Below are 101,194 nucleotides of genomic sequence, written 5' to 3' on the forward strand. Positions count from 1 at the left end.
CTCTCTCTCTCTCTCTCTCTCTCTCTCTCTCTCTCTCTCTCTCTCTCTCTCTCTCTCTCTCTCTCTCTCTCTCTCTCTCTCTCTCTCTCTCTCTCAATTTTCAATTTTCAATTTCAATAACCTTTATTGGCATGACTGTAGATTAAAAATATTGCCAAAGACATTAAAAATTTACAAATAAAGTACAATAATAAAAGTAAGTCAGAAAACTATAAAAAAAAAAGATTAAATATATGATATATAATACAAAATACACCAATCTACAATACAATACACCAATATATAATATAGAAAAAAAAATGAGTAAAGAAAAATGTAGGTTGTGAGTTACAAGGACTGTAAATATAGACAGGTGTGTCAGGTGTTGTGATGGTTGTCCCTCAGGCTGTGGCATAACCTGACATATTTTGCTGCTGCTAAGCTGCTGACTCTGTTCTCTCCAAGGATGTGTTGCATTTTAGTTTGATCAGGCAGAGAATCAAAGTCAGTGACTTTATGTTTTATTTTTGAGAGGAAGTCGGCTCTGATGTGTTCATACTTGCTGCAGTGCAACAGGAAGTGTGTCTCTGTCTCCACTTGTCTGTGTGGACAGAGCTCACACAACCTGTCCTCTCTGGGCAGCCAGGTCTGCCTGTGTCTGCCCGTCTCTATGGCCAAGCTGTGGTCACTGAGTCTGTACATGGTCAAAGTCTTCCTCAGTTTCTCATCAGTCACAGTGCTCAGATATTCTGCCACAGTGTACTGTCTGTTTAGAGCCAAATAACACTGAAGTTTGCTTTGCATTTTTGTGGTCGATGTCCAATAGTTAATGTAATGTTCTTTTTGTTTCTCTATAATTTGGTGGGTCCAGATTGTGTGAGGGCTGTCCTGAGGTCTTGTGCTGTTAGAGGAGCTGAGCCTCAGGACCAGCTGGCTGAGGGGGCTCTTCTCCATGTTCTCCTCTTGGCATTGCAGAGCTTTGTAGTGGTAGGAGTTGGGGTCACTTGTTTTAAGGTGTTTATAAAATTTGATGGCTCTTTTTTGAATTCTAATTAAAAGGGGGAATTGGCCTAGCTCAGCTCGGCACCCGTTGTTGGGGGTGTTCCTGTGCACTCTGAGGATGCTCTTGCAAATCTCTGTATGCAGGATTTCGATGGGGTGTTTGTCCCATTTTTCAAAATCTTGATTTGCAAGAGGACCCCACACCTCACTACCATACAGAATAATTGGTTCAATTATAGATTTGAATATTTTGAGCCAGATTCTAATGGGTATATTAATGTTTGAAGATTTCTTTATAGCATAGAAAGCCCTTCTTCCCTTCTCTCTGAGATCATCAACAGCCAGGTTAAAGTTTCCCGTGGATGTGATGTGTAGTCCTAAGTATGTGTAGTCGTGTGTGTGCTCCACCTCATGAGAGCCCAGGAAAAACCTGGTTTGGTCTCCCTGACCCCTGGGTCGTTTCTGGAATATCATAATTTTGGTTTTGTCCAGATTAACTGTCAGAGCCCAGGTCTGACAGAAGGTTTGCAGGTGATCCAGTTGCTGTTGTAGTGCTTCATTTGATGGAGCCAGCAATATGAGATCATCTGCAAAAAGTAGGCATTTAACCTGTGTGTCAGACAGAGTGAGACCAGGGATGTCAGATAGTTCTAGTGATTTGGCCAATTCATCGATATAAATGTTGAAGAGGGTGGGGCTGAGACTGCAGCCCTGTTTTACTCCTCTACTCTGGGGGAAGAAATCTGTTTCCATGTTGTCAATTTTAACAGCACATTTCATATGACTGTACATGGTTTTGATGATGTCATAGACCTTCCCCCCTACACCCTTCTCAATTAATTTTAAGAACAGTCCATCATGCCAAATTGAGTCGAATGCTTTTTTGAAGTCCACAAAACAAGAGAAGATTTTCCTCTTGTTTTGGTGGACGTCTTTATTAATGAGGGTGTGAAGGGTGTAGATATGGTCTGTTGTTCTATGTTTGTTTCTCTCTCTCTCTCTCTCTCTCTCTCTCTCTCTCTCTCTCTCTCTGTGTGTGTGTCAGAGAGCGAGAGAGTTACTGTGTCACTTCCAGATAAAAAATCCAGTTTCCACACAGGGGTCATCACTTTCTCATAAATGTCTAAACAACTGTTTGCCTTACTGACCCCTCAGTCCTCTTAGCAGGGCCTAAAGGACTGGCCATGTGTTTGCGCTTGTCAATCCTCTTTGGTGTTACATTTGAGATATTAAGTACAAATAACAAGACAAGGCACACAAACACCCTTAGAAAATAGAAAGGGACACTTAACACAATAAAAAAATAACAAGTCAAAATGGGGTTAAAAGAAAGAATGTGTGATATAACAATGATCCATCCATCCATGCATTATCTGTAACCACTTATCCTGTTCAGGGTTGCAGGGGGCTGGAGCCTATCCCAGCTGACATTGGCAAGAGGCAGGATACACTCTAGATAGGTTGTCAGACTATCACAGGGCTGACACATAGAGACAGAAAACCATTCACACTCACATTCACACCTGCAGTCAATTTAAAGTCACCAATTAACCTGCATGTCTTTGGACTGTGGGAGGAAGCTGGAGACCCGGGGAAAAAAAACATGTTGTCACAGAGAGCATGGAAACTCCACACAGAAGGCATAACACTCAGACAAGTGACCATCTTGTGATGGGATCACACCAGCATCGATACAGTGATCTGCAATTTAAAATGTATGTCGGCCAGAGGCGTAAAGTGGAGGGCACCGATGGACCCGTACCTGCACCCTACCCTCCTACCTCCCCTTGCTCAGACAACACCCATCTTTGACTTTGGCCTTTATTGTGATCTCAACTGGATCTTTGATTTACCCTACATCAGCTGGCACCAAGGAAAAAAGCACTGCTGTGCATGGGCTATCTTCAGTTTTTTAAAACCATTTTCACAGCCTTGCTGTAATAAATCCTTTTTTAACATTGCACAGAAGAAAAAGTACAGGTGTAAAGAGTGACTGATATACTCCATCTATCCATCCATTTTCATCCACTTATCCAGGGCCAGGTCATGAAGGCAGCAGGCCAAGCAAAGCACCCCAGACGTCCCTCTCCCCAGCAACGCTTTCCAGCTCCTCCTGGGGGACCCCAGGGCGTTCCCAGGCCAGATGAGATATGTAATCCCTCCAGCGTGTTCTGGGTCTGCCCCAGATGCCCGATCAGATCCTGATCACATGTCCGAACCACCTCAACTGATCCCTTTCGATACAAAGGAGCAGCGGCTCTACTCCGAGCTCCCTCTGGATGTCCGAGCTCCTCACCCTATCTCTAAGGCTGAGCCCAGCCACTCCACAGAGGAAACTCATTTCGGCCACTCGTATCTGCAACCTCATTCTTTCAGTCACTACCCAGAGTTCATGACCATAGGTGAGGGTTGGGATGTAGATGGACCAGTTAATCGAAAGCTTCGCCTTCTGGCTCAGCTCCCTCTTCACCACGACGGACCAGCAGCACCTGCATCACTGCATCACTGCAGAAGCCGATTAAGTTTATTTGATGGTTTAAGAAAAATTAGTGTCAGCTCATGAACAACTCATAAAAATAAGACGCAGTGTGCTCAGCTCATGGTTAGACCTTGAAGACTGGGTGCTCCAATTTAGCATTTTAATATTGTATTGTAAAATCTGTCATAAGCTCTGTATGAGAGGTTCATATTGATCTCTGAGTGAGGCACAGGACTGACAATCAGCTACCAGAACTGCCTGTTTGAAGCAAATGTTTATTGAGTCATTCTGGCCCACAGTGACACTATGTTGCATGGATAAACATTCAGTGTAGAAAACTGTAATTGAGTCTGTTTATTTGCTTGTTTCATTCAGTGCTTAAAACTGAATAAAACATGCTCTGTACTCTAAACCGATGGCAATGCACCTGGAGCATTTGAAGACATGAATTATGTATAAGAGTTATTAATATCAAAGTGCAAAAATCCAAGATAATATGAAGTATTAATAGTCATTCATGTGCATGAATAACTTTTAAAATGTACCCCTGATGAGAGAGCATTTATGCACAGAGGATTTTGGATGTGGAGCTTTTATCCAGCAGCTTTGTGGCTAAACATTTTATATCTTGAACAGCAGCTGCACAGTTTTGTCTCCATTTTGTTGCTGGTTTAAGTTGGAAACAGGCCTATTTAACTACAGCATTAGTGCACTGAGTAATAAGGAAGTTGGACAGATATCTAATGTACTTCATACTGCTGAGTGCTGGCCCGATTCAAGCACTGATTTCATAGTTGCAAATAATAATGGTAGAAATCCAAACTTAAACCGGAGGCCAGCACACCACATTTCAGGCAATCTGTTCATATGGTTTGTGAGATATCCCGCTGACAGGCAAACAAACAAACTACCGGGGGCACAAGAACAGCTTTCTTGGCAGAAGTAATATCAAGAATAATGAGTAAAGCCTGGCTATCAGTGCAGTGGAAACTAGGCTATGGAGAATGTCTCCTCCCTGTGAGCCAATAACAGCGTCAGCTAACAGAGCGGTTATTTTCCCTGGAGCGGTAGGAGCTGAGCTGTGGAAGAGAACACGAGACACACATTCACTGTAATAATCATCAACTCTGCTTGGTTATTAATATCATCTGCACGTTTATTCATATTCATCTGTCAGAAAACACACACATACACACACACACAGCCTCAGAAATCAGTATATCAGTCGTCCAGGCATCCATCCAGTCAGTCAGTCAGTGGTATATTGGCAACGTTGTTCAGAGGCACTGAGAGTGTGCTGAGTACAGGAGTATATACTGTCCTGCAGGGGGCGCTGCTAAGAGCCCCCTGACAGGAAATGGAGGTGAGTGGTCCTGAATTCTGTCAGTGTACAAAACTGACTCAGTCTGTAGACCAGGATATATGGGCTTTTCATGTGACACAAGCATAACCTATTCTATACGTTGTAATTACGTAACATAAATCAGTACAGTGGCGGTGGACAGGCATATTTAGCATATGCAGGAAAAACAGACAATTTTTCAGGAACAGTGCAACATTTTGGGAAATGACACTATTCTCTTTGTGGGCGAGGGTTAGATGAAGAGATTGATACCACTCTCATGTCTGTGTGGTGTGCTCAGTATGGATCTGGAGCCAGGAGGTGATTAGCTTAGCTTAGCATAAAGCAAGGGGAAACAGCTAGCCTGACTGTGTAAAAAAAATAAATAAATAAATAAAAAAACATATGTTGTCTGTGATGAAACCAGTTCTTAAATCAATTCACTTAACTGGGTATTACAAAGGCTTTAGGCTGTATCCCACAACCTTCATTTCGTCAGCAATTTTGGATTCTTTTCTCAGAACTTTAAGGACCTATGACGTCTATGATAGCACAATACTTGAGCACGAGGAGGTAGTGGTGGTATTTTCTTGACCTTAGAAGCAAATATGCATGACCAACTCAACGTATACTTACTCAGCTCTTCAAGAAGATTTAGGCTGAAAGATTATCACAGCTATCCCCGGGTCAAGAATGAACCTTTACGGTCAAATATTTGTGGAGAGTTACTGTGGGGAAACTGGCGACTTTCAAGGAGAGGTCAGAGGAGAAGTTGCACAAAAGTGCTGGCTGGACAGACAAAGAGTTACATGTCTACAAACAGCTACACTACATAACTTCTCCTAAAACCATAAAGACCATGATTGAGACCAAAAAAAAACAGATGCATGTTAATTAATGAGCTTTAGAGGTGTTGGTTGGCAGATTTTTGAGTTTTGGACAGAGCTAGGCTGGCTGTTTTCCCTGTTTCTAGTCTTTATGCTAAGCTAAGCTAAGCTAATCACCCCCTGCTTTAGCTCCACACTTAAACAACTCACGGGCATGAAAGTGGCATCAGTCCTTATCAATCTCAGACTCATGGTCAGAAAGTTAAAGAGATGTACTACCCAAACTTTGAAACTGTGCCTTTAACAGAAGCTACTTTGCAAATCCTGCTACAAAACCAATGACGTATGTGAAAGACCTTCTCAATCATCCAGGTTGTACTATGTCCCTGGACATGAGTTTGACTGAAGACATTTCACTGTTTATCCAAAGAGCTTCTTTAGTTCTTATTGTTGTGGGAACCTGATTGTAAGCAAGGACTCTTACATGCCCTTATTTTAACAGTGGATGGTCCCACGCTACTGGAAATACCTCGTACCTACAACGGTTGGACTTGAGAAGCATTTCAGATAAACAGAAAAGTCATGACCCAACAATCTGGATTCAGCTTTCTCCAGACAACTGATTTAAACACTTTCTATTGACTATTTGTCACTGTAATTTCACATACCATTTGTCTTTGATGCAAAGTTTGTGCTGAACCCAAATTTTGTAGACCTTAAAATTGTAAAATTTGGCTCATTGTAATCATTTAACAACAAGCCAAAGTCCATCATCTCTTTGTTGTGTCAAAATCAAACCAGCAGTGTCTAATGTTACTACATCTTTTTGATGAAATCATTTGTGCCAAAGCAATTTTCACAGGTTATAGTCACAGTGTTGCCCATCTGCCCTGGTCTGTCAGTCCAACAGTTCAACACATGGATAAACACACAGAATTACAGATATGATACACATCCATAACAGCCTCAACTTCTCACCTTGTAAACATTAGGATACAAATTATTCAGAGGCAAATAATGACAATGGTAGCAAAGTCTTTACTTAAACTAAACAACATATACTTTCCTTTATGTGTCTTTTGCAAAATCATTAATCCTTCCAATGCCCTTTTGTAGATTCAGCACAGCGTTTCCAATCAACCGAACCTCAGAAAAAAAACATTCTTGAACAGCATCCTGTCTTTCATATTTTCTCTCACTAATTAGAAACATTTCAACAGTTATTAAGTATGACTTTACTCATGCACAAAATAAACCAGATACAATTTATACGGTGCAATATGTAACACTTCTCTGTCATTTACAATGAAGCACTGATGTTCAACTGAAGTCATGGTGCTGAAACACATCAGCAGTCAGGTAACAGCATTGGTTAATAACAGTGAAACCAATAATTCTCAGTATATTATTACAGTCACAGAACAAAAGAAACAGTACCCCGGGTATTTGAGCATGTTACCAGACCATACGACAACGCAACAGTCTTGATGCATGAATGCAATCGTATCAATTTCAGTGAACACAGAGCAAATAAAAGTGCCGATTGCCAACATATTAAACCTGTTAACAGTTAATGGCCGTATGTAGATGCCTTTATTTACCACAGTGTTTTTCGATTGGATTTTTTGGTGGTTGGCTTAAAACATTTGTGCAACCAGTGAAGATCCTTAAATGCAGAATAGTGTTTAGCTGCAACTATATCCATCCAAAAATAGTCCCGTTTAAAAGGAAAAGTTTACCGGTGGTTTGGCATGTTTCAGCCCATTAACTACAAATGGTGTTTACTATGTTATTTTAGGCAATTTTATTTCTTTTCAATTAAGGCCTCCTGCTCTCAAGATGTTCTTGAATCAAGTGGAAATACCATTAGATTGACGCTTTTTGAGTCTCTTTGAAACGCCTTCAAATGAACAAAGAGGCTTTGGGTGAAATGTTAACTATGAGAAACACTTGTCAATTTATATATGTTGATGGCCTCCTTCAGTGTCTGACTCATAAACCGGAGGGCCAGTGATCTTTAATGTGTTTTTTATGTCTTTTGTGTTTTCCACCAATCTACAATTGTTGCTGTGATAGCTGTAATATCGTCACAACAAAGCAGAAGAAAATGCCTTATAGTTTAGACCAGTGGTTTCCAACTTGGGGTCCCAAGATAAGTGTGAGGGGTCACAAGATGATTTAAGTGAGAGTATAGTCTCTGCCACACAAAATCATGTTTGTCTGTTTTTTTTACAACTTTTCACGAAGTTGTTTTTTATTCGGAAATACTGGACACTGTCACCTTGAGCTTTAGACACAAGGCTGAACTGTACCTGTTATACCTGTTACCTCTGTCCCAAGCGCAGAAACATACTGTTGGGCCCTTGCTGACCCTTCAGCTGCTACCCTCTGTACAGTAAATTGTGTATATATCCTGTCGCCTCCAAGTTCCATCTAACACAGTGCAACCAGCAACCTATATGTAGAAACTTCAAAATTCACCCAGACACTGATATGCTGGAATGATACCACCTGACGAATGCCCTGGTTTTCAAGTGTGCAGTTGAATGCCACATAACCTCAACATGGTCAGGGCAGGGCCAGGAACCTTAGCTTCATGTCATACCTCTCTCCTTCCTCTTGTTTCCTGTCTGCTTTTTCAATATGGACTTTCCAATAAAACAGAAAAATGCCAACATAAAAAATGGTTAAAAGAAAAAAAAAGGTTTTCAATATCTCAGCGAGGTTATTTGATTAAACAGAATTTTTTGTAGGAATATGCAACAAGTCTGAAAAGGTCTTAAAGCTTGGCTTTGACACGTGATTCCTCTACAAGACAGGAGAGGACAACATCAGCTAACAATGCAAAACTTTGTTCAATTAACATAGTTTGGCATGGAATAAACCTGGGACTTCTGGGGCCTCTGGGGCTTTTGGGCCCCATCTTGTTTAAAGTAGTGTTGTCAAAAATATAGTTTTATTGATACATATCAAGTATAAAGAGCTTCAGTGCAGAATTGATGCACCTGTGCCTGCTGCACTTTCTCGCTCTCTCTCATTGTTAACCTTTCAACCTTTCTGCTGTTGTCTGTTCCTAACTACAGAAAGAAAAGTCACCTTTGTCATGGCATACTCTCGTTATATCTATCTAGCACTGGATAGTATCACCATCTAGTATCGAAAATAGTATTGAATATTTTTGACCAGTAAACATTCATCTTTGGTTGCTCACACTGAGGCCGTAACCTGTGATGGGGTCTCAAGTGGATATTTTAAGGGGTTCCGAGCCAAAAAGTTCAGGAACCATTGGTTCATTGAATCCAAATACATGACTGAACATAAACAAAAAAGGTTTCCAGGCTATTGTTTCGTCTTAAGGGCTCTTTAGGTGATGCCTGTTAGCAGCCTGCCATACGATCTCCTCATTTCCTCTATTCTTTTGCAGTTCATTATTTCATGTATTTGCTGAAGGTGTTCAGTCGCTGCTTTGGAGTGTGAGCCTGTCAACATAATAAAAGGTTATGGAACCCATTGTTTCTTGTAAGACAAAGAGTGTTATTTCTAGGAAGAGGAGGAGGAGTGCTATTAACAGACTGCAGTTCAGTCTAATGCGAAGAACTCCTAGCTGTGTCTCACCCACTGCTTTGGTTACAGCTCTGCTTTCATCAGCTCATCATTGTTCCTTTTTTATTACACCATACAGCACAGTGGGCTAACAAAACAGCGGTGCCTGTATTTTCTCTGTTTTTGTTTGTCTCTGGCTCTCTGGCTGTGCCTCTCTCGCATGTTTAAATCCCTACACACCACAGTGCATTGTCCTCAAAGTGCTTTTCTCCTGAGTGTGATCAGGTGTGTGTGATTGTGCTCGAGAGACGAATAGAGGATGTGAGCAGCTGCCTCTCCCCACAGCTAACGAAACCAGGGTCTTGCTTTTATTTCACTTTATAACAACTTGGATTACATGACCAGATCAGGCTTTTGACTGACTGAATCATGTGGTGTGTGTATGTGTGTGTGTGTGTGTGTGTGTGTGTGTGTGTGTGCATTTAAGTTAGAAAAGCAAATTTAAAGTGAAACAGGAAGGTTTGTCTTCTTTTTTAAACTACAGATCTACTCTATTTGTGTATACTGTGTAGGTGAAACATGTTGAGATCTGAAAATCTAGATGAAGAATTCTTTTAACTTCCACATAAAATGATTATGAAGCATAAATAAAATCTGTTTTTCTATTTAAAGGATCAAAGAATCGTCAATCTGTAAATAACATTTCAAAAGACAAGAGCTGTTTGTATCAAACAATAAAAATGTAGCATTTTAGATCCTGTCATTGTCATCTCTGAAAGAGATGGAGATAGCCAATCTTAAAGGCACAGTGCACTTTCAGTTGTTTAAAGGATGACTGTCTTACTCCAAATGTCTTAGTGGCTGCACTGTGTTCAGCTCAGCACCACCGAACTGGAACAGATAATCAAATAAACAGAAGCAGAAAATCTAATTTGACTCCGATTACATAACTGATCTTTTCAGGATGGGCTTAACACTGCAAAACAGCTGGACTGAAGTCATAGGAAATAAAAAACAAAACAACATAAAACAAAAACAATCTGTTTACAAATCCAGGGAAAATCCATGTCACTCCTCTGCAGCTGCTTCACACTGCAGTAAAACCTGGTTATGTCCCCTCTGGGAATCAAGATTGACTGGGAGAATTAAATGATATGTCTTACAACCAGAAACATCCATGAGCAGTGCACACGTTCAGCAGCAATTTGCAATCTAATTAGAGGTGTGGAGTTAAATGCTTTCGGCTGCAAACATCGAGTTTCCAATGTCGTCCGTTCCCCCCCCCACCCCCCCCCCCCCCGGTCACAATGATGAGACTAGCAGTTTTTAACGAGACGGATGGTACCAGAGTTACTCTACCAATGAACAAGAGCATCAAACAAAGTGGTACAGAAGGGTCTACAGTAAAATCCACCCACAAACATACAGAGCTGATGGACAGACATTCAGTCAGTGCACACTTTGTACAAGATTCCTGATAATTATTAAATAGATTATGAGTATTTACAAGATACGCTAGGCTAACATTAACCAAAGAATCAATAGTATTTTTGTATATCATCCTATATTTACATCTATAACCTCATTTGAGAATATGTACATAATATTTATGTGGATTTATCACAAGAAGAGAGACACAGAATATAGAAAAACCCAATCAATACTGTAGATTGGTTTCCACTATACGTCAAAATGGCTAGCCAAAGTTTACTCTTTAGCCTAATTCTCACTAAAGGCACAAACAAGGCTAGCCGGGGTGTAGCCTTCAGCCTGATACACACCAAAGGACCGCTATGCTAAGAGGTCAGCTAAGGCTAACAGAGTCATCTAACACCACCACCTCTACCAGATGTTTGTTGTGCTTTGTCGTTTTAAATTAGCAAATAGTGCTTTGGATGTTTTTTTCTAAAGATGTTGAATTTGTAGCGCAGTGGTCACTAAGCAGCCCTGAAGTCCCTGCGGTAGGGCCTGTAGAAAAATACCTGTGGGGCTGATTCACACGCAGGAATTGAATCAAGTCTCAAACTTTGTCCTCGGTGATGATTGTGTTCCCAAGGATGAGACGTGTTCTGACCTCAGGTGTTTCCCTCTATACTTCCTTTTACTCTCACAATCACTTTCTCTCTATTTTCAACATTTTGCATTCTCTCTTAATGCTTGAGCCAGAGAAATAAAATGAGTCATTCTATTTCTATGGCTTGAACTCTCTAGATGTCCTCGTCTTTCCTAAGTGTGCTTCCTCTCCTGTTATTTTTGCACTCCGTGCACCATTAGTTCTCTCTCTCTAGTTCTCCCCCCGTAGCCTGCACAAGCTCAAGATTTGCTTGCAATTCATTTGCATTCACCTGGATCCTGAGTCAGAGCACAACCTACTCAAAACCTCAGAGGAAGGCTGACCAGAGACAGTATAACAAAAGGTGATGGGTTAAAAACATGATCTGTGCCAGTTTCTTAAAAAAGAGACGTTTTGACTTCCCCATCAAAAATCCACCCTTTCCAGAAACTCCTGTTCTCTGGGCACATGTTCCAGCCTGCTGTAAAATACAGACTAAATTTCAAGAGTAAAACCCAGATCAAATAAATCCATCAAATCCAGTTATAACTTCATATGGTAGAACATTATGTCAAATACGAGGATTTAAGTATTTAAGTGTATATCAAATGAATTGCAACAAGATCTTGAGGCCATTTGGGCTAATCCCTTCACTAAATATGCCCTTCAAACACAGGGTAGTATTTGCTTTCCTGCACTTTGGATTTGTACTGTCTCTCCACCTATTCTGTCCCACTCTAATCTCGGTCTACCCCCCCTCTCCCCGCTTGTGTCTCTTAGCTGTAGCCGAGGTTCTCCATCTCGTGGCGGTATCTTAACTCTGACACTTTTGCTTTGTGCTGCTTGCTTTCAAGATGCTGCCTGAAGTCCGTCTCCTGCTCGGCTCCGCAGTTGCACATGGAGCAGTAGAACTGTCCGCTGGGAGTCACACACATGGCCAAGTCCCTGGGGATGCGCTGCCTCGGTCTAGGGTTGTAGTACGGCCCTAAAGGGAGAAGAGAGAAGAGACAACAGACAGGAGAGAAGTAAATTGTAGCTAAACATTAAATGGCTGATTCTTAACAGATTTGTCATCATGACAGCTGGAAGATTAATCAGAGGAGGACTAATGGTATTATTTTACCATGAGTTATTAGTTATTGTAATGGTACGCCAAAATTTAGCGAATAAAATGTCAGAAAATTGTGAAAATGTACAACATTCTCAGAATCCAAGGTCTTAAAATTGCTTGTTTTGTCCAGGCGTCCCAAACCCGAATATATTCAAATGTTGGTTCTCAGTCCAGACTATAAAAAATCTGTTGCATGCCTTGCTAGGAAATTTGGAACAGGTATTCGTGGTGCCAGAGGATGAAGAGGCCTACAAATGGCGATCCCCTGACTTTTCCTCTAGTACCGCCATGAGTTTCACATTTGTGGTTTTGAGTGAAATGTCTTGGCATATATCGAATGAACTAACATCAAATTTGGTAAGGACATTCGTGCATTCGTGAATTGTAGTAACTCTGGTGTTCCCTTAACATTTCCTCTGGTGCCACCATCAGATCAAAATTTTAACATTTAGTAGTAACAGTCATCTATGATCAATTATCTGCAAAACTAATGACATTCCCTTCAGCCACACAGTGTCATTGTGAACATGCTAATGTTAGCATTTAGCTTAAAACACTGCCATGCCTAAGTACAGCCGTTAGCATGGCTGTAGATTTACAGAGCGCTGTCTTACACCCAGCGTAAAGCGGCACCCAGTGGAGCGCAAACTTTGATTGCTAGTTTCAGACTGACTCAGGCCATTTAGCGCCCACACTGTGTAACCAGCAAATGTACTTGCACCAATTTGTTTGCCAATAGGTCTTAAATTGAGATGTGGTCAGGTCCATTGTTGATGGTTTGCTATTTTTAGGTAGCAGGAAGTGAGTGCATTTTTGGGTGCATTATTCAGAAAGTAAGACCACGCCTACATTGGCTGATTCACAACCATTTTTATACAGTCTATGTTCACAACATGCATACAATCTCCTTGTTACACACACAGGGACGCGTAGATGGGTTACAGGTGGGTGAAGTAATACATCATTAAAAAAACAAATATGGCTGACATTATCTAAAATATCAACATAGCAGAGATCACAGTAGAGCTACAGAGCCACTGTCCGATTACATGAGTAGCAGCGTAAATTCATTGGTTATTTCAGAAGCTAAAAGTTTAGTTCTGTTTCCTCCATCAAGTTTACAACTACAGTTTCATGTTACACCAAAAACACACCTATGATTAATGAAGGGGCTAACTAACACCCCTTTGCCCCATACTCTTTATGTTGCACTCAGATTATGCACCATTTAACTAGCAAATGTGGCTGGACACACCCTATATGCACTTGCAGCATGCACTTTAGACCATGTGCTATAGATCTTTTAAATAGCGACCAAAGTCTTTTTGCTTGATAAATGACTTACACAGCTGATTACTAAAATTGATTCATTCACCACTCATCTTAGCACAAATTAGATGTTTTCCACGTCAAATTTTAGGCTGGGGACACACCCAAAGCTAGTCCAGCATCACACACTTACATTGGTATATCACTGATGTGTGTGATAAAGATACACAAGTCATCTGGGATTACAACTAGGTGGATCATTGGAAAGCGTATTGCTTGTGTGTGTGCGTGCGTGCGTGTGTGTGTGTGTGTGTGTGTGTGTGGGTTACACAGTAGAAAAATGAGAAGGAGATTCGAGAGAGAGATACAAAGACAGCGAGAAGGCAACCGCAGGAGAGAGTGCAGCTATTTTGGGATTTGTCCATCAAGAAAACTGATTAAATCAGCAGAACATTGTGGTGTGTGTGTGTGTGTGTGTGTGTGTGTGTGTGTGTGTGAAAAAGAGAGTGGATGAGAGAGAGAGTGAGAGAGGAAGTGAATTGGCTCTACTTTATGATTTATCCTGAATTATCTTGATCCGAGGTCTTACTGTTTTTGTCTGTGGAAAGACAGAGACATAGCGGCAAGAAGGAGATGGTTGTTTGACGTCAGCAGAAAGTCTGACGTTATCTACTCTGTATCTGTTTTCACACACACACAAAGGTCGAAAGCAGACACTCACACTAACACACAGGCAACATGGTAAAGTTAAAACTAGCTTTCAGCCAAAAACGATGTCGGCTAACCCTGTGTTAAATAAAAAACTGGTAAAATGTGCACAGCCATGTTACTCTCATAGTGCAGCTTCATGTCAGCTTTTCCAAAACACCCAAGGAGGTTAAGTGGGTGCTCCAATAAGTCTATAAAATAAAATTAAATAACAAACACTGGGTGAAATAGTCTACTTTTTACAACAGTATTTCTTAGATTTATCTGCACGGTGTCAACTGCTGCTACAGCCAAGAAATGCTGCCTTAAAAGGCTGTTAGTAAAGAAAAATGTAACATCTGGTGTAGGCCACTGAAAGACACCAGTTAGGTGTCAGATAAAAAGCTGACTTTTTCATGATACACACAAAAAAGTCTGTTTTCAATTCAGAGTTTCCATATGGGGCAGCCTTAGGAATAGCATGTTTAGTATTTTCTAGTGTTCATCATATCTTTTTAACCAGCTGCAGCAGTTTACTTCACTGACGTATTCTGACATCAGTAGATCTGGAATTTTTCTCTCCCCCAGGGGATCCACTACAGCTCAGTGAGCTATTGGAGCTCATGGCGGCATTATGTGCAGCAAAGCTGACTTTCCAGCATACAGTACAGTATATACATTGTATGTATACGCTATGTGTGTAGAGGTCATTCTGGATTATAGCACATTAAAATAAATTGAGCAGCCACGGGCCGTATAGCTGTGCAGTTGCTCACTGTGCAGCACAGTTTTAGCATGGAGTGTTGGATGCCAGTGCAAAGGGATTACTAAGAGCTAAATTTTCTTTGAACCCAAAATAATCCAAATACAAAAGAAATAACCAGGACAAAGGAACAGTTGACTGCTGATTGTTTCTTTTACATAGCTTTTTGTATATGGTCAGATGTAATATTTTCTGTGGTTATGATCTCTTAATGGGGCAACATCAGCTGCTAACAGTAGCTCGTTAGTGTAGCTGACATGGGATTGTTCATTGTTTCACCAATAAACCACAAAAATAGCCACTGTTGGGTTTGTGTGTTGTACTGTTTAACAGTTTAACATTAACAGTTCAAAATATGAGTTTGCATCTAGGTCTATGTCAGTGAGTGTCTCTGTTTTTAAAGGTGTAATTTATTTATTTTTTAATATTTTACCTGGCATGGAAGCAGGTAGCTGTGGGCTGCGGCGGTTTTTCACCAGTCTGTACTCGCTGCCATCTTTCCTGTTTCTTCTTGGGGCTGCCTCGCTGCTGCCTTCCCTGAAACAGGCAGAGCCAGAGTCACAGTCACTTCAGTTGTATCCAAAAGATGAGTAAGCCACATCATCTGGCTATGTGTTTCCACACTTTCAGCTTGGCTCGTTCCATAATCAACAAAGCCAAAACCAGCTATTTTTCTCAACTTTGTATTTGGGAGAAAGTCAGACTAGACAGTTATATCTTCAGTTATATCTGTATATCTTCTCAGGTCATTCAGATTAACATAAATGAGGCATACAACAAAATGTGACTTCAAATTCATATTGGTTTGGAGCCCTTAAATCAGTTGTGGCTCTCAGAAGATTTGAAAGATAAATGCTAGGCCAATATAAAGCTAAATAAGGATGAGACCTCTTACCTTGCAAGAAAAAATTCTTTACTTAAACCTACATGTTATTGGAGTTCTGTTGGGCCTCAGCGAGCCGTAGTTTCTTGGCATGGTTCTTGCCCTGGTAGTGGGCCTGTGCCACTGCCAGTGAACTGAAGGAGGCGTCACACAGCTTACAATAGTCATTCTCTGTGGCCAAGATGACCCGGGTCGCCCCCTTATACTGCCCCTGCAGACACAGGACAAAGCAGTACAGTATATGTGGTGAGAGGAGTTAGGGAGTAAACACTGAGAAAGACAATACATTTTTAGATCTAGTTGGAGGAAGAGAAGAATTTTCAACAGAAAATATACACCAATGCAAGGAATTAAATCATTACAGAGAGCTTAGGTCCAAAATAGTCATATTGTTAGTTTGACATTTTTAAAAAATGAAAACAACAGACACTTTCAGGTTATGTTGCCCATTATATTTACACGTTTAAGGCTTAATACAGTCATGTGCAAAAAGGACAGTTACAGGTACAAAATTTCCTGAGATCTAAATTGTAAAGTAGTGTGCTGGCAGATTTGTAATTTGTTCATGTGTTTAGCTGACGTTTTTATCAAAAGTGAACAGTCAGTACGTTTACATGCACAGTTTAATTCCACTTTTAATCGGAATGAAAGGCCATTCCGATTAAAAGTGGTCATGTAAACGGTCATTCCGATTGAAAATTAAATCCGATTAAAGGGGGTGGTTTATTCCGTTTGTCATTCCGAATGAAAGAATTCTGTGTGCATGTATACACTCATTCCTCTTTAAATTCATTCCGGTCTTTCTGCGCATGCTCGTTTCCTTGCCCTTCTGGCGCGATGACGTATATAGCGCGCATAGCAACGGGCTGCATAGCAACAGGCTGAGATAGAGCAGTCGGACTTGTTGCACTCACCGGTTTCCATTCGCCACAGCACGGTCTTCTACCTCCCTTCTTCGACCTTCTACCTCCCTTCTCCTCCTCAACAGACGAAGCATTAGCAGAACAAGGTTGTTGTCGTACTGCTGCTTCAAGAATATAAGCAAAACAAGCCCGAAAAAGGCACTAAGAACGGCGTCGTCAAGCATCTTGTTATCCGGAGCGAGGACTATACAGTGTTTTCTTCTGGTAAACGTAAACACGTAACATCCGCCCCGCCCCCTATCCAATCAGAAACCTTCCCTGCCCCAAACCTTGCGCAGACCTGAATACAGGCGATTGAACTGATCTCCCATGTAAACCCTCATTCGAATGAATGAATGAATGAATATTTCCCATGTAAACTACCTGGAAAAACTTTAATTCCGAACGATTTCATTCAGATTTATTTCATTCCGAATGAGAAGCCATCATGTAACCGTAGCCAATGATGACAGCAAAACAATCACTGCGTAGCCAGACCTATCTCCAAAGCGATGTGTCAGGGCTAGAGAAAGGTCTGGAATCACCGCTTATCTAATCGCTCTGGCTTGTTTGGGTTTCTTCAAATCAGTCACAGTCTTCTTGGGTGGTGCTAAGCCTGAATGCAGTGACAGTGATCTTGCAAAATAGTGTCGGAGGTGAACTTGTTTTGGTGAAACATTTGCACGTGGGGAGGCGAGCCCAGTCATTAAAATGTCAGTGCAAAAGAAACCACCACAAAACATTAACAGTCATATGTCATGTGATTCAACTTTTAGTGATAAGAAAAACAGACATAATTTGATAATTGGTGCCCTAGAGGTGAAGCATGACTGTACTTAATCTCTGGAGGAGCTCACTAAACCCGTTAAAACCCCAGACAATTTGCTGGCTATACACGGCTCTAGCAGAACATTACTACAATGATATCACATGTGGATGAATCTGTATATTCTCAAAGATAATGTCCCTGGCACATGCTGCTGCCAGAGTTACAAGGCGTGGCAAATAAACTCCAACTAGCCATGTCAGAAAATGGATCACCATCAGGCATGAGAGTCTCGGGCATGTGGAGTGTGGGCTTTTCCGAGGTGTGTTGTTTTACTCACTGCAGGTCTTTACAACAATTCACCAAAACAACAATGCAGGCATGCCTTGTTGCACAATCCAAATCTTTACCAAAACATGCCATTTTCAGTGTGTAAGTTGCTAACTCAGAGGTTAGCGAAGAAGATTTGGAAATGGTAACATGCAAATAGCAGAAGGAAGGGAGAATGATAGCCGAAATCAGCCACCAAATGACAGGCTTATAGCTACAGTCTCAGTCCACTACGTCTGAGTCAGACTAATGTTTCAATGACATGGTATAACCTCAAACCATCAATAACTGATTTTCTTGGCCATCTCGGGACAGCAGAAACAAGTATCGACATTGACATGACATGACATGATCTTCAAGTTGATATGGTGACCTTGTTAGCAAACAGCTGTTAATCTTCACATTTAGCAGTTACAGAACAACATTATCATTCATTTGGAGTTGTGTTTCTGGTTGCCTTGTAAATTTAGGTCCAATCTTAATTGTCCTTTTAGCTCTGATTTTGGTCTGCACCAACTCCTGAGGGAAATATTTGCTAGCTGCTAAATGTTTCAATGTGTTCACCAGCTAGTCTCTAACTTGTTTGCTTGCTGTTTGATGCCTGTTACAGCTGAAAACGACACTACGAGAGTAGTAAGAGTGAAACAAAACAGTAAAGTGGTGGGCCAGAAGGCTAAATATTGAGCTGAAACTCACCATAAAGCTCTGTAAAGCTGAGGGGAGCTGCTGATTCAGATGATAATTCTCAGTAGATACATCACAACGTAGGATCCGGGTCACATCATTAAATTGTTTTCACATTGTCACTTGATACATAGCCTTGTTTAACTCTGAGACGATGTAGCATTACAATAAAATGTATTATGTATAATAATCTAATTGCAGCAGAATGTGTAGAGACAGTAAATTGTTCAGTGGTGATAAGATGATGAGTTTCCGCTGTTCAAATAAAACAGAATGACTGTGCAGCTCCTTACCGCCTCCTCACAGGGAAACTACCTCTATCAGCAGACTGGCCACTTCAGCAGCAGTCCACCCACATTCTCGACTAAAACTGTAGCATTTAGGTAGGCTGGTGCTGAGTTTGGATCTGACCTGCCTGCCTGCGTCACTGTCGTTTGATCCTGAGCTGAGGGATGTCTGGCCAGCTGCCTCGAGGACTTCTGGGATTCTGATGGCTGGAGGCTGTTGACTGCCAGCGTAGAAATTTCTTAACTTTTTACTGTGGTTCTTCCCCTAAACAGACAGATAAAGAGATATGTATTTATTTATTTATCTTAATATTTAACATGTTTCTTACATGTGGATTTCAACTGACCTGGTAGTGAGCTTGTGCCTGCTGAGCAGAGTTGAGGGTAACGTTGCAGAGTTTACAGTACAGTGGTTTACACAGTTCCCCCAACCCCAGAGAGTCTTCCTGCTCCTCCATCCCCAGCAGAGAGCCCTCATCCTGGGGCTGCTCGCTTGCTGGGGCAGCCTGACCCGGCAGAGGACCAGGGATGAGGCAGGACATCGGGGCTGGAATTAGAGCTGGTCCTGGGGGTCTTGGGGGGAGGTGTGAAGGGTCTGGGCCTGGAGCAGGAGGGGAGGACATGGGGCTGGGAGGGAGGGGGAATCGGCCGGCTCCGGGCGCGACTACAGGTGGGGGCACCAGTGCTTGGGCAGGGTTCAGAGGTGGAGGCCCCAACGGTTGTATGAGGTCCATGGCTGGAGGCACTATAGCTTGTGTGTGATCAACAGGTGGGGGCCCCAAGGTGTGTGCCATTGGTGGAGGCCCTAGTGGCTGAGCTGGGGCCATTGGAGGGGGGCCTAAGCTGTGTGGTGGGGTAATGGGTGGGTGTCTTAACGTGTGAGTAGCAGTCATGGGAGGGGGGCCTAGAGTCTGGGTGGGAGCCATAGTTGGGGGTCCCATTGCCTGAGCAGGGGCAAGTGGTGGTGGACCGAGAGGCTGCGTAGGCGCCATTGGCGGAGGTCCCAGCTGGTGCAGAGAGTCCATGTGGTGGAAAGGCTGCTGGGGATGGCTGAAGAGACTCAGGGGAGGTTTCAACATGGTCTCCGGGCCTGTGAACAGAGGCAGATGCCTTTCTTTTAGACGGGGGCAGAGATTGAAATCAAAGACATTTCCTGCAAGGAAATTCAGTACCCTTGATGTGGGAAAAAGTGTTGTATGGGCATTAGTACTACTATATTCAAGGAAACCAGAAAGCATTCAGAATGTTCATGCAATGATAGAACATATTAAGAAGTTTTTAGCCACGTGGGCTGGTTGGTCCACCACTTCAATCCAAAATAGCTCAACAGCTATTGGATTGATTGTCATGAGATTTGGTATTTATGGTCCACACAGGATGGATCGTAATGACGTATCTAGCACCAGCAGAATGACAATATTTTCACTTATCCAGGAAAATATCTCAAACAATTACTGGATGATCTCACGCCATCATCACGTCAATTTTTCATTTTGTCTGATACCACAGTTTGTGAACAAATCCCTGCAAAAAAACGATGGGATTCCCATCAGCCTTGCCTGTAGTTTGTGTTAAGCTCTAAGTATCATATCAGTTCACAGTCTTATTACTCTGCATCTAAATCTGGCTCTGAATCAAAATATATACAAGCCCTGACAGTCCATGATAGTAATTGGGATCATCCAAATTTGTTATGTACCAAATTTGGTAAAAATGGGATAAAGTTTACAGGATGAGCAATGAATAATGATGCAATCAAATTTAATCTGTTGAGGTAGACATGGGTGGGATCTCTTCTGGCAGGTTTATCTTAAAACAAGGAATCCAGAATTTTGAGTCAATGCCACACAGTTCAGACATTATATGCAAAGAATCTGCTTTCTAAATGGCACCAGACACTGGGCCCATATTGCTTATATGTACACCAAATTCCACTCAAATCTATAAATGTATTTTAAGAAATCTCATTGGCTAACAGACTGAAGCAGACTGGCTCAGGAGGCAGAGCAGGATATCCACTAATCAGACGATTGGGGATTCAATCTCTCGCACCTCTGGTCCACATGTCAAAGTATCCTCGGGCAAGAATACTGAACCCCAATTGCTGTATCTGTGCATGTGAATGTCTAAACTGAGTAGCAGATAGCAAGCACCTGTCATGTGAATATGTGTGTGTGAACTGGTAGATAAACATGTAATTTGCAGTAGATTAGAGTGCTGATGATGCTTCAGATACTGACTTATGTGGATACTGTCTACTGACAGATCATCAAATGGACATTGAGGAGGGACTTGGTGAAAATCAACTGAGTGATGTACAGTGACACTAAGAGAAGAAGCATTTTTTCCTCGAAGCCCTGAGGCAGGAGGGATGTAAAGAGATGGGCAAATGGAAACACATTCTCGGACAGAGGAGCTTCACACTCCAGTGGGCATGAGAAAGATTAGGCTGAGCCTGCAGCGCCTGCAGTCATGCATACGGGACGTTACATACACATGCATGTGCATACACACAAACAGTGACAGTGACAATAAAAACTCCTCAAGCTTCTTTGATCCGAAGAGATCACAGCCTCAAGTGTGACTGCTTGAATAGACTGATGTAGTGTGTGTGTGTGTGTGTGTGTGTGTGTGTGTGTGTGTGTGTATGTATGCATGCATGGTAGACCTGGACATGTATGTATAAGAAAAAAGAAGAAAGAGCATTATATTAGAGAAGGCAGTGTGCTGATTTCTCTGTGTGATCGTTTGTGCCGCTCTAATGCTCCATTCTGTGTGTGTGTGTGTGTGTGTGTGTGTGTGTGTGTGTGTGTTTGTTTATAACAGCATATATTGTCAGGTCAGTAATAGGCCAACAGCTGTCTCAAAACTCCCCATGCTGGAAGCTTTTATCTGGAATCCACTTGGACGCCCAATGGCAATGATTCATGGACCCAAAATAACATCCCGAGGTGTTTGTGTTTCCGACTGCTGCTCGCTGTCAGTCTGTCTGTCCAGTCTGTCGGGCCACCTGTCTGTCACCTGGCCTGGCTGACCTCAGGAGAAAGGTATGCTAGACAAGGCCCCTGACCTTACAGTCCTGTCAACTGCAAGATGAGACTGTGGGAGAGTCAGCAGGGCTGGAGGGGTTGCCAATATGCAGCAGTTTTGTGTAAATAAATATCAGTTTCACTATGTATTGGCATTGCTAGTGCTGTTTAGACATATCCTGCTAAAAAGAGCTTGTATATTTGCTGTTTTTAGGAGCTCCTTCTTAGGAGATATTCTCTGGCAGGGAACAGCAATAGTGATTTATTGGCAATAAACATTAGAAGAAGCTGGTCTGAACTGGCCATTGTGAGTGGACAGTTAAAAGAAAGCAGCTCTAACAGGACCTCAAGCTTCATAAGCAAAAAATCTAAAGAGAAGTCACAGACACACTTAAAGTCATTTGCAGAAATATCCTAGCAAGGAAAGCTTTTGTACTGAAGATGAAGGCAAAACAGGGAAAACATGGTTTTAAATGAAGATATTGTACCCATTCAAAGGTTAAACATGGCCTAAGAGGTAGTACAATACAGCATGTTTTGAGTTTGTGCCTTAAATATTCATATAAATTCATATCATATTTTTCATTCAGACACCTCCTCAATGCTCAATGGTCACTATAAACGTCACCAGTCAAGTTCTACATACAGCACATCATCAACCTAATCAGCAGCAGCCTCATGAGAACTCTTCAACCCCGATTGAGACAGCCTGCACAGCAGTCCGGAAACCTCACCGCAGCCACAATTATAAGCACAAAGGGCGACTGGTCCTTTTTGCTTGATATCATCCATTAGGTAGTTCAGAGTACATATTGTTTCACCACAAAATAGATGACTAGCTACGTGCACATTTATTGTATATCTGTTACAATATGATGTAAGCTTGAAGACATCACTGTGAACTATTTCTCCAACACTGCCTTCCCACCACCGAGTGTTTTCTCTTTCCTAACCTCTTCCTCAACTCGTGGTGATGCTGTCAAATTACTGTGCATCACGACTTAATGTAGCCTTTACTGTGGCTGAAAACAGGGCTGATACCTCTCCATAGGTTTGATGTGAGCTAGATGGGCCAAGGTCAGTTTTGTCCTCCTCCTCCTGAGAGACCCAGATCCAAGCCCATAAAGTGCAATCTACAGAGCTGCAGCACATACAACGTGCATGTTCACAGCAGTGGGCCTTGCTGCAAAGTCAAAAACATATTTGTTGTTTTGCATTTGTGTTTTTGGAGAGGAATCAACTTTGCAAGTCAAAGTCGGGCTTATGTAATGTCGCCCTGAAGCAGAAGGCAGTTGATCAAGAGGTTGACAACACGGTAATGTTCATCAGAGATGTTGTTCTCCACGTCTCACAAGAATCAGCCAGAGTTGGGAAAAAAATCTCAGAAGTTATTCATTAGTTCATCACTCTGTCTGATAATATCATGTCCTCCACCGAGAATCTCTAAATAGGCCAAGTCTTCATTTTCTCTAGAGTTTCTCTTGCCGTACTGTCTTGTGTCACATCAATTATGGAGCAATGAGAAGCACATGCCTCCTGCACTTATTCCGTCTGCTTCAATGGGCACAGGACGACCGCAGAAAACAGCAAAAACCACATATGTCTTACTGTACTTAGCAATTTACTTACTGTAACATTCCAGTAACACATAAACTTTTATATTTCTGCAACACTAAAGATTTCAATGTCGTTCATGATGATTATTAACATAAAGTGAGCGTATACTTATTTAAAGACTGTGAGCACCAGTCACCTTGCCTATGCATTAGGCTGCTATTGCTGTATTGATTAGCAATTATCAATTTCTCCTTATAGAAAACAAATAGCACTAAACATCTAGCTTCATCAGAAATACAGACAAAAGCCAGTCACTACTTCCCAAAGTCTAACATTGCTTATTTTGGCTGGCAAGACAAAACAGAGAAAGACAAGCAAATGCTCAGTTTTGTTCTTTTAATCTAGTAAATCTTTGTTATCTTCACGTCTATGATGACATAAATGACTGATGGTTCACAAAAATTATCAAAAACATCCTCTTTAATGAGATACTCATTTCAGCACTGTATACATTTGACACCCAGTTAATTACAATAACTTCCACTGACTTCAGTCTAAGACTTCATGCAGTCTGTGCAATAAAAATGAACATTACCAGGTGGATTGAACCCTCTCATCCTGTAAATTTGAATCATCCATGCAGCAACATGAGCATGATACATGATGGCCTCAAGCTCCTTAAAAACCAACAGTATCGCCTGCCTGTGCAGGTGCAATGAAAAAACACTTACTGTGTAATTGCCACATGTTACCATCATCTGTGTAGATCAAGCAATGCAGCGAAGGGAGCAGCAACGTTCCCTTGTTCTGACAGCCACTTGATTAACTGCCATACACCAGGGATGAAAGTGAACATTGCATTGAGGCTGCACACTGTTTCAAATTACAGCCAGCAGACATCAGCACAAAACCTGAAGTCTCCCTGGAGCTCTCCTACAGCAGGTTACAAGAGACCATTAGAGTATCTCGACAACCTCAGATTTTGCATCGCAGCATCCATGCTTTATAAACTGAACAGAATGATAGCTGGTGCACCCCTCTATATGACATTATGGTGATGACAGCAGCACCAAGGCAACCGGTTTCAACATCCACCTTCCCCATCTGCAAATGTCTCTGGTTGGATTTTCTCCATCCCTGCACATTAGCGCATAAGCCCGCTGACAGTCAGAGGGGAGATCCTGTATGGCAAGCCTCTCCTTACCTGGCAATCGGGCAAGATAATGGTTGCTGTCACCGTAGCTGACAGGCGGCGAGGTGTAATTTCTGCAGTAATCCGCACTCTGGTAGTACGCTGCATCCCCGTTCTTCAGCTGCAGCGCCATCATCGCAGTCACATCCCTTTGCCAACTTATCCTCTCCTAAACACCGGGCAGCCAGGCAGGATGACAGTCCCTACCACACGCTCAGACACTGGGGCTTTCACCGGAGGGGGGATTCAAAGATGAGAGCGGAATACAGAAAGCGACGGTTTACATTAATCCACAACAATAAACCACATTACGTTTTTCTTTTGACGTTACACACTAAAAAAGATGTCCTGGACGTGAAATTAGATTTTTAAAGACATAAACCCTACCGAGGATCCTCCAGCGTCCCCCTCCCTCTTGGTTCAGTCCATTTCCGATGCCACCGCTGCTGATTTGCATGGTTGGCAATCATGACACATTGTATAAATATGTTACACCTCTGTGGTGCACTCTAATCACCCATGGGTGGCTATTTATGAGTCCCATACCTGTAGGGAAAACAGTTGAGATGGTGCTGTAATGAAAATTATGTTACTATATGGGCAAATGAAATAAAATAGTCAGTGTTCAAAAAGAAATTTAACTGTGGAAACATGATAAAGTATTAAATTAGTTACAAATACTGCATTCTTTTTTATTATAATATTGTTATTATTCTTATTATGGTTGTTAGTTGTACTGAAGTATTTCATATATTACACTATCTATACCATATTCCTTATGTTATAATATTGCTATTACTGCTCCACATTAAAAAGCTAGTCAGTGGGCTTTGAGTTTTTTTTTATTATTATTATTATTATTATTGTTATTATTATTATACTGTGTGCATTTTATATTTCCCCATATATGATATATATCACTGTTATTTATTTCCATATATTTTATTTTTTATCATTTATGTCTCAAAGTGGCTGAACTACCTCAATTAAGGTTGCAGAGTTTAAATGTAATTTCTGATTTATTTATTTCATTTAAATTGTTACATATCTATTTCCCTACCTCTTTAGCCTTTCTTTGTGCTGCTGTGAAGTGTGAGTTTCCCTTGGGATCAATAATGTCTTATCTTATCTTCTCATCCTGTCAAATTATGGGGTGCTCTGCAAAAACAAGTGGGTGTCACGCCCACAAACACTGGGACACTGTTGTATCTTATCTGTGGGCTTTGATGGTTTCGTTTGACCCCGTGATAACATTTAAATTTAAAAAGAATATGGTTTTGTGGTTTTATGCATAATTGAGGAGACATGTTTACCACTAACACATCACAGAGGCAAATCACACCCAGTTTCACTTTGTGTATGTGTGTGTTTGTGTGTGAGAGGAAGGGAGGAGGGCCTCGGGCAGACAGCGTGGCTGCAGTGCCGCAGCAAGACAACTCGTCCAGTCGACCAGCAGTTCAGCTGCTCATAACATCCTCAGCCTGAGCCCCTCTGACTGGACATTTTGGGACATATTTTCTGTAACTGAACGCCTCACAATCCACATCACGAGAGGATTTATTTTCGGTGTGGAGTAACGGCTGTTGTCTCGGAAAGGTGGCACAGAAGCTGACAGACGGTAGATAACAGCCTGCTTGTTTGCCCGGCGCCGGGAGCCACCAACCCGGGCCGTTTGGGACTGGTGGGGTTGGCTAGCTAGAGGGCTAGCATTAGCTGGGGAGAGCCTCTCACACCAGCATCCGTAAGCACTTCGCTGCGTTGACGCCAACACATCAGGGTGAGCTATCATGCTAAATTAGTTATTTTTTTTTATACCTTTTAATAGACAAATTGGTTGAATTTAATGTTGAGAATGTATTTACCAAAATGGGCTCAGCGTTAGCCGCTAGCTAAAACAACGGAGCTAGCTAGCTATTCCCAAACTCGTCTACAGGCATTAGTCGACAGAGATATATATGGTAAGACAAGGCCGACGTGGTTAGAGAGGATGTTCCTAAATTATATTTGATTGTTATACAGAAAAAAACGTTATCACTATATCTGGAGCTCACAGTGCTGTGCAGCTGCCAACTCTGAGCTGTCATTCCCAAACAACCTATGTTAGCTAACCTGCTGCTAGCCCGTGTGAGTCTGCTGTTAGATGCACAGCTTGTGTGATGTTGTTTGTGTTCATGTCTTCTCCTCCCAACACATATTTTTGTGACAGCATGAAGATGGATTGAAACATGAAGGGTGGAACTGTCCCATCATCCAAATAGGAGGGCGTCTCTCTTAGGTAACGTTATGCTTCACAAATTCCTTTCTCCTGTTGACAGTCCTGCAAAGACATTTTACATCTGATGTTGTCTCCTATCTTGTTACTGACTGTCATGATTGCAAAGCTAATTTAATAGACAAAGTGAAATTGAAAAAAAAAACGATCATGGTTTCACAAGTGTTGTCTTGAAACCACATTATTGGGTAACGCGATGCAATTCTGTTAACCACAAATGTATTATGTGTGGCACAGACTGAGCATAATGATCTTGTCGACCTGCCACTGCTAGCTACAGTATGTGCCACTGCAACTAGTTTTGCAGTTGTGTTTCAGTATTCAAAGCAAGCTTGTGTGTAGGCCAGTGTTTCCCCATTCCCCACATCCTGTGTTGTGAGGAAGCTTCCTCTTTTGTCCTAAAGTGCTTAGCTGCATCCTGATCAGGGTCACAGATCGCAGAGCTGCTCAATGGGTGGTTTGTTTTAACTCAGGGTTTTCCGTTTTGGCTTGTTTTTGTACATATTCAATGCTACCGTATTTTGCAAATTAAGTTTGCTGTTTTCCTTTTTCATTCACTATCAGTGTCATGCATTTGTATCTCAACTGCATCTCTTAACTTTAACTGGGCAGAAAATCAGTTGGAGGATTAACGGCAGAATTCAAATTTTATTTTTCTCTCTGTTGTTCTTTGTACATCAAGCAGCCATCCACCCATATGCAAAACAACAGAGTTGTCATTCCTGTATGTCAACCTTAAGACGGTCGTTATAGCTGTGTCAATTTCATCTATGCTTTTAGCGTGTTTCCGTGGCTCTGGCACAGGAAGGTGATCTTAATGAACAAAGCTCTGATTGGCTTGGTTGCTCATCCCACCAGGGCAACAGCTGTCAGTGAGTACAACACCAGATGTATTTGAATTACTGGAAAAATGTGAGACTGGGTGGTGATTCAGAGGCCAAAGTTCATTCAAAGCCAGCAAGGAGACTTACCAGCATGCCATAGATATGCCCTGTGGTGTCCTCCCAGTTACAAACCCCCAAAACATTTCCAGAATCTGGTGCATGAGGGCATTTTGCCAGGTGCCTTTACCATTGCATCCAAACTGGGACTGAGCTGCAATGTTGTTGGGTGCCTGCACTCCTGGTAGATGGCACAGGGAGATATGAAAGTAATATTGGTACTGTGAAATGAGACAAGATATCACAAGGAATTCTGATTATTAAATCGGCAGATCAGATAAGTGCTGTTCTGAGGCGATAGAATGACCTTCCATTATTTGAGTCTAGCTGTGGGAAATGAACAGTGAAAGCTTGGTTCCTATGTCCTTATGCTGTTTGCTCATGATTTTTTTTCTCACAGAAAGTATAGTTGAAAAGATTAGATAACATATTGTTTGAACACACCAATAGTTCTTTGATCTTTTCATGAAAGTGTTGCAGTTGTGTAGTTAAATCAGTAATGGGTTCTTTAAAGACTTCACTATGTTATCTTCAGTACAGTTTGCTTATGTGCTGCTCTACATAAGAGAAGTCCTCATTCTCATAATGTTGTAATACAGACCTGGTCAAAGTGAGGAAACTCAGAGAACATACATGCCAATACAGTGCCGTTTTGAGGGTGTATGTTTTGTCTCAAAGTTTTTGTTGTACTTAAGATGTAAAGCTAATGTAGTCTAGACAGCTAATATTGTCCTGACAGAACAGCAACCACAATTACAAGAACTATGCTAATTTAGGAGAGCAAGAAAAACAAAACACTAATGTAATAGATAAAAGATGGATATTTTCTGGATAAATTACAATAATAATAACTCTTGGTTTTCTTCTCATCCTGAAGCATTTCTGAGAGTTGTTTATGGCCACAAGTTGGCAGAAGGTTATATTAAGGCATGTTGTAATTTTCGAAGAGCCCACACAACCACATACTTTCCCATCACTGTGTCACAATCTGTTGCAGTTGAGTCACTGTGTTGTTTTTGTGTTTGTGAGTGTTGGACATGAGCAGTCTGTCTAAAATACTCTTGTCAATGGAGTCCCACAAGACCCTGCTATTTCCCAGTACTCCAGCACAGAAAATCGAATGAGCAAATGTTGACTGGTAGATATACAGCTACAGCTAGTAAGCACTTATCTTGGCTAATTGTTTTTGAAAAAGTATCTTCACATATTAAATTAATGTATCCTCGATGATCTCTGGAGGTTTGGGACAAAAGCCGGCATTAAGGACAGATACAGTAATTTACTCTGTTAATTACTGATGTCAGAATAAATATAGTAGATAATGTCAAACCACCATGGCTTTGGACCAGCCAGCGTCCTATGAGAAGCTGCTGCTTTTGATGTATGTGATGACATGGGGAGGCAACTGTTCATTCAAAACAACAATGGCAGCTCCTTAAAAGGGGTGCATAGATGCTGCAATAGCATCAGTTATATCAGAGCTGGAGAGTATTTCTTCATTTAAAGAAGAGCAAGGAACAGCATTGAAGGTTTTTGTCTATGAAAAAGATGTTGTACTTCCCCCAGCTGACTTCGGCAGGAGTTTGATTTACCAACTGGCTCCGCTTGATGTGACTAGTTGAAGTTAGCTCATGATAGATGATGATAGACAAATCATCCAATCGCCTGCCAAGTATGTTTTGAAAGTGCCTGCCCCTTTCCAAACTGTTTCCAATAATGGCTTATCAGTTGGTTCTGTGTTAAAAACTATCTGGGTCATTTAGGTCATTAATATTTATCGCAATTATTAATTGATTTTAGGGACAAAATATTCTTATTGCACTTTCACATTTAAATGGACAGAGCACTGCATCCACTCCATTGTTGTGTTAATTCCTGCTAATGTAGACCTACAAATCTTTGCACCAAAATAAGACCAGTCCTTATTCACAATGCACCTCCTGGAAACAAAATAAGATTGTACCAAAACCTTCTACCAAAATTAAATCAACAGAGCACTGCTTTCACATTCATGTTGTGCTACATTCCAATATGGAATGTGATTGCTGTGGTTATTCCAGTCTGTCTTTGAGAGCTAAATGGATAAGCATCCAATGTTATGTTTATAATGTGTATATATACGTATGTATATATATATATATATATATATATATATATATATATATATATATATATATATATACAGTACAGGCCAAAAGTTTGGACACACCTTCTCATTCAATGCGTTTTCTTTATTTTCATGACTATTTACATTGTAGATTCTCACTGAAGGCATCAAAACTATGAATGAACACATGTGGATTTATGTACTTAACAAAAAAAGGTGAAATAACTGAAAACATGTTTTATATTCTAGTTTCTTCAAAATAGCCACCCTTTGCTCTGATTACTGCTTTGCACACTCTTGGCATTCTCTCGATGAGCTTCAAGAGGTAGTCACCTGAAATGGTTTTCCAACAGTCTTGAAGGAGTTCCCAGAGGTGTTTAGCACTTGTTGGCCCCTTTGCCTTCACTCTGCGGTCCAGCTCACCCCAAACCATCTCGATTGGGTTCAGGTCCGGTGACTGTGGAGGCCAGGTCATCTGCCGCAGCACTCCATCACTCTCCTTCTTGGTCAAATAGCCCTTACACAGCCTGGAGGTGTGTTTGGGGTCATTGTCCTGTTGAAAAATAAATGATCGTCCAACTAAACGCAAACCGGATGGGATGGCATGTCGCTGCAGGATGCTGTGGTAGCCATGCTGGTTCAGTGTGCCTTCAATTTTGAATAAATCCCCAACAGTGTCACCAGCAAAACACCCCCACACCATCACACCTCCTCCTCCATGCTTCACAGTGGGAACCAGGCATGTGGAATCCATCCGTTCACCTTTTCTGCGTCTCACAAAGACACGGCGGTTGGAACCAAAGATCTCAAATTTGGACTCATCAGACCAAAGCACAGATTTCCACTGGTCTAATGTCCATTCCTTGTGTTTCTTGGCCCAAACAAATCTCTTCTGCTTGTTGCCTCTCCTTAGCAGTGGTTTCCTAGCAGCTATTTGACCATGAAGGCCTGATTGGCGCAGTCTCCTCTTAACAGTTGTTCTAGAGATGGGTCTGCTGCTAGAACTCTGTGTGGCATTCATCTGGTCTCTGATCTGAGCTGCTGTTATCTTGCCATTTCTGAGGCTGGTGACTCGGATGAACTTATCCTCAGAAGCAGAGGTGACTCTTGGTCTTCCTTTCCTGGGTCGGTCCTCATGTGTGCCAGTTTCGTTGTAGCGCTTGATGGTTTTTGCGACTCCACTTGGGGACACATTTAAAGTTTTTGCAATTTTCCGGACTGACTGACCTACATTTCTTAAAGTAATGATGGCCACTCGTTTTTCTTTAGTTAGCTGATTGGTTCTTGCCATAATATGGATTTTAACAGTTGTCCAATAGGGCTGTCGGCTGTGTATTAACCTGACTTCTGCACAACACAACTGATGGTCCCAACCCCATTGATAAAGCAAGAAATTCCACTAATTAACCCTGATAAGGCACACCTGTGAAGTGGAAACCATTTCAGGTGACTACCTCTTGAAGCTCATGGAGAGAATGCCAAGAGTGTGCAAAGCAGTAATCAGAGCAAAGGGTGGCTATTTTGAAGAAACTAGAATATAAAACATGTTTTCAGTTATTTCACCTTTTTTTGTTAAGTACATAACTCCACATGTGTTCATTCATAGTTTTGATGCCTTCAGTGAGAATCTACAATGTTAATAGTCATGAAAATAAAGAAAACACATTGAATGAGAAGGTGTGGCCAAACTTTTGGCCTGTACTGTATATATATATATATATATATATATATATATATATATATATATGCATGTAAGGACAGGGATTCAGTTATGTCATGTTAGTAACATTATTTATCTTGGCCTTCATGCATTCATTAGACTGCAGATTGTGGTGTGTTTTTTAGGTGGTTTAACAAGTTAGTTTGCAGTGCAGACACAAGTCTCATGCACTTGTTGCATGTGATTTGTTCTTCCCTAAATCCACAATACTTCAAACAACAGATGAGGATGGTTGATAAATGGATCGTTTTTCGTTTAGCCTGTCTGCTGTCGTACCGATAATTTAACTTTTTCACAAGCTGCTGCAGTACGGAGCATGCGTAGCGGAATGACGGATCTTCAAACGTGGAGGGTGGCTGTTAGTTTAGGAGGCGCTTGATTTAATGTGCAGCAGAGTTTTATATGATCTGAGAACACATTTTGAATATTGATATCATAGTCAATCATGTTAATTTATTGTAGGAAGCCAAAATCCTGACCTTGATTAATATTCAATTAATTGTGGGCCACTAATGTGCAAGAAACCGACACTATGTTCTAGGTTGATCTGAATACATCTGAATGGGTCAAAGTCTACTAAAAGACCTGACGTTCCTTTGCCGATAAGCCAGATGGAATTCTTTTTGGATTGCTGAGGTAAACTCAGAGATGATGAGTGATTTAGTCAAGGCCTCTTTACTCTGATCGACTAGGGTTGAATTCTGGTCTAACTGGCTTTGGTGTGAAAAGATGATTTCACACCCCTGTGATAACTAGAGGACTAAAATTTCATTTCTAATTTCAACACTGATTCTGGGTGCTACAACTCAATCATTTGTGAAAGTGGCAAAAGAGTTATATAGCATTTTTAATGCACAGATGTAAGAGGGTAGACTGGGAAGGCTTGTGATGAAGGTCTTTTGCTGGATTTGATCTTACTGTTGGTGACCTGGCTGAATGTCCAAAAAGGCAGTGACTTCTTTTGTCTTTGCTTTTAGTGTCAAGTGTTGAGCCAAGTACTGTTCAGTGAAAGAACCCATCAGAGTCTGAGTGAAGAAAATTTTTCAGATTGGACTGGATCTCAGCAGAAAGATGAGCAGGGTCTCTTTCAGGATTGTGCCACGATGGTGATGATGGGTTATCATTAGCAAAGAATATTTCAGACTGAAGGTTGACTTGCTGATAAATCGACTAGAGATTTTACAAGATGACACCTGCAGTATGGGAGAATATAGGAGCAGTAGACTTGAGGCAGTTGACTGAAGTTGAAGCAATACAGCTTGACCCTGTCCTGTTACTGAGTACGTAGTGACATGTTTGATTGTTGGAACAGGCATGATTTTAGGATGAGGGAAAATTTATTTTCTTTCAAGACACAATTAGGAAGCTATTTGTACTGACCTTTTATCAGTTAATTGTACAGTGCGATATGAGTGGTAAGATAAACCAATTGCTTTCATGCTTTGAAAAGTGCCTTTTACTGTAGATGCTTCACATGTCTTATACTTAAAGGACAAGTAGAGATGTCTTCCAGCTTAGTCTTTACTTTTGCATGGACACGCATGTGTGCATTTTCAGGACATGCCTTATGGGTGTATGTGATAACCCACTCAGCCTGAATCTAAGTAATATTTCTGATGATATATCAGTAAAATCTATTCACCAAAAAACAAATATCTGGACTGTAAGTGCAGCCTGTTGGTAAGATATACTTGAGTGACATAAAGCACTAAGCTATGCCCATTTCACACATGCCATGGATCCTCCGCAGTCAGTCACTGTACTTGTTTTAGTCCCGCTTCTGTGTGCTTGACTGAACATGTTTGTTCTTTTTGACTCAGTGAGCACAGCTGAGCCTCAGCCACAGTGAGTAGGCATGACTGCAGATTTACTGAGCAATACTGGCGACTCTCCTCAGCAGCAATTAGCTCATTTTGAGCCAGACATCACCAGATCTGTTTTTTTAATTAAGTTGCCATATGTAGAAAACAGTTGTTAAATCAGCAAATTGTAGTTGCATTTGGTCACTGAATTAATATTTTTGTTTGACTGAGTTTTTAAAATCACAAGGCATATTAACAGCTGCTCAGTTGGCAACAGTAAGGTGGTTTCATTTGCATCATTGGTCAACCCAGTTACACAAACAACATTTTTACATATTGTCTGAACAGATGCAAGAAGTAAACTGTATTTAATAAACAAACTACACCTTGTTTTTTTACATCAAGTTTCACCACTGGGGGCTTGAATTGAATGGGGCATTCAGCCTGTTGCTTTACACTATGAGGGTCAGAACTTGCTTGAAAGTGTTGTTATCTTTCAGGTTTTGCTCACAGCTTAACTGTGTGACTGAGCTGGGAGACATAGAGGAAGATGCCTCCCAGGCCGTCCTCAGGGGAGCTATGGGGCATCCACTTGATGCCTCCCAGGTATGCACACTGGATTCTATTATGGATATAGGTGCATTTTCTTTTATTGTGAACCCAGGCACTGACAATTATTACTCTAAAAGCTCCAAAATTTACATGTCTATGTAGTTATCATATTATTTTGTATATATATTTTTCACTGAATGTTAAGAAATTCTTACTATGCCAAACAGGCATAGCAAGTGAAAAATAAATAATTGATGTAGTCATCTGCATATACTGATGCTGAGTGTGTCTGCAGGATCCTGGTGGACTGCCTGCTGCCCAATGGGATGATTCTTACCCTGGAGTGTCTCCGTGAGGCCACGCTCATCACCATCAAACATGAGCTGTTCAAAGAGGCCAGGAAATATCCCCTCCATCACCTCCTACAGGAAGAGACGTCCTATATCTTCGTCAGTGTTACACAGGTAAGAACTCTCGATCTGAAGGTGAATATTTGTTGGGCATAGGTGTCCATCTAAATGAGTAAGCATAATAGAAATCCATTGTTGAAAGTTTGATGGAACAACCCCAGACTGCTGTTCATTAAAGGAGAACTGTAGTTTCTCTGGAGATTGCACAGGTGTTCGTAGAAACACTCCACCTTTTTGTGAATGGAAGGCTCATGGAAATAAGTGGTTCACATCTTGCTTGCCTCTCTGCAAAACATCTTACCTTTAGAGAATGCTTCTCTGTACTTAAAAACAAACCATTGAACTTTTCAAAAACATCCGTTCTACATCTGGAGGAAGGCCGCCAGCTCTTACAAAAATTCACAATCGCTTTTCATTAAAAAAAGAAAGTGGAAATGTTTGAATACAGCCACTGTTTTTTTCCTGCCCGCAGGAAGCAGAGCGGGAAGAGTTCTATGATGAGACCCGAAGGCTGTGTGATCTCCGACTCTTCCAGCCCTTCCTCAAGGTCATCGAACCAGTTGGCAACAGGGAGGAAAAGATCCTCAACAGAGAGATTGGTGAGAATTTTTTCTCTTCTGATAGCACCAGTTGTGTTGTAGCTGTAGTTACTTTTGTTTTTTATTTCTTTTGTTAGTCAAATAACAGTGAATTAAGATATATTGAAGAAAAAATGGTGATAGCTGCACTGGGTGAAGACACTAAGTATAGGTAACTGAAAAAACCAGGTGCTCTTCAAGGATAGGGCAAATGGTCACAAAAGAATAGAAAGAAATGTCCTTGCTCACTCCATGGTGAGTGCTGGCAGTCTAAAAAGGCACTCAAGGTACTGTTAAAAATCATTTATTCACACATGGATAGACCAACACGTTTTGACTGTTTTTTTTACTATTATGAATTAAAATATAATTTGGAACATGACTAAATGATTGGGAAAGGGAAATTGCGCAAAAAAAAATCAGTAACTTTCTAGCTGTTTAGCTGATGTACTTAAATAAAACACTATTTTAACATTTCTCTAAACAGACCGATCTAGCCAGAACTGCCTCTAGACTGAAAAAACACTGACTCTTTTTATTCTGCCAGGTTTTGCCATTGGTATGCCTGTGTGTGAATTTGACCTTGTGAAGGACCCAGAGGTTCAGGACTTCAGGAGAAACATCCTGAATGTTTGTAAAGACTCTGTGGAGCTGAGAGATGCCAACGGGCCCCACAGTAGAGCACTGTATGTTTACCCACCCAATGTGGAATCCACACAGGAACTTCCAAAACACATCTATAACAAACTGGACAAAGGTAGGCAACAGCTTTGGTGGTTTTCTTTTTTCAGAGCACAGTCTAACTAGTTTCATAGGAAATGAGGAAAGGATAAAAATAAGAAACAGAAAATTATTGTAATTATTTTTTGAAATAATGACACAAAAATAAATCACTTGGAGACAACAGGGGGACAACAGGGACCAAGAGGCGAGCATTTTAAGGTCCTATCAATGCTTGATTGCTACTAGCCAGCCTTAACAATGGAAAGGAACAACAGTAATGAGCAGGGTATTCAATGAATTGATTGAGGTGCTACTACTGTGAGGCTTGATACAATACCCTCAGACCTCAGAATAATTAAAGGTGGATAGTTATTGTTTCTGGGTTGCTGCTTGAGTAAAATTTGATTTATTGATTTTTTTTCTCAGCTTGTTTTTTTTTCTGTCTCTTTTTGTAGGTCAAATTATTGTTGTGATTTGGGTGATTGTTTCTCCAAACAACGACAAACAAAAGTACACATTGAAGATCAACCACGACTGTGTGCCTGAACAGGTGAGATGAATATATACTAAAATAAAAAAAAGACAACAAATCAATTATGAGCCAGCTTAATTTATAAATTCATCATAGGGAAATTGAAGGGTTTCACTCTCAGCCAGTAATACTCAGTATACGGTCCACGGGCCCTCAGTCGATAGGGTGCTGGGTGGCCTGCCGACCATTTCTAATGCACAATGAAAGTAAAGTGACTGAAACTGGGAATTCTTTTGTTCTTTACTCCGAATGTAAATAAGTCGCCATTGTGCACACAAAACAGTATCAGGAGAGGATCACCCAGACTCCCTGACAAACATCCAGGCTAAATCCCGAATGTCCACAAATCCTAGAAATGTCCCTTCATACACCTGACCTGAGACTGGCCCCTGGCCCTCTGTCATTTTGCAAAAGTGGCCCCTGGGCATCGCAAGTTGAGTATCTCAGCTCTAGGCCTTACCAAAGTCTAATGTAGGCTGTCTGTGTGTATCTTTTTCTAAAGGTGATTGCTGAGGCCATTCGTAAGAAGACACGCAGCATGCTGTTGTCCCCAGAGCAGCTAAAGATGTGTGTTCAGGAATATCAGGGTAAATACATCCTCAAAGTTTGTGGCTGTGATGAGTACCTGCTGGAAAAGTACCCCATCAGCCAATATAAGGTGAGAGACATATGGGCAGAAATCTATAAAAAACAACAACAACAAAACTTTAAAGGGTTAGTGCACCCAAAAATGATAATTCAGCTGTTATCTACTCACCCTCATGCTGAGGAAGGCTCTGGTGAAGTTTTAGAGTCCTCACATCCCTTGCGGAGATCGGCGGGGGGAGCGGCTATCACACCTAATGGCTGACGGCACCCCAGACTAACGTCCAAGAACACAAAATTGAAACCACAAAGTATCTCCAACATGCTCATCCGTAGTGATCCAAGTGTCCTGAAGCCCCGACATAAAAAGTTGTTTTGAAAAACGTCGTTTGAACTCTGTTTTTAGCCTCACTGTAGCCTGTAGCTCTGACTGCTTCTCACGTGCGCGTGCTTGCGCGAGACCAGCGAAAGCATGAGCTTTGCTTACCCGTGTTTACATCACGTGACACGTGCACCGCATGGAGAGACAACAGTAACCACAGTAGCTAAAAGATAATTTGCACTACGGTCTTTTAGCAAAGGACAGCCCAACATGTCTGAAGACTTTGAAAATGAGGAGGAACAGCATTTCTTTGTTGAGCCGTATTTATTTGAGCCCGAGTATACGGACGCGGAACTCAGGCTACTGGACGAGGCAGCAGCTGCAGCTCATGAGCCTAACCCTCAGCCAGCCGCAGAATACCGGAGTCGAGCACTGGAAACCTGGTGGTGTAGTTGTTTCAAATGCAAAGCAATGCCAACGGATGAGGAAAGTCTTTGCTGCTCAGACTGGGAATTGGCGATGCCTGCACTTGAGAATCTGGACATCAGTACTGACGAGAGTGCTGCTCTTCAGAAACCATGCATCACCGATCACCCTGAGCATGCACACGTGAGCGCGGAGCACAGAGAAGCATTCAGAGCTACAGGCTACAGTGAGGCTAAAAACAAATGACGAGTTCAAATGACGGTTTTCAAAACAACTTTTTATGTCGGGGCTTCAGGACACTTGGATCACTACAGATGAGCATGTTGGAGATAATTTGTGGTTTCAATTTTGTGTTCTTGGACATTAGTCTGGGGCACCGTCTGCCATTAGGTGTGCTAGCCACTCCCCCCGCCGATCTCCGCAAGGGATGTGAGGACTCTAAAACTTCACCAGGGCCTCCGTTGGCATATGGGTGAGTAGATAATGGCTGAATTTTCATTTTTGGGTGCACTATCCCTTTAAACTTGCAGGATTTAGAGCTTAAATGACAAGTGTCAACATTGCTAGTTTACATGAATGAAGAGTTGAAAAGTTAATTGGCTAAAATGGCTAAAAATTAGCAGGCATAGTTGGGGGTAGTCTGCACAGAAACCCAACATACTATGTTGTAAGAAGGATGAAGCTGATCCAGAACTTTTTGATAATCCCTATCAAGATATAGCCTAAGCCTGATGCATTTCAGATCATATATTTATTGTATTTATTTGGGACAGCATTGCTCTTCATTAAAACACTGGAATCAATTCCCCGTGCACAGTGATGTGAGCCCACGCTCACAGTCCATGTGAGCCAGATCAAAGTAGAAGATGCACCAAGTGTCACTGTTTCCTCTACAGTCACACTGCAGCTGCTGGAAAATGACCAATTGCGATCACTGGTTACACTTATGCACGCTGTAACTCTAGCAGCTCTGTGTACTTTTGTTCTAACCATCCTCCTCTGCGTCATTCCCTCCCTCTGTGTTTCTCCCTCTAGTATATCCGTAGTTGCATCATGCTGGGCAGGATGCCTAACCTGATGCTAATGGCCAAGGACAGCCTATACACTCAGTTGCCTACAGATAACTTTGTCATGCCATCGTACTCTCGACGCATCTCCACGGCAACATCCTATATGAATGGTGAGGCAGCTGCCAAGTCGCTGTGGACCATCAACGGAACGCTGCGAATCCGGATCCTATGTGCCACCTATGTTAACGTCAATATACGGGACATAGACAAGGTGGGGTGCTCAGTGCTTACAGGAATATAACCATGTCTGTGTTGATCAGTCAAATTTAACATGCTATGCTCTATTCTTACATGGATGTTAAGAGAAGACTAGAATTTGCCAAAGTGAGAGGAATCATTTTTTGTAATAAAATTGTTGTGAACCGTATTTATTGTATTTTTTCAGATTATTGAAGATGTTTTTGAGGAATATTAGTTGTTATTTCAGTTGTGCAAAGTTTCCCATCTCTAGCTCCCTCACTTCCTGTGGAAACAAACAAGTCATTGTCCAGGTCTCATGTGAACAGACCTTTAACCAGGGAAAGCAGTTCTGGTCGTTTATGTTAGCATGCTGTCATGAATCATTTGTGTAAATGTAATGTCCTCACAAAACTGCCAGACTCCATGCCACTTAAGTATAAAGATCATTTAACATGACAGCTGTTACATTGTATTAATGGTGTTCTTGTGAGATAAGTTGTCCAGCAGGAAAATGTTAAAGGGAAGTTATATCACATCTTATACTGTTTTTTCTTGTTGCGTTTTGCTTCTCTTGTTTATTTATAGATATATGTGAGGACAGGTATTTACCATGGAGGTGAACAGATGTGTGACAATGTCAACACTCAGAGAGTACCCTGCTCTAACCCCAGGTAATTGTCCACCCTTTATTACAATACCTTTTTTTCTCACTACAGCGGTCCTTCAATGCATGATCTTTTCATTACAGCAATAAATTATTTAGTGAAAAGCTTTTACAAAGTGTTTTAACAATGTGAGACAGTAATTATACCGTAAAAATTAAAACCAGAAAAATGACATTAAATACAATGTGATAAATTAAATTATGGTAATGGAAATAACTACTACTTTAATTCACTTTCTCTTGATTTTGGTGAAATAGTGCTTTAGACTGTTTACGCTGCTAATTTACTTTAAGTAGACTAAGGCAGGAGGGTAACATTAACAGTTTAGTGCTGGCTAGTAACACTAAACTGCTGTATTACATTACTGTTAAACCCAAGTCTGGTCCACTCTTTTACCTCTGGAGAGGTAAAAGAACCTGCTGAAGGTATAGGTTTAACTCAGCCCTGTGTAATAGCAGTGTAAGGTGTCTGAGCGTTCCGTTTTCTATCATTGAAAGCACTTAATTGCACCTCAGAGACCTAAGTGGTGCAGCTTTTTTTGGGTCCTCCTCTTGGTGGTGGTTGTAGGCAATGGCAATTTTATTTATGTGGCACATTTCATCACACATAAACTCAAAGTGCTTTACACGGAAAGACAACATACGGAAGAAAATACAAGAGTGTGCGTCATTAACGTAATAATACAGAGAGCACAAAAACATCAAAAACAATCAAATAGAAACCCCTAGCTACCCAAAAAACATATAGGTGTGATCACATGAGCACACGCGCACGCACACACACTCACTCATTCACTCACACACACACACACACACACACACACACACACACAAACACTATAAACCTGATATAAGAATAAGAAAGGTTTAACTTTGCTTTTAAATGTGGACACAGTCTTGCTGGACCTCAAGTCAGCAGGCAGCTTGTTCCCAATAGCAGGACCACAGTACAGTAGGGCACCCTCAGGAACTGGATCCAGTTCTGGGTACAGCTAGAAGACCTTTGTCTGATGACCTCAGAGGCCTGATCAGGTTATAGACCTGCATTTGAGATTGTCTCTGGTTGTGTTGGTTGGCCCCAGTCTCATAAATTATCTCTGTGTCGCTTTCATTCTTTATCTACAGGTGGAATGAGTGGCTCACGTATGATATGTACATCCCAGACATACCCCGTGCTGCCAGACTCTGCCTGTCCATCTGCTCTGTCAAGGGCAGGAAGGGAGCCAAGGAGGTAGGATAGAAAGCAGTGAATGAAATGACTCCACAGTGCAACTTCAGTAGACAGGAAGTGGACGTGCAAAAATTAGGAAGTGTCTTACTAAGCCATTCAACCAGGCCCCCAGGAAACAGCTCAGCCTTGCTTCTAATTGTTCCCAGCGTCCACTCACAGTTTTGCAGCGAAAAAATCCCATGCTGCCCTAAAAGCATTTTCTCCATAGACCGCCATTGTGAAAGACACGTCTGTAAAACTGTTGACACCTCGAACTGCAAACACGGTCAATTATGAGTCTATCTACTATGAAATTTTGATTAATGGAGGTTGTTTATTTGTAAAACTTCCCTCAAGCTGAGAAAAGTGATTCAAAAGTGTGTGTTGTTATCATAATGTAAAGCCAATACTGTGCATATTTAGTGGGCTGCTACTGCGAAAATAAAACCAGAACCTAGAAACTTTTTTTTTTGGTTGTTTTTTTTTTTTTTTAAGATATTTTTATGGGCATTTTTGCCTTTAATTGATAGGATAGTGAAGTGTGAAAGGGGGAGAGAGAGAGAGGGAGAGACATGCAGCAAAGGGCCACAGGCTGGAGTCGAACCCGGGCCGCTGCGGCAACAGCCTTGTACATGGGGGGCCTGCTCTACCACTAAGCCACCGATGCCCCTGAACCTAGAAACTTTTTTGGCATATGCACCTGGCAAGCATTTCCATGGGACTGAATAGATGCCATCCTGGCACCCACTATCTAGGTATTATTATAGATCTATGCATTCAACCCATCTAGTTATGAATAACTATGGAACAGTGAAATAGTTTTATTGAGGGGAAAATGCAACAGTACAACAGCTGAATTAAAATACTTATTTGTGAAAAGTGAAAATTTTGTAATTTAAAAACCTGATCATACAAATACCAATAGCAGTGTATGCTACATTACAGATAGACAGGCTGTGTGGCAGATATTACAGCCTACAGATAGCAGCGAGCAGATGACCTCCACGTGTCTAAATCTTTAACACTGGCGTGCTAAGTCATCCAAGAGGACCTTACATGCCTCTTGTGTGTATGTTTGTCTGTGTGAGTAGCATGTGATAGTATTGGCATAGGAACCTACACCCTAATCTATGTGTCAGTCTGCCTGAGCATAGAGTGAATGGGAGCTGTGGTATCGTCTTTGGTTCTGTTTAATTACTAATCAGCCAAGAGCTCTGTGGTGGTAGAAAACATCGACAGAGACACAATCAAGCTGAAGGGACTTTTCCATTCGAGTTAGAATATGCTTCGCTTGAGCAAGCCAAATTGATGGCATGAGTAAAATGGGCTAATTGTTCTCTCGCAAACTTGTATCAAAGTATTTGAACTAAAGACGTTGACAACAAAAAAACTGAATACTGAATATAAAAAAGAAAATGCAATATTAGGACTGAGAAGTTCGCAGAACAATATATTGTATTAACTGAGGAAGGATTATGATTTTTTTCATTTATGTAGCTTAATATTAACATATTCTGGAGACTTACATCAGATTTACAATAAAAAGTGACATTTTACTCTAGTGTTTAGAAACCATGTGGTCCAAAGCTGCTTGGAGTGCATCTGTGTTTTTATGCGTCGGCTCTGATACTTGTAACACTCACCCACACTGATTGATTTTTTTGCCATCTCTCTCTGGTGGAAAAGCTGGAGGAAAGAGAAGTGTGTGTGTGTGTGTGTGTGTGTGTGTGTGTGTGTGTGCTTTTGTGCATGCGTGCACAAGTGTATCAATGAATGCTAGACATAGATATTGTAACAGACACCTGGGGTGAGCTGTATTCCGTGCTGCGCCTGGCTAGGCTGAGGTCAGGTTAGCGGATGCTCTTTCAAGCCCCACCTGAATGAAAGATAAACACTTCTCTACAGCAGCCTTTTGTTCCAGCACTTACTATAAATAGGTGCGTTTTGACTGGCTGTCTGCATGTAACTCTGTCTGCCTCTCCATGCAGCCCTTTGTCACCTGGTTCCATTGCTGCCCCTTAGTGAAGACTCACACTGAAGATCAAGATGTTATCTTAAACATTCCCTCTGTTTGTGTGAAGGCTTACATGGTAGCTTTGGTAAAAGGAGTACTGTAGTTTGAAGGTTGTCTGATAACCTTTATACCTAAAGGTGACTCGGTGGTACATGTTGTCAGGAGCTTATGATTTCACTGTCCCTTGCACCATGATCAGTTATCTCATAATCAAGCACTAGACAGTCCAATTCAGAGTTTAACTAAACTTTCTGCCTGTAGAGCAAATAACAGGTGGCCACATTTACTGGCTTACCAACTTCATCTTTCAAGATGAATAAGTGTAGGCATCACATTCTAGCTATTACTGTTACTGAGCTGCTTCAAAAACCTGTTTTTAAAACCAATCCAAAACCAACATATTGAAGGCAACACATCTCCTCCATCTGTCCTACTGAAAATAAAACTTCAACTATGGAAGTCCATTAATTCATAGGGAAAGACATGGAATGAGTTTGGCTGGACTCAGTAGAAGGCCCTTCTGCTCATCGTATGACATATATATATAGACATGACCTCAATCATTTTGTTGACCTTGATTTGCCGGTTTTGGTTACATTTGTGTTTGTTTACATCAGAATGTCACCAACATTTTAGCCAAACATGATGCCAAAATAAACATTATCCATTATAAAACTAGGCTGCGGCAGTTTTCACTTTTTTTTCTCTCCACCCCTCTCTACTTGTACAAGTCCTAAGAAAAATAAAACAACACTTCAAAGACGACACAACATAGCTTACCAGTGGCCTGTAGCTGCACTTCTGTAGTGGAAGAGGAACAGTCCTGATAGTCATCAGCTGGCCAGCCCCAGGCAATGGGCAAACAGTCCATTGTTTGTAGTTTTGCCCTCCAACACTTTTGTCCTCCGTAAAATTTACCAGCAAACCGCCTGACTCTGATGCCGTCTCTCCCCATGTGCTGACTCTCGGAGGTGTATTAGGTCTTTAACAGAGTAATTTTGAGCTATGCCAATAAAGGCACCATAATTTAATATATGCGTATTGCATATATTAACAAATAGTAATTACTTCATAAAAAAAAAATATGTTTGATATTTTTTTATATTCTAGTTCCAAAGTCTGAATATTTTTAAGAATTAAACGTTAATTGCTCTTAAAAAAGGCTATACTTGCATTGTTATGATATTATATTACTATTATATCAGTGGCATAAAATGGTCTTGAACTGACAATATATCATTCATCACAATTAATTCTGGGACATATATCGTCCAACAAAACTAGCTACTGTGACAGGCCTACTGAGCAGGCTAAAAACTGAGCTATATGTGTTAACTTGTGGATATGTATTGTGTGTGCCTTCACTACATTTTTGTTTTTAATTATATCCAGTGACTATTGTGTGAGTGTATCATGATGTATTTGATACAGACCTTTTTCTGAGTCAGTGCTTTTAATGTGTTTTTAGCATAAGGAAACCGTAATGAGATTATTTACTTCCACACTGAATATGTTGGTGTTAAAAGCCTCTTTGAATCAGAATTATTCACCATCTGTGTTTGCATCTGTTTCTTCGCATAAGCTTCTCACATGAAGCTGACATTTGCAATCAGTGGCTCTCCCTCTCACTTTCTTTACTTCTATCTCTCCCTTTAGGAGCACTGTCCACTGGCGTGGGGTAATATCAACTTGTTTGACTATACTCACACTCTGGTGGCCAACAAGATGGCTCTGAACCTCTGGCCTGTCCCTCATGGCCTTGAAGACCTCCTCAACCCCATAGGAGTCACTGGATCCAACCCTAATAAGGTATTTGAATTCAGCATCTTACCTTCCTAAGTAAAAAAAGTACCATTTTTTACATGTTCATTTGGGGACTGTGCCAGAAACGCAGCATAACAAAGTGACAGATTTACATATTTCATTGAGTGTTTGGCTGTATTGTGAGAAACTGTGATTTACACATTGTAATATTATTTTAATCTCTGTTGTCCAGGAAACCCCATGTCTGGAGCTGGAGTTTGACCACTTCAGTAGTTCAGTCAAATACCCAGAAATGAATGCAGTCGAGGATCATGCAAACTGGACCATCTCAAGGGAACTGGGCTTTAACTACAACCTCTCTGGACAGGTAATAATCTGCTCATCAGCCACCAAATAGTGGGCTGCAAAGGTGCAAAAACACAGCGGGTTGTTTAATGTTTTATAACACAAACACATGTAAATGAATGTCCTTTAAGCTCATCTCAGAGATCTCTGGGGAGCAAGCAGGTGTGAGGGGTATGTGCACTTTTGGAAAAACACTATTATACAGGTGACAGGCACGACTGTGAAGTAATGAAGAAGATATTAGCCCGATAATGAAGTCTAATGAACTCTTCATGTGGCTCAGTGGCGCCATTGTAAGCTATTGTGATCAGTTATTCATGATGGTGTTGGTGATGCCGTGTTATCAGATTTCTAAATGATATGTGGCATCAGAACCATGACTCACTTGTGGCTGGAGTTACTCTGCCATGTGAGAGGATGTGAATGGTGTGAGACGATGTGTTAAGTTATCCATGAGGTGTTTGTCAAAGGTGAGGGGGGTGCCTAACTCAATACATGGTGTGATGATGATATCATCCTACTTGAGTCTGACCAGGAAGCTGATGTTTTCTCAAGCACAAACAATATTTCATGTAGCATCCCATGTATACATTCAGAAATCTGACCTGGTTTTGTGAAGGAGAATGATTGGGATGATTGAACTTTTATACAGATTTTGTGCTCTTGGCAAAGTGATGGCCTAAAGAAAGAAGCTCCAGTTCAGGATTTGAGGGTATTATCAGGGTTTTTAACAGACTGAGCCTTAAGCTGAATGTTCAAGGCATCATGCTGCATCGTGCTCCCATTGCGCTCTGTCTCCGTCACAGTTTCATTGACTACTGTAAACGTTTCAGAAGTGAAGTATCTTTTATTCTGCAGCCACATTTATAGCATCTTAGCATGTTTTGCTGAGATTTCTCATGTTTTACAAGCATAAAATACACATTTGCAGCTCATTTAGATGTAGAAATGGATTATTTTAGGCTGTATTGGATACGTGAACCTTTTGTTCTCCTACACCTTCTCTGTCATCACTCATTTAAAATGTCAATATAGCTGATCTCACAGTACAGCTCGTCATTAACTGGAATTTTTGTTTATCTTGTCTGGTGATGTTGTAATTGTAAAATAATGATTTTACCTGCAGCTCAGCAGCTTGATAATGACTGTTTGTCATAATCGTATTTATGGGCCATAATCAAATTTGTACTAGTTTCATTGACTGGCAGCAGAAACAGAAACATTTTGCTTTCTCCTTTCATTCTATCAGTATCTTAGCCTGGTTCCAGACCATAGACCCCGCCCACTCAACTGAGTAGGCTTGCATCTCTGGTCTGGCATACTTCAATGAATTTGCGATTTATCTCGTCCAAACGCTGGACGGACCAATGAACGCCGGGGGTCTAGCGATTAGCCAATCAGCGCCACGCTGATGTCAAGCTGTACGCTGGTGGGTAACTGGTAAGGATAGCAACAATGGCGACCGCTACAGATCCTACAGACCACATTAACGATGCTATCGAGGTATTTCGCCACTACTCGCGTTAATGGAGGACCAAATTAAGGAAGCTGCTAAACTGGATTTAACGGCAATGCAGCTGGGCATGCACGACGACGGAGACATTTTAAACGGGCAATGCTCGCTTGTTTTCGGCACCCCCGAGGCATGGATACTAATGACGTCAGATTCTGGGAGAGTCGTTGATCTCTGCTGATTGGTTAGGGAAAAAATCAAATTCCCTCCCCCTTGTAAATCGCCTTTAATGGAAGCCATGTCAGACTGAAGGTTCTGGGAGCTTCAGTCTGACACTCAGGCTATCAGTATCTACAAGCACAAACAATTAGTTTTGTTGTGTAGTGTATTGTTCCAAACACTATACAGACTCTTTTTGAAAGTAGAGATAGACACTATGAGCTCAGAGGAACTGAGATGTTTAGAAAACCAATAGTCAGAACAAACACTAAAATAAACTGTATTTCCGTTAAAGGAGTACATCTGTGGAATAGTTCCACTGATGAATTAAAACTTAGCACTTCTTTATTACAGTTAAAGACATTATATAAAAAGTCAGCAATTCAAAGATACATGACAGAGATCTGATTTGGCTTCATTTTTTTGTTTTGTGGTTTTAAATTGTTCTTATTTCTCAGTTATCAGCCTTTTTGTTGGCTGCATTGTGAGCCGTTTTTTTTTTTTTTGTTTTTTTTTTGTTTTTTGAGTATGTGTGCGTGTGTGTAAAGAGGGTGGGCTAAATAATCTTCAGCTTCAGCCTACACCTTTTCGGTCAATATGTTCATATTAGTTTGAACGAATTATGTATATTTTGAGATGTAAGACCGAAATAAATTCATTCATTCATTATATGGAAAGATAAAGTCACAGACAAAAGATGCATTATTAAAATTAATTGATTTCAAGTCAATTGGCAGAAAAATACAGCCATATAAATACATTCACATATAAATTTCACGTATCCGAGATGTGAGCTGCTCCGGCAAAAACAGACCTTATGATAATTTGAACACAGCTTCTCAGTTTGCCAATTACTAATGTGACTCCAGGGTTTGCCAATATAGACAACACTGGTTATCTCAGGTCAGTTTACCTTTTTCAGTGATTTGAACTATGGTTAAACATTTAAACTTGTGGTGGACGCGTTTGAATAATTTAAATTATAGTACAACAGTGGGAATCTTGTAAATGACTACAGCCAGTAGACATAGTTCTAAGGTGGCCTGTTGTTACAGGTGCATCAGATACTGTGTGATGCAAGAGAGCTGGACTGTTCAGTGTTGATTTATTTATGATGATAGTGTAATGTGGTGTATTAAATAATTTCTTTATCTGTGCCTTGAGTTGTTTGAGAAGCTTCCCTAACAGTAATGGGTCTTAATGGATAACGGTTGTTAATGTTCCAGGCTATATTTGTCTCTCGTAATGGCTGCTTGTCACAATGTCCAGAAAGGAAAATATAAAGATCCTGTGGTGCAAGACAAAAAAAGCTCTGACAATTAGTGACATAATAACGCTGCTGGTTAATGTACTTAGTTACGATAAAAAAAGGGTAATAATAAAATACTGTGTTTTACTGCGTTTCTCTGTTTTATTACAGCGTAAATATGGGGAGGGATCAGGGGTTTGCAAGACATGATGGCCAACAGGCTGTTAATGGAAGTGTTAATAATGTTATAAGGCGAGTATTTTCTTTCTGTTGTGTTTCAGAGCAACCGGTCGGCCAGAGATCACGCCCTGACAGAGAGCGACACTGAGCAGATAAGACAGCTGAGTAACAGAGACCCTCTTTCAGAAATCACTGAGCAGGAGAAAGACTTCCTCTGGAGACACAGGTAACTTTCCCACCAGGAAATATATATTACTTTGCCATAAAGCACCACTTTATGAAAAGTCACAGATTTCTTGTATGCAGCTGTATGTAAAACCAGATCCAATACAAGCGTATCCCTTTAGGTTAATGGCTAGAACATTTTTTGTTTTTTGTTACTCTTAAACATTTTGTTTAAAAAAAAAAACTAAACAAAATACATTTCTGGGATTAACTGTAACCACGTATGTCGTGCTGGATAATCTACATGTGAAAGAAATGTGGTAATACAGTTGTTTTTTTAATCTTGTGTAGGATATAGATATTTAAAAACGACTGATAAAGACGTGAACTGTGCAACAATAAGAAGTAATCCTGTTTTTCTTTCTCTACCAGGCACTACTGCATGAATATCCCTGAGATCCTTCCTAAGATCCTTCTCGCTGTCAAATGGAACTCCAGAGATGAAGTAGCACAGGTAATGCTGTGCCATTTCATACCTGCATGTTACGTACATACTTGATCTGTCTGATTTTGGTTTTCTGCTTTGTAAGTAACAAAAAAAAGCTGGGAACTGACTGCTTTTTTTGTTTTTAAATTTGAATATATACTTCTCTAAAAATACTAACACTAATGCAGATACACTGTGTTTTGAAGTAATTTTGGCAACTTAGCTGTTTCTTGCAAGATCACTGACTTTAAAAAAGATGAACGGAATATAATTAAGTTTATTTAGTTTAAGTATTTATTCATATTTCTTGGTTTGTTTGTTTCCCAGATGTACTGTCTGTTAAAGGAATGGCCATCTATCCGTCCTGAGCAGGCCATGGAGCTGCTGGACTGTAACTATCCCGACCCCATGGTCAGGCAATTTGCTGTGCGCTGTCTTGAAAAATACCTGACTGATGACAAACTGTCTCAGTACCTCATCCAGCTTGTACAGGTAGGCCTAATTGAGATTTGGTGCTAGTGAAATCAAGGAACTGATTCATGAAATAATGGAGTAAAAAGGAAGACATTGAAGAACTACGAGTACTATGACTCAGGTGGACTATGAAGTACCTTTCTCCTGAGTGTCTTTGGCAGCCAGCGTTATATCAGTTGGAAAGCAGCTGTTCTTTTGTGTTGAAGATTTTCTGCTCTGCCTTAGGTTGTATTTGGTGCGTGGTTTAAAGAGACTTCATGTTGAGAGACATTATTGAGTTAGAAATGACTAATCTGAACCTCCTCTCTGCATCTCCTCTGGCTCTTTCCCTCTGATCCCTCTCTCTCTCTCCCCCCTGTTCTAGGTATTAAAATATGAGCAGTATCTTGACAATCCGCTGGCCCGTTTCCTCCTCAAAAAGGCCCTGACCAATCAAAGGATAGGTCATTTCTTCTTCTGGCATCTCAAGTGAGTCACCATTCAGATTGCTTTTTCTTCATGTTTATGTACCTTCCTTCCTCTGTGTCTTTCTAGAAAGCTAAAAATTCATCTTGCCTCCCTACTTCCCACTGTTTGTCCCCCCTTCATCAGGTCAGAAATGCACAATAAAACAGTGAGCCAGAGGTTTGGGCTGCTGCTAGAGGCTTACTGCAGGGCATGTGGCATGTACCTCAAACACCTGAGCAGGCAGGTAGAAGCCATGGAGAAGCTCATTAACCTCACTGACATCCTTAAACAGGAGAAAAAGGATGAGACACAAAAGGTAAGGATGGCAACAGCACACACACATACACACAGGAATATAGCCATTGTTATTTTAAAGCTATACTGTGGCCTTTGCCAAACAAGTTAGAATGAACTGATTAAGCCTATCGCTGCCAGGGAAAGCTCTCTGTGTTTCACAGTATACAGGAGTTATAGTGTCTGGTGTCTGTGGAGACTTAGCTGCGCTTGCGCATTGGAAGTGATGCATTTTCCTTTAACCAGCCAGAGGTAAAGGGACAGGAAAAGGGGAGAGACCTTAGCAGTGGAGCAGCAGCTAGGAGTATGGTAGAAACAGTTTCTAGTGTGGATGGAGACTAAGTGCAGACACGTAAGCTGTGGTTGGTATTTGTAAAATACTTCTGCAGTGCTGTCTAAAAATGTACCTGAAATTTTGAAGAGAATGCTCCTGGTAGTGGGGGAGATGTGATGAGCTCACCTGCAGGCATGCATCATAAGCATGTGTCGACAGTGTTTGTATAATTACTCTCACTGCCAGAGAGGGGAGACAAAAGCTCCACACTTCAGCTTTATAATAGCATCTTAAACAGCCAGATTTTAGGAGGGATCTGTGTTGCATTAGAATGCCTTACCAGTTATTTATTATTCATTCAACTATTTGCAGCTTTTTTAGATTCATAATTTGCCCTCAGAGTCTTAACACTACATAAAAGGCAGTCATTTTTAGAAGATTTCTCTTTGTGGATGCGTGTGTGTAAATGGATGTGTGCGCACACATTTATGTGCAAATACACGTGTGTGTTGTTGTGTTTGTGTGTGTGTGTGTCCTGTGGAGGTCCAGATGCGGTTTCTTGTGGACCAGATGAAGAGACCGGACTACATGGATGCTCTGCAGAACTACACTTCTCCTCTCAACCCTGCACACCAACTGGGAAACTTGAGGTTAGAAGCAATAGCGAATGAGCTGTGTGCATGTGTTTGTAGTGCGGTGTGTGTATGGATAAGTTGGGTTGTGAGAAAAATAATGACATTGTTTAATATCATGAATTGATTTGTGCACAGGTTAGATGAATGCAGGATCATGTCATCAGCAAAGAGGCCATTGTGGCTGAACTGGGAGAATCCTGACATCATGTCCGAGCTGCTCTTTCAGAACAATGAGATCATCTTCAAAAATGGAGATGGTAACACACACACACAGACAAACATAAATGCCATAGAATTTTACATAAATGTGTCTATGCCAAATAAATTCGCACACTTCCACTTGATGATAAGTCTAAATACTGAGGATTATAGGAAGCCTCTGTTTTTAGCATGTGATATATTTGGCGGTTATGACTCTCAAAACATGACCATGTTTCCTAATAACACTATTGTAAAGACATATTAGAAGGTTTTTTTTTCCTCTCACTCTTACCACCATATGCACTTGAAAGAAACTCTGAAAACTTTAGCTCAGTTCACTCCCCCGATTTGTGCTATAAAGCGATGCAACATATTTCAACATCAGAATCCTAAATGTTGACACAAACTGTGAAGTGCTGTTGAGAGACTGCAGAGCTTCTCCGTAATGGTTGTCTACTATAATCATACTAACTCATCCTCATGTTGTGCATGAGTATAAGCTGTCAGTCTCCCAGGATGTTATTAACTGCAGCTGTCTTCATTGTGTGTGTTTGTGTTTTAGACCTGCGGCAGGATATGCTGACGTTGCAGATTATTAAAATCATGGAGAATATTTGGCAGAATCAGGGACTTGACCTCAGGTACTATCTGTCTCCTGTTATCTCAGTCATTATTTCTCTTTCTGTCAGAATCTTTTTGCTTCAGTTTCTGTATTCTCTCTGTCCTGCTGCAGTGCATGAGGATAAAGAAAAAAATCTGCTCTGTGTGTCTCCAGGATGCTTCCGTATGGCTGTCTGTCATTAGGAGACTGTGTGGGTCTCATCGAGGTGGTTCGCAGCTCCCACACCATCATGCAGATTCAGTGTAAAGGAGGCTTGAAAGGAGCCCTGCAGTTCAACTCAAACACTCTGCATCAGTGGCTCAAGGACAAGAACAAGGGCGAGATGTGAGTTCTTCTCTGCTGATATTATTTCCTGCAGCATCTTTGCATCATTAGACAGTATAGAACATTACAGTACAGTATCTGTGGGACCCTAAAAGAAATGAGAGTTACAGCCCATTTACTTTAAAACACTTTCTCATCGCTCATTTATTTCTAAAATACAACACTAATGTTGTCAGTGCTTACTGGTTTTTGTGGGTGTGTATTTGTTTGTTCTTGCAGGTACGACATGGCTGTTGATCTTTTTACGAGGTCCTGTGCTGGCTACTGTGTAGCTACATTTATTCTTGGGATAGGAGACAGACACAACAGCAACATTATGGTCAAAGATGATGGACAGGTAACTTCTTTATGCACACATACACAGCACACAACTTTTGTCAAGGTGGACAGGTAACAATGTTCACACTTCATTTAAGTTAATTTACTAGGGATTTGTTATTGTCCAGTACATATTTGATAAAAGTAAATAGTTTAAGCCAGTACTCTGCAGACTGAATGTTTATACCCCTCTCTGTAAAACAACTCAATTTGCCATTGATGCCTTAGGTTTTCCTGTGGGTATACAGTAGGTTTACTGGATTGAGGAAGTTGCTGAACTTTCACTTCCTGCCATCCTCTTTGTTCTGCTCTTGTCCAGTTGTTTCATATAGATTTCGGCCATTTCCTGGATCATAAGAAGAAGAAATTTGGCTACAAGAGAGAGCGAGTTCCTTTTGTACTGACACAAGACTTCCTCATCGTCATCAGCAAGGGATCCCAGGAGTGCGCAAAGACCAAAGAGTTTGAGAGGTGCTGCAGCGTCTTATCTCTTATTTTCTCTCACCTTCTTTGCTGCTAACTGCAGCTAGTACAGTCTGTTGCTTTGTTGGCTGGTCAATGCCTAAAGCTCGGCTCTTTTTGTCCTATCATCAGCTTCTGCCTCAACAAAGATTTGCTATAGTGTTTTACTTTAACCGAGTTTAGTTATAGGTGAAGGTATAGGGTTGGTAGGTACCATTTGGCTACATTCAAATTGTAGGCAAAAGTGGCCCAAATAGGATTTTTTTTGGTTATAATTCTGTGCTGGCAGAAGGCACTTGGTGAATACAGACATGGAAGACAGCTGTGATGGAGGTAGTCAGCAGAGGAACAGTGAGGTGTTAGGCATTATAAGTATGTGGGGTCTGTTTCATTAAAGTTATTCATGTCACGATCCCACCACTCCTGTCTCTGACTCTGTATCTACACACACCTCTGTGCAGAAGTCGCAGCCATTGCTCCACAAAGAGTCATAATTAAACATTTGTCTCTGTTTCTCTTCATCCTCATTATCTGTTGCTCAGAAATTTACTGGCTCCCACTGCACATCAAATTATAAATGAAACCATAAATGCTGACTTCAGTGACCCCCATGATTACTTCTGTACCACAGCATGCTGTGTGGGATGCCTTTGTTATTGCAGGCCATGACTAGTTCTAGTTGGAATCTGATACTGGCCACGTTTAAAAAATGATGTGAGAACAGCCAAACAAAAAATCAGATCTGAGCATTCAACTCAAACAGAGAACTAAGGCTTACAGTGTTAACATAGAGAACGTATCACTGCCTTACTTGATATAAAACATAGCAATTAGCATCCCTCCTGTCTAGCTAGCAGGTCAAAGGCCCGTTTCACCAAATTTTGAATGTACACTATTTTCTTGCTGTAAGTTTGACACGTTTTTATAATCAAACGTAATACTTGCAATCCATACATGAGCCCTGTAGGCAGTTTTTGAACGATGATCATTTGTGAAACGGCTTGCTGTCAAAATTTACGGAAACCATCACTACCCTAAAATCTTCTTCAGATGGCATCAGAGTAGGAATCAAAGGGACATGCTCACCAAGCTTTGGCGAGTGTCATTGCCCGACACTGAGCTTTATTTTTACTTCCTTTTTTCTCTTGCAGCCAGTAAACACATTTCAATAAAATGTTCACTGTTTTTTCATCTTTCACACCACTCCTTTTTCCGTCTCCCTCCAGGTTCCAGGAGATGTGTTATAAAGCCTACCTGGCCATCCGACAGCATGCTAACCTCTTCATTAACCTGTTCTCCATGATGCTGGGCTCTGGCATGCCTGAGCTGCAGTCATTTGATGACATTGCCTACATTAGGAAGACGCTGGCCCTGGAGAAAACTGAACAGGTAATATGACTTTTCTCTTTTGTGATGTAATCCATTGGGTTCTGATCTTATTTTGTGTTTTTTAGATAGTTCTGAAACCTCTGCAAAATTATTACACCTACTCATTTATCTCTTTATTTTTTTTTTTTTTGTGAAGGAGGCTTTGGACTACTTTATGAAACAGATGAATGATGCTCACCATGGAGGATGGACCACCAAGATGGACTGGATATTCCATACAATTAGACAGCATGCACTAAACTGATCTCCTGCACACCAACAAAAAAATACCAGTCCCACCTTGGAGTAACAGCTCACTGATGATGGAAGTTTGCAGCTTGATTTTTTTATTTTGTTTTTAAGACACCAGTTAAAGCACTATTTTTTATTTATCCAAACGAGGTTCCTGTTTTTCTGCATTTTCCCCTCCATAATCATCTGCCTCTTTCTGTGGTCTTGATGGTGCCCTCGCTCTACTCTCTGCTTGTTCTGGGGTCCACAAGAGAGTCCTCTCGTCCTGGTGAAGACGTGCCCTACCTGGTCGATGCTCGTATCCTTGGCTACTATGCTTCCTCTGTTTTTTCCCCAACAAGGAACAAACTGGGTAACAAAGGAAATTTTGCCCCTTACCCCGCTGCTCTTGCTGGAAAAACACACATTGTATCTGCCAATCTATAAATGTAGCCACAAAGTAAGTTCAACTTACTGCCCTTCTGCTGTATAACGTCTGCACTGTGGCTCCACCCCAGAAAGGAGGTGCGTGGGAACCTTTTTTTTTTTTATTATTTTTTTTTAAATCTCATCACTGCTGAGAAGATAGCAGGCAGAAGGAACCGTCTAAGTGATCTCTCAAGATACAAGTGTTACTCAACTTGTTGCACAGTGCAGGATTACTGGAGTATGGGGGCCTCTATGATGACTACCACTGCACAGTCTTCCACCATCTTTGTGGTGAAGTTGCTCTCCTGAGCTGATTCAGTGTCAGCTTTCCCACCTTTTAACCCTTTTGTGAGGAAATTTCGAAGCTCAAAAACTGCAGAAGAGTCTCTGTGTTGTTTTGCACAGCTCTGCAGTCTCCCATGGCCTCATGAAAAAGCGCTCCACCCCCAGGAACATTTGGTGGTGGTGCTGCTTTAGACTGTTGCATATGATACTAACTTCAGGGTGATGATGCCTCTCCATCAGAAAAAAAAAACAGCACTTAGAAATACCAGAATAATATACAGATTTATTATGACTTTTTGAATTTATTTATGTATCTAGTCTCTTTCAGTTTCTACACAGGCAAAACTCCACTCTCCAGAGACACCCCATTGTTTTGTGTAAATATATTTGGAGGCTTTTTTGTATTTGTGTTTACCTATTTGCTTCCTTTTTCTGACAAACCACGTGCAACAGCTTTCCACTTTTTGTCGATTCCAGAGTTTTGCTCATATTCGTGAATTAAGACTGCTGATGCCTTTTTATCCTCTGTCACTTTTAAGTCAAACATCTCATTTGACATTATTAGTAGTAGCCCAGTTTGTTGTATTGTGGCTAGTTTGCTGCCCTACTTGGAATTTATACAAAAAAAAATTTGTTTGGGGATGCAAATTGGTGAGAAGGAAAGTGCCAGTGTCACATTTTAATATTAATGGGACCTGTTTTAAGCCTCTGGAGGTCTGTTTTGTTGGCGAGCAGAAGCCCAGGGGAATGTCACGTCTTCCTGCTGATAAAATGCCTTGGCGTCACAGCACAACACTCCATAACACTGCACACTGCTAAGCCCTACAAACTCTGCCTAAACCAAGTAAGCCAACCATGACAGCACTATTAACATGAATAGCATGAACGGCTAGATTTGACCTTCCTCGTATTATTTTTTTTACTTCTAACCATGTGAAGTTGATGGTCTTTAGCATGTCTCCCGTTTGAATGTTTTTAAAATGTCGACTCATGGTGGATAGTTTTTATTCAGAGTGCTTTTAACTGAGCCCACAACCCAGGCAGTTTTTGAGCCGTGCTCTCTGTTGCCACGCTCTTTATGTTAGATGCTGAGATTTTACAGATTTTTCCCAACAGAAACATTTGATTTTTAACGAGTTACAATGAAATGAAATGAAACACTGCATGTCGGCGAGATATAATCATGACAAGGCTTTGAACAAATCTTTCAAATTTGGTTGGATCCCTCAAAAGTGGGTGTAGCCTAGTGAATACAGAGTGATACGGAGCTGTGGAGGGCTGTTGGTCTCTGCCAACACCTTCCTCATGTGTTGGTTCAGGAGGGTGAGGAGGGCTGTGGTGGTGGTGGTGGTGGTGATACGAACTAGGGACAGTTTTATAAATGGTAAAAAGTTATGCACAGCTGCTTTAAGCTAGATTCTTTGCATGTGCAGACAAAGTTTTGGCTAACTCATATCCAAATACACACGCACCTTGTGCTGTTATATCACTTTGCTGGCTAATATAAGCCACTAGTTAATGGTGATGTGGTCTAATATGATGGGCAGTGGCAACAATCATGTTTCACTGAATTCATACACCTACAGGTTTAAGATGAGTCATCAAAATAACCTATTTTACAGAAAGACAGAAGAGCAGGGTTTTGATATTAAAACACTGAGAAAAAAAATGTACTTTTTAAAAAAAAAACACATTACATACAACAAGAGATAAAGATTAACATCGGGACAGGAAAAGCTTGATAAACGCATTTTTGGTCCATTGTGTCTTCAGAGCAGACCATTGTCACCCTGTCGTGTGAGATTAGCAATTCTCTCTAACATACTGTTCTAAAAGGTGTTTTTAACGATAAACAAAGAACCTTGAGTGACCGTTAACGGCTTTTCAGTTGAATTGAGAACTTCTCGTACAGTGTGCTTCGCTGAGAACAGAATGTATTGTACAAGAAAAAGGTGCCTCAGAGCAGCCTCATCAGCCCCCGACACCCTCACAATGTAAAGACACCTGGATGTGTGCATAGCTAAATTATTATCCTAGAAACTAAAGTGTGAAATCCAGTCTGCCAGCACAAGAGAAAGTGTGCACTTTGCCTGCCCAACTGTTGATTGTATTGAAAAGCCAAAGTTGTGCTCTGTTCTGATGTGGCGCATGTGTGTGATGTCCTGTTACTGCAGCATTTAATGGCTAGAATGTATTTAATTGCTGACATAGACCTTATGCGCACTCATCTTTTCTAGGTTCTTGTATCATCTTTGTTTGCTTCCTAAAGTCAGATGCAGTGCCACTGAACACGCAGTAGGTTCTCAGCAGAGATGGTCTTCTCTTCTTTTTCTTAACGTGCCAAATCAGGCATCACTGAGGCCCAGGAAAGCTAATGCTGGAATTACATCACGCAGTAGGGCGGTGAGTTCAGACAGTTACAGACGTTTTAAAAAAAAAAAAAGGAAAAGGTTGGGGTATGCACTTAAAAATCCTAGTTCTCATTGCCTTTTTGTCCAAAAGGACTCTGTAAGAAGAAAGTTAGCCTAGTAAGCATGTTTCTCAAGCAGCATAACCAGTGTGTATGGTGTACATTTTGACGCAGCATTAAGCAGTATGTATGTACAGTTACAGTCCAACTTCTTTTTCTATGGTAGGCTTCATGTGTGATGAACCTGTAGTGTTGGTATCTTTCCTGTCCTTTCCCATGTATCCCCCAAATTGATTGTGTGAGTGCGTTTGCGTGCATTGATTGTCTCTCTGTACAGGTTGCAGAGCTTCATTGGCTGGCCCCAATGAAAAACCCACACTGTGTGTATATACATGTCCATGTGTTTGTTTGTGTGACGACACTTAACTGTTGAAGTGGTGGTGTCTCTAAATGTTTTGTAAGCCTCTTCTCCCCCCCGCTGGCTGCTCTGTGCCAGAGAAGGAAAAACAAAAAATGCTGAAGTTTTTGCATTGTTTGTAAGGAAACATAAAGGAGGGGGAACTTTTTTCATACATAAGTTGTAAATGTTTTACTTGAAATATCATGAATGAAAACCACAGCTGTATTTTGTTGGTTTAAAGTTGAGATGGGGGTAGTGCAGTGTTTATTTAGTACTGACTGTGAGAGCGTGTGTGTGTGTGTATATTGTACTGTTGACAGTTGAAGCATTGTGTACAAGCTGTTTGATACTGGCGGTGAATGTAAGTGATGCCACAGCCCTGAATTTCAGTGAAGACGCAACTAAACTAATGAAGGTTGTGCTTGAGTCCAAACTCTTCAGACCAGGTGCAGTGAGAACTATGACGCAGTGTTTCGCAGGCTTTAATAAGATTTAATAATCTTAGATTTTCATCAGCCTCAAACTCGTAGAAGTTACGTCCAGCAGCTGATTAATAGTTCTCACATCTTCTCAGAGCATGTTTGTTTGTTTGAAAGTTCTCCTGACAATGAATTGGAGCAGGAATTGCAATATTGTTGCACTAGTTTTTCCTCTTTTTGGACTTTGATGGCACGCATGCACCAACGTCTCTGAAACACAGGTCCATATTTACATATCCGTCTGCCTGTATGGATAAACAATCTGCAGGAGTTTTAGTATCATATAATGATACGTAATGCCTGTACCTGCTGTTTTACAAAGTAAGATGAAGTTGGAAATAGTTGATCTTCGGCCGCCCATGTGTGCAGAAAAATACTGATTGATTTTCTGTGAAGTTTAACAGAGAGGAGGGAAATTGTACTGTGCCCCTGCTAATACAATCATATGGTCTGAGCTATGATTCCAAGATCAACAGTGGACATAACACAAACACCCAGATAATATAATGCACCTCAATGCAATATCCATGCAGTAAATGCTACTTTAGTGAAGCCTATATTGTTCTGTCTTTGATGAGTCTTTATTGAAAGGTGTTTCTGTTACTGTTCCTGTTTATTCACTTGATGGACAGATGGCCGTTGTATTTCGTGAATATGGCCGCAGATTTTCACCTGCTTTCTGTAAAGCAGTTCAAAACAGAGTCAGTCCCACTTTTAGTGCTGTTTGTTTAAACACAAACTGTGTTGTCTAAAAGCCTTTGAATGGGCTTTAAACAGGGTGAACGTCCAGGGTTTCAAACTGTTGCACTTCAAACAGCAAATATGACTAATCATGAAGATTATTGATCATTTGTGATCATTCTTGAGGCCTCTGAAGTGTGCTAAATTCTTACTTCAAGGAGAAACATTGACTAAACGGTCTGTGGATTCATGTATGCAGTGCTACATTACAGTGTACAGCTAATATATTTCCATAACATACCATGCTGTCAGAACCTTAACCTATACTATGAATGAATGTACAACGGGCCAATGTATTGTTTTTCCACAGCCTACCTGCATGAGATCGGGTAAAGATGAATTTTCATCTTGCTACATTGTTTGTTTGTTTAGTCTGCTAAGCAGCCATACAGATGTTTATAAATTAATGCCTTAAGTTTGCTCTGTGTAGGAACAGTTTCATCGTCACAATAACCTGCATTTTTTTTTTTATTTATAAATGTATATTGTGTTTCATTTTGGCTCCCTGGTCACAGAGTAAAGGTTTGTACCCTGACTGACTGACTGACTGACTGACTGGTCATCTGAGTGTTCTGTGAAGATGTACAAATAAATTTGTTAAACATTCACCCAGCTGTGTTTGCTCTCGCAGTGTACAGTCTGTAATGAAGCATTTGGTTAAATCTGGTACGCCATGACTCTAATTTTTGATTTTATCTTCAGGGTTTTCACTTCATCAAAATCTTAGTATAATAATAATAATAATATCTCAGTTTAAAAGGGAATTTCAGCAACTCAGAAGGACTAAATCTGATTGTTTATTCTCTGTGAAGAACAACAACATCAGTAGATCAGAACAACCATTTGGGTCAATGACAGTGCAACAACTCCGTTAAAGGAAATCATGGAAACAGCGTCAAAAACACTGAACTATTTCTCATGATAAAACAGAGCTGAATATTTATTATTTGTTATGAATGAGGTGCTTTTATGTTCACACTGAAACCAGCACAGGACATTTTATTTTCTTACAAATTTTTCCCGTTTGACAATGACAGGTTTACGATGTACCTTTTCCCATGTTCTCACATCTCTAATGAATCGACACTGAGAAAATTAATTGCTCATTATTTTGATTTACTCAAACTGACACTGGTTTTCCTCGTGTAACTAGCAATTAATGTGATAACAATCTAGAGCTCTGTCATAATTTTTAGTCCTTTTTTTTCCAGTGCTTACTGAGGAGTTACAAGGCTCCTTTTTTTAACCTGAACTGCTTATTTTATTAAGATTTCACATGTGTAGTTGTAAATCTTCATAACACCCCTGAGGATGTTCCTTCTAAAAAGAAATCCCTACAAATGCAACTTGAGGACTTGTCTTCAAAATAAACAAATAGATTTCTGATGGGAGAACATGACAAGTGAGATTAATTTGAATATAAATGTGTTTCCCTTGAGGATAAATCTACCCCAGCAGGTCTATATCGCTAAGGCCCCGTCTACTGTGGGCTGTTGGCTGCCATCCTCTGCAGCAGCCTTCGTAGGAGCTGCAGGTTGAACGGGATTGAAGGTTTTCCAGGGCTTGGCCGGGCAGTGGAAGGGGCTGTTGTTTGCAGCCTCTGCAGCCGCGTCAGGGGAGGTGGACGGCTTGGGGGCTGTGGTGTCCTCCTCAGAAGATTCTTCTTTGGTTGAAGCCTTGGTGGAGGAGGGTACGGATGAAGCTGAGGTTGGGGGGGATCTATTATACAGAAGATTCCTGAGTGGAGACCAGCCTGGAGGACGGCGCCTGGTGAACAACTGAGGGGAAAAAAAAGTACAGTGAGACAAACTTTGTGTCTTGCAGGATCAGCTGTAAAATGAGAAAACTGCTTCCACAGGTGGGCGGTGCTTGGGGCTCTTTATTCACAATTTTTTATTCATTTTATAGCTAGACAGTTACTAAAATAATTTCTGCAAACATTTGAGGCAGGAATAGACAACGCAGCGACAGAATCTTGATTCATATTTGATCAATGCTGCCGAGTTTGACGGTTTGATCGCAGTTCACAGAGTGATTGACAGGACTGACAGCTGCTTTAGAGACTCCTCAGCTCTGGTTGGTTGTTCTCATTCACATGCAGTGAGGCAAGGCAATCCAATAGGCTTATGAATATGAGGGGTGGGGGAAAAAATCAATACAGCATAGTATCGCGATATTTTTGTGTGGGAATATCGTATCGTCACACAATCAAGTATCAAGTATCAACTTTTAATTATATAAATGATTAACATTAGTAATACAAATTAAATTTTAGGTAGCCTATTAGAATAATATCATGAATTGCTTTTCAGCCCACTACATACATTTTGCTGCCGCTGCAAAAATGGCTGAACTGATACGAACAGACTGAAAAACTTTTTTTTTCCCTTCCTTTTTAAAAAAAAATAAAGTTACCAACTGTGGCTTTAATTTACCTTCCTCTAAACCTCTCCTTAAAACAGTTATTGTCCAGTCATGACTAAGCAACAGTAACTAAGATCAGAAGGTCTGATAAGAATATCTCAACATGCCAAAGCTCTTTGCATGCAGCTCCATCCTTACAGTGATACCTTAAATATTACTACATTATGATTTTTGGTTTGCCTTCCTAAACGTCCACTGTGTGGGAGCCCTTGTATCACTGCTCCCTGATGCTACTATTATGTACATAAGTAAGTTAAACTAACTTGATACAGGACTTTTAAAAACCAGGGTAACAAAATGCTTCACAGGCACAAGACGACAATAAAAGCATTCAAATAAATCATTGCAATAAACAAAAGCTAAAATTGTTTCAGAAATGAAAATAAATCAGGGGGATGAAGCATTAAAGTTATTGATAAAAGTTCAGGGTGACATTAGTGGCTGTCCTGCTCTTCATTGTGTTTCTAAGAGCTGTCTCATGTTTGACTATTTTGTGAAAAATGGGTCTCACCGAGGGAGGCAGGGCCCCTGCGTCACATTCCATCTGTGCCTGTGGGGCCTCAAGTCTCCATGGTGCTACATCCACTGTAGAGTTACAGTGAGCAAACTCCTGCACACATAAACACAGAGACAGAGACACATAAGGTCAAACAGAACAGATCATATTATGTCAGCTGTATCATGTGTTTTGTTATCATGTTTACCATATCCTGATCATCAGGGACACACAGTTCGTGGAGGTCTTTGTGTTCAGCCTTGGCGCAGATGGTCTTCCTCATATCAAACCTCAGCTTGAACCTGAAACCTGCCACCACCTACAGGGATACATACAGAGAGTAGGTAGGAAACGTTTTCTCCACCTGACCTCCATTCCTCCCACTTCCTCTCTCTTCACATCACCAAGTCTCTACCTGTCTGGTGGCGTGGCCGATACTGTGCAGGGTGAACAGGTGAGCGGAGTTGGACATGGAGTTGTACTTGGAGAGGGAGGCAATAACAGGAACCCTAAGTTCCTCTGAGTCCTCATCTATCTCCTCAGGGCAGCCCAAACAGGGAGCTCTCTCTGAAACGACGGGATCATCTGGATTGTGGAAAAAGAAAGATCTTAGGCCTTTTAAAACTGATTTTAGTAAGTCTTAATACATGCAGTGGAAAAAACAAAATCAAGTGATGTTACAGGCAATTATTAATGTGTTCAAGAAACTTTGTCTCTCATTTCTCATCACTATTACCACAGATTTGTGAAGTGCTTATAAGTAAAACATAAACAGATACAAACACTCAGTTAAATTAAATGCTGGTGTAAGAGGACTATAAAGGAGCTTAAAACCAGCCCAATCATATTAAATCCATAAAAATTATATTTAATGGGGAGACGTGTGATGGAGAGACTTGTTGAATGCAAGGTAATATGTCTCGTTTAAAACTGATAAAACACGCAACTGAGTTTGTGTCTCTAATGTTTTGAGGCTGATCAATAACAAAGTAATTTCTGACAGACTAAGCAAAGGATGAGCTAAATGTGCATGATGGGACATAAAATTGTTCACATTTTTGCAAAATAATCTACTTTTGCTAAAATAGAATAAAACTACCTTTGCAACCTGATAAAAAAAAGTGCGTAAGAGAGTGAAATCAAAAGAACAAAAATGTTGAATTTACACACGCTGTCAGCGCTGAGTTGCTGAAAATGAAATGATACATTGCCAACAAATATGTGTTGATGGTTCAACATTTATTGTTTTTTTGCAAGAAAATCCTTTGAAAAAAAGGGGCTCTAAATGCTCGGTTGAAAAGTTTGGTTTTGTTAGCAATTTTATATTTTTAAGTAATTAGTGCCCTAATTAAATTTAAATTGGCTGAATTAAAAAGAGACTGAACTTTCTATCACCCCTTAAAGACACAAAATGGTTTAGTACACCCTTACACTAAATGTAGCTAGAGTGGAGTGTATAACTGCTGGAGCAACAACATGTATGTCTTTCCCCAAGAAAAGAAATTGGGGTTCCAAAAAAGAAAAGAAAGAAGAAAGGAAAGGAAATGGAGAGAAAGCAAACTGACAAGAAGAGAAGAGAAGAGACATGGAACAAGAGAGGAAGAAGGAAAGAGAAGAGAAGAGAAGAGATGAGAAGAGAAGAGAAGAAACATGGATCAAGAGAGGAAGAAGAAAAGAGAGGAAGAAGAAAAGAGAAGAGAAGAAACATGGATCAAGAGAGGAAGAAGAGAAGAGAAGAGACATGGATCAAGAGAGGAAGAAGAGAATAGAAGAAACATGGATCAAGAGAGGAAGAAGAAAAGAGAGGAAGAAGAGAAGAGAAGAAACATGGATCAAGAGAGGAAGAAGAGAAGAGAAGAGACATGGATCAAAAGAGGAAGAAGAAAAGAGAAGACAACAAACATGGATCAGGAGAGGAATAAGAGAAGAGAAGAGAAGAGAAGAGACATGGATCAAGAGAGGAAGAAGAGAAGAGAAGAAACATGGATCAAGAGAGGAAGAAGAGAAAGGAAGAGAAGAGAAGAAACATGGATCAAGAGAGGAAGAAGAAAAGAGAAGAAACATGGATCAAGAGAGGAAGAAGAGAAGAGCAGAGAAGAGAAGAGACATGGATCAAGAGAGGAAGAAGAGAAGAGAAGAGACATGGATCAAGAGAGGAAGAAGAGAAGAGAAGAGAAGAGACATGGAACAAGAGAGGAAGAAGGAAAGAGAAGAGAAGAGAAGAGATGAGAAGAGAAGAGAAGAAACATGGATCAAGAGAGGAAGAAGAAAAGACAGGAAGAAGAAAAGAGAAGAGAAGAAACATGGATCAAGAGAGGAAGAAGAGAAGAGAAGAGACATGGATCAAGAGAGGAAGAAGAGAATAGAAGAAACATGGATCAAGAGAGGAAGAAGAAAAGAGAGGAAGAAGAGAAGAGAAGAGAAGAAACATGGATCAAGAGAGGAAGAAGAGAAGAGAAGAGACATGGATCAAAAGAGGAAGAAGAAAAGAGAAGACAACAAACATGGATCAGGAGAGGAATAAGAGAAGAGAAGAGACATGGATCAAGAGAGGAAGAAGAGAAGAGAAGAAACATGGATCAAGAGAGGAAGAAGAGAAAGGAAGAGAAGAGAAGAAACATGGATCAAGAGAGGAAGAAGAAAAGAGAAGAAACATGGATCAAGAGAGGAAGAAGAGAAGAGCAGAGAAGAGAAGAGACATGGATCAAGAGAGGAAGAAGAGAAGAGAAGAGACATGGATCAAGAGAGGAAGAAGAGAAGAGAAGAGAAAAAACATGGATCAAGAGAGGAAGAAGAAAAGAGAAGAGAAGAAACATAGATCAAGAGAGGAAGAAGAGAAGAGAGGAGACATGGATCAAGAGAGAAAGAAGAGAAGAGAAGAAACATGAATCAAGAGAGGAAGAAGAAAAGAGAAGAGAAAAAACATGGATCAAGAGAGGAAGAAGAGAAGAGAAGAGACATGGATCAAGAGAGGACCCTTACACTAAATGTAGCTAGAGTGGAGTGTATAACTGCTGGAGCAACAACATGTATGTCTTTCCCCAAGAAAAGAAACTGGGGTTCCAAAAAAGAAAAGAAAGAAGAAAGGAAAGGAAATGGAGAGAAAGCAAACTGACAAGAAGAGAAGAGACATGGAACAAGAGAGGAAGAAGGAAAGAGAAGAGAAGAGAAGAGAAGAGAAGAAACATGGATCAAGAGAGGAAAAAGAAAAGAGAAGAAACATGGATCAAGAGAGGAAGAAGAGAAGAGAAGAGAAGAGACATGGATCAAGAGAGGAAAAAGAAAAGAGAAGAAACATGGATCAAGAGAGGAAGAAGAGAAGAGAAGAGACATGGATCAAGAGAGGAAGAAGAAAAGAGAGGAAGAAGAAAAGAGAAGAGAAGAAACATGGATCAAGAGAGGAAGAAGAAAAGAGAGGAAGAAGAAAAGAGAAGAGAAGAAACATGGATCAAGAGAGGAAGAAGAAAAGAGAAGAGAAGAAACATGGATCAGGAGAGGAAGAAGAGAAGAGAAGAGACATGGATCAAGAGAGGAAGAAGAGAAGAGCAGAGAAGAGAAGAGACATGGATCAAGAGAGGAAGAAGAGAAGAGAAAAGAAAAAAGAAAGGAAAGAAGAAAGGAAAGGAAATGGAGAGAAAGCCAACTGACAAGAAGAGAAGAGAAGAGAAGGGAAGAGAAGAGAAGAGCCATGGATCAAGAGAGGAAGGGAGGGGGTCCACAGGGACTGCTTATGTATAGGGCCCAGAATTTGGTGCTATGTCTGTCTGACGTAAGACTCCAACATCTTTTTTACGTCATATGACGTCTGGTGCCAGCTGGGTTGAAGCCTGCAAATACAATAATCCATTGTGCTAAAGATAAAGAAATGATATAATTTCTCTGTCATGAGTTAATGTTTTTAAGCCAGAAGAATGTTAGTTTTAGTTGGTGTGTTTTTCTAAAGCTAGAGTCCAATGACCTCTAATGCCTGTTTACTTCAGTTTTGATCCAGGTAATCATGTTTTCTAGTTTATGTGAAAACATTTCTTGCTTGATTTAAGAGTCAAGTATAGTTATGTCCATAGTATTGTCATTTGAAATAAACCTCCTCCAACTAAGTGTTGCATTACTGTAATACTGTCGGACTCAAAATGGATGCTTAAAAAACTGATGCAAACTAGAGCTATATTTTTATACAGTATATTCCATGTGTTCTTCCTTGTCAAAACCTGCCACAAACATTATCCATAATGCAACCCGCCTGCTGACAGTCACAGAAATAAAATCAATAATTATCATCAGCACATGTGATCATTTATATCTCTGTATGGTGTCTGTCCAATAACATTAGGACTACAGATAAATATTTATATGGGGGAAATCTAGGGAAAGACTAACTATATTATTAATGGAATAAAGTGATGTATACTTCATCTTTTTTAACACAACAGGTCTCCAACCACACAACTTTGATTTCTTTAAGGTCAGACCCTACTAAAGAGCTGCCTTAATAAACAAATGATTTTTCCAAGCTAGACCTTAAAATGTTGCAGAACATTTTTGGAAGCTGGACAGAAAAAACAAAGAATCTATTTACTGTTGGCTGACGGTGTTCGCACACAGATTGAAGTCTAGTCTGTCGCTTCCTTTTATGGTGTGATCAGTTAATACTGCACTCTTCCTATCTGCAGATAGTGTTGATATATTGCAAAATCAGCTCCTCTCTGTGTGTCCTACACCCACCTGTGTACATTTTCCTCTATGACTCACTGTTTTCTTATTGAGAAAAAGGCTCTTTTCTTATTACCAGAGTCATGGTGGGCCTACAGTGCCTTGCGTAAGTATTCACCCCCTTGGTGTTTGTCCTTTTTTGTCATATTACGTGTAATTTATACTGATTTTTACTTGGATTTGGTTGTAATGGACCCAAACAAAATAATCAACATTTGTGAAGTGAAATGAAAATGAAAATGCTTTAAAAATTAAGAAAATGATAACAAACTGAAAAATGGTGCATGCATATGTATTCAGCCCCTTTGCTATGATACTCCAAATAAAATACATTTGGAGTTCACCAAAAGGCCTGTGAGACACTCCCCAGACATATGGAAGAGGGTACTCTAGTCATATTAGACTAAAAACTGACCTTTTTTGCCTCTTGTCCAAAGAGCCCAGCTCTGTGGAGTATATGGCTCAAAGTGGTCCAATGGACAAACACTCCAATGTCCACTGTGGAGCTTTCCAGCTTGCTCAGGGTTATCTGTAAGTTTTGGTGGGCGGCCATCTCTTGGCAGGTTTGTTGTGGTGCCACCCAATCCTGATCTGTACTTCTCCAGAACTTTGTCCCTGACCTGTTTGGTGAGGTTCTTGGTATTTATGGTGCAGCTTGCTTTGTGGTGCTGTAGACTCTGGGGCCTTTCAGAACAGTTGCATATATACTGAGATCATGTGAAACTTAGACTGCACACCCGGGCAACTTTAATTTGCTGATTATTTGACTTCTAAAGGTAACTGATAGCATCAGGTCCTATTTGGGTGCACCATAGCAAAGAGGGTGAATACTTATGCACACACCACTTTACAGTTTTTAATTTTTTATGAATTTTTAAAACAATGTTTTTTTATTTCACTTCACCAATGTCAACGACTTTGTGTAGGTCTGCTACAAAGAAAAAAAAAGAAGCATTCAAATAACAAAACAAAACAAGAAAATGCCAAGGGGGGTAAATACTTCTGCAAGGCACTGTAATCAGTACACAGATTCCTGCTGAAGGAAAACTGTCTGTACATGATCATACTTTGCCTGGATATTACTGGTTTCTCATTATATGGGATGAGACTTGAATTCCCCTTGGTGGAGACATCACATGACAGGAGAAGTAATAAGTTTTAATGAGCCATGGGGTCAGTGGGTAATATCTTAAATGAGGTCCCAAGTTGAAAAGGTTACTTAAATAATCTCACTTATTGAGCACATTTTTGAGACTCTTCACTTTAAACTCTCTTCATGTTTCTGGCTGAGAAAAATCACTTGTCCCCTGAGAGTCCCAGATTATTTCACACTGCAGGAAACATGAGAGCAAAAGGCTTTATCTCTCGTTTTGGTATATATGCTTTTTCAGTTGTTTGCCGAATGTTAGATGAGAAGATTAAGAGCACTCCCATGTCTCCATGGCAAATATGAAGCTACAGTTAAGCATAAAGACTGAAAAACAGAGGAAGCAGCTAGACTGGCGCTGTCCAAAGGTAACAAAAGCTTACCAGTTACTTATGTTAAGTCTTATTTGTTTCATTTGTTCAAATGCCAAAGTATAAAAATACCAAGTTGTGGTTTTACTGGAGGTTTTATAGCAGGGCTGGGCTAGGAACAGTTGCAGGCAACCAACAGACAGTCCAAGAACTCCAGGTCAAGAGAGAGTGCAGCATATTGTCCTGTGTAAAACCTCAATTTCATTTTTGTACAGTGTAAACAAGATTTTTTTAAACTGTTTTTATGGCGATTTGCCTTTTTTTTTTTTTTAAGCATGAAGGGGGAAATGGGGAGATGACATGCAGCACGGGGCCACAGGCTAGAATGTGGCAAGGACATTGCCTTCACATATGGGACACATGCTCTACCCACTAAGCCACCAGATTTAACATGCTAATTATTTAGCTTTAGAGATGTTCATTAGCAGCATCTATTCTTGCTCTTCACCCCAAATCCAAGGAACAGCGCCGGGCTTTGAAGCCAATTTGACATAGTGGCCAAACCATACAATTACAACTCCTCAGTCTATCACTTGATGTCATGGGGCAAGCAGTTGGGAGGCAGGGTAAAAGGAAATGCTAGTGCATTTGCTCTAGGCCTACAGCCCCTGGATTTGAAACATCTGGGAAATTTTATACCTGGAAGTCAAACTTTTTTTGGTGTCGTGTACCACTTAGCAAGGCGTAGATATAACTGCAGCTGGAGAAGCTACATGAACCGCCCTTAAGCAGCCTCCTTTGCTCCTCGGCCCAGAGGTGGAAGTCCCAACAAAATTGCTAAGTTAGCAATTAGTTAGCTATGACGTATTACATTAAATGAGTGGTGGTTAAGGTTAGGATAAGGGTAATGGGAAGGGTTACATCTCATTAAGTGAATCACGTCCTCATGTCTTATGAATTATAAAGTGGATTATTGCTACATGTGGTCTCATTAATTCACTACAGTGTAGACTCTACTTTTTAGCAGAATTTAAATAGCCTTGGTGGGTTTGTCTTGCACTTGTGGTGGGCGTGGTTTGTAGGGGCGTGTCATGTACACTACAAATGGAATTTTTTTCAATAAATTGAAAATGCATCATTAAACTTGAAGCTTCCTCTGCTGGTTATATTTTTATGTACTTGTATCACAGCAGTAATCAGACACTGGTTTTGTTTTCACTCACCGAGCAGGCAGTCCACCTGTGTAGTGTCAGCTTCAGTCTCTGTCATGTAGACCGTGGCGTTGCATGACATCGGCTCCTGGAAGAGCAGCAGGATAGATGATGTTAGGGTTATGATTTGTGTTATTAAAGACTGTATAAGGTTAAATATTTACATGTTTATTTCATCTCATTATTTTTACCTTGCGTCCCTGAGGCAGGTAGCCACAGTCTGTCCAGGGTATGTTGCTCCCAGCTGGACAGTCACTCCTCCTGCTGGTGAACTGCAGTGAGTACACCGAGTCTGAGCCATTCTCTGACTGTAGACACACACACACACACACAAAATCAGTGCTTAGCAGAGGTCAAAGTGTCTAAACATGTTTTCCTAGAATATGGTCACACAGCTTTAGTTTCTCTTGTTTCATCACCGTCCAGAAGACTTGTAATGTTGTGTTTTGTACATATTTGTGTTTGATACCTTTGACTCTATGATTGATAGTCCATTACTAACTTCGTCATACAGTGTATTATTGTTGCATTATTTTTGGGTCTTGACTGCACTCAAAATGTAACCTGAGATAAAGCAGGTCAGGTGATAATGCAGAAAGTCACATTATTTTGCAGTCACTCTACCTTGCTGGCTGTTAGTATCTGATAGAGGGCCAGCTTGTATCCGGTGCTCAGCCTGTCGTTGAACTTGTTAACAGCGCTGTTAACAGCCATCACCACAGATGGATCGTCACAGAAGATCAGGACGCCGGGCTGGACATCCAGTGCCTCCCAGAAAAGCACAAACAGAGGAAAATGTATTTCTGCTGCACAAATTATAAGTTTAACTTTTCTAATATGTACTTTTCCTTGTGAAATCCAGATGATGATGTTACATTTTCAGGCCTTTACTTCTTTATGAAGACATGTGAAGGGGGAAAAGTACTCTTTTGACAGCTTATAAGCATGTACAACATGTGACAAGTAGTTGAAGAAAGTAATAAAGCACATTTACTCAAGTAAACACTGATTCTATTTGTACTTTATACTTCTGCTGCAACAAACTTCAGATGGAAATATTGTACATATTACTTTACAATATATTTGTCTGATAGTTAAAGTTACTTTACAAATTAAGTTTTACACAAAATATACACAAAATATAAAATATTTGATCATTTTAGAAAATATTTTACTCTGCCATGAACTAAAAGTTTAGGAGGTCATTTAAAGGGTCAGTTCTGTTACGTCACTTTTGATATTTTAGTTATATGTGCCATCAGTAATTTCTAAAAAAGACTTTGTGATGGAGTATTTTCTTGGTGTGGCATGTTTTTTTTTACTTGAGTAAAACCACTTTTTACAGGCAAGTTGACATTGCTTCATTTTAAATGGTTACAAGACAAAAAAGTTGGGAATGACTAAAAGACACTGCAAACATGACATGTAATGATGTATATATACATATATATATGTACTATAATATTCAAAACAATTTTCACTGGTGTATAATCACTTGAAACTAAGAATCTTTGTGTTTCCGTTAGCTTAGAAGAAGCTCTTCACATCTGCACAAGAAGTGGGTCCTCTTTCAAGGAGCCTGCTGTGTTGCACCACCATGTTTCTACAGTAGCCCAGAATGAACAAACCAAACACTGGCTCCACAAAAAGCCTGTCACATTGTTACGTTATCTAAGGGTAGTGATTGCAAAATGAAGCCTCATGAAGCATTTCCTTCAATTTCTGAACCCACTAGATGGTTTAAAGAGAGAGGCTCAAAGAATGGCAATTCAGTGTGCTATCAACCTTTTGTTGAACAAAATGAACAAAAACATCGAGTGGGCTCATAAAATAAGGAAAATGCTTCATGAGGCTTCATTTGGTCACTGTAGGAGAACCTACAGTGGCCCTTAGCCTAAGGGCCACTGTAGGTTCTCCCACACTCTTGGAAAGTTAAGGGTGAGTGGGGGATATTCAGTTGGTTGCAATCTGCATCCTCACCACTAGATGCCACTAAATCTGACACAAGGCTTGTTTCAGTACAGTTTTGAAAAGCTTTAAATAAACCTGAGTATTTTGATTTCAGAGGAAAATACTAATCTGTTTACTCAACAAAGGTTTTGTCACAGCTACAGTCACTTTTCATGTTACAATTGTGAACAAAATAAATATGATTATCTTATAGAATATGCTGTATATCTATAAAGTAGTTCAGCAGATAGTCCCAAACTACAACATTAGTAAGCTGCTTGTGTGACACTGCATCGATAATAATATTCAATCATGAAATCCTGACAATGGTCATATGACAGTAGTAATGCCTGATAACCACTTTGTAGCTCTGATTTCTTCCTCCTTACCTGTGCAAAGACTGAGCTGTGGAGGCACAGCAGGCCCAGCACACACAGCCCCACTCTGCTCCTCATCATCTGATCCTGATGGATGTTGTATCTGCTCTGCTACAAGGGAAAGAGACGGTTAATATCACACCAGCTGATTAATACTTTTAACCAATAATGATGATTCTGTACTTACAATGTCCAAAGATGGGGGCCTGCTTGTCAGCGCTGTCAGGTTTCAAAGAGGAAATTCTCGACTCCTCTCCACACGGGGATGGACGACTGAGTGAAGTTCCCCTGAACCTGTGGGAGGGAGTCCTGAGAAAGATGATGACACACTGATAGACACATGTGCAGGGGACAGGAGGTCACCAAGGATACACACACACACACAGTCGTGCTCAGAGAGCTCAGTCGGTAAAAGGAGAGTAAATGTTTGCTCTTTTGTTTGCGCTGTCGAGTCAATACAACAGTCAGTATCAGAGATAGAGAGGAGACCATTTAAGGAGATGTACAAACTTCCTTCATTAGTGACTCTGCAAGTGCAAACACTCTCCTACATCAACACTCATACCAACACATGAAATCACACATATTAGTGTGTGGTAGCAGAATAATCCCCTAACTGTACGTGTTTAGGGGGCTGCTGCATGTGTGTTTGCTCGCTGTGTGTTTTGTGTGTGTTAACTGGTACTTTGTCCCTGTCGACCTTTAGCCTATACCACTCTGATTTCCCCACTGCTGCTCTGTGAAATGAGGTGAAATGTGCTCAGATGTTACGCTCCATATAGATCATAGCATCATACATGACAGACATTGTGTTTGCTTTTCTGTGTGCAAATTTTTGTAGAGGATTACACCAAGTTCACCAATAACAATAAGATCAATGGACATGCCAACTGATGACAACATGCCAAAATCCTTTATGTGCCCCTGGCTAATCATTGGCTCTGTTAAAGTCAAGGAGCCACTTTGGCTCCATCATAAATCTCTGTAGAGATAGGAACAAAGCAAGCCATTTGTTTTTGAGACTAGAAAGAAAAATTAATGCTGTGATTGTGTAACAATCTAGAGAAGAGCATATTTCTTAGAGCATAATTCTGCCCTCTTGTGGTTGTACATGCACCAAGATATACTGTGCTGTTAGGTAGTGATGGCCAAATGAAGCCTCATGAGTCATGAAGCATTTTCTTTATTTTATGAGCCCACTAGATGGCGCTTTTTGTTCAACAAAAGGTTGAAAGCACACTGAATTGCCATTCTTTGAGCCTCTCTTATTAAACCATGAGTGTCATCTAGTGGGCTCAGAAAATAAAGAAATGCTTCATGAGGCTTCATTTGGCAATCACTACTGTTAGGCACCACAGCTAAAGGTCAGTTGTTCTCAACACGGAGACTGAGACCTACTCAAGAGGTGGCAAGTCTGAATCTGAGAGGCCACGAGATGCAGGAGAGGAAAGTAGAGAAAAAGAGGAAACATTTTCAAACTTGAAATGGCGGCCGAGGATTGTGCGACCATGAACGTTGCTGCATTATACAAATACATGTGTTTTCTGCACTAAGCACCACTATGCTCTTGTTGGATATAAGCCAGCAGTATGTTTATTGGGTTAGTTTAGCAGTCTGTAATGATTTGGTACTGTGAATGATAATGCAAATGCTAATGCTAGTTTGCTAACAAGCTAATTTGCGGTCATCATTTAAGTAAGTGCACAACGGCCATGTTTGGTTTGAGACAACACTACCCTGTCGAAATAAGTACATAGTGCACATAGTATACTACATGTAAGTGTACTAATGGAAGTACGCAATTTGAGACACAGTGTTGAACCTACTCCTGTTGTTGCTCTATTGAGCACTGATTTTACTTTTGCTCCTCAAAAACACTTCTTGTCTTGTATATTTTGCCAGATTTTTAATACTCCAGTGTTTCTAAAGCAGGGCCCAGTGAGTGACCCTGACCTGTGGGACACACTGGTTCTGGTTGTTACTGGTTATGAATATTAATTGTTGTGACTGTATTCAGTGTTACCGTAATCTGAAGCATTCTCTGGCACATGAATTTCCTTCAGGATAGATAAAGTTCTATTGAACTGAACTGAATTATAGAATTATTTTACTTCTAATAAATTCAAATAAAATACATAAAACGAATGTTTTGTTTCGAGGAATAGTTCAGTATTTCAGAAATAACCTTATTCACTTTTGCTCATGCTGGAAGCTGGATGATAAGATTGACACCACTCTCATATTTATCTGTTAAATAGTTACAGTACAGCCAGCAGTTGGTTAGCTTAGCTTTGTCAATGCCGGAGGAAGTACTCAAATCTTTTACTGAAAGGAATACATCACCCCCCCCCCGAATGATGATTTGTATATTGATTACTCACCCTGTGTTGCATTGAATTTGGGAAGTAAACTTTGTTTTTTGCATGCCTCCACAGTGGCCGGAGGGGAACGGAGAATCCAAAAACAGTGAACATTCCTAATGGATTGAAGTCATAGGGGATTGTGTTTCATGGCAAAATTACACCAAAACATTGGTTTACCAACTCTCGCACAGCTCGTACAGTATTGTCTGACTCACCTTTATCCAGTCCTCTGCTCAGTACTTCTCAAACACGTGCATTTTGGCTAAAATGTTACTTGACACTTCGGCATAAACAGCGCAGGTGCACTATTCCTTTGTGCCTGAGAGTGTTTATGCAGAAGTGTTTTTAAAGGTAAGGTTTTAGTGAAAGTTAGTAGGTTATTGGCAGCAGTAGAAGAAGGCTTACTCAAAACTTTTGTCTAAATAGCGCACAGTAAAAGTTAAAGTCATGCAGTCGGTAGAGGTATCATTAGCACCAAGTCTGTTTAAGGTTGAACTTTTAATTCTTTTCTTTTTTTTGAAATATTTTTTGGGGCATTTTTGCCTTTATAGATAGGACAGTTGAGTGTGTGGGGGGGGGGGTTAATGACATGCAGCAGAGGGCCACAGACTGGAGTCGAGCCCGGACCACTGCAGCAACAGCCTTGTACATGGGGCGACTTCTCTATCCACCAAGCCACAGATGCCCCAAGCTTTTAATTCTTACACAATGCTTTATAGTTTAAACAATAATTATGCATCATATTTTGCTATATTTTCTTCTGTAATCTGGATCTTCAGCATCACCAGTAACATTTATATGTCATCTATATGTAGTGGTACAGTGTTTTCCTCTGAAATACAGGTGTGCAGCTGCTTTTTTAAGGGAGCTTTGGGCGCTTTTTGCAAGGTATTTTGGGGTATATTGAGTAAGTATAGTAACATAATTATTTTTTATATTCAAACACCATAATTGATGTTTTTCAACCAGTTATCAAGCAAATAAAGTTAGAGTTATGTGTGGAGTCATCTCTGATCGGCAGCTTGGCTGAGAGGCTGAGAGGCTACATGGTTTGTCTGTTTAACTGATGTGAAGTTGCCATCAGAGGTGTCAGCAGTCTCTGCACCACCTACTGTGAAACTTTACTTCCTCTGCACAGCTCATCTAGGTCTAAAGGTGTTCGACAGTTTCACATTTAGCCTACAAGCAAGACCACTGCTGCAAAACTCCCACTGCACTCAGCATCTTTTTCTGTAGCATTATTCTTTTCTTTTCTTTTCTTTATTAAACATGAGGTTAATAGGTAACACAGGTGGATGGTCTCTTATCTTCCTGGCTGCTGTTATTCCAGGTAAGTTTGATTATATTCAAATCTCATTTCACCACCAGATAATGGGCTAAACTCTCTCTGCACACTGTTGTTTGTCTTTTCTCTTTAACTCACCTCAGTAATTATGAGACTTCAAATGAAACAACTCAGAAACATATTAGCTTACATGATGCCATGCAGCAATAACTACTGTTTTATCCAGTAACCAATAATCATGTGCACACATGCAAGGTTAAGTGGTGGTCTTCATAATGCTGTTTCATCTTCTCCTTAAAGAGTGGTATTTCCTTGAACATGCAGGCGTGAGTGCTCTCTGTTCTGTGTCATAAATGAGTCTGATCTGGTTTCCTCTCCCACACAGTGATCGTTGTTTAGTGGTCTTCAGTGCTCTCACATCTCAGTCTTCTCAGTCTGTGGTTTAAGCAAATAGGTTACAATGATCAGAGTAATTTTTAATGTAGTAAAGCACTGCCACCACCACATTCACAGTTTTTTTTCCAAATATCTTTAAAATGGAGCTTGTTAAGGAGGGAAATGTATCAAAAACTGTAGAGCATGAAAAAAAACAGCCTAATTTTCACTATATCATTACAACTCCTAAAAATCTTTTTTGTTATAAAGTGTACAAAGCTGACAACAAAAATGTTAGATGGGATTTTTTTTCATTGTCTTTACATTGTTAGCAACTTTTACTGTTCCAAGATTCAGTTAAAGCTCTGGCCGGACTAACAAAGTTGACAACTAACCTCTGGCCCCAGTCATACCCATCTAGTTTACACCCAGTGGACCTGTTACATTTGGGTCCACTGGGTGTAAACTAGATGCACATAATTTGATTAATTCCACGTTTATAGGGATATCCAACACCAAGCTACAATTAAAACCAAGGCTCATTTGATATAGCTTGTTGCTCTGTCTTTTAGGGGGGCCCTGTGTCAAAATATACTCTATATTGTGCTTTAATGGTGAATATTCCTGATTAAAGTTGTGTTTTATCAGATTATAATCCAACATTTGACAAACAGAAAACCTGAAGCCAGGTGGTACAGCATGTTGAAGTTCTGGCTAGTTTCTACATCTCTGGGAAAATAACTAATCATGCAGTCTACTATGTGCACTTGACTTCATTTATTTGGAAGTGCTACTTTTTTATATAACAATTAGAAAAAACCTCAGGTGATAAACAGGCATTGAGAGCAGCATATATATTCCTCCACAGGTGTCCACCTCCAGAAAGGCGACAGCTCCATCCAGCCTGCCTCAGACTCTGGGCTGCCCTCTGAGGCTCACATCTACCAGCCGGTGTTTCAGCCCTCTGAGGCCTTTCCTCCAAAAGGTGCTCACCAACACAACACTAGATTAATAACAAACATAAAGAACACAAACACTGGTTTCTGTAGCCCATCTATTGTAGAGGGAATCACAAATATGTTGCAAGAATGACATGAGTAGTGACAGAAAGAAAATCATGTATATTACAATACAGACAACAATTTAAGTGTCTATAGGAACTTTTAATAAACTTAATAATAATCATTAATAAGAGTTTTAAAACAATTACACACAATTTGATTTTTGAAACATTTCAGCAGCATAAAAACACTGATACACTATATAAAATGAATACTATTGTAATTTGAAATACACCAACAATGCCTTACATGGAGTGTAAAGCCCAACAACATGACTAGGACATAACGCTAGTCGTACTCATCTGAGATAATACATTAATTATCTGCACCACAGATAGTTTACTCACATTTTAAGGTAAACTCTACTGGCATTACAGTCCAGTTTTACAGTAAAACTTTCTGTAACTGTATAAAGGAAAATCTTTTGTGTGTCTGTCCTTGTGTGTATCTGTGTGTGTGTGTGTGTGTGTGTGTGTGTGTGTGTGTGTGTGTGTGTGCTTTGTGCGCAGGGACCTACATGCTGAAAAACCATGATGGGAAAACCTGCATTAAAGCCACCATGGGAGCAGAGTACATTGTCATCGAAAAGAAGGTCAGAGGCTGTGACTCAGCAATGTGTGTGTGTGTGTGTGTGTGTGTCAGGGTTGTTAATTTGTGAACAGAGCGTATTGGAAACGACCATCAGCTCTCTCTAAGACGTGTGTACTCTGCTGGCTGAGGCTTGATACATATTTACATGTAAATTCATCCTCTCATATGTCTCCAATATAGTGTTAATACAGTCACGTTTTGGCACAAAGTAAACGATCGAGTGAGAAGAGACACTGAATTGTAACACTGTTCCCTTATGTAAAGTAATACTTCTCTCCTGTGTGTGTTCAGAAGACGTGGTATTTCAACCTGGATCCCTCCAGGGTCAGGATCAGCGGTAACTGTGGCAAAGAAGCTGTTGATCTCTCTCTCACGCTGCCAGACCATGCTGCCAGTCTGCAGTTCACCTTCACAAAGGTACAACACATTCAACAACAAAGAGGCTGTCTTCTTACACTGCAGGTTGATGAAAGGGCTTTAAAACTGTGTGTGCAAATGTGTCTCTGCATCCAAACTACTTTATGTGATAGGAATATAATTCATCAGAGCATCAGTGAGTCCTCTAGCTTCACATCTAGATCAAAACACTCACAACAGATGATGAAATATTTGTTTACCTGGATCTGTTCAGAATACATGGATTTCTGAAACACCTTCACTCTCCCGTGTTCTTGTCACCAGGAAAATAATTTTTCCTACGTCTCCAAGCTGACTGCTCAGGTGTCTCCTCTGCCTGTCTGTCCAGGATGTGCCAGTAAGACCACATGATAAGAGAGAAATTTAAGACGACAGATATCATAAAGCTTGTGTTTGGGATTTGAAACAACAACCTGCAAACACTGAGACTGTACCTGTCCTTGCCTTTCATCCGCTTCCTCCCAGATAAGACCTACTCGGGTTCGTCGGCCCATGACAAGCTCTTCACTGCAGCTATTGGACAGAGCTTCAAGTGCAAATCTGAGAATCTGATTTTGATGTCGTCGGAGCTGAAGATCAAGTTGGTTCCTCTGCAGATACAGGCCTTCACTCTGCCAGAAGGACAGTATGGAGAAGGTGACTGAGCTCTTCAATCGTTTGGGGTTTGCTGCACAAACTTAAATGAGTGTAGGTCTCTAGTAGCTCTAGAGCTACAATTTTCATATTGAAATGGTCCTGAAGCTCTACAACATATTGTTTTTCAGACTAAATTCAAAATGCTCAGTTTTTTCAGGCACAAAAATTAATATCTTTTTGTATCTATATGGACGTGTTCTCTAAAGTTGGATCAGGTAATGTTCTTGCTTGTAAAGGTCCAGTGTGTAGGATTCAGGGAGGTATATTGGCAGAAATGTAATATAATAGAGTAAGTATGTTTTCTTCGATAAGAAAAAATAAGGATCATTTGTGTGATCGTTTTTGCATTTTGCATGTCGGCCACTGTAGTTAGCATCCCCTCAGCAAGGAGCAGTGTTGTTTAACCAGCTTAAATCACAGAGTCCATTTGTATAGCAGACGTAGAGATCTCGGCAAATAATTCAGCTCCTGGCAAAAACTTCCTGAACACCTGGATCATAAGTTAAGAGTGAAAAATAGGTGAGCACACATTAGCAGGTGTCTGCCATGAGCTGATCAGTGTCAGAGAAACACTGGTTTGTAACAAGAAGCTGCTTTATTAGTATTTTTACCAGTTTTACTAACTTGGTCTGTTCATTTTGGAGAGGAAGAGACCTCTGTGGAGAATATGGCTCACGGTAAAAACCTCCTTAGGAAATCCTAAGCGGGAGTTTATGCTTAGTATGTAGAAGAAGATTCAGCTGGTTGCAATTTGCAGTACTCAAGGCTAAATGCCACTAAATCCAACACACTACTCCTTTACACTCTTAAAAACATCTACCAACTCTCACTAATAGCAATAGTTTTATAAACTTACCACAGTTTAGCTTCTCACAGGGCTTCATCGCAGTCCTCTAGTAGGGCAGTCATTTAGCTGTGATAAATCCAAATGTCTCAGACAGGAAGTTTTAAACACAGTGGTCACCATCGGTCTACCCAGTTTTATTGTCTTTATTTCTCTTAGACGTCTGGATTTTGCCAGACATAATAAATAATATGGTGGTTGGTGTCCTTTTCTTATTGATTGAGGAGATAGGCCTGTGTGGATATACTGTGAGGATGAGATATAAGAGAATCAGATGGTGTGATAATTAGTCCCCTTGGACAGTGTTTAAGCCCAGTGAGAATCAGCTGCAGAACCTTTAAGTGTCCTGAAACTAAAGCGGTTTAGTGCTGCTGTGTACCAACTATAAATGATGGAAAACAATCTCTACACTGCATGCTTTCTGCAGGAAACCTGAGAGGTTGAAGTGGTAAATGAAACACATATACAAGAATTTGATCAAAGTGATCAGTGTGTGTGTGTGTGTGTGTGTGTGTGTGTGTGTGTGTGTGTGTAAACTGTCACAAATGTAGATTCATCAGCTCATACCTTCCTCATGTTTCTGCTTATTTGTCTACAATAATTCTCCTTCTTCTTCTTCCTGCATTTTGCTCTCCTCTTGCCGTGTGCGTCAGAGGTGGAGTGTTGGGCCGACTTTAACAAACAAGTTATTCCCATCATTGTCGGGGCCATAGTGGCGGGTTTCCTTCTGACCCCTGTGCTGATCTTCCTGTTCATCAAAGACCGTCGCAGAGAAGGATACGACAGGCTGTGAGCTTGTTGTGAAACTGGACAGAGATTTACGTCACCTCAAATAATATTTCATTCTCGGTTACTGTTATATAAAGTTCTCAAAATTGCTCCTTGAATTCTTCTAGTAATAAGAAAGATGTCTGACATGCCTAAGTATAAATGCAAACAATGTTGTTACATATATTTGTTTGACTATTCTTTATTTGATTTTCAAAAGTAATTGTTTTCTGTCTTCATTTGTGTTGTATCTGATATTTTTGCTTTTAATTTCAGTCTCATTCTGCTGTCAGTGAAAGGTTTTGTTCACTTCTGACTTTTAAAATACTCCCTTGATTTGTTGCCTATTCAACAATTATTTAATAAAAGAGGAATGGGCTGAAAAAAAGCTATATTGCCCTTACAGTAAATACACTAGCAATATATAGGAACCAGACTAATTGTATAATGTGATTTATTATAATATGTGACTCTTGAACTTAAATTACAGAGTACTGCAAAATTGAGTGTTGCAGCTTCACTGTTCTTTATCAGTGAGGTTTGGTTGGCTAAAGTGATCAATTAATACCATTATATCTGTAATATTCAAAAAGGGTTTAATTTTTTATATCTGCAAAGGTAATACAGTGCATAACTCAAATATATCACAGTGTAGCCAGGATTGAATCTTTTTTCCAAATAATTTATATTTAAGAATTTCCATAATGCTTTACAAGCAATTTTTATTTTTCTCCCTACAAAATAAAACGAGTTTTATGTTATTATTGTGAGTGTAATTGTTTTTATATTTCCTGTAATTCACCTTCAGTTTGACAGAGAAACGCTGCCCTCTGTTGGTGATCTGTGGTAACTGCAGCGTTATCCCCACCTCCACATCCCTCTATCTCATTGGTTGTCGATACTACGAGGCCTTGGGAAGGTCAAAAGTAATAATACAGATATTTACACGCGTGTTACAGTGGTTGGTAGTGTGAGTGCAACATTTTAAGACCCCAGATGTTTCTCTCTGGTAAAGTTTAGTGGCTTCCTGCAGTTAAACTAAAACTAAACTGTCTATGAATTGTCTAATAAATTACCACTTCGCCTTTTCCTCCACAGCCGGTCATCAGTGTGTTAGCTACCTAGCTAGCAGCTAGCCTCAGCAGCTGGTAGCTATGGCTGCAGTTATTCTGAGTTTCCCAACTCTGCAGGGTCTGAGGATATTTACACAGTGAGTACATTAAAGCCTTACATCGCCGTTATGATTTTGTGTGAATACAGGGTGCCCTCTTTCACGTTATTTCCACCAACCAGCTTCTTTTTACCTGCTTTTAAATGTTAGCTTACAGCTAAAGTTTGCAACGCAACTACATCAGGTCTGAGCTAACTTGTGCAGATATAATTGCCACACATCACACTGTAAATTATCTGCTGGTGTTTATGATCTCATATGTCGTCAACATCACATTTTTTGTCTCCACGACGTCAACGTGTTGATAACATGTTTTTCCATTTTGCGAGTAAGTGAATCAGATAAAAGCTGAGCAAGGTTAAATAAAGGTAGCAAACTGTCTGTTAGCATGGCTAATGTTGCTGATAGGTGCAGCATGCACACTGATGTCTACCTGCGACCAGCCTTCACTGAGTATCACATTCAGCTCCGTGATTTAGGCTGGTTAGTGCCTTACTGTACGTGCTATTTCATAAACAAGTATTTTCTCCATTGGGCATCCGCTCTGCCCTTCACAGCCATGTAGAGATTTAGATGGCACTGAAGTTGTTGTCTTGTCTTCTCCCCAGAAAACTGTCATGGACGAAAAGAGGCGTGAGGCTCGCTTCAGGAGGTGAGTGAATAATCTCAATATTATGAACAAACTGCTGTATTTCATTTGAACCTCTAATTGAAAACATTTGTTGAAGAGATGTTACACTGTTTTGGACTTCAACTTGAAGTCCAAAACTATGGAGTTATGTTCAGTTGGGACATGGTAAATATATACATACCAGTGTTATGGTGATGTGGGCAAAATAAAACTGTAGTACTGCAGATGTTATTTGTGATTCTCTTTTGATTATTCCAATGATAGTTGAGTCTATAAAATATCAGAAAACATTCTTGCAGCCCAAATCCACAGTGCTTGATTTGTTCAACCAGCAGCCCAAAACCCAAATATTCACTTTTAAATGATATGAAACAGAGACAAATATCATATATTTGAAAAGCTGAAAGCATTTATTAGTTGGTGTTTTTGCTTGTTAAATGAGTTAAAACAGTAATTGATTATCGAATTGTTATTGATTTATTATTGTCCTACTGTTTATTAGGCTCTGTAAATGTTACCTGGCACACACTGTGGATCCCTAGCCACTGTCTGTGCTGTGGTTGCTTTGTCAGTATGGTTGTGATGCATAAACAAGTTCAACGTTATTCCAACAGACCTGTGACAATGATGGTTGCCAGCCTTTTAAAATGTTTTCTTCTTCTGACTTGATTAGTGAGGTAGAGACTATTGTAAACTTTATTTTAAGATTATACTGGTTTTGTAAAATCTCTGCTGTGTCTTCTCCAGGGGTGGGAAGGATAGAGAAGGTGCTGATTGCCAATCGAGGAGAGATTGCATGTCGTGTGATGCGCACGGCCAAGAAGATGGGCGTCCGCTCTGTGGCTGTGTACAGCGATGCTGACAGACACTCCATGCATGTGGCCATGGTGAGATGCTGAACAGTCTTTTGGCAATAGTATTCATCTGCTGCTCAGTCTGTCCTCACTGTTTTCGTCTATTCTTTCTGCAGCTGCTTTGATGAACTCATTGAGGCAGTGGTGTTACAATAATTAATTGTTTACAAACTTGCATTAGTTATGTTCAATTGGAAATAGATTTTCGCTTTGCTTGCTTTTATATAGGCAGATGAAGCCTACCGCATTGGCCCTCCACCCTCCCAGCAGAGTTACCTCTCAATGGAAAAAGTTTTGGAAGTGGCCAAGAAGTCTGGCTCACATGTGAGTAATCCTCTACTCGTTGTCAACAGTTTTATGAAGAGAATTTCTGCTTAAAGGAGCTATTTCCAAAAGAAATAATAGATAATGATGTTCAAAGCCCTTCAACTGTTCTCCATGTTGAATTATTCTTCTTAGACCAACAAGGGGCTTTGACACTGTTAAATGTGATGTCTTAGACAATGTGTTTGTGTGTGTAGGCGGTCCACCCGGGTTATGGCTTTCTGTCAGAAAACACAGAGTTTGCAGAGGCGTGTAAACAGGAGGGCATCATCTTCATTGGGCCACCTTCCTCTGCTATCCGGGACATGGGCATTAAAAGGTAACACACACAAAACAGTTCATTTATATCCTCTCTCTAGGTGTCTCTAATTAACATTTAGTAAAAAAAAAAAAAAAAAAAATTGTGTTTCTTGGTACCTAGAAGGACTAATGTAAATGTTTTCATTCCTTGTAGAGCAGTGATACACTTATGGACTTATGATAGGGTGCCAGGTGGTCGGTTGACTGTTTTCTTCAGTACTTTGAATGTTAAAAAAAGATGTCAGAGTGCATATAAAACATATAAAAGCTAACCTTTGTGCCATTTACTTTTCTTGCTCTGTCTCTTTTTTAGCACATCCAAACACATCATGTCAGCTGCTGGAGTGCCAATCATTGGTGGTTACCATGGAGAGGACCAATCAGATGAGAGGCTGCAAGCAGAAGCTGCCCGGATAGGATACCCTGTGATGATTAAGGCAGTCCGTGGGGGAGGAGGGAAGGTGAGAGGACGTGAAAAGTCTGAATAACTATGATAAATTGACTTCAGGTAACATTAAATAAACTTGTGTGTGTGTGTGTGTCTGTGTGTGTTAAGGGGATGCGTATTGCACGGTCAGACTCAGACTTCTTGGAGCAGTTGGAGTCAGCTAGACGAGAAGCGAGGAAATCCTTCAACGATGATGTCATGCTGGTTGAGAAGTTTGTAGAGGATCCCAGGTGATAATAATAATTCTTTAACACACTCAGTCAGTTACCGCTAACCATACGGTTCTACCACTTGTTATTCTTATTTAAAGATTAATTTGTCCTTTTATTTCTCTGTCTGTCTGTCTGTCTGTCTTCTGTAGACATGTGGAGGTTCAGGTGTTCGGGGACATGCACGGTAACGCTGTCTATCTGTTTGAGAGAGACTGCAGTGTCCAAAGGAGACATCAGAAGATCATAGAGGAAGCACCAGGGGTGAGTGAATAATGGTGGTCAGTTGAATTAATACTGACTGAGGAAGGAACTGTAAGAGATATCGGCAAATTGATACATTTCTCACATCAAGCTAATCATAGACTGACATGAGGTTTAAGCTCTGAATATGATGAGCCAGTGTGAGTGTCAGTGTAGAGGAAATGTTTGTCCAATTTGCAAAGAGCTTGTGAGTCATTGTCTTGTAAAATGACCTCTTCAAAACATTGGAAACCTTGGTTATCAAACGATTTCCGATATGAACAAGATTGCACAAGGCACTGGAAATCTGTTTCTCCCAAACTCCTTAATTTACATTCAGCTAAAGCTCTCAGTCTGTAGAGTGAAACAGGATAAATAGAGCAATGATCGCTTGAATATATTTGTGTCAACTGTTGAGTGTTTCACTGTGTTTTCACTCTGTTTCTATATGTATTTTTTCAGCCTGGTATCAGTCCTGAGGTGCGGAGGAAACTTGGAGAGGCAGCAGTTCGAGCAGCCAAGGCCGTCAACTATGTAGGAGCAGGTGAGACACACACTCACCCTGCACACACCTCACCACACTGCCTCAGGCCCAGAACACACAGTACATTGACATTATATTGTTTGTCCTCCTGTGTAGGTACGGTGGAGTTCATAATGGACGCCCAGCATAATTTTTACTTCATGGAGATGAACACCAGGCTGCAGGTGGAGCATCCTGTCTCTGAGATGGTCACTGGGACTGACCTGGTGGAGTGGCAGCTCAGGGTGAGAGAGGAGGGAGGGAGGGAGGAAATGCTGACAGCCAGTTGAAAACATTACCTATTGTCAGTAAAAAGTTTGGACTGTTGTCACATTGATTATTCTAAAACTCCTCCAGGTGGCAGCAGGGGAGCGTCTGCCTCTTCTCCAGGATGACATCATTTTACGGGGACACTCTTTTGAGGCTCGCATCTACGCCGAGGACCCAAACAACGACTTCCTTCCAGGGGCAGGGCCTCTGCTGCATCTCTCCACCCCCTCAGCAGACCAACACACACGCATAGAGACTGGAGTCAGGGAAGGTAGGGAGTCTAGATCTGACTTTCTGGTTGTGTTTACGTTGATAGTTTTCCAGTCTTTATGTAACAACAGAATTAAGTGTCCAATTTTCTACATTGCCTGGTGTATCACAATGTCTCTGCTGGCTCATTACACACAAAACAAAGATAAAAGACATTAAGTAAAAAGCAGATCAAAAAGAGGAATGCAGGGAAATACAGAGCAGAAACCACAGCAATGAGTGCTTGTTTAGATTTTACTGTTTTCCATCCATTTGTAGAGCTTTCAGTCTGATCTCTTAGAGAAATTGTGCAATTTTAAATTCCGTTGTGCAATTGTCCAATCACACGTGACAGCAAAGGTTTAAAAAGGTAGAAAATGTATCTATGCGACCTCTTAAGTATGTGGTGGTGATGAAGGATGGGAGCTTTAAAAGTGATATGTGTGTGTGTGCATGTGTGTTTTCAGGGGACGAGGTGTCAGCACATTACGACCCAATGATTGCCAAGCTCGTGGTGTGGGGAGAAGACCGATCTGCTGCCTTAAAGAAGCTGCGGTACTGCTTACAACAGTACAATGTAAGACACACAATCACATGATGCTTTTCATATAAATATAGTATAAGCTAAACTTAAAGCCCCTACATGTAGCATTTGTTTAAATGATACAATAAGTACATGTAAAAATGCCTATAAATAATTCATGGTTCTGTGTCTTAACTGTCTTTGCATCCTCTCTGTCCTCAGATTGTGGGACTGAACACTAACATTAACTTTTTACTGAGTCTTTCGGGCCACCCAGAGTTTGAGGCTGGAAATGTGACCACCAGCTTCATCCCTCAGCACTATGCAGACCTCTTCCCAGCTCCGAGGGCTCCTTCTGGGGAGACCATCTGCCAGGCGGCCCTGGGGCTGGTGCTGCAGGAGAGGAAAAGCACACAGGAGTTCACACAGACCTCCACTGGTGAGGGGAGAACATTTGTCTCATCAGGACTTATCAGGATGTACAGCACATTTGATTTAAAAAACGGATGGTGTATTAAGTGTTTATATTGTGTGTGTGTGTGTGTGTGTGTGTGTGTGATTTGTAGACCCCTTCTCCCCATTTGGCTCCAGCAGTGGCTGGAGAAGCAACATTAAGTTTAACAGAAACATGACGCTACAGCTGGGAGACAAAAGTAAGTAACAGACATATGGTGAGCCTTTATCACCCCCTAGTGTGGAGGAAGGTAGGGAAGGTAAAGGATAGGTAAAGACGGAAGAAAAGATGAACAGGAAACCAAAACTTTAATCAACAGGATCAAAAGTGGTGGGATTGCAGAGATGCTTTTTTGTAATTATTTGTAGTAGTTTATCATCTTGTTGACTAAATGCAATGCAGAGCTGCAATGCCAACCTTTGACCAAATTTTTATCAGTTCATCTCTTGAGTATTTTTTGATGATTTTTTAGTCTTTGAAATATCAGAAAATGGTGAAAAAAAATTCCTAAACCACTTTCAAATTTCTTGTGTTGTCCCACTAACACACCAAAACAAGTGTATTTAATTTTTCAGTTATATAAATTAAGAAAAACAGCAAATCCTCACGTTTGTGACACTGAAACCAGCAAATTTTAGCCTAATAAATAACTATAACTAAAAGAGTTAACCTTTAATCAAAATTTGCAGGACTAAAAAGACCTGAGCACTAATTTCAGTGCTGGCAGGATGGGAAATTCCTTCTGTTCTTTTCTAGGCTTCAGTTTGACACCAGAAACATCTGAAAACCCACTTCTGCTTCAAAAAGTACTTGATCTGAAGTTAATATCAGCAGCTAACAGGACATAATTCAGGTTTCTCATCACATCCATCAGAAGCAGTGCATCAGTGCAAAGTAACTTACAAAACAACGTACAATTCAGATAATAGATAATACATGTGTATCTACATGGATTACACAGGTTATTTTCGTGTCTATGTTCTCATCACATATCTAGCGACAGGATCATTGGGCCTGTCAGTTAAAAACTTGGTGTATTAATATAATGTTTCTGAGTTATGTCTGTATTGTGTGTTAAATGAGTAGAATAAATGGGCTTGTGTGTTAGTTTTAATAAGATCAGTGCAGTTAGGGTTGACTCATAACAGTTTAATGACTGTTTGAATAATTAAGTTCAGAGCTGATCTGGTCTGTGACACTGTGTTCATTAACTCATATTCATTATTAAATGTTTCTATTATAAATGTCACTGCAGGGCCAAAAATAAATCAGTGATGATGATGTTCAGCTAAAGCCTCTGTGTTAAGTAACTTCAGTGTTTCCTCTAGTTTGCTTCCTCATATTTCACTCTGTGTGTTTGTTGCTTTTAGAAGTTGACGTGGTCGTCGTGTACAACAAAGATGGAAGCTATACAATGCAGGTGAGCTGGAATACATCCTGTTTCCTAAATTATTATCAGTGTTTGTGTTTTTTTTTTTTGTTTTTCCACTGATAAGTACCCAGATTTTCAAAAAAAGCAGCTCAATTATTTTATTTCTAGATACTGATTGTAGCTCACATTATTGCATGACTGTTTTTCTTCTATGATCTAGCTTTCACCTATTTTTAACATTTAAAATAAACACCAATAAATTCCCTAAACCTAAGCATGAAAGTTAGAAACAGTAGTTTGACAAAATAAACTTAACTCAAGGTCCACTGGATAGTTTTTTTAGAGCTTTCAACCACATCTTACAGCCTTTATCAGCGAATCTAATAGCCAAACTACTGTTCCCAAGTTAAGTAATTAAAAAGCAACACTATTAGTAGGAGTAATAGGTGAATCTGTGGTCGCAGATCTGCCTCTGTCACATTTGTCATGACTGTATTTTGTCTTTCAGATTGGCAAGGAGGAGTACCATGTGACTGGGGAGGTGGAGGTGGAAGGTGGAGCGTCATTCCTGCACTGTTCTGTCAATGGCATGAAGTCTCGTCCCAAACTGGTGATCCTGGACAACACAGTTCACCTGTTCTCCACAGTATGTTCCTACCACCACTGTTGACATTAGAAACGCTGAGCTGAGTGAACTGCCTGTAGATATACATGAATTATTTTTCAACTTATGGCATAAATATGCAGATTTAAAGTGTGTGATTTGTTAATGGTGTAAATTAAAATGATTGTTTGGCTGTGGCTCAGAGGTAGAGCCAAACAATCATTTTAATTTACACCATTAACAAATCACACACTTTAAATCTGTATATTCGTGTCAACCAATCGGAAGATCACTGGTTCGATCCCCAGCTCCTCCAGCCTGCATGTCAAAGTATCCCTGAGCAAGATACTGAACCCCAAATTGCTCCTGATGATGCTTTCATCGGTGTGTGAGTGTGTTAAAAAACTGAGAAGCAGGTGGCACCTTGTATGATAGCCTCAGCCACTAGTGTATGAATGTGTATGTGAATGGGTGAATGGTCTGATGACTAGAAAGGCGCTATATAAATGTTGGTCCATTTGCCATTTACCATTTAAGGTAAATTATTTTAGGGTTACAACCGGTGATTTTGCATATAACAAATCTGCTGTTTATATTTTTTTGTCTTTTTGATGTATTGTTTGTTCCATAGACTGCAGAAAATTGTGAATATTACCATCACAGCATCCCGGAAACCATCATCAAATTTCTTGATTTGTCTAACATGTAGTCCAAAATCACAAAAATATTTAATTAAGTATATCATAAGACAAAACAAAACAGTGGATGCACATATTTCAGAAGCAGATACCTGAGAATTTTTTGCACTTTTGCTTGAAATCATATTTAAACATATCTTAAACCTAAATGTTTCAGTACGTACGTGGGTGAGCTTTCTTAAGCATGTGAACCTGTTGTCCTATAAATTAAACTTATTTATTCCTCAAGTATTAAACTTCTTAAACTCATTTGCTGACAAATATATACGTTATTTACAACTGTCTGTGGTCCTTAGCTATTTTAAATCTGGACAAAATGTGTGTTTGTTTATTAGCAGCAGTTTGTTCTGTTTACTCTCGACTTTATTGCAGGTTCAGTTCCACAAATAACAGATTTTGTAAAAGCTATAAATGGCTGCTTTCCCCAGTCGATTTAATGAGAGCTACACTTCACCTGTCACCACAGAGACTCCCCATCTCTATTTCCTGCCTTAAGCATCTGTCATCTTTAAAGACCGGGGACTGGGGACAAACACTTGACATCTGACATCAGGGGAAATTAAAGACTGTTCAAATCCTCTTACCTCAGCTGCCACTTAACTGTCGCCTCTGTTTCTGACATCTTTACATCTTCTCTGCAGGAGGGAAGCTCCCAGGTGTCTGTGCCAGTGCCAAAATATCTGGCTGGTGTGAGCGGCTCTGGGGCTCAGGGCGGAGCTGTGGCCCCCATGACTGGAACCATAGAGAAGGTGAGTTTGGTTGTATTAACACAACACATGGATTATAATTGGCAGTGAATTTAGTTTTTGTCATGCAAAGTATCTGTTTATTTTTCTTCCGGCCAAACTGGTTATTGTGAATGACTTTCTAGAGATTTGGAAGGCTTGAGTCATCATATTAAATAATGAAATGTAAATAGAAATGTTTTTGTATAAGCACTTCACAGCACGCTATTTCAAGATACAACAATGAAGAGCTATTACATAATTTTATCTGTAAAGAAATATATTACTACATCAAAAACAGAAGTTTACAAAATGTTCCGCTGAAAGTAGAATTTAAAAAAAAAATAGACACAATAAATTTATAAAAATGTTTTTTAAGTTGAGATTTAAAGGGTACACTGTTGTAGCCATTCTAACAAAGTGAGATTATTTATTCCACAGTTTTGAGACTGCAGTTTAAAATGCAGCTTTGTTCAATTTTGGATTCAGCCAGAGAGACAGATAATTGTAGACTCTACGGTGTAAAGCCCAGTTCAGACCAAAGATTCGTGACGAGACAAAACCATTTTAGAACGTTGCAGAGAAAAGTTGCCGTCTGAGCTCGACTCAAACCTGCTGATGGTGTCACTGGCAACTCAGCTGGTCAAATCACCGGTAGCTGGTTTTAGAATGTAAAGTATGTCACCTGTGTCAACATCCAAACAGCTTGCAGTGAAGTCTGCTGGTCATGTCAAAAAGACTGTAGACGACTTGTTTACTTGCAGCAGCAGGTGCTCCGTCCCTGCTAAGCCCTCTGTTGTCATGTTGAACAGTGAGTCGCTGCTGCTGCTGCTTATGCCCCCTCACACACACATTCTCATTGACTGATTAATTGGTGCTGTTTTTTTTTTTTTTGCATTATTGCACATTTATTATGAATACAGTTCATCTGATGCTTGTTTTGTTCTGTTTTTTGCTGTTTCATCACTACTACAAATGCAACTGTAGCCACTATCTCACCATCACTATCCTCAGTCATATTTTAAGAAGCTACAAGTTATATTCAGCCTCAAAATAAGTCTGAAAAGCTGCAAATCAGAATAGAAGTACAGAGAGTTGTTGCATAGAGATGATACACCGTCTCATCTAGTTACATCGTTGTAAACTGGCAGGTTTTTAGAATGTTGTGGAACTGCGCATTTCATGTAGTTGCCTTCAACTCGTCTTGTAGCAAATCTGTGGTCTGAACTGGGCTTAAGGGATGATACCCTTGTGATGTTTAACTAATATACAAAATGTCCTAATACATGAGAATAATGGACAAGGTGCAGGGAAAAAACTTCATGACACGAAATACACCTTTTGTTTTCTTGTTTAGGTCCATTATTTTCTCCATCAGGAGGATCCCTCAAAGTGCATTATGATACCTTTGTCTTTGCCAGTAACCAAAGCAAATATGTATCTCCCTGACTCCAGTATGCTAAGCTAAGCTAACAGCCTCCTGACTCTTTATATGTAGCATACAGATATGAGAGTAATCTCCTCGTAACTCTCTGCACCAAAGTGTATTTTCCAAAACATTTAACTATTTCATGTTAACTTTTTAAGGCAAGAATAGTATGTGATACTTTTAATGATGCATATCAGCAAAGGGAAACAGATGCGTGTCAGTCCGAGGCTTACCTCAGCATTACTGGGACATTTGTGGCTTTGACCCCTTTTAAACAGCAGCCAAGAACCTGCTGGTGATTATCAACCAGCTGATACAGATCATCAAAAAGAAATACTAGGAAGAAAAACAGGAAATTTAAGTCATTAAAAGAAAAATATAATGTTTTTGCAAAAACCATCTTAGTGACCAGTTGATTCACACAATAACAATAGGAAATGCATGCACTGATGTAAACTCATCATGTGTTTGAGCACTGCTCTATATCAGAAAACAAGGGTTATATTAAAACTTCCACTGCAGCAGTACTTCACCTCATGCCTCCAGTTAACTCACTGGTAAAACTTACCCAATCAGTGCTCAATAACAAACGTAATAGCATCATTGATTATTTGAACTCATCTTCTTTTTGTTATTGGAAGCACTGTAATACACTCCTGCTGATACAGAGAATAATTGGCTCTGTGAAAGAAGTGCAATCCTCTGTCTCCACCCTGTCTGTTATATTTATTTATAGGGACGCCTCTGAGTGTGTTATTGTTCACCTAAAATGCACTGGCAGCCACTGTAATGAGACTGAAGCAGAGGTGATGAGAGCAGGCCGACTGCCATATTTTCAATAACTGAAAACAATTTAAAGGCGACTGAATCATTAATTTAGAAAGAGAATTACAGGATCATGAGCAAGGAATAATGCAGACGTAAATTACCTCCTTGTTATCCGTGAGCGACATCATGTGTCTGATCTTTAATGTTGAGATGACTGAAGACAAATCGTCCTCTGTGCATACAAATACAAACAATCTGTTGTATTGTGTTCAGGTGATGGTGAAGGCTGGAGACACAGTAGCTGTCGGAGACCCGCTGATGGTCATGATCGCCATGAAGATGGAGGTGACGGCCTCCTGCCAGCTCTGACTCACACCTCTTTTCTTTTACTCACAGGTACACACTCTCTGCTGTGTTTGTAATAAAGTTTTTTGTGTCCATCTCTGCAGCACACGATCCGGGCACCAAAGGCAGGTGTGATCAAGAGGGTTTTCTTCAGCGAGGGCTCTCAGGCCAATCGCCACGCTCCTCTGGTTGAACTGGAAGAGGAGGCGGAGGAGGAGGGGGAGGGGAGCAGCCAGTAAACAGACTCAAACACACAACCACAGCCACGAATACACACTGACAGGTAGGAGAGAGCCAGGAAGGAGCTACTGTGACAACCGGAGGGAAAGTGAGTCAATCTGAACGGGCCTGGTGTCCATCACTTGATTAATATGTCTGAAAATGTGAGTCAGGACCCAAATCACGTGAGTCTGGTTCAGTCTGGAATGGATTAGACAAATACTTTGACCCCTGGGGACCCAACATGCGTATAGGAGGGTCAGAAACAGTAACATTGACCTGAAATGTTCCTGGGTTTGACTCGTGTGATTATGGGTAAACCTCATAATATTCTCTCATGTACTGCTGCCTTTTACATATCTGAATTATCTTCATGTGGTTTGTACTCTTTTGTTTGTTCCTGCTTTTTTTTTCTTGTGTTTGTAAGTTTTTTTCAAGTCTCTGTTTTTGTCAATGGTGCAGTGTTAGTTTAAGAATGGATTGGGTAATCTTTTGTTGTAAATTTTATTGCACTTCCACACTGAAAAAGGGTTGACAGTTGAGTGTCCTCTCTTTGCACTCATTGGAAACTTCCTAATCTTTACACAGCAACAAAATCTGAACAGTTTGTCAGCAAATCCGATGCAGAAAATATTAAGTAGGTTGGATGGCAAGTGTAAAATCAGTCAAGTTACTTGCAGAATTATGCCTCATTGAACTACAGGAATAGTTACTGATTTCTGAGGGGGAAAACTTCACATTTACATGACTGTAAAATATTTACTGAGTGAATCCCATCAGCTTGTGATCCTTTGAAACTGGTGTGTGTAGGGGAAAATGCCATTAAGTTATTATAAGAACCAGGTAATTTCATTTGAATTTTTCTGTCACATGCTTCTTTATAATTAAAAAAAAACTGTCTTGTAATTATAATTGAACCTGCCAGTATTTAAAATGCATAGTAACAGAGCTTAAAGCACAGCTGTTTTTCTGAGTCATTAAGATCTGATGATTTGAAGCTACTTGGTTTTTACTTGACAGTGATTAAGAGAAAAGAGGCTGGATGTAAACTCATTATGTGAGCGGGAAAAAAAATGTACTTGGGTTTACTTCAACATCCACACGTTCTGTCCTTCCAGACTGACTCCAACTCTTCATCATTTCCCTTTGAAAGTTTTCTCTCATAAATAAAACAGAGGTCTGCAGGAAGCCTCTGTTGTTGCAGAGGAGACTATAACATGGCACTAAACAAAAAGGCCTTTTTGAATTGGGATGAAGAAAACACTCCAGAACTATCAAATGATTCCCAAAGTGTGTGAGCGGATTGGGCTCTGATTTGAAAATAACCCGTAAAGGATGAAATGTCCGTCACAGAGGGCTTTAAACGGACAGATGGTTTGATTCTGTGTAATTCCTCCATCAGTCCAAGTGAACTTGACCTGTGTCTGCTGATCACTCTCTTCTTACTAACTGGTGTGTTATGAGGCCTTGTAGCATAAAATTAATAGACACCTGTGTTTCATTTTGTAGATGTGACAGATGATTTATTATTAGATCTTGGACTGGTCAGATACTGTAATAAAAATGTTTGTGAAGTACGCACAGTGCCATGTCATTTTTTTAATGTACTGGAAAGTGACGGTGGGTTACACTTGTATTAAGAAGGAAAAAAATGATTCATGAACATCTCCCTCAGCCGCCTAATGCCTTTGTCATGTATTGAGATTTACTGGGCTCCACCCAGCCTTAATTTGGAGAAGGCCTAATCAATCAGCATGACTGACTGTACAGAGCCATGCTGTGCCACGTACAGGAGGGAGAGAAAAAACATTTCAAAATATTCCAATACGAGTAAAAATAATGCATACTGAAATTAACCCAATAAGGCTTTTACTGTTATATATTTAACTATGAGGTTTGTAAATATTTTTTTATGACATGCTGTACTATGTACTATGACTTTTTTAACATACTACACTATGACTTGTTTTAATCACTTCTTCATGGCAAACCATAACATGACTTTATAAAATCAAATTTTTGACATACTATGAGATTACTTTTTTCATCACACTTTTTTAAATGTCATACTATACTATGGCTTTTCCATCACTTTTTATGTCATACTATACTATGACTTTTTCATCACTTTTTTATGTCATACTTATGTCATACTATACTATGACTTTTCCATCACTTTTTATGTCATACTATACTATGACTTTTTCATCACTTTTTATGTCATACTATACTATGACTTTTCCATCACTTTTTATGTCATACTATACTATGGCTTTTTCATCACTTTTTATGTCATACTATACTATGACGTTTTCATCACTTTTTTATGTCATACTTATGTCATACTATACTATGGCTTTTTCATCACTTTTTTATGTCATACTTATGTCATACTATACTATGGCTTTTCCATCACTTTTTATGTCATACTATACTATGACTTTTTCATCACTTTTTTATGTCATACTTATGTCATACTATACTATGACTTTTCCATCACTTTTTATGTCATACTATACTATGACTTTTTCATCACTTTTTATGTCATACTATACTATGGCTTTTTCATCACTTTTTATGTCATACTATACTATGACGTTTTCATCACTTTTTTATGTCATACTTATGTCATACTATACTATGGCTTTTTCATCACTTTTTTATGTCATACTATACTATGACGTTTTCATCACTTTTTTATGTCATACTTATGTCATACTATACTATGGCTTTTTCATCACTTTTTTATGTCATACTTATGTCATACTATACTATGGCTTTTTCATCACTTTTTTATGTCATACTTATGTCATACTATACTATGGCTTTTCCATCACTTTTTATGTCATACTATACTATGACGGTTTCATCACTTTTTTGTCATACTTATGTCATACTATACTACGACTTTTTCATCACTTTTTATGTCATACTATACTACGACTTTTTCATTACTTTTTTATGTCATACTTATGTCATACTATACTATGACTTTTTCATCACTTTTTATGTCATACTTATGTCATACTATACTATGACTTTTTCATCACTTTTTATGTCATACTATACTACGACTTTTTCATCACTTTTTTATGTCATACTTATGTCATACTATACTATGACTTTTTCATCACTTTTTTATGTCATACTTATGTCATACTATACTATGGCTTTTCCATCACTTTTTATGTCATACTATACTATGATGTTTTCATCACTTTTTTATGTCATACTTATGTCATACTATACTATGGCTTTTCCATCACTTTTTATGTCATACTATACTATGACTTTTTCATCACTTTTTTATGTCATACTTATGTCATACTATACTATGACTTTTCCATCACTTTTTATGTCATACTATACTATGACTTTTCCATCACTTTTTATGTCATACTATACTATGGCTTTTTCATCACTTTTTATGTCATACTATACTATAGCTTTTCCATCACTTTTTATGTCATACTATACTATGACGTTTTCATCACTTTTTTATGTCATACTTATGTCATACTATACTATGGCTTTTTCATCACTTTTTTATGTCATACTTATGTCATACTATACTATGGCTTTTCCATCACTTTTTATGTCATACTATACTATGGCTTTTCCATCACTTTTTATGTCATACTATACTATGACGGTTTCATCACTTTTTTGTCATACTTATGTCATACTATACTACGACTTTTTCATCACTTTTTATGTCATACTATACTACGACTTTTTCATCACTTTTTTATGTCATACTTATGTCATACTATACTATGACTTTTTCATCACTTTTTTATGTCATACTTATGTCATACTATACTATGGCTTTTTCATCACTTTTTTTATGTCATACTTATGTCATACTATACTATGACTTTTTCATCACTTTTTTATGCCATACTATAGTATGACTTTTTCCATCACTTTTTATGTTATACTATACTATGACTTTTTCATCACTTTTTATGCCATGCTATACTATGGCTTTTTCATCACTTTTTTATGTCATACTTATGTCATACTATACTATGACTTTTTCATCACTTTTTTATGCCATACTATAGTATGACTTTTTCATCACTTTTTATGTCATACTATACTATGACTTTTTCATCACTTTTTATGTCATACTTATGTCATACTATACTATGACTTTTTCATCACTTTTTTGTCATACTTATGTCATACTATACTATGACTTTTTCATCACTTTTTTATGTCATACTATACTATGACTTTTTCATCACTTTTTCATGTCATACTTGTCATACTATGACTTTTTCATCACTTTTTTATGTCATACTTATGTCATACTATACTATGACGTTTTCATCACTTTTTATGTCATACTATACTATGACTTTTTCATCACTTTTTATGCCATGCTATACTATGACTTTTTCATCACTTTTTTATGTCATACTATACTATGGCTTTTTCATCACTTTTTATGTCATACTTTTGCCATACTATAGTATGACTTTTTCATCACTTTTTATGTCATACTATACTATGACGGTTTCATCACTTTTTTATGTCATACTTAGGTCATACTATACTATGACTTTTTCATCACTTTTTATGTCATACTATACTATGACTTTTTCATCACTTTTTTATGTCATACTTCGACTTTCATTTAATAACTTTTAAATGACATACTACACTATGACCTTTTTTAATTTTTTGATGACATACTATACAATGACTCAGTTTCACCAGTTTGACATACTGTACTATGACTTTTCTTAATCACTTTTTGATGACACACTATACTATGATTTCATTTCATAACATTTTATAGCATACCATAGCATGACTTTTTAAACTTTTTTTATGACATACTATACTATGACTCTTTACAACAATGTTCAATGGCACATTTTGAAAAAAAAAAAAAAGTTTTTTACTTAAATTTTACGACACACTACACTAATTTTTTTTATGACATTTTCATATTGTTAATGGTATACTACACTGCATGACTTTTTCAAAAACAATCTAAGATATAATATTCTATATGTTTTTCTAAAACCATTTAAATAAAGAAGGTCACACTCAAAAGACTTGTTTCTTAAAAATGTATTTATTTTGTAAATAGAACCGCATCTTCATAAACATCAGCTATAAGACAGATTTACAGACAGGAAGAGGAGGGAGGACATACAGACAGCAACAGATATCAGTCAACAGAGGAGTGATGATGGTGGTTTATTATTGGTCTGGTGCAGCATAATTTACTGATGAGGAGAGAACAAATGATTTCAACAAACCATTCAGCATTGATCTGCAGTTTCATCTCGTACAGGCTGATGCTGAGTCACAGAAAATTGATCTGTTGATATTATTTAGATTCCTCTTTTAAGCTGATTTGATCAAGAAATCCTTCATTTGATTTAGGTCTGCAAACAATGGCTAAGTTTTCCAAGAGCATCTATGCACTGACAGCCTTTCTAAATTCTAATAAATTTACTGATATTACTGAAAGATTTTGTTTGATCCTTTGTGTAAGTTATGATAACCATGCCCGTAGATGTGTCAATATAATAGTTAGGATCTGGTTTCTGGATGATAAGGCTACTTGTAAGTATAAAGACTGAGCATAAGTGACTAAGTTCCATTTTCATTTGGTTGTTAAATATCGTTAATATTCAGCCAACATTTCCAGAAGCAGGAGAGTTAAAAGCCACGTGTGCAGACAGAATTTAACAGCTCTTAATAAAGTATCCAATTAAACTCGGGTAGTGTTTCTGATGGATGACATGATCATCATCTGTGGTCGAGGCATGATAAAATATTAAATGACAGTTTTTTGAATTATGTGGTTGAGTAATCTTCTGCTTCTAGAAATACCCCAGAGGCCTCGTATCATAACTCTGCTGCTCTGTTGTAATGAAGCTTAGATGATGTCAGTGCTACGATGCTTTGGAGAATCAGGTCTCTGTTTTCGCTAAAGTCAAATCTAATTTAAAAAAAAAACAAAAAAAAAAACAAGACAAAATCATCAGTTTTCTGCTCTAACAGTTCTGAAGATATTACTCTAGTGATACATGGGCCCCAATTTGAAAATCTGTACCTGGATATACAGTCTGGATAAAAATGTACCATCAATTACATAACACAAATAAATATAAAGACCCAAAGTGTTAAAGTGAAATAATCATATAGATTAGCATGTGTTTTTATCATATGTCACATTTTATCATTAAATCTCTGTCTCTGGAAAATGGAGATTTTGAAATTTAATAATTAAGAATTGTCAATCAATTATTTTTTTATTTTGCATTTGTTGTATTTTTAAGTCTTGTTAGAAGCATTTTTTTAATTCACATAACCACTACTTATGGTTTATCTGTTTGTAATTATTAATATGATTATAGATTTTATAATTATTTCATTTTAAACACTTTGGGTCTCTGATGTTGAGCACAAGGGGGCATCAGAACTGCACTTACACTGCAGGTGTTACTGCTTTTAGACAGTAGGGACTCCTCTTCCTCTGGAGTTTATTACTGATTCCAGAGAGGAGGGTTGTCAAACTTTTAGTTTCTATTCAAGTCAGGATACCTCAGCCACTGCTGCATCAAATTTGACCTTTTTATATTGTATTTAAGGGTAATGGTACTCCTGGATTTAGTATTGTACTTACATACAAAAATAATGGTCAATATGCAGCAGCAGAAGCCAACATATCCTGATTTTAAGTCCCTCGTTTCAGTATATAAGGCTAGATCCTACAATTCTCATACAACTTAAAAGCATCTGAACATCAACTCCTGCCCGTTACATGCCCTCGTTTATAAAGAAGCATTTCTTCCAATGTTTTTGAAGTCTCAAGAACGCATTTCTCAGACATCAAAGTGCTCTCACAGCCACAGAGGACATTATACAACTATCTTCACAGGCTGAGCTCTTCATGACAAGTAAACGGACTTTTATGTCTAAAATTGGTGCAGTAACAGCAGAAACATATTTTCCTTATCCAGGTACAGATTGCAAGAATCATAGGTGTATCCAGGTACACTTTTTAATATCAGATAAGTTCAGTAAGTAAAAAAAAGCAAAGTAATTTCCTGTGTAAATGCGGCCTGATAAGATTCTGTTGGGTTGCACGACAGAGTGATCTAACTGGAAGTTTCAAAATGTCCTTATGCTCATTGAAATGTCCTGTAACATTATAAACATCCTGTTTATGTCAGACAGCTCCCATCTGCACTGTTGCTTTTCAGGTCAAACACAAAAACAGCTAACACGGAGCTACATCCTCCCAATTATGTGTCTGAGATCAAGTAAAACATTGTGGGAAGTTGCCATGTTCAGGTCATGTACAGGACTCACATTTATAATGATATGTCAGAGAAGTTCAAAACAAACACAGAAAAAAAAAAAGGTACCACAATAATAAATAGACACTTTCACTGTCAGTTGAACCTGTATGAAAAGAGATGATATAACAGGCCCAGGTGTGCATCAAACAACGTGTACCGTACAGAAAATAAACAACTGACGAAAACATTACTGACTCTCTGATTTGTTGAAACAGTAACCATAGCAACAGACAAATCCTATGACTCAGTATGTTTCCTGTCTGAGCTGAGGCATGTACCAGTCGTTGTTGATGTCAAGTTTAAAACGGTTGTCTTGAAACATTTCTACATTTCACCTACTTTTTTTTTGGAAGAAGAGACGCCAAACCAAGCATAAATTTTTTTTTTACCTTTGACCTGCGGGCAACATGTGACCACTGAGAGCATACAAAGAGCTTACAACAATGCTACGTACCATACTTCCTTCAACCAACATGGCTGCCACACAAGAAACACAAACACACACAGATTCACACACTTCATCAACAGGTGGACAGAACAACATAACAGCAAAAACATGATTCAGATGATTTCAATGGTGACAGACGAGTAATGGTTTGAGAAACAACTAAATGTGGTTTTGATATGTGACTTGTGCAAATGCTCTGCTATTCTTTTCATCTCTGTAGAAGCTGAGTTATATTCATCTGATATAGCTATCTCTCTAAAGATAGAGACATTCTGCTGTCTGGGTCGACATGCGGCAGCCGTGATTTGGAAAAGCGTCTCGCCATTAAAGCCATTTTGTCTTGTTTAGGAAAGAAAGGGAAAAAAATTGGTACCATTATCTGATCTGATATTCGGGTAATATTTTCAGGCGACTGAGAGGGATGATTCTCCCTATAAAACCTCATTAAGTCAGCTTTCAGCACTGACCCCGTTACCTCAAAATACTCCCCAAGCGTCGCGGTCTTTAATGCTAAGATGCTTTTGCTAACCCGGCTGAATGAGAAAAAGGCATTCAAGGGGAACAAGATTCCAGACACTAAGTAACAACAGGCTCAAACAGCTTCAATCTGCAGTACCTTTGATAATCTACAATATAAGCTCTTGAAAATGTATGGCTTTTCAAACAGACCCCATCCGGCCTCCTTCAGAGCAATGCAGCGGGGAGACAGGGGCCTGAACAGTCTGACGAGAAAGCAGCACTAACAATAACGATAGTCTTCTTAACAACGATATAAGCTTCTGTACAATCAGGCACAAAAATAAACACTTTTTTCTTTAAACTCCAGTTTGAATCTTTTGGTCTTTGGTTCCATGAGAGAGATGAATCTCCTTGTACAGTATCTACGGAGTACTGTAGGTCCTAAGGAAACTAGTCTAGACGTTAGCAGAACCAGTAAAGCTCTGAAAGCTACAGGTCTAACTTTTTCCCTTTCCATCTGAATGAGAAACGAAGGTGCAGCGGGGCCAAGGGCTCAAAGAGAAAGTTAATGCAGCAGTTTAT

General features: G+C 39.9%; 5 protein-coding genes across 9 annotated transcripts; 3 read left to right on the forward strand and 2 right to left on the reverse strand.

Annotated features, from left to right (window-relative positions):
* Positions 1-10,467: 10,467 nt before the first annotated feature.
* Positions 10,468-24,897, reverse strand: zmat3 (zinc finger, matrin-type 3). Its single transcript, XM_033621239.2, has 6 exons — positions 24,698-24,897; positions 19,255-19,997; positions 19,032-19,172; positions 15,983-16,149; positions 15,489-15,592; positions 10,468-12,210 (listed from the first exon to the last, which is right to left on the reverse strand). The coding sequence occupies exons 1-6, from the start codon at positions 24,819-24,821 to the stop codon at positions 12,002-12,004; spliced, it is 1,488 nt and encodes a 495-aa protein (XP_033477130.1). The 5' UTR covers positions 24,822-24,897; the 3' UTR covers positions 10,468-12,001.
* Positions 24,898-26,089: 1,192 nt separating this feature from the next.
* On the forward strand, positions 26,090-60,834 carry pik3ca (phosphatidylinositol-4,5-bisphosphate 3-kinase, catalytic subunit alpha). 2 transcript variants are annotated; one of them, XM_033620894.2, is made up of 26 exons: positions 26,090-26,462; positions 26,892-26,960; positions 34,028-34,133; positions 34,375-34,543; positions 34,962-35,088; positions 35,615-35,824; positions 36,246-36,340; positions 36,825-36,980; positions 38,691-38,936; positions 39,491-39,576; positions 40,695-40,800; positions 44,450-44,602; positions 44,790-44,924; positions 48,105-48,229; positions 48,601-48,682; positions 48,983-49,147; positions 49,494-49,597; positions 49,721-49,892; positions 50,688-50,794; positions 50,915-51,036; positions 51,543-51,621; positions 51,756-51,926; positions 52,146-52,263; positions 52,564-52,715; positions 53,933-54,095; positions 54,232-60,834. In XM_033620894.2, exons 3-26 carry the CDS (start codon positions 34,078-34,080, stop codon positions 54,337-54,339), a joined length of 3,207 nt encoding a protein of 1,068 aa, XP_033476785.1. In that variant the 5' UTR covers positions 26,090-26,462; positions 26,892-26,960; positions 34,028-34,077; the 3' UTR covers positions 54,340-60,834. The 2 variants fall into 2 exon arrangements, with proteins under 2 accessions (XP_033476785.1, XP_033476786.1); XM_033620895.2 differs by having other exon boundaries at positions 50,694-50,794.
* kng1 (kininogen 1) lies at positions 59,834-72,021 on the reverse strand. Of its 2 annotated transcripts, none has more exons than XM_033620897.2 (9): positions 71,863-72,021; positions 71,688-71,786; positions 69,973-70,116; positions 69,540-69,656; positions 69,361-69,436; positions 62,385-62,554; positions 62,178-62,288; positions 61,985-62,083; positions 59,834-60,827 (listed from the first exon to the last, which is right to left on the reverse strand). In XM_033620897.2, the coding sequence occupies exons 2-9, from the start codon at positions 71,754-71,756 to the stop codon at positions 60,510-60,512; spliced, it is 1,104 nt and encodes a 367-aa protein (XP_033476788.1). In that variant the 5' UTR covers positions 71,757-71,786; positions 71,863-72,021; the 3' UTR covers positions 59,834-60,509. The 2 variants fall into 2 exon arrangements, with proteins under 2 accessions (XP_033476788.1, XP_078025118.1); XM_078168992.1 differs by having other exon boundaries at positions 71,688-71,783; positions 71,863-72,002.
* A 3,184-nt stretch (positions 72,022-75,205) lies between these two features.
* On the forward strand, positions 75,206-80,779 carry lamp3 (lysosomal associated membrane protein 3). 2 transcript variants are annotated; one of them, XM_033621516.2, is made up of 7 exons: positions 75,206-75,368; positions 76,567-76,683; positions 77,269-77,351; positions 77,642-77,767; positions 78,032-78,104; positions 78,233-78,403; positions 79,901-80,779. In XM_033621516.2, exons 1-7 carry the CDS (start codon positions 75,308-75,310, stop codon positions 80,038-80,040), a joined length of 771 nt encoding a protein of 256 aa, XP_033477407.1. In that variant the 5' UTR covers positions 75,206-75,307; the 3' UTR covers positions 80,041-80,779. The 2 variants fall into 2 exon arrangements, with proteins under 2 accessions (XP_033477407.1, XP_078025119.1); XM_078168993.1 differs by having other exon boundaries at positions 77,645-77,767.
* Positions 80,780-80,932: 153 nt separating this feature from the next.
* Positions 80,933-93,951, forward strand: mccc1 (methylcrotonyl-CoA carboxylase subunit). Of its 2 annotated transcripts, XM_033622546.2 has the most exons (20): positions 80,933-81,024; positions 81,114-81,225; positions 81,795-81,838; positions 82,565-82,704; positions 82,900-82,995; positions 83,193-83,314; positions 83,609-83,756; positions 83,852-83,973; positions 84,105-84,216; positions 84,658-84,739; positions 84,836-84,963; positions 85,076-85,259; positions 85,705-85,814; positions 85,983-86,199; positions 86,327-86,413; positions 87,585-87,634; positions 88,095-88,232; positions 89,530-89,637; positions 92,084-92,155; positions 92,260-93,951. In XM_033622546.2, exons 2-20 carry the CDS (start codon positions 81,170-81,172, stop codon positions 92,392-92,394), a joined length of 2,151 nt encoding a protein of 716 aa, XP_033478437.1. In that variant the 5' UTR covers positions 80,933-81,024; positions 81,114-81,169; the 3' UTR covers positions 92,395-93,951. The 2 variants fall into 2 exon arrangements, with proteins under 2 accessions (XP_033478437.1, XP_033478436.1); XM_033622545.2 differs by having other exon boundaries at positions 80,943-81,225.
* Positions 93,952-101,194: the final 7,243 nt, after the last annotated feature.

The sequence above is a fragment of the Epinephelus lanceolatus genome, chromosome 6 (assembly GCF_041903045.1).
Source record: "Epinephelus lanceolatus isolate andai-2023 chromosome 6, ASM4190304v1, whole genome shotgun sequence".
Taxonomy (NCBI): Eukaryota; Metazoa; Chordata; class Actinopteri; order Perciformes; family Serranidae; genus Epinephelus; species Epinephelus lanceolatus.

Excerpts from the sequence above, each read along its gene's own strand:
- zmat3 (XM_033621239.2), bottom strand. The coding sequence starts at position 24,821 with ATGATGGCGCTGCAGCTGAAGAACGGGGATGCAGCGTACTACCAGAGT. Across the intron at positions 15,593-15,982 it reads CAACAGAACTCCAATAACAT|GGAAGGCAGCAGCGAGGCAG; the intron begins GTAGGTTTAAGT and ends TGCCTGTTTCAG. Across the intron at positions 12,211-15,488 it reads GCTACCTGCTTCCATGCCAG|GGCCGTACTACAACCCTAGA; the intron begins GTAAAATATTAA and ends TTCTCCCTTTAG.
- mccc1 (XM_033622546.2), top strand. The coding sequence starts at position 81,170 with ATGGCTGCAGTTATTCTGAGTTTCCCAACTCTGCAGGGTCTGAGGATA. Across the intron at positions 85,815-85,982 it reads ACTGCTTACAACAGTACAAT|ATTGTGGGACTGAACACTAA; the intron begins GTAAGACACACA and ends CTCTGTCCTCAG. Across the intron at positions 87,635-88,094 it reads ATGGAAGCTATACAATGCAG|ATTGGCAAGGAGGAGTACCA; the intron begins GTGAGCTGGAAT and ends TTTGTCTTTCAG.
- pik3ca (XM_033620894.2), top strand. The coding sequence starts at position 34,078 with ATGCCTCCCAGGCCGTCCTCAGGGGAGCTATGGGGCATCCACTTGATG. Across the intron at positions 34,544-34,961 it reads TCTTCGTCAGTGTTACACAG|GAAGCAGAGCGGGAAGAGTT; the intron begins GTAAGAACTCTC and ends TCCTGCCCGCAG. Across the intron at positions 36,981-38,690 it reads ACCCCATCAGCCAATATAAG|TATATCCGTAGTTGCATCAT; the intron begins GTGAGAGACATA and ends TTCTCCCTCTAG.
- kng1 (XM_033620897.2), bottom strand. The coding sequence starts at position 71,756 with ATGATGAGGAGCAGAGTGGGGCTGTGTGTGCTGGGCCTGCTGTGCCTC. Across the intron at positions 69,657-69,972 it reads AGATACTAACAGCCAGCAAG|TCAGAGAATGGCTCAGACTC; the intron begins GTAGAGTGACTG and ends GTGTGTCTACAG. Across the intron at positions 62,555-69,360 it reads ACAGGTGGACTGCCTGCTCG|ATGATCCCGTCGTTTCAGAG; the intron begins GTGAGTGAAAAC and ends TCCACAATCCAG.
- lamp3 (XM_033621516.2), top strand. The coding sequence starts at position 75,308 with ATGAGGTTAATAGGTAACACAGGTGGATGGTCTCTTATCTTCCTGGCT. Across the intron at positions 77,768-78,031 it reads TGCAGTTCACCTTCACAAAG|GAAAATAATTTTTCCTACGT; the intron begins GTACAACACATT and ends TCTTGTCACCAG. Across the intron at positions 78,404-79,900 it reads AGAAGGACAGTATGGAGAAG|AGGTGGAGTGTTGGGCCGAC; the intron begins GTGACTGAGCTC and ends CGTGTGCGTCAG.